The following is a 144,179-nucleotide window of genomic DNA, read 5'->3' on the forward strand; positions in this document are numbered from 1 at the left end:
TACCTCTAATATTTCCTACAAAAGCACTCCAGTTCCCATCTTTCTGCAACAAAGCAGTGTATCATATGCCCACCAGTCTGTTCACCTAAAATCTGTATCCTTATTACCTACTAAATCACTGGTTTGTTCTCAAGCTGTAAAATACAAAATTTGCTTAGTATGCCCAAGAATAATTTATAATAAAAATGTCTTAATAATTGCTCCTCTTAAACACTAATAAAGATATCCTTTCAATGTGAGAATCAATTACATGTCTCTGTATTCATATATCTGTGGGGCTTGCACTATTCTGTTAATTGCACAGCATTTGATTCTACTAACAAGTTTGCTGAGTGGTACAGCATCAATTGCCATCTGAAAATCCACACACGTAACATTAACTCCATCATCCTTATCAAATGTTTCCATTATTTCAAAGAACTCAAATAAGTGAAACACACTCAGTGACCACGTTATTAAGTACACCTACGCACTTGCTTGTTTATGCAAATATCTAATTAGGCAATCATGTTGCAGCAATTTAATGCATAAAAAAGCAAGCAGACATGGTCAGTGTGGTGAACTAGATATACCTGTCTGACTGCTCCTGTGGCTCCTCCCACAGACCCCTGTATAAAGGCGACTGTGGTCTGCTGCTCTCCCTCATTTTCCCAGGATGTAGTGTTGTTTGTTCTTCCAGTCAATAAAAGCCGATATCTCACTTCCTAAGTCTCAGCGTGAGTTATTGATGGTGCATCAGTCAGGGTGTTCAGTTGTTCAAACCAAAGATGAGAATGGGGCGGAGATGTGATCTAAACATCTGACAGTGGAATGACTGTTGGTGTCAGGCGTTGTGATTTGAGTATCTTTGAAACTGCTGATGTGGGGTTTTCATGCACAAAAGTCTCAGAGTTTACAGAAAATGGTGTGAAAAACAACAAGCAGTAGTTAAGTGGGCAAAAACACTTCCTTAATGAGAGGTCAGAAACAATGGCCATACTGGTTCAGCTGATAAAAACTCAGATAACTGTGGTGTGCAGAGGAGCATCTCTGAAAGCACAATATGAAGTAGATGGGCTACGGTATTAGAAGACCACAAACCCACTCTGTCCACTTTATTAGGTGCAGGAGGTAACACTTGTTTGGCCAGCCCATGGCATTCATATGCCCAACAACTGGCTCCCAAACTGTACTTTATTCTGAGCTCTCACAAAATGACAGAGGAAAAATCTTCAAAGCCTTCCTAAGAAAATGCAGCTCTCCATTCACTCCTGGGAATTCCTAAGTCCTTGAATGCGCAAAATATTGAAAGCATTCAGAATGGTTTTGACAACCTCAAGCTTGTGCATCAAAAACACAAAGGCCCAGCATTAACATCAGGTTTGCATAAAAAAAACTAACATTAACTGTTTTGTTTATAAATATATGAGATTATCTGTAATTATTTATTTTACAATTGTACATTATTAACATATGTGCAGAAAAAATGTTTTGTACAATAATGCCCAAAGTTTATTTTCCCTCCTCAATACTTGTTCTACTTCGTGTGCAGAAGGTAGTTGGGTAAAATGACTTGTTAGAACTCTGCTGGATCATTGTGGACAATCATGGCTCCACGCTTTAGGAATGATGTAAAAGATGCAGTGGAAACAAAGCAGGTTTACCAAGATGTTACTTAATACTGAGGACAGGGAGCATCATTTCGAATTGGTTGGAAAGGTGTTAACTATCCTTGGAACAGAGATAGCCAAACTTACAAAATGTTTCAAAATGATTGCTAGTGTTGAAGGGAAATTTTATTGGTAGGCCAAGTTTTAAAATCACTGGGAAAGGATTTAGAAAGTGAGAGAACATTTTCTTTTAACAACACACACAAAATGCTGGTGGAACACAGCAGGCCAGGCAGCATCTATAGGGAGAAGCGCCGTCAACGTTTCGGGCCGAGACCCTTCGTCAGGATCATTTTCTTCTCATAGATTTGGATTAAACACTCCCTGAAGGAACTTGACAAACTGATTAAATAAAAATGAGTTGGACAGATATTTAAGGAGTTGGTACTGGCAGGGTTGTGGAGAAAACGCCAGTTTAGTAAGGGAATGTAAGCATCACCACAGTTAAAGGCCAACTCAAGGGCAGGGCTCTCTGCGGCGCAGCTTTTCTCATATGATGAGTAAGATTTTTTTATATTGTTAGAACGCGAAACTTGCGCACTTACTTTCTTTTCATTGTACTGGTCGCGCCATACTCTGGATGACTAATGAACAGATCCTATTTCAACTATAATCTCAGTTTCGTCCCTCTTCCTGAAGCGTATGGGGTGTGGAGGCGGGGAAGGGGGTGGTTCAGAGGATGGGAATACAAACGAGATGAATTCGAAACTCCTGCCTACAGTAACAGCGGTAGTACGCTGTAATTCTACGCACATGTGTAACCGGATGGAATGAGAAGCTGCCTTCTCATTGAATATTTCCCCACTATTAGAAATCATTCTGAAGGCCACGTGGTGGCATGATCTTCCTGTTACTAACAATCCTAGGCGCTGCCATGTCTTTTCCATCAGGATCATGTGATAATCCGGAGCTCTCCACTCCACCTGCCTGCACCCTGATCGCAGCTTGTTCGCCACCACCGCTTGTGCTGGAGGACTGCCAGCCCGTATCTCAGTAATTCCCAGTCAGGTTGGTCTCATTTTGTCTTCTTACCCCAGTCTAGCCTCGGTCATTTGTTCCACGGTCAGGTCAGCTTTATATTGTTGTGATTTTAGGTTTAATGTGTCCAATCTTGTTTCGAGGGCATCAAAGCAAGTGAAAGGAGTGGGTTGGAATTAACTTGGAGACTGAACGGACTGTGTTCGCTGGGTAGCAAAGGCTACCTTGCTTCTGGTTGGGTTGGTAGAGGCGGATTGGAAGTGCTGGCATATCATGACTGTGATTCTGCGAACACTTGGAGGTTAGAATTTGCAGATTCCGGTTTCTCTGGGTGGAGTCTTCCCCCGTAATCCTTGACCGAGGGGACTGAAATTTGCTCAGAATTAATTTATTGCAACCTCGTTTGTGTTGCATTGATCTGAGGGGATCGCTTAGAAACGAGAGAGGGTTGTGTGAGGTTTAAAATAACGTGGGTCTGACCTCCTAATGAACCATAAGTCTGATTCAACCGGCAGACACCTCACCACCATCAGCACAGCGATCTATGGCAGAGATTTGTGATATACATCGCGGGCCGAGCATAGTTGTGATCTCGGGTCAGACTCGCTCAAAGGCTGTGTAAGGCGAAGTGCAGAAATGATGATTGATACTTAAAGAGAATAGCCGGAAGTGAAAACAGAGTAGCTCGCCCTCCTGTTCCCTAACCTGTTGGATACGTTGAAGCGTTACATCATGGATATCGTAGGTAATAATGCTAAAAATAAAATGCCGTAGAAATTGGTTATGAAAAACTGCAACGTAATATCCGGTATGGGATCGCGGGAGCATTTTCTGTGTATCTGTGTGTGTGATGGTTTAAAGGGCGGACACATCTTTCTGCCTTTTTAGCGAGGACCTGTGTACCCGACTATTTCACGGCAAATTGAACAGCCTTGCACTGCCAAATAAAAGTGTTTCCACCTTTTCTAATCTTTTGTTTAATAGTGTCCTAAGCCTATTTACCCTTTTGAAACAACGCAGAAGCTTTGGGGGAAATCCTGCAAAAAAAAACTTTTCTTTGATCCTTCACAATCTGCAGCGCACTTTGTATATTAAAATCAGTATTTAAATTTGTATTACATAGAGAGATTCGCGATCTGTGCCCAATACTTATATAGTGGATTTCATTGAGTATAGATTAAATGAGTCACCAAACACAGGGTGTTTTGGCTCAATTTGTCCATGCCATCCAGTGTCTACAAGCAATCTCATTTCCTTGTGTAGTCTATGACCCTCTAACCCACGGATTCGCAACCTCTGGTCCATGGACTCTTTGCTAATGGTATTGGTCCATGGCATAAAAAAAAGGTTGGGAACACCTGATCTAAACTTTTCCTCTCCCTGTACCTGTCAAAATTTAAGCATTGTCCCATCACCTCCTCTGACACATCATTCCATTCCGTGTACCTGCCACCCTCTGTGATGAAATCTTGATTGGAAATGCTACCACTAATCAGTTACTGGAAAGGTTTAGCTTTTGTGATCCAAGGTGAGGTAGCCGATTTTCAAAATTGGCTTGGTGATTGGCAGTGAATCATGGTAGTGGGAGGTTGTTTCTCAGATTGGAGATGTGTGCCAAGGGGGTTGGTTCTGGTTCCCTTGTTGTCTGTGTAGAGATAGCTATAGATATACAGATGGGGAGAGAGAGGGGGAGATGTTTATGGTGTAGTGAACAGTGATGAAGATTGCCTTGGGTTATAATGGAATCCTGTTCCACTGAGAAACTGGGCAAAGGAATGCAGATGGAATTGGACTAGTTGCAAAGATGCCTTTTGAAGAGGTAAACCGGAGCACGGTGTACTGAGTGAATGGCAAGGCTCTGGGGAGTGTTGCTGACATCAGGCCCAGATACATAGTTCCCTGAAAGTGGCAATACAAGTAACAACTGGGTTGTGAAAAGGACAGAAAGCATGCTTCAATTTCGTTGGGGATGACGTGTTACAGCTGTACAAAATATTAGTGAGGCTGCACTAGTGGAATTGTGCACTGTTCTGGATGACTCGCTTTAGAAAAGATGCGATTAAGCCAAAGAGGATGCAGAAAACAATTCATAAGGATTGATGCTGGAGGACCTGTCAAAATCAGAATTCTGGGGAGATGGAATAAACTGGGTCTGTTTGTCTTGGAGCCAAGGAGATTGAGGTTGGCTTTAGAACAGGATGTTTCTGACTTGTGGTCCACAGACCCCTTGCTTAATGGTATTGTTCCACGGCATAATAAAGATTGGGAACCCCTTCCTGGGAGGTTCATATAGGGGCTTAGAGAAGATAGAACAGTACAGGCCTTCATGCCCACACTGTTGCACTGACATTTTAAGCTACTCCAAGATCAATCTAGCCCTCCCCTCACACATAGCCCTCCATTTTTCTTTTGTCCCTGTGCTTATCTAAGAGGTTCTTAAATGCCCCTAATATATCTGCCTCTGCACCACCCCTGAGAGTCGCAGTAATTTTCCCATGGTGGGGCATATGATGAAGAAGAGAGTGGAAAGGTTTAAAGGGAATTGTGTTTATTCACACAGAGGATGGTGGCACGTGAGGAAGTAGTAGAGATGGGTATGTTTTCAATGCTTATGATATATTTGCACAGGTAGCAGGATAGGAAATCTTTTGAGAGATATGGGCCAAACACAGCACCAGCTTGGGTGTGCACCTTGTTCAACAAAGAGTGCCCTTGGGCTCCTGTACCTCATTGCTGATGTCAGCTTCTTGAGGCACCGTCTTTTGAAGATGTCTTCTGGCGGGGGAGGCTGGTGCCCTGAAGGAGTTGACTGCGTTTACAACTTTCTGCAGCCTTTTTTTTTGATCCTGTGTTTTGGAGCCTCGATGCCAGACGGTGATGCTCTCCATGGTATACCTGTAAAGATTTTCTAGAGTCTTTGGTAGTATCTCAAGTCTCAATCATGGCTGATCCTTTTTCTCCCCTCCTCATCCCCAATTCTAGGCTTTTCCCCCGTAACATTTGATGCCATGTCCAATCCATATCCATCTAATGATGACTAAGCCGTTGAAAGCAGACAACAGGGATGATTTTATGTTTCACTCTACATACATCACAAGGATTATTTGCTCTTGTTACTTGCCTCCTGCCCATTACACCTCTGCCATGTGGGGCAGCAGTGAAGGTTCTCTATCTCTGGGGGTGTTCACGGCTTCCTTCATCATGTCAGTAGCTTCTGCTCAGTTTTCACTACTGTCAGGAATAGTGTCACCCTTAGATGTAGAAAGATACTTCTTTGCTGTTTCCATAACAATTTTGTTTTACCAGTCAGGGTTGTTAGCCCTGAGCTGAACCCCTGAACCTGGGGGAACATCTGCTCTTATTAAGAACTTAGATAATTCAGAAGAATCTTAACTTCAAATCAGGAGTTTCAGAGGGATTTCATGAAACCAATGGCACCCCTTTAGCTAAGCTTCCAATCGTGGCAAACTTCTGCCGATTATAAACTCTCCTCCTCTGGCCTCTCTTATATGCCAGTCAGTTATGGACAAGGCAGGTCTTGGAATGTTGTAGCGCATTTCCAAAAATGTAATGTAGTTACTGTATGCATGATTATTTTCACATAGTCATCCTACTGGATAGGAGAGAGAGGTGTGCTTGCTTTATTAATTTGGTAACAATAGCTAAAGGGTGGCACAGTGTACAGTTAGAGAAGCCGCTGTCCCGCAGTGCCAAGGACCTGGGTTGACTTCATGAGGTTGCACTTCCTCCCTGTGACCACCTGGCTTTCTTCCAGACGCTTTGTTTTCCCAAAGATGTGCGGGTTGTGAAGGAAAGATTATCAACTCGGGTACTCACTTCCAAGGACTGTGCTCTGTATATGGGCTTGGACTGTAGAATTTTCTCCAGTCTTGTAGTTTTTTCATATAGTGTTTTTCTTGTTTTTTTTTGGTGTGGGGAAGGGGGATTTCAGGGTTGACATGCTTCTTTCATTTTTGTTCTTTTTTCGTGCAGAGAGGGGAATTTGGGGGTTATTGTGCCTGGTCCGCTTCTGGGTTTTTTTGGGTGAAGGGAGGGGGGTTTGGAACTTGATGTGCCTGCTCCATTTTTGTTCATTTGTTTTGTGCGGGGAGGGGGGGTTTGGTGGTTGATGATCGGGCTTTCTCTCTTTTCTTTCCTGTGTTCATGGCTATCCAGAGAAGGAAGAATTTCAGAGTTGTGTACTTCGTTAATGAAACTTTCTGCTCATGTTCTCTATATTTATTGCTTGTCTATTATTATTTCTTTTTGAATTTGCACAGTTTGTTGTCTTTTGCACACCCATTGAGTATGTTATGGTGATTATTCCATTCTGGATTTATTGATTATCCCTCAAAGAAGATGAATCTCAGCATTGTATATGGGGGCATGTGCGTACTTGATGATAAATTTGCTCTGAACTTTGGTCCATGTGGCTGCAGGAAGGACGTGACAACTCCATGCAGACAATACGAGCTCAAGGTTGATGCTGGACCACCAGCTTGATGCACTAGAGTTGTCAGTAGTTAGTGAGGCAGTAGCATGAATGACTGACCTCATCGCCCTCAATGCAGTGACTCCATGCAGAGGCCCAGCTAAAGTACCCTGGGCATGTGGGAGTGTGGTAGAACGGGGGGAAGGTTGAGAAGAAAGTGGATAAAATAAAAATGGATATGATTAAAGTTCAAATTTCAAAGTAAATTTACTGTCAAAGCACATGTATGTCACCATATACAACCCGGAGATCTATTTTCTTGTGTGCATATAGAATAATATGCATAACGGAATCAATGGAAGTCTGTACCAACTTCGGCACACTGCCAATGTGAAAGAAGACAACAAACTGTGCAAATACAAAAAGAAAGGAGAAATAATAAATATAAATAAGCAATAAATATCATGAATATGAGATGAAGAGTCCTTGAAAGTGAGTCCATGGGTTGTGGGAACATCTCAGTGATGGGGTGGCTGAACTGTTTAGTTCAGGAGCCCGATGGTTGAAGAGTAATAACTGTTCCTGAACCTGGTGGTGTGGGACTTGAGGCTCCTGTACCTCCTTCCTGACGACAGCAGTGAGAAGAGAGCATGTCCTGGTTGGTGGGTGTCCCTATTGATGAGTGCTGCTTTCCTGCAATGGATGTGCCCAGTTGTGGGGATGGCTTCAGCTGTGAACTAGGCTGTATCCACTGCTTTTTATAGAGTTTTCCATTCAAGGGCGTTAGTGTTTCAATACCAGGCTGTGATACATTACACCTCTATAGAAGTTCTTCAAAATTTTAGATGTTATGCCACGATCTTCTAAGGAAGTAGAGGTGCTACTTCATAATTCATAATTTCTTCATAATTGCCCTTAAGTGCTGGACCCAGGACAAGGCCTCAAATAATGACACCACGGAATTTCAAGTTGTTGACACTCTGTACCTCTGATCCTCCTATGAGGACTGGCTCATGGACTTCTGGTTTCCTTCTGAAGTCAATAATCAGTTCCTTGGACTCGCAGACATTGAGTAAGAGGTGGTTGTTGTGACACTACTCAGTCAGATTTTCAGCCTTCCTCCTTCCTATGTGCTGATTCATCACCACCTGTGATTCGGTCTACAGCAGTGGTGTTGTCAGCATATTTGAAAATGGCATTGGAGCTGTGCTTAGCCACACAGCCATAAGTGCAAAGCAAGTTGAACAGCGGTTGAACACACAGCCTTGTGGTGCACCCGTGTGTTGATGGAGTTGTGGAGGAAATGGGTTTGCCAATCTGAACTGAGTGGGATCTGAAAGTGAGAAAATAGAGGATCTAGTTGCACAAGGAGGTATTGAGGCCAAGGTAGTGGAGCTTATTGAATAGTTTTAAGGGGGTGATGGTATTGAATGCTGAGTGGGATTAGTGCAAGCTGGTGGTTGGTGATTGTCATTGACGCTTGACTGTCCCTCTCTCTGACTCAAAATGTAAACATTTCATTTGTGCTACCTTGTATATAAGCTGCTGCCTCTGAATATGTGCATTATACCTTGGTGCATCCTGAAGAAATTACGGATTGGCAATGGTAATTTCTTTTCCCAAATTGTTGAAGAACATAGATTCTCGATTGGTGTTTTTGGTGAGTTTGTAGCACCACAGTTGATATCTCACCTTACATTAAATCATATGAAATCTCTTTAAGTCCTTCTGATGTTTGCCATAAACCCACTGACTCCTATATCTACCTACACTTCACTTCACACTCTGTCTGTCATAAGAATACCAGTCCTTCCTCCCAGTTTCTGCATCTTCACATCTTCTCTCAAAATGAAGTATTTAATTCCAGGACATCTGAAATATCTTTGGGATACGTGGCTTTCCGTCCACTGTGGCTGATAAAGCCCCCACTTGCATTTTCTCCATTTCCCATCCCCCTCCAAACAGAACGGAGCTGGAGTTCTCCTGGTCCACATCTTTCATTCTCCTGACCTCTGCATCATCCTTTCTCATTTCCATTAGCTGTTCTGACACTTCTCCTCTTGTCATACCTTGTACTTTCCCGTTCTGCTTTCTGCAGATACCACGTCCTGGTCTGGCCTGCACACCCCTTGCTGACCTTTGGCACTTCCCCCCACAACCACAGGAGGTTCCTTACACCTCCTCCCTTCTCATCCTTCCAGGCAAGGTCTCGAAACACTTGATCCTCCTCCAATGTTCTCAACTGTACTTGGTGCTCCTGATGTGACCTCCTCTGTATCAGCAAGACCCACCGCAGATCTGGTACCTCCATCTGGTCTGCAGTGGCTTTCCTGAGCTCCATTTCAATTCCCCTTACCGTTCCCGCACAGACCTGTCTGTCCCTGGCCTTCTCTACTGCCAGGGTGACACCCAATGCAAACTAGACAAGCAGCACCTCGTATTCTCCCAGTGTGGCCGACAGAGCAGTGGGAAGAGGATATCAATTTTACAAACCCTTATCGATGTTTCAGTTTCTCCCTCTCCCAGTTGCCACCGCCTTTGTTCTCCCCTCTTCCCCTGCCTACCTCTGTCTCCATAGTCCCCCACTTCCCTCTTCCCTATCAGATGCCATCTGCCTTGTGCACCACTCCCTCTTGCCTTTTTATCCCTCTCTCTCCACCCCGATTGCATGGTTTTGGACCAAGGTATCGCTATTTTCTCTGCATCCCCACCCCCACCCCGAAAGCTGCTGTTGTACCCACTGAGTTCCTCCAGTAGATCATAAACCTGAGATTCTGCGGATGCTGGAAATCCAGAGCAACACACGCAAAATGTTGGATGAACGGCTGGTCAGGCAGTATTTTGGAGAGGAATAAACTCAGCGTTTCAGGCAGAGAGCCTTCATTAGTACTGGAAAGCCTCACACCACCTTATTCTGGCTGTGTCCCTTTTAGTCCTGATGAAGGATCTTGGCCTGAAACATAGACTGTTTATCCCTCTCCCTAGATGCTGCCTGTCCTGCTGAGTTCCTTCAGCATATGGCGTGTGATTCTTTGCTGCTGTACCCTAAGCTTTTCCACCAGTTACATGAGAAACACGATGGATTGTTTTATGTTTGCCTGGATGAACGCATTGCCAGCGTCAGAGACAATTGCAGCTCTATAAAACTCTAGTTAGGCCACACTTGGAGTACTGTGTCCAGTTCTGGTCGCCTCACTATAGGAAGGATGTGGAAGCATTGGAAAGGGTACAGAGGAGATTTACCAGGATGCTGCCTGGTTTAGAGAGTATGGATTATGATCAGAGATTAAGGGAGCTAGGGCTTTACTCTTTGGAGAGAAGGAGGATGAGAGGAGACATGATAGAGGTGTACAAGATATTAAGAGGAATAGATAGAGTGGACAGCCAGCACCTCTTCCCCAGGGCACCACTGCTCAATACAAGAGGACATGGCTTTAAGGTAAGGGGAGGGAAGTTCAAGGGGGATATTAGAGGAAGATTTTTCACTCAGGGAGTGGTTGGTGCGTGGAATGCACTGCCTGAGTCAGTGGTGGAGTCAGAATCACTAGTGAAATTTAAGAGACTACTAGACAGGTATATGGAGGAATTTAAGGTGGGGGGGGTTATATGGGAGGCAGGGTTTAAGGGTCGGCACAACATTGTGGGCCGAAGGGCCCGTACTGTGCTGTATTGTTCTATGTTCTAAAGCAGCGGCCTCCTTTGCTTATCATCCTGTTGACAATCTTAACCATGTACTTTCTCAGTAAGGGTGACTGCAGTATCAACAAGCACATTGTGGCAACTTGCCAGGACTTAAAAGGACCTCAGAAACCTGTGACCTTGACAGTCTTATAATAGAAGGACAACAAATGATGTTGAAAATGAGAATATTTCAGTGGGGGGGGGGGTAATCAGGAAGGTGAAAGGAAGCTTTCTGAAAAAGTAGCTCAAGTGAGCCTGATTCTGTTTAAAGTGCATTCTTTAACAGGGCATGATGGCTTGTTGTTTGGAGGGTGTTAAAAATTTAAGACGAAGCATATGAAGACCCAGTAGGAATGGCAGATTTCCACCCCTGAAGAAAGTCATCATCAATTGGTCTTTTACAGCATTTTTGCAGCAAATATTGGAAGACCTCGGCAGGTCAGACATCTGTGAGAGGAAATGACCAGTCCGTGTTTCAGATGGAGATGTTTCAAGGAGATAGCTAGTACAGGTTTCCCCCCGCTATCTGAAGGTAGAGCGTTCCTGTGAAACCGCTCGTAAGCCGAAATGTCGTAAAGTGAAGAAGCAATCAGCATTAATTTATATGGGAAAGATTTTTCAGTGTTCTCAGACCCAAAAAAATAACCTACCAAATCATACCAAATAACACGAACATATAGTAAAAGCAGGAATGATATGATAAAGACACAGCTATATAAAGTAGAAATATTGTATGTACGGTGTAGTTTCACTTATCAAAATCAGGAATACAGCGAGCCAAAATCGATTTGGAGGAAAAATAATCGGCATATACTCACCGACGCACGCACACGCATGGCCACACAAGGCTTCATGGTCATGGTAGTCTTTCTTGGGGTAAACACACGTATAAAGTGGGCGTCTTTTTTTCGTAAAAGCGAAAATCCTCTTTGGTTAGCGAAAACGGGTACTAATGTAGGTCTTTTGTAACAGTGAGCTGTCGTAAAGCGAACATTCGAAAAACGGGGGGGGGGGGGGGCACCTGTATTTAAGAAAAATGTGATGGAGCAAGTGTTTTTGTGACAGGATTTTGGGGCCTATTCTTGAAAGGAAAAAGCAATGCCCCACACATTCTGGAAAACTAGAATCTATGCAATGTTCAGAACTATTCAGCATGTCGAGCAGTGACTGTGGAGATAGATACAGTTGTAGTGTTTCAGGTCAAGAACCCTTCATCAGAGATGGGAAACGTGTTTAGAATTACAGAGAGGCAGAGGATTGGGGCAAACAAAGGGAGTTTCTGTGATGGCAGTGGTGTGAAAGCTGTCCAGTTTGGTAATGTGTGGTTAATAGATGACAGTAGTTAAGGAGAAAATAGAAAACAGCAGTGTGTTGGAAACATGAAATACAGAGCAAAGCTATTGCTGGAAATCTAAAACAACAAGATACTCAGCAGGCAGCAAATGTTGAGCGAGAACTGGCCAGTTCTGGCACAACAGGAAAACCAAATTATCTAAAATTATTACACTTTGAAACAGTTCTAAAAACCTTATTAAATTTGGCCTACTTTTATATAGGATTACCCTGACGGGGGACAATGAGCTTGTCCAAATCTAGACTTTTCTATCTGTACACAAAAGGAATTTTGTCTCTACAACTTTTACTAAAGAATTAATGACCAGTTTTCAAAAACCTGGCAGAAAAAACTTAATGAAAGCCTGTCAAAGGAAGTTGCTTGTTGATGTTGATTACACTTGTATACTTTGGCACATTTGATTACATTTTATTCTACATAAATGTTTGTCTGTTTAAAAAATTTTGACTTGTATTTTATGACTATATTGATTTATCTTTACAATCTCAGTAAAGCACTTTGAGCCTGTATCTTAATATATCAAAAGTGGTATATAAATAGTTATTATTAATTCAGTATTTGAGGGCAAGAAGGAAGATTAATTTTCTATCCCACTCTAGGCAGTCAGACTAGAAGTAGGATAGAAAATTAAAGTGACATGTGACTCAGGTCATTCTTGCTAACAAAGAAGAGAAAACTTACAATGCAGAGACAACTACATTGTTAAAATAGTCTCCAGTCTGATGACAAGAACATTGTCTTTTAATTTCCAATAATTTCAGCCCCATCCTTTTTCCATTCCCCATTCTGGTTACTGTCTCACTCGTTTTCCTCATTTGTCTATCACCTCTCTAGTTTCCCTTCTTCTTCCCTGTCTTCCATGGTCCACTGTGCTCTCCTGTCAGATTCCTGCTGCAGCCCTTTGCCTCTTCCACCTGTCATCTCCCAGCTTCTTACTTCATGCCCTCTCTGACAGCAACCCACCTCCCACTCTTCTGTCCTTGCGTATCTATCACCTGCCAGCTTCGATTCCTTCCCTCCCCACCACCTTATTCTGCCTTCTTCCCCCTTCCTTTCCCACTCCTCTTGGCCCAAGGCATTGACTGTTAGTTCCTCTCTATAGATGCTACCTGACCTGCCGTGTTCCTGCAGCATTTTGTGTGTGTTTATAACACAGAATTCAGTGAACTGATTGGAAGGGGGATTATTGAGGTCACTGGAGGGTGGGTATTGCATGAGAAGCTGGTGTGAACAGCAAAATGGGGCAGGGAAATGGAAGAGCAGACCAAGCCTGGTTAATATTCAGCTGACTGTAAGCAGAAAGAACTCTCAGTACATAGCCCAGACAGCAGAGATCAAAAGGGAAAAGAGTTAGCACCTTGGGTAAAGCCACTGCTATTTCAAGAAGGGATCTGGCAGAACTTAGAACAGTCTATCGTCTGAGTCACTTTGATAGACTCTTTTTACCCTGTCATGGGGTGCCACTGTCATGTAGTGGTTAGCACAAGAGTACAGCGCCATTCCCAGATCTGTAAGGAGCTTGTCCGTTCTCCCCATCACTGCATGGGTTTCCTCCCACACCCCAAAGGTTTACAGGGTAGCGTCTTCCTCACTGCCTAACGTAGGCCGGATTTCATGGGGCACATGCTATCCCTGACGTGTGATGTAGGTTGCATGTAAGGGGTGATTGGGATTCCTGACACGGGATGTAGGACAGGGTTCGAGGTGGCAGATACAGAGCAGGTGATAAAAGCGGGCACTGTTTGTTGAGCCATGCACAGCTCATATCCAGATGGGGCAGGGCTCTTTTTCAGAAGTGTAGGCCTGGTAAGTTGGGGCCGGAAGCACAGTAACACTTGTGGTTACCCTCAACACAGCCTCACAGTGTGTTGGTTATTGCTTCAAAACAACACGTTTCACTGTATGTTTCAGTGTACATGTGACAAATAAAGCTAATCTTTGATGTGGGCACACTTAAAAATACTGCTTCAGCCATGTCTGTATTGTGAGGGAAACTAGAATTCGCTAAGCATCGACATGAAAAGAAATGGATGATGTTTGTTTTGATAATTTTAAAAGACTGTCCATACCATGGTTGGAGAAAAAAAGAATTTTGGTCTACTAACTTGTGTATTTTTTCTAAATATTCACTGTCCAAACAGTGCAGGTTGGCTTTTTGGTAACTGAGATTGAAAGGTCACGTTTAACCACTAAGCTTGAGCAGCTACTAGAGTTGCATAATTTAGATCAATATTTGGGGATCGAATTGCACAGCCAATGGTCCAACTTTAAGACAGTAAGACATAGGAGCAGAGTTAGGCCATTCGACCCATTGAGTCTGTTCTGTCTTTCCATCGTGGCTGATTTGTTTTCCTTCTTGACCCTATTATCCTGCCTTCTCCCCATAACCTTTGAAACACTTACTAAATACTAACCCATCAGCCTCCACTTTACATATAAGATATAGGAGCAGAACTAGGCCATCAGGTCTGCTCTGCTATTCCATCGTGGCTAGTTTATTTTCCCTCTCGACCCCATTCTCCTGCCTTCTCCCTGTAACAAGTATAGTTCTCTCAAGGTTGCATGCAATGTCAAATATACCAAATCTGCTCTTGTAATAGATTCCCTCCATACTGCTTGTGGGTTTGCTTTGCTCACTTGTTTAAATATTGCTTGGTGTTTTAAAGATAATAAGATCCTGTTCATTTTAAGGCAGCAAAAAAAAAAACCAGATAGTTTAATACTTATTTATCATATTGCTAAGAAATGCCATTATGAATATCTTTAGCCAGAGGTTTGGTGAATCTGTGGAATGCATTGCCACAGATGATTGTGCAGGCCAAGTCATCGGGAATGTTTAAAGCGGGGATTGATAGGTTCTTGATTAATAAGGGTGTCATAGGTTACAGGGAAGACAGGCAGGAGAATGTGATTGAGAGGGAAAATGCAAAAGCTATTATCAAATAGCAGAGCAGACCTGATGGGCTGAATGGCCTAATTCTGCTCCTATGACTTATAGTCTTATGACTTAAGAGCCTGGGTCTAACTTCAGTATGTGTTATACTTGTTTCCTGACAATGTGTTCTGTTATACTTTAGACTGACCACTGCCGATTTTGAAATGGAGGTGGACCTCAGTGGTATTTCTAGGACAGTCTTGCCTGTCCTTCCTGCTCCTGCCGTTGAAGTGAGCTCTCCGGGCAAGACAGAGCCAGAGAAACCCCGTAGCTCCAGCACGCCATGCTCGCCAGTCAAGCGGACTGCGTCAAGCTACCAAATTCTTCACATGGACACCAACTACTTGGTTGGCTTTGCCACCGGCGGTGAACTTTTAAAATTGGCCCAGAGGTGGTCGAGTAGTGACGGGGGTGCCGCAGACGTTGTGCCCAAGCAGCAGGAAGTAGGGCTGACTAGAAACTCGCGTGTCTGTCGAACCAAGAACCGGTATTATCAGCCGTACGAGATCCCAGCTGCAAATGGACGAAGGCGGCGGCGAATGCCGAGCTCGGGGGAACGTACCATCAAGTCATTGTCCTTTGAACCTAGCAGATGTCTACGTGGCCCTTTGCCAGTTTGCCTCATTAAAGGGAAAAGAGCCCAGTCAAAATCCTTAGATTACCTAAACCTTGATAAAATGAATATTAAGGAGCCTGCAGACACGGAAGTGCTGCAGTACCAGCTACAGCATCTCACGCTTAGAGGAGAGCGTGTATTCAGCAGAAATAAAACTTGAAAAGAAAAGTATTGCTTTATTCAGTCTGCACAAGAAATAATACTGGGCTTGCAGAAGTCCCGTGATGTATTTGCCTGAAATTCATCGTGACTGATGGGAGTAGTCGAACTGAAAAAAATTGACAGTAGATATTTAAGTTTTCTTGAAGGAACATTGATTCTATTCAAACTATGCACTGGGCTGCAAAATCAGTGCTCTCTGGTAGAATGAATGTGGGTTAGATAGTGTAGGTGGCCAATGTTATGTTGCAGAAAGATTAGAAGCAGTGTACTCCATTGTTACTGGTAAATGGTTAAAATGGTCTTCTGTTGTTGTTCTGGCAGTAATATGAATGGCTGAGGTACTGCTGCACTGTTATTCTGTAGCAATAATAACCAATTGTCAGCATTGTCTTCTGTTAACATTTCTGCCTTTTCATTATTTAGTTAGTTTATGAGCTGATACACTTCTATTGGAAGGCAAAGAAATATTATCTAATTAAGTAAATGTAGCTGTTTCAGTCCAATCCAGTGGGAAGCAAATCTATTTTAAATTTACTATATTTTGCATTTATATAAAGGTTCAACTTGTTCTTGTCCACCATTTTAAGCCAGTAAATCTTTGGTCTATTTTAGAAGATGATGAATTGCTGAGTCTTAAGTTCTTAACTGCCCATTTATGTTGCAGTGTGCTTTCGAACTAAGGTGAGATTTTTGACTACAATCATCTTTACTTGACCTACATATATTAACCCAGATGCTTCATGAACTAGCTTTTTCAAATTCAAAAAAAGACAAATATACAAATTATTTCTTTGGTTGGCAGGCCGGCTTTAACTTTGTATTTCCACAACTGAATCAGTGAACAAGGGAAATGTTTTAGCAGAATGTTTTGTCTTTCTAATTTAATATTTAATGTAATGATTATAGATATATTAATATGTTAAAAATATAAATGTTTTTTCAATGTTTGTTGGTTTTGTAGTAGGTCTGCATTGTCCAACTGACCTTGAGAACACTGCGAGGCTTCCTATGATATTTATTGGCATTAATCTTCAATGTTGCATCAAGTTTCCAAGTGCTGAAGGATTCCACAAAAGTAACTAACTTAATTCTTTCTCAGTTGGCTACTTCGTTTTGATTTTGTTATTTCACATGACTGGTGTAATTAATTTGACAGAAGTTTTTTAAAATGATGAACTGCAGCTGGTCGGTCTTTCCCATCCCTCTTGCAACGATACCTTACGTTAAAAATCTTTTACTTGAATCCTGTGTAATTAACTCCAATTTGTTCCTTCTTCCCTCTACACCACAGAAAATTCATAAACTGGAATGGATGAGGTGGTGGTCTATGATTGGCTGGAAACTCTTTGCGAAGCTATTGATGCAGTTTTAGTAGTTTGAATATTCATATTAAACCTTTAGAACAATTAAATCACTAAAATTAATGTTCTTTTCAATTGTTCCAAACACGATTTGAAATTTTGGAATAAATCTCTGTACCGAAACTGCATTTAGTCAGCTGCTTGAAATTTGCATATTATTTTAACTTTTAATACGGTTAGCTAAGCTTTTCTCCTTTAGCTGACATGTTTAAACTTATAATGTCAGTGATTGGTTTCACATCTTCCATTTCACATGGCCTGCTGTATTCTGCCAAAGTCCACCTCTCTGTGTTTCTTTTTGAATAGATTTTGACGATTTTGTTAACTTTTCTTCAGAGCTACCTAGAGCAACTAGGCTAAGCTGTGATGACTTAGCAATAAAATATGATACCTATTACTGGGAACTGATCTAAATGATAACTGAAACTATTCTAGTTCCCTGTAATGGCTCTTAATGCTTCATCCCAAATTCTAGGATGGTGCGATTTTATTTTTTTGAAATACAGAGCAGTAACTATGGAAACAAGTAATGAACTCCTTACATACATTTTGTCCTCTGGTTTTTGGGATAAAGTTGCTTAGACATAGGATCTTGTGGCAAATACCGCAGCTGAAAAGAAATAATGATTTCTAAAATGTATATTTGTATTGACAGCCTGTTGGAACTCAGAATAAAATTCCAATAATTGAGTGTTTGAAACAACTGTAAGTAATTACAACAATAATGTCAGTATAAATTCAAATTTCCCAGTTTGAACTGCTAACAAGCTCCTCGCAAAGCCTCAATGGATAATCTGTGCAAATAAATCACTATTTGTGATTTTAAAGAAGGAATTCCTTTGACTCTAAAAAGATTATCACATTCCTTTTGTATTGCTTTCTTTAAATTAAGTAAAGAGATTTTCTTTCATTTACTGGTCTAGGCTTTACGGCAGTACGTGAAAGATAATTACTTATTGCCAATAAAAAAAACTTATCTAAATTATTCTGGTTGATTGCAGAATTAATTTTATTGATCTCATATTACCAATTGCACTGTAAGTTGTGCAATCAATGGCGATATTTTCCTTCTTTCAAATAGTACAGACAATGAGGGAAAATGGCAAACAACCACTCTGTTATAGATTGTGAGTTGCCCTTGAACACATGACCTTGCTGTGGCATGTCAGAATGCACTTGAGAGTTGCTATGAGCGACACAGAGGCCGGACTTGGCAGGGACAGTAGATTATCTCCTTCCCTCAGGGGCTTCACTAAACTGGTTACAGTTTCAAGGCAGTGATGTAGTTCCACAGTCTCTATTTTGGTACAAGTTTCCTTTTCGTTTGGACATTTTAATTAGCTGCATTTGTGATCTCTCAGTAATCAGAATCAGGTTTAGTATCACCTGCATACGTCGTGAAATTTGTTGTGATGCGTGGTTGCAATAGAAGTTGAGTGCATCTCTTGATTGTGGCACCGTAGTGCAGCGGTTAGCATCACACTTTACATCGCCAGTGATCTGGGTTCAATTCCTGCCACTGTTTGTAAGGATGTATGTTCTTACTGTGACTACCTGGGTTTTCTCCAGGCGCCCTGCTTTCCTCCTATATTCCAAAGATGTACAGGTTAATAGCTTGTTGGGCCAAAAGGGCCTGTCACCATACTTAATCTTTAAATTAAAAAAAAAACTCAATTACTTACACAGTAACATTATACCAGCTTTTGAAGTGAGATAGAACTATACAATCTGTCATTATGAGACTGCCTTCTAAGGTTAAATTATCTGCATAAAAGTAATATTCATGCAACAAAATTGAATCCTTAAAATCATATTTAAATTTTTTAAAATTTCCATACTATCTTCTGGAGAACATAGCATTTAAAAATCTTTTACAACTTTTCCTTTTTAATCTGAACTGTCATGGGCCTTGATAATAGGGTATTGAAACTTTGTTTTAAATGAGTGTATTAGTGCAGACACTTTCAAAACTTTATTCTGACATTTCAGTCATTGAATTGAACAATAAATTTGGATATAATGTGACTTGGTTATTAATGCTTGTCCCCATACTATCCCTTATTCTTTTAAAGTGAACAAACAGGTATTAAATAAGCTCTATTTGTCACAACCTGCAGTAAATATCCTAAAAAATGACTCGCAATGCTTATATTTTAGTTCCTTATTGAAGGCTTTTCTGTGCAGTTTAACAAATTTTGAAAGTAATGCTAAAGAAAGTTTGTGGCCCTAGTATTACCAGAGTTTCCAACAGCTCTTGAAATTTTTATTTTGCAGTGCACAGATGCCTGATCATGTTACTTCTCCCTCAGCAGCGGCTCAGGGAAATTCCAGTTCATGATAGCCTTCAGAAGGGAATTTGAATCATTTGTCTAGTTCTCCAATGCAATTGCGAGAAGACTAGTCTAGGCTTTAGGAGGCTGTTTTAATGCCTATCAGAAAAGCAACTCCCAAGTTTTGAGTGACATCAAGATGTTTAGAGCTGGATAACTAGCTTAGTGTGAGGAGTTTTGAAAACAACAACATGCTTGAATGGTCCAACAGCCTGAAGCAGTTACTGGTGTTGCATTCATAAACACAAGAGATCCTGCAGATGCTGGAAATCCAGAGCACCACACACACAAAATACGGGAGGAACTCATCGGGTCAGGCAACTTCTATGGAAATGAATAAACAGTCGACGTTTCAGGACCTGATGAAGGGTATCGGCTGGAGACGCTGGCCGTCTAGTCATTTCCGTAGATGCTGCCTGGCCCGCTGAGTTCCTCCGGCATTTTTGCATGTGTGGTGCTCTGATGTGGCGTCAGCTGGACGACCTCCACCTTCAGGAAGAGTTTGCCTGCAAAGTGGTGAGGATATTATTGAATATTCTCGTCGTAAAGTATTTTTTGCGGGGGGGGGGGGATTGGAAATATGGTTTGAAGTTGATGGAAAATGAAAATGATCATTCATGTCATCAGGACACGTATCCACAGCAACGTCAGGTCATGTAGAGGTCCACTGTATCCACAGCAACATCAGGACACATGTTGGACAATTTGCTGAATGTATTTTGAGAAATGAAGAGCAGATTCTGTAACTAGCCATTATATATTAACTAAAATTATCATTGTGGGTGTGACTTTCTTTGCTTGCTTTTGACTGCATCATTACAAAGCTATTAACAAAAAAGTGCTAGATCAGTCGCATGTATCTCAAAGTAAATTAAATGATTAATCTTTGATCTAAGAATGTTCTTGACAATTACTATTGTGGTCGATGCATTATCCTGAAATTGCCCTTGACAAAGATAAAGCTGGGAATTGTTAAATGTGGTTGAGCTGAAGAGTTTGTATTTATGTGAGAAGCTAGTATTTTATAAAGTAAGCTGATTTCATGACCTGCTTTTAAATGTTCATGGTCCAGTGAACCTAGTTTATTGTACCGTACAGTAGAGCTTTAATCTCAAATAGATGATTTTACAATGTTTGAGGCTACATATCTTGCTGCTGTCTAAGCTTAGAATGTACAATAGATCTATGATGATGAATACGCACATAATCTACCAGTAATTAGGAATGAAATGTGCCTTCTGGATACAGGGTGCACTTACTGCAAACGTAATCTTTACGTGCTTTCTCCCGCCCCGCAGACTGGAGCTGCTGCTCATCACAACTCCATTTAAAAGTCTTAATTATTCTCACAAACAGGGTTAGTTAATAAAACAGTACGTCCCAAGTATATTAAAATGCAATGGAATTTCAATTTTCACCATCCCACCATAAAACATAGGAACTAATTAGCCTATTCAGCCAATATAGTTTGCTCCACCGTTCCGTCATGGCTGATTTATTGTCCTTCTCAACACCATTGTCTTGCCTCCCCACCCCGGAACCATTGACACTCTTAATAATCCTATCAGCTTCTGCTTTAAATATACCCAATGATTTGTCCTCCACATCCATCTGTAGCAATGAATTCCACAAATTCACCACCTTCTGGCTAAAGAAATTCCTCTTCAACCCTATTCTAAAGGGACATCTATCTATTCGAAGGCAGTGCCATCTGGTCGGAAACTCCCACACTATAGAGAACATCCACTCTTATCTCGTCCTCTCAATATTGTATAGGTTTCAGTGATACTCCCCCCTCCCCAGCCCTCAAACTCCAGGCCCAGAGCCATCAAATGCTTCTCAGATATTAACCCTTTCATTCTTGTGCGCCTCCTCTAAATCTCTCTGATGCCAGCTCATCTTAGATAAGGGCCAAAAGTTTGTAATCTGTTTGTGGAATCCCCTTTCCGTTAATGCAAGAAACTGATGTACAGACGCAAGGAAATTAAAAATATTAGAGCGGAAGTCGGGATGCTGTGGCGCAGAGACGGACCCTGTGTTTCTGTGCTAGTCTGATCCACCTGCACCCAAACTATGGCCCTCCATACCCCTCTCAAACAGGTACCTATCTGAACTTAAACATTACAATTGGACCTGTACCTCCTGCTTCCAGTGGCAGCTTGTTCCATACCTCCATCTCCCTCTGAGTGAAGAAGTTCCCCTTGTATATTCTGTGGTTCAATTTATTTTCTTCTGCGGCCTTTTTTTTTAGGCGTATCGGAGTTAGATTCCTACATCTTAAGATAGTAACATCTACACTACAACCTGCCTTGTAACTCCTCTACTAGGTTACAGCAAGGTAGTTGGATTTGGAACTGTCATCTACACTTGCGGGGCTATTAATTACAAAAGAGCAGGCCTAGATCACTCAGCCCTTTCAACCCCGTCCTGTCATTAAATATGAATGTGGTTGATCCTCTATCTCAGTGAGTTTGTCATAATCTCCCATAAGTGGGAGTTTCTGTACATAGAGCATAGAACAGAACAGGCCTTTGGCCCACGATGCTGTGCTGATCTTTTATCCAACTCGAAGATGAATCTATCTCTTCTCTCTCAGATAACCCTCCATTTTTCTATCATCCGTGTGCCTATCTAAGCAATTCTTGAATACCCCTAATGTTTCTGACTCTACCATGACTTTCGGCAGTGTGTTCCATTCACCCACCATTCCCTGTCTGACAAATGTGCCTCTGCTGTCACCCCCCTATAATTTCCTCCAGTATCCTTACAATTAGGCTCCCCTGTATAGGCCATTTCCACCCTGGCTGTCCACTCAATCTACACCCTAATTATCTTGTACACCTCTTTCAAATCATTCTCATCCTCCTTTGCTCCAAAGAGAAAAGCCCTAACTCGCTCTGCCTACCTTCATATGACACACTCTCTAGTCCAGGCAGCACCCTGGTAAATCTCCTCTGCACCCTCTCTAAAGCTTCCACATCCCTCCTATAATGAGGCATCCAGAAAGGAGCATGATATTCTAAATGTCTCTGGGATGTCTTTGTCGACCAGAAACCTTGCAAGAGGTTCTATCTAATCTGACCTGTGGTTGTATGGTTGTGCAATTGAGTCATTTTAAAATTTATTAATGGGATAGAAGTACTATGCTTGATTATACATTCATGTAACCAGGGATGATCCTTTTTTTAGTGCAATTCAACCTGTGAAATAATAAGTGCACGTTAAGCCAGGAAGTATTTGGATATTTATTTATTTTTTACATTTTTTTATTGAGTTTAATATATTGTCTTCAGCAAATTATGAATGAAATGCATAAAATGATACTGCTTATAATCAATAAAAGGATTTCCAAGGAAATAAGTTTGTTTTGTGTGTCTTTAATTCAATGTCTCTCAGATTTGACATGTCTGGAGTGTTAAGGGAACCCTGAATCGAGCTAGGTATTGCCTCGGTGGTTTCAGTCAGCGGACACCTTGTAAGTACAGATATCTAATCAGCCAATCACTTGGCAGCAACTCCATACATAAAAGCATGCTGAGATGGCCAAGAGGTTCAGTTGTTCAGACCAAACATCAGAATGGTGAAGAAATGTGATCGGAGTGGCTTTGCAAGGCTTTAGTACATATATGTCAAACTCAAGGCCCGCGGGCCAATTCCGGCCCACGGTGGAATTATCTTTGGCCCGCGAGATAATATCTAATTACTATTAAAGCTGGCCCCAGTAATCGAAGCGCCTATGGCGTATGATATGGCTAATGCTGAGTTTATTCAGGTACCAGGTTTTCAGGGTTTTTAGTGTTTATTCGGCAGTCTTGCTCGGCAGTCTTCTTCATAAGAAACGGAATTTGTAAAGTGAAACACTTTGTAGTTATAGCAGAGACTGAGACACATGAGAGCAGGCTGAAAAAACGGAGGCAACGAAAGCTGCGTTCGCACGCGTCCGACTGATCCGGCCCGCATGAAGCTGCATCTTGCTCAATCCGGCCCGTGACCTAAAATGAGTTTGACGCCCCTGCTTTAGTACCTGGCGGGGTGGTTTGTGTATCTAGGAAGCTCTTGAATTCCTGGGATGATCGTGCAGAACAGTCTCTAGTGTTTACAGAGAATGGTGCAAAAAAAACAAAAACAAAAAATAAGCATCCAGTGAGCGGCAGTTCTGTTGACAAAAACGCCTTGTTAATGAGAGAAGTCAGAGGGGAATGGCCTTGACTGGTTCAAGCTGACGGGAAGGCGACAGGAACTCAAATGCCCCCATGCTACAACAGTGACGTGCAGAGGAGCATTTCTGAACACACAAGTCGAATCGGGAAGTGAATAAGCTGTGGCAGAAGACCCCTCGTTGGCCATTGAGTGTATATCAAATGGTTTGCAAGTAAATGGGGCAACTTTACGTTCTTAAACAATTTTTTAAAAAATTTAAGCAAAAGTCAATTGGCACATGGATTTGTGATCTGTGCATTGAAGTTTTACACTGAATAAAATCGGTGCAGGTTATGTACTAGTAGAAGTGTGATCAGTCAACTTGAGTAAGATGTTCACAGCTGCCGCTCATTCTCCGCAGCACAGTGGTGACTGTTCTCGAAGTACAGTTTCCTCTTGAATAGATTTCCTCCATTAAGTACAATGTCTTTCCTGTTTTTAGATGTAATATTGAATTTGTACAGATTATCTATTACAGCAGGTACTCATGAAGCACCATGCCACAATCTGGTTTTTGGTGATGGGAAATCTAACTATATATAAAACACTTTATAGCTAGCCATTAAGCAACAAAATCAAGTGACAGGTCAGCTTAGCTGCTAACGAGATGATCTTCAGATGCTGGAAATCCAAGCAACACATACAAAATGCTGGAGGATCTCAGCAGGCCAGGCAGCATCTATGGAGGAGTAAAGTACAGTGGATGTTTCAGGCTGAAACCCTTGGGTCTTGGCCCGAAACGTCAACTGTACTCTTTTTTTTCCCACCAGCAATGTGTTGGTCGGTTTAGCTTTTGGGACATCCTATTTATTAGTGTGAAATATTTCAGAAATGTTCAATATTGATGTTAACCATAAGTTAACAATCTACAGGTCAGTACTTTAAAAGGCATATATTTAGGGTGAGAAGGGGTAATTTCAGAAGGGACGTGAGGGGTAATTTTTTGTACAGTGTGGTGGGTGCCTGGGGAGGTGCCTGATACATCTAAACTTCCTTTAAAAGTCCCTAATAAGTAACTGAATGTGAGGAAAATGGAAGAATATGGACAGTATATAGGCATTTCAGTTCACTTGGTCATTTGATTACTAATTTAATTGGTTCAGTGCAGTTTTGAGGGCCGGGGGGCCTGTTCCTGTGCTGTACTTGTATATGTTCTTTGTATCCAACACAGATTATTCTGGTAATGTACTGGGAATGAACTATCCTTTTAAATGTCACATGATATACACTCAAATCTGTGACACATTTCAAGACAGCTTGTTGAACGTGCATGTCACGAGCAGTTTCCAGAAGAAAACAAATTTGGCGAATGAAAAGCGTATGCATAAGCAGCAAAACAGCGGGCCTGTTATGAATAACTTCCTAAAAAGGAAGACACTGCATTAAACAGAAGACACTAACCCTCTGTCCTTTTGCCTGTTAACGGACTCATTGGCTGAGAACAAACTTGAATTCAAGTCACCGAGAGTGCTTGACAATTTTTTTGCTATGCTGCAAACTTAATTGCATTAAGCTTTGGAATATTACCAATATTTTACAATACACACCATTCAGGTTTGATTAATCTTCTCCGGACAATTTTCTCAAAAGACTGGTTATTACATCTTCCATCATAAGTGGCTAATGTTCTTGCCAATTTTAAATCATTGTCAGAATGGCTGGAAGATATTTGTATAGCACCTTTAAATTAATAAGTTAGCAGTAACAATAATGTCATTAATTTGATATTAACATTCATAATATTGCCATTAGTCAAATTAATATTAATACTAATACTATGCTAATGCTAATTAGCATTAGTATTGTCTGTACTCTACTACTGAGTATAGTAGGTAATACTTTATTGATCCCAAAGGAAATTACGTTGTCAGAATAGTGTTCCAAGTGCGCATATAGAGAGCCTAATGGCCAAGGGTTAGAATGACTTCATATAAAGCTCTTTGGAGCAGCACAGTTGTCTTAATCTATTACTAAAAGTGCTCCTCTGTTCAGCCGATGTGGCATGTGGCGGGTGAAGAACATTGTCCAGAAACGCCAGGATTTTCAGTAGGGTCGTACGCAGTATGTCTTGTCTGTACTCCACTATTGAGTATATAAAAGTGAGGTACGCAATAGCTGACCAAAAGTTTAATCAGAGTTTTTAAAGACTGCTTCAAAGGAAGAAAGATGAGTGAGGAGATCCAGGAAAGGAATTCAAGGACTGGGATGAAGTCATAGTTGTCAATAGGGAGCAGATTAAATTTGAAGGCCAACAAGAGACTTGAAGACGTTGACTGTTTATTCCCCTCCATAGATGCTGCCTGACTTGCTGAGTTCCTCCAACACTTTGTGTGTGTTGCTGAAGATTTCCAGCATTTGCAGAAGCCCTTGTGTTTGTTTTCTGGTTGCAAATGTTTTGGTGGGCATAACAGATTGTTATTTTTATTGTTGTATCCATCCCATCCATAATGTACTGGTTAGGCACAGGAGTACATTCAGCCAGAGACTCATTCCACCGAGATGCAACACTGAGCGTCATAGGAAGTCATTTCTGCCTGTGGCCATCAAACTTTACAACTCCTCCCTCGGAGTGTCAGACACCCTGAGCCAATAGGCTGGTCCTGGACTTATTTCCACTTGGCATAATTAACTTATCATTATTTAATTATTTATGGTTTTATATTGCTATATTTCTACACTATTCTTGGTTGGTGCGACTGTAATGAAACCCAGTTTCCCTGGGGATCAATAAAGTATGTCTGTCTGTCTGATGTAAAAAAAACTGCTTTGATTTAAAAATCTAGAGCATACACTTCACCTGCATGCTAACTTTGTCTTTATTAAATTTGTATTTAGATTTAGATTCGTCTTTGGACTAAACTGAGCTTTTGATCTCACTTACCCTCTCTCATATCTGTCACCTCCTTCCATCGATATATCCCTGCCTACTAACAGTCCTACCCGAACCAGCTTGGCTCTCTGACCCTCAGTCAGGTTCCAAATCCAGGGTGAGGTAGTGAAGGCATGGCGTGAAACGCAGCAACCCTGAGGTCAGTCAGAACCAAGCAGACACTTCCATTATCTAGCTTCATTGCTTCATTAAGTTGTTATAGCCGTACCCACAATTATCAGAGACAGTTTGATTACATGTTGTGAATATTACTCGAAACAACTCTAACGACAAACATAAAAATAATTCCAGTATATGACGCCTCAAGCTGAAACATTAATTTATTTTTCTCTTTCTCACCTTCACACAAAACTGGTATTTTCTCTTTACAGTATTGATAAAGTATTTTTTTTGAAAATAATCTGTTTAAACCTGAGCCCCATTAAGATATTCTTCACAGTATTTGAAAAAAGTGACTTCCAAGCATTTTACAATGATGGATTGCACAGTCAGCCACAGAATGAAAAAGGGTTTTTAGCTACAGGAGAAAAAAGGTTTTCTTCCTTGAGTGTAGTAATACTCAATAATAGTCTGTAATCCACTGTTGAGTATATTAATACTTAGTTATAGTATTGTCTGTATCCCTTATTACAGTAATACTCAGTATTAGTATTGTCTGTACCCCTTATTGAGTACAGTAATACTTAGTAATAGTATTCCCTGTACTCCACTATTGAGTATAGTATTACTTAGTAATAGTACTGTTCATACTCTACTATTGAGTACAGTAATACTCAGTAATAGTATCGTCTGTGCTCCATTCTGAGCACATTTATTTTTCCTACATTTACACACTTAGTCCAGCGGTCGTGGAGCATATGGATCCTTCTTTGTAGAAGTCGGCGTCTTGGACCTCCAGAAGTGGTCCACAGCAGGGGTGATTGATAAGTTTGTGGCCTAAGGTAGAAGGAGATGAGTTATTAACTTCAAACTTCCTGCATTTTCACTCAAAGAGTTGAACTGCACATGCGTGTAACAAGAGCTGTATAACTCATCTCCTTCTACCTTAGACCAGGAACTTAACAATCACCCCTGCTGTGGTCCAGCTGGAGGTCTAAGATGCTCTCGTTACGTGCACGTGCAGTTCAACTCTTTGAGTGATTATGCAGAAAATTTGAAGTTAATAACTCATCTCCTAACTTAGGCCACAAACTTATCAATCACCCATCCATGGACACTTTCCGGAGGGTCAAGATCCGTATGCTCCACGACTGCTGGACTGAGGCTATGTCCACACTAGACCGGATAATTTTGAAAACGCCGGTTTTGCGTAAAAACAATAGGCGTCCACACTGTGTTTTTAAAAATATCTCTATCCACATTGAAATGGAGATTTTGGCGAATCTCCTCCTCCTGCACATGTGCAGGACACATCTACCGAAAACAAGCGACATGTTTGGTGTCGAATCTCACCGTAAAAGTGCGCGTTTGTGTAGTTACAGACTAGAAAAACTTAAAATGACGGACAGCTGTTGGCTTTCGCGCAGGAGAACTTAAAAGTTAAAAAAAAACAAATACTGGAGCGTAAGGAGGCAACCGACAGGGAGTTCACAGACAGATTGACCCGGCTGACGACCAGCATTGAAAAACTAAGTAACTCTGTTGCATTAGTAAAGCACCTTGTTAAATGTATAAAATATCTCTGCATCAGTGTTATCTTGTACAATGTTACATTAGGCTGTTACACATCTATTGTCAGAGAAGTACTTGCATAAATAGGTAAACCACCTTCATACGAGCAAGGACAGAAAACACGGCAAAGTGAGTATACTTATTTATTCAGTAAGTTATGGGTCAAAGTATTTGGTGAGTACATTTCTAACTCTTCTGGCTTCAGTCTTGTTGCCATCTGTTCTGAAATTGTTAGGTTGCGTTCAAGAAAACAATGAAATAGTGCGCTGCCGCCTGACAGCGTTTTCAGATTTCTCCGGTTACCCCGACCACACTGATCCAGCCAATCCAGCGTTTTCAAAAATACCCACTTTGAAGAGCGTTTCTGAAAAGCTCCGGTTTCGGGGGGGGGGGGGCGACGAAAAGGCCATTTTAGTGTGGACGAAGGGTAAAAACGAAGAGACAATGCTTCGGTTACGGATTTATTCGATGTAGTGTGGACGTAGCCCAAGTGTGTACATGTAGGAGGGGACTATGTAGGAAAAATAAATGTGCTAAGTTTTTGAAAATTGACTCCTTCTATCTTAGGTCACCCCTCGTATGCCTACAGGGAGCAATAATATGGCAATTTGGTAAAACTAGTGGTGCACACATTTTTAAAGTTAATTCTGGCCAGTGCATCTAATTTTGGCTATTTCTTTAAATGAATAGACATAGAATAGTACAATACAGGCCCTTTGGTCCACAACATTGTGCTGACTTTTAACCTACTCCAAAAGATTTTCCGAGGATCATCACCTTATCATGGTGGAAAGGCTTGTGTGTTTCTGTGATTCTGGGAGAGATCCCATTTGGGATTTAGCCATCTGGCACTCAGCTCCTGCTAGGGTTGCCTACGGCGAGGCCAAGGGGAAGGTTCCAGACAAAGAACAATCCAACCAAGACTTCAGAGGCGGAGCTGACAGAGATGACGACATTGCACAACGGCACTGAACGCAGAGGGAGCCTGCAGCACTGACAGGTCCCCCGTTGTCTTGCATTCCATGCCACTGGACCCTGACCTTGATCTGTCAAAGACCGTGGGGAGGCTGCCTGTGCATCAGCCTCCCCACGTTAAACAAAATCACCCACCAGCGTTCTCCATTAATGGAATCCCCTAACATTAATGTGTCGATCCCGGATTGGACTCGACAGCCTCCTGAGAGCCCAACAATAGTCAACCTTTTAGGAAGTGGCACAGTACTGTAGTGGCTAGCACTCTTTATGGTACCAGCAACCTGGGTTCAATTCCTGCTGCTGCCTGTAAGGACTCTGTTCGTTCTCCCCGTGACTGCGTGGATTTCTTCTGGGTGTTCCAGTTTCCTCCCACAGTCCAAAGATGTATGGGTTGGTAGGTGAATTGGTCATTGTAAATTGTCCCGTGATTAGGCTAGCAATAAATTATGGGGATTGCTGGGTGGTGTGCCTCAAAGGCCTATCCATGCTGTACCTCAATAAATAAACATCACGGAGTCCTGACAAAGGGTCTCGGCCCAAAACATTGACAGTGCTTCTCCCTATAAATGCTGCCTGGCCTGCTGTGTTCCACCAGCATTTTGTGTGTGTTGCTTGAATTTCCAGCATCTGCAGATTTCCTCGTGTTTGCTTTTCAAACATACATCATACTCGACTCGACTGATCGCAATACTACTACTCCTTCAAGGTCAATCTAACTCTTCCCTACCACATAGCCCTCCATTTTCCTTTCATTCATGTGCCTCACAAGTTTTTCCTCTCAGTTTATGACTAAAATCTCTGGTACTCCATGCATTCCCAGATATATACTGGCAAAACTAAACACTTCTGCATTCATAAACTTGAGAGTGAGTTTTAGAAAGCAGGTCAGAGAGGCCTTATTGATGGCTCTACCATCTTCTGGATGCTGTTGCTGGGCTGTCTGAGAAGGCATTTGAAAAAGCTTTCAGCCAGATATATGGTATATTCTCTCTGAAGCTTAATGTTCCCTGTAACAGAACCATAATCACTCCGTAATTTCCCTCAGGTAACACAGATTATTGGTTCAGAAAATGAGACCTCACAGTCCTTCTGGATGGTAAACAACAGCTGAGGCCACAGAGACTGCTGTGACATGAAGACAGGTCCCTCTGCAACAAGGAATTTATGAATTAGTCTGAATGAATTCTATTTGCTATGAAATATGGGAGTTGAATATTAAGGTGGCTCGCAGCGCCACAGACTATTGCTGTGATCTCACCATCTGGGTTCAGATTTCCAATAACTGTGCAGAGAGATTGATTAATCTGTTGTTTTATGTCTTCAGAGTACAGGTAATGCATTCATAAAATAATGCTGAAGAATCAAATCTTTCGGTTGTTATGATATTCACAACACTCTGTATAAGTGGCAGACATCAACGTCTTGTTCAATTGGATTAGATTCCCCAAATTTGATTGAGCAGATCAGAAAAGAGTGAACACAAAATATAAATTAAAAAGAGCAATCTGTTTATGAAGGAGCAGTGCCAAAATAAGATAGCATCATTATTATCTTGCTGCCCAACCTTCACGAGGAAGTCTTCCATTATCATGCACTTTGGAATCTGATAGTTTTATCAGTTTTGTGATCTCACTTCCCACATTAACAGTGACACCACTCTGAATAATCTTCTACACCAGGGGTTTACAAACTTTTTTTATACCATCGACCAATGCAATTAAGCAAGGAATCTGTTTAGGAACCTCAGTTCTACATTATCAACCATGGACTAGCTTGTAGGTAGACTTTGGCCTCCTTTCAAGAACATCACTAGAGTCTAGGAGCCCCCAGGTTCTCATTTGCTTTTTGTTTAAAGTTTTGGCACCATTGGCATTCTACCTTAATGCACCATGTCATGACCTATGCATTAGCCTGGAGGATGTGGAATCAATATGGGTAGAGCTGCATAACACTAAGGGGCAGAAAACGCTGGTGGGAGTTGTGTACAGGCCACCTAACAGTAGTAGTGAGGTTGGGGATGGCATTAAACAGGAAATTAGAAATGCATGCAATAAAGGAACAGTAGTTATAATGGGTGACTTCAATCTACATATAGATTGGGTGAACCAAATTTGTAAGGGTGCTGAGGAAGAGGATTTCTTGGAATGTATGCGGGATGGTTTTCTGAACCAACATGCCGAGGAACCAACTGGAGAGCAGGCCATTCTAGATTGGGTATTGAGCAATGAGGAAGGGTTAGTTAGCAATCTTGTCGTGCGAGGCCCCTTGGGTAAGAGTGACCATAATATGGTGGAATTCTTCATTAAGATGGAGAGTGACATAGTTAATTCAGAAACAAAGGTTCTGCACTTAAAGAAGGGTAACTTTGAAGGTATGAGACGTGAATTAGCTAAGATAGACTGGCAAATGATACTTAAAGGGTTGACGGTGGATATGCAATGGCAAGCATTTAAAGTTTGCATGGATGAACTAGAACAATTGTTCATCCCAGTTTGGCAAAAGAATAAACCAGGGAAGGTAGTGCGCCCGTGGCTGACAAGGGAAATTAGGGATAGTATCAAGTCCAAAGAAGAAACATATAAATTAGCAAAAAAAAAAGCGGCACCCCTGAGGAATGGGAGAAATTCAGAGTCCAGCAGAGGAGGGCAAAGGGCTTAATTAGGAAAGGGAAAAAAGATTATGAGAGAAAGCTGGCAGGGAACATAAAAACTGACTGTAAAAGCTTTTATAGATATGTGAAAAGAAAAAGATTGGTCAAGACAAATGTAGGTCCCTTACAGTCAGAAACAGGTGAATTGATCATAGGGAACAAGGACATGGCAGACCAATTGAATAACTACTTTGGTTCTGTCTTCACTAAGGAGGACATAAATAATCTTCCGGAAATAGTAGGGGACTGAGGGTCTAGTGAGATGGAGGAACTGAGGGAAATACATGTTAGTAGGGAAGTGGTGTTAGGTAAATTGAAGGGATTAAAGGCAGATAAATCCCCAGGGCCAGATGGTCTGCATCCCAGAGTGCTTAAGGAAGTAGCCCAAGAAATAGTGGATGCATTAGTGATAATTTTTCAAAACTCCTTAGATTCTGGATTAGTTCCTGAGGATTGGAGGGTGGCTAATGTAACCCCACTTTTTAAAAAAGGAGGGAGAGAAAAACCGGGGAATTATAGACCGGTTAGTCTGACATCGGTGGTGGGGAAAGTGCTAGAGTTGGTTATCAAAGATGTGATAACAGCACATTTGGAAAGAGGTGAAATCATCAGACAAAGTCAGCATGGATTTGTGAAAGGAAAATCATGTCTGACGAATCTTATAGAATTTTTTGAAGATGTAACTAGTAGAGTAGATAGTGGAGAGCCAGTGGATGTGGTATATTTAGATTTTCAAAAGGCTTTTGACAAGGTCCCACACAGGAGATTAGTGTGCAAACTTAAAGCACACGGTACTGGGGGTATGGTATTGATGTGGATAGAGAATTGGTTGGCAGACAGGAAACAAAGAGTGGGAGTAAACGGGACCTTTTCAGAATGGCAGGCAGTGACTAGTGGGGTACCGCAAGGCTCAGTGCTGGGACCCCAATTGTTTACAATATATATTAATGATTTAGACAAGGGAATTAAATGCAGCATCTCCAAGTTTGCGGATGACACGAAGCTGGGTGGCAGTGTTAGCTGTGAGGAGGATGCTAAGAGGATGCAGGGTGACTTGGATAGGTTAGGTAAGTGGGCAAATTCATGGCAGATGCAATTTAATGTGGATAAATGTGAGGTTATCCACTTTGGTTGCAAGAACAGGAAAACAGATTATTATCTGAACGGTGGCCGATTAGGAAAAGGGGAGGTGCAACGAGGCCTGGGTGTCATTGTACACCAGTCATTGAAGGTGGGCATGCAGGTACAGCAGGTGGTGAAAAAGGCAAATGGTATGTTGGCATTCATAGTAAAAGGATTTGAGTACAGGAGCAGGGAGGTTCTACTGCAGTTGTACGAGGACTTGGTGAGACTGCACCTAGAGTATTGTGTGCAGTTTTGGTCCCCTAATCTGAGGAAAGACATTCTTGCCATAGAGGGAGTACAAAGAAGGTTCAGCAGATTGATTCCTGGGATGGCAGGACTTTCATATGAAGAAAGATTGGATTGATTAGGCTTATACTCACTGGAATTTAGAAGACTGAGGGGGGATCTTATTGAAACGTATAAAATTCTAAAGGGATTGGACAGGCTAGATGCAGGAAGATTGTTTCCGATGTTGGGGAAGTCCAGAACAAGGGGTCACAGTTTAAGGATAAAGGGGAAGCCTTTTAGGACCGAGATGAGGAAAAACTTCTTCACACAGAGAGTGGTGAATCTGTGGAATTCTCTGCCACAGGAAACAGTTGAGGCCGGTTCATTGGCTATATTTAAGAGGAAGTTAGATATGGCCCTTGTGGCTAAAGGGATCAGGGGGTATGGAGAGAAAGCAGGTACAGGGTTCTGAGTTGGATGATCAGCCATGATCATACTGAATGGTGGTGCAGGCTTGAAGGGCCGAATGGCCTACTCCTGCACTTATTTTCTATGTTTCTATGAATAGTCCATTCCTATGGTCTACTTTCCTCTTCTATCAAACTCTTTCTTCTCCAGCCCTTTACATTTGCCATCTTTTCTACCTTCCAGCTTCTCACTTCATACCCCCTCCTCCACCCACCTGCCTTCACCTATCACCACCTTGCTTGTCTTCCTTCCCCTCCCCCCACCTCCTTATTCTGGCATCATCCCCCTTCGTTTCCAGTGCCAATGAAAGGTCCTGGTCCGAAATATCGACTGTTTATTCATTTCTTTAGATGCTGCCTGACCTGCTGAGTTCCTCCAGCATGCTGTGTGTATTGTTCTGGATTTCCAGCATCTGCAGTGCCTTTTGTGTTTCTGTTTGCAAGACAAGTTTTTCTCTATATCTCAGAACATGTGACATAACAAACCAATTCCAGTTCCATTTCTGGGCCTCGCTCTTCACCGCCTGCCACAGACCTCTCCACTGCAGCTGGGCAGTTGTTCTCTAGAGTGCCACTGGCTGGCAAGAAATTTGAACTGGACCGATTTTGAATGAATGGATTCCTTGCTCTTGGTTACAGTTATAAAAGCTGGTCCTGACCTTGTCTCGCTACAGCGACCACATACTCCTTAATGACTGTTCCAGCTGCTGATGGATTTGTCAGGAGTTGCAGTGGATTTGTAACTAGGAGTAACACACACAAAATACTCAGCATTTTGCGCCCGTCTGCAGAATTTCTTCAAACTAGGAGTGCCAGGCACTGGGCAGCATCCTGAGCTCCAGTCCCACAACTTTGTCAGACTTCTATAGATGCACAGTAGCGAGCACCCTGACGATCGAGCATACCATGAACTGATATGGAAACAACAATGCCCAAGAATAGAAAAGACTACAAAAAAGTAGTGGACACAGCCCAGTCCATCACAGTAAAAGCCCTCCCCACCATTGAGCACATCTACAAAGACCGCTGCCACAGGAAAGCAGCATCTATCATCCAGGACTCAAATCATTGAAGCCATGCTTTTTCTCGGTTCGTCCACAGGGAAGGAGGTACAGGAGCTTTCGGTCCCACTCCAACAGCTTCAGGAACTGTTATCACCCCACTGTTGGGCTCCTGAACCAGCAAAGATGACTTGCCTTGACACTGAACTGATTCCATAGTTATGGAAAACCAGAAAATCTCCATTTGCAGTCCATAGCTTTTAAGGACCCTGCAACTCATATTTTTTTTTGTATTTTTGACAGTTTGTCTTCTTTTGCACATAGGTTATTACTCCCTCTTTGAGTGTAGTTTTTCATTGTTCCATTGTATTTTTGTACCTACTGTGAATGCCCACAAGAAAATGAATCTCAGGGTACTTTGGGAATTAATTTACTTTGAACACTTCAGCAGAACTCTTGGGTTGTCAGGGATTCGAGAAATTGAAGCTACTTAGAAAGGAGTCCTTTCCTTTAAGCAAATGCTAACATGCCCTATGATCTTGGTCACCTCTATCATATGACATGGCACATAATGATGAAGAAGATGCCCTATGCATCTGAAGTAGACACTAATTTAAGAGAAATGAAACTACTAGCAAAAGCATTTGGACCAGTGCCATTTGCAGGATATTCCATCCCGGAACAGTCTGTGTAATATAATGTAGCTTTTAATGTAAACTAATATGTTGAAGTCTTAGCAGATTCCCTTATGATCTGCCAAAAGTTCATTCTCTTGAAGTATTCTTTGACACCTACTTCCTTCCATCATGGAGAGAATCTAGAGCAATATTCTGCTAAACGGGAACAGTCACGATGTTGTAACTATTTTTTTTACATTTTATGGTTTGCATCTAGGTTCCAACACTGTAGTGGTTAACGTGCACAATTACAGCTCAGGACATCAGAGTTCAATTCCATCGCTGTCTATCAGGAGTTTGTGTGTTTTTCCTGTGACTGTGTGGGTTTCCTCTGGGTGCATCGTCCAATGACGTACCGGTTGGTTGGTTAACTGGCCATTGAAATGTTTCCTGTGATTAGGCTAGGGTTAGATATGTGGGTTGCTGGACATTGTGGCTCATTGGGTCAAAAAGACCCGTTCTGCACTGTATCTCTAAACTCAGTACTGTGCAAAAGTCTTAGAGAGAGGGAGAGAGTGGGGTGGGGGGAAGAGAGAGAGAGAGAATGAACAAACACTAGGGTGCCTAAGACTCTTTCATAGTACTGTGTTTGTCAATGCGGAGCGGAGATTGAGTTCGGAAATCTGATGGGAGCAAAGGATTTTGGGAATGGCACGAATGGAGAACTGCAGGAGAGGTGTGAGGCAGGTGGCAGAGAAGGAGACCTGGGGCAGTGGGGTGGTGCAGATACGGATACACCCAGCCCTAAGATACCAGGCAACGTCTTTTGATTCCAAACAACTGGTTTATTGATCATTACAGAATGTCTCTCTGGTGCTTCCCATTCCCTCCCTCCTCCCTTCTCCTTTTCTCAACCATGATTCCCATCTCCCTGTTCCCTTCCCACTCTCAGACCCATATCAGAATCAGCTTTATCATCACTCACATATGTCATGAAATTTGTGGGTTTTTTTGCTGCAGCAGTACAGTGTGATACATAAAATTACTGCAGTACTGTGTAATAGTCTTAGGCAGCCTAGCTATATATATGTGCCCAAGACTTTTGCACAGTACTGTAAACAAATAAATCACCTGTGAATGAAGAAATGGTCATAGTATGGCAGTATGATTAATTATTTAATCTTTTGTCTCCTGTTTGCTCCACACCACAGATACAAAAGAGGAATTACAATTGTTTTAACACAGATCGACTGTAGTCCTCAATGGGTGAGATTTGTCTAGTCTACATTGCTAGTTTTGTGTATTCACTTAACATTGATGCAAATTCACAAGCACGATTATCAGTGTAATCAGTTCTATCTTGGTCATTCAACTGATTGAACCTGTCTTACCGTTCCATTAGATCATGTTTAATCTACTTAATTCTTTCTATCAGCCTTAGGCCCATTATCCTTAACACCCTGTTTGACAAATGTTGATCTTGATTTTGAAGTTTTCTGTTGACCGAGTCTCTGGCGACTTCATTCATCTTCATTGGGGAAAGATTAGGATTCCTCTTCACATCCGTGTCTCCTCTGGAGGATTGCTCATAAAGTCATGGATGGCCTGGTGCAAGGGCAGCCACTTGCTGATAGATGCTCTTAATGCCATGATCCAGCTAGAGAGAAAAAGGCAAATAATAATTTTCTTTCTCTTTATTTCTGCAGTAACCTCTCTGTAGCAGGTTTTCAAATGTTATTGTGGTAAACTATGTATACCTGTCTGGACATGCCCCCCTGCTGACTGCTCCTGTGGCTCCTCCCACAGACCCCTGTATAAAGGCGATTGGAGGCACTGCTGCTCCCTCAGTCTCCGAGATGTCGTGGTCCCTTTTGCTGCTAATAAAAGCCTATCGTTCACCTCCCGTCTCCGAGAGTTACTGATGGTGCATCAATTATGTCAAAGAGTCATACACTCATAGAACACTGCAGCACAGAAACAGGCCCTTTGGCCCATCTAATCCATGCTGATTTATTAGCCTGCCTAGTTCCATCAACCTGCACCTGGACCATAGCCCTCCATTCACCTCCCATCCACATACCTATACAAATTTCTCTTAAATGTTGAAATCCAACCCCCATCCTTCTGGCAGCTTGCTCCACACTCTCTTCACCCTCTGAGTGGAATAGTTTCCCCTCATGTTCTCCTTAAATATTTCTCCTTTCACCCTTAACTCATGACCTCTAGTTCTAGTCTCACCCAACCTCAATGCAAAAGCCTGCTTGTATTTACCCTATCTATACCCCTCTTACTTTTGTATACCTCTATCAAATCTCCCCTCATTCTTCTACACCATGGGGAATAAAATCCTAACCCTATTCAGACTTTCCCTATAACTCAGGTCCTCAAGTCCTGGCAACATCCCCGTCAATTTTCTCTGCACTCCTTCAATCTTATTGATATCTTTCCTGTAGGTAAGAGACCGGAATGGTACCCAATACTCCAAATTAGGTCTCATGAATGTCTTATAAAAACTTCAATATAACAACCCGACTCCTGTACTCACTACGTTGATTTTTGAAGGCCAAAATGCCAAAAGCTTTCTTTACAATCCTCCCGCTCACCATGAAGGACCTACCCCGGCTGGTCCTCCCAGAGTGCAACACCTCACACTTGTCTGTATAAAATACCATCTGCCATTTTTCAGCACGTTGTTTTCCAACTAGTCCAGATCCCAAGGCAAGCTCTGATAATCTTTCTCAATGTTTTCTTCAGGAAGATGCCTTACTCTACAGATCCCACACATACAGTGCTATTGGAATTATCTGAATTCAATTCTGTATTAACTTTCAAACCACTTATAACCATATAACCATGTAACAATTATAGCATGGAAACAAACCATCTTGGCCCTTCTGGTCTGTGCCGAATGCTTACTCTCACCTAGTCCCACCGACCTGCACTCAGCCCATAACCCTCCATTCCTTTCCTGTCCATATACCTATCCAATTTTACTCTAAATGACAAAATTGAACCTGCCTCTACCACTTCTACTGGAAGCTCGTTCCACACAGCTACCACTCTCTGAGTAAAGAAATTCCCCCTCGTGTTACCCCTAAACTTTTGCCCCCTAACTCTCAATTCATGTCCTCTTGTTTGAATCTCCCTTACTCTCAATGGAAAAAGCCTATCCACGTCAACTCTATCTATCCCCCTCATAATTTTAAATACCTCTATCAAGTCCCCCCTCAACCTTCTACGCTCCAAAGAATAAAGACCTAACTTGTTCAACCTTTCTCTGTAACTTAGGTGCGGAAACCCAGGTAACATTCTAGTAAATCTCCTCTGTACTCTCCCTATTTTGTTGACATCTTTCCTATAATTCGGTGATCAAAACTGTACACAATACTCCAAATTTGGCCTCACCAGTGCCTTGTACAATTTTAACATTACATCCCAACTCCTATACTCAATGCTCTGATTTATAAAGGCCAGCATACCAAAAACTTTCTTCACCACCCTATCCACATGAGATTCCACCTTCAGGGAACTATGCACTATTATTCCTAGATCACTTTATTCTACTGCATTCTTCAATGCCCTACTTTATCAGGTCTATTAGAGAATTATAATCAAGTGATCTCATAAAGGATTGTAAAGTAGTGATGGTTTTCAGTAAGCTTTTAGTGGTCTCATAAACACTTAACACAGGTAAAACATTAATGTTAAAACTTGTGGTGTAGCAGGATTGCTGATGGAGTATACTCCACCTACCGCTGGTTGTCAGCTGAGTTATCTGCACACAGATAGAAAGTTTTAAACTCTTCAGAAGGTGGCTTGGCTTCGATTATGGTGCGTTTGGACCCAAGGCCCTGCTCACTCACCACGTAACCCTGCAAGTAAATCCCACCTGTTGGTAAAAAAATAAATTTACTACAATTGTAATGGTGTTAACCAAAACATGATAAACTATTACATAATGGTCTTTAGAATCATTGTTATGTCCCAACAGGATCATCCCTGGCTAAATTAGTCTTGCACTTACACCTGAGTCAGAACATTGTGATAATCTGCCCCTTTAAGCACAATAATCTAACATAACATTCAGGCGTAGGTATGTGGGAATAGTTCACAGATGGAGGTGATGTCTTTTTGTGTGAGATCTTACAATGAGGGCCTGTCAGTTTTCCCAGAGTGGTGCCATTTCCTCTTTGATCTTCCTGTTTGTTCCCTCATACTATTAAAAGAAACAGTGGGAGTAGACTTTCCTTGTAGGCATGGAGCCTTAGGTCCCACACCATCAGCTTCAGGAACAGTTACTGTCCCTCAGCCTTAGGCTCTTGAATCAGAGTGGATAAATTCACTCACCCCAACAATGAACTGATCCCACAACTATGAGTGACACACACAAAATGCTGGAGGAACTCAGCAGGTCAGGCAGCATCTATGGAAAAAAGTACAGTCAATGTTCTGGGCTGAAACCCTTTGGCAGGACTGGAGAAAAAAAAGCTGAGGAGTAAATTTGAAAGGTGGGGGGAAGGGAGAGAGAAATGCCAGGTGACTGTACATTTTTCCTGCCTGCCCTGCTGAGTTCCTCCAGCATTTTGTGTGCGTTGCTCGGATTTCCAGCATCTGCAGACTTTCTCTTGCCCCATGATCTTCGGACAACTATAGACTCACTTCCAAGGACTCTGCAACTCATGTTTGTTTCTTCTTCCACTTTTTCCTCTCTATCTATCTATGTACAGTGCCTATAGAAAGTATTCACTCACCTTAGAAGATTTCATGTTTTATTGTTTTACGACATTGAAGCACAGTGGATTTAATTTGGCTTTTTTGATGCTGATCAACAGAAAAAGACTCTTTCGTGTCAAAGTGAAAACAGATCTCTACAAAATGATCTAAATTAATTACAAATATAAAACATAAAATAATTGATTGCATAAGTATTTACCCTTTCAAGTCAATACTTAGTAGACAGTTACTACTTTTGCAGCAATTACAGCCTTGAGTCTGTGTGGATAGGTCTCTATCAACTTTGCACATCCGGACACTGCAATTTTTCCCTATTCTACTTTACAAAATTACTCAGTCTCTGTCAGATTGCATGAGGAATGTGAGTGAACAGTGCTTTTCAAGTCCAGCTACAAATTCTCAATTGTCCTGGACTCCAACTTGGCCACTCCAGGACATTAACTTTGTTGCTGTTAAGCCATTCCTGTCTATCTTTGGCTTTATGCTTGGCATCATTGTCTTGCTGGAAAACAAACCTTCTCCCAAGTTGCAATTCCCTTGCAGACTGCAAAAGGTCTTCCTCCAGGGTTTCCCTGTATTTTGCTGCATTCATTTTACCCTCTACCTTCACAAGCCTTCCGGGGCCTGCTGCAGTGAAGCATCCCCCCAGCATGATGCAGCCACCATCGTCCTTCATGGTAGGGATGGGGTATTTTTGATAAGGCTTATTCCAAACATAGCATTTAGTCTGATGGCCAAAATGTTCAATTTTGATTTCATCAGCCTGTAGAACCTTCTTCCAGCTGATATCACAGTCTCCCACGTGCCTTTTGGCAAACTCTAGCTGAGATTTCATGTGAGTTTTTTTCAATAGTGGCTACCCTTTTGCCACTCTTCCATAAAGCTGCACCCGGGCAACAGTTGTTGTATGCGCAGTGTCTCCCATCTCGGCCACTGAAGCTTATCTCCTCCAGAGCTGTCATAGGTCTCCTGGTGGCCTCTCTCACTAGCCCCCTTCTTGCACAGTCACTCAATGTCTGAGACGGCCTGCTCTAGGCAGATTTACAGCTGTAATATATTCTTTCCATTTCTTGATGATTTATTTAATTCAGTGACTTGGAAATTCCCTTGTATCCATCTCCTGACTTGCACTTTTCAATAACCTTCTTATGGAGTTGCCTGGAGTGTTCTTTTTGTCTTCATGGCGTAGCTTTTGCCAGGATACTGCCTCACCTGCTGTTGGACCTTCCAGATACAGGTGTATTTTTACTACAATCAATTAAATCACCTTGACAGCATACAAGTCTCCAAAATCAGATCTCCATTTAACTAATTATATGTATAAGATGACGAGAGGCATTGGTCGTGTGGATAGTCAGGGTCTTTTTCCCCAGGGCTGAAATGGCTTCCACAAGAGGACACAGGTTTAAGGTGCTGGGGAGCAGGGACAGAGGAGATGTCAGGGGTGAGTTTTTTACTCAGAGAGTGGTGAGTGCGTGGAATGGGCTGCCGGCAATGGTGGTGGAGGTGGATACGATAGGGACTTTTAGATAGGTACATAGAGCTTAGAAAAATAGAGGGCTATGGGGGAGCCTAGTAATTTCTAAGGTGGGGATATGTTCAGCACAACTTTGTGGGCCGAAGGGCCTGTATTGTGCTATAGGTTTTCTATGTTTCTAATTATGTGACTTCTAAGACCAATTGGCTGTACCAGTGAAGATTTGGTGTGTCGTTGACATACTAAAGGGGGGGAGGGGGTGAATACTTATGCAATTAATTTAGATCACTTTGTAGAGATCTGTTGATCAGTATCGAAAAACCCAAATTAAATCCACTGTGATTCAATGTTGTAAAACAATAAAAAAATGAAAACTTCTGAGGTGGGTGAATACTTTTTGCAAGCACTGTATATATTCAGTATGTATAGTTTTTGCACATTGGTGGTTCGTTCATTTTTGTTGGGTGCAGTTTTGCATTAACTCCATTGTATCTGTTCATATTTAATTTGAGTGCCCACAAGTAAATGAACCTCACGGTTGTGTATGGTGAATTATGTGCACTTTGTTAATAAATTTACTTCATGGTTTGAAGTATCAATGTGTTCATTTTTCTCACCATGACATTCCAAGATGGGAAACCATAGCCAGAAGGGATTTTGGTGGGATTGTGCTGATCCTTCCCGGAATCAAAAGCTCATGCAACATCTATGGTTTACTGCTGAGCTATAGGAGCCACTGACTAAGTTACAGTTTCTACAAAATTTTTTTATTAGATCAGTTGTAAAATTCCTGGCCCGTGGATCTGAAGGTCTTTTATCTTTCCAAAAACAAAGCTCAACAGATTAGTCATACAAAGGTCCCTGCAGTGAGTTACTGCGTGGATCATATCATCCAGTGATGTGCATGGTTTGCAGGATTGCACCTCAGTAAAAACCATTGAGACAGTTTTATTCATGGCCCAGGTCTCCGTGGATAGGATATGGTATAAACAAATCAGCCAAAGTATGTCAGTGTATTTTGATGAATTGTAAGAAGGGAAAACATTAACACTGTTCCAATTCTGTGCTCTCACCATATTTTACTTCTGATCAGTTCTCTTGATAAGACTTAAAGGCAGCCAGCTTCGGGACTAACGATCTGCTTTTCTACTGTCGGATTATGTTGGATTCTGACTGTTAACTCCCAATGAGGTCAGGGATCACAATGCATTGACATTCCATACAGCCCGTAGTAAACTCATAAATTGATGCCACAATCCCTTAAGCAACAGCTTCACCCTTCTAACCATTACAGTGGATCAGGGCCACAACTTGCACTTTGCAACATGCCTTAAATGAAGAAACCACCACAAAACACTGTCACAAAAAAATTCATGACATACGTGAGTGATGATAAACCTGATTCTGATACGGGTCTCTGTTGTAGACTGGGAGTGGGAAGGGGGACAGGGAGAAGGGAATCATGGTTGGGAAAAGGGGGAGGGAGAGGTAAGACATTGTATAAAGGTCAATAAACCAATTCTTTGGAATCAGATGATCTTGTCTTAGGTCTGGGTGTGTCTACGCCCACGCCACCTCCCGGCCCCTGACACTCCTTCCCTGCGACCTGTCCCACACCGCTCCTCTGGTGCTCCACCCTCATCGTTCCCAACATCCTTTGCTCCTGCCAGATTTACAAACTCACTCTCCACTCCATATTGACAAATACAGTACTGTGTAAAAATCTTAGGCACCGTTTGCCTCCAACTTCCACCCTGCTCTGAAATTTACTTGATCCATTTCTGACACCTCTTTCCCCTTGCTCATTCTCTGTGTCCATCACTGGAACCAAGTGATCTACTGACATCTTTGATAAACCTACCGATTCCCATGGCTATCTTGACTATACCTCTTCCCACCCTGTCTCCTGTAAAAATGCTATTTCCTTTTCTGAGTTCCTTCATCTCTGCTGATTCTGTTCCTAGGAGATGTCCTCCTTCTTCAAAGAATGGGGTTTCCCTTCATCCATTATTGATGCTACCCCCTCCAATAACTCCTCCATTTACTGGACATCCACGCTCACCCCTTCTTCCTGCTGCCTTAACAGGAATAGCATTCCACTTGTCCTTGCCTACCACCTCATGAGCCTCCATATCCAACACGTCATTCTCTGCACCTTCTGCTATCTTCAACATATCCTATCATCAAACAAATCTTTACCATCCCCCTCCCCTCCCATTTTCCGCAGGGATTGCTCCCTCTGTGATTTACTTGCCCATTTGTTGCTCCCCACTAATCCCCCTCCTGAAACATATCCCTGAATGCAGGAGAAATGCTACACCTGCCCATTCATTCCCCCCCCCCCCCCCACCTTCCAGGTGAGGCAAATCTTCACCTGCAAATCTGTTGGGATTGTCTATTGCGTCCAGTGCTCCCAATGTCTTTTACATTAATGAGACCCAACATAAAATGGGGGACCGCTTTGTCGAGCATCTCCGCTCCAGTGCCAGAAGCAGAATCTTCCTGTGTCAACCATTTTAATTCTTAACCCCATTCCTGTTCCAACGTGTCAGTCCATGGCTTCCTCTCCTGCCACGATGAAGCCTCTCTCAGATTGGAGGAGTAACGCATCATATTCCGTCTAAATAGCCTCCAACCTGATGACATGAATATCAATTTCTCCTGGGTGGGAAAGGTAAAGGGCAGGAGAAGAAGGAATCTGATAGGAGAGGAGAGTGGACCATAGGAGAAAGGGAAGAAGGGATAGGGGGTGAGGTGAGAAGAGGAAAGGGGCCAGAATGAGGAATAGAAGAAGAGAGGGGGGGGGAATTTTTTTTTACCGGAAGGAGAAATCGATATTAACGCCATCAGGTTGGAGATTACCCAGATGGAATATAAACTGTTGCCCCTCCCCCCTGAGGGTGGCCACACTGTGGCACAAGAAAAGGCCGTGGATCCACATGTGAGAACAGGAATCAGAATTAAAATGTCGGGCCACTGGGAAGTTCTACTTTTTAACGTAACCCAATTTACGACATGTCTCACGAGTACAGAGGAGGCCGCATTGGAATCACCGGACACAGTAGGCAACGCCAGCAGACTCGCAGGTAAAGTGTGCAGTTCAATTAATTGCACTTGAGAATTAGCAATTTTGTTTCAGTTACAATCTTGCTTAATATGTGTGTTGTAATGTGAGTATTATTAAAAGTAAGTTAATACTAATCGGGAAGCTGTTGGTAGCAAGAGGCGGGATCCAGGGTTGGCGGGGTTTTTACTTCCGCTCTTTTTACTCCCAGTATGCTTTGTATGTAGTTCCTCCACCCATGCCGCACGAGGTACCGGGAAGCCTCTGTATTGTAAATATCATTTGCCGTCCCAGATAAAGATGCTCTTTTGGCCATCAAGTTGTCGAGTGGTCTTTTTGTAAAGTAGAAGTTACCACAATGTGTAAAGTGACAGTTTTTAGGATGGAAGCCTCGTGAATTTGGTTCCTTCGTGAAATTAAAATTAAATATGAAAATTGCATCTTCCATAGCATGCACGATTATTCTGGTTTACATGGAGGAGTTTTAAATTGGTGGGTAAATTGCTGATTATTTTTAGTCTTCTTGTGTTCTAATTCTTTTCTGTGACCAATATATGCCAGATCACTGATTTTTTTCTTTCGGTTTATCCCTGCAGTCAGCTCCCTACTTCTTACTAATGATGCATATTAATCCTGCCGTACCTCTTATGGGTCTCTCTAATTTATTGCAAAATGGCAGGAGCTCTTGCCCCATTTGCCTTCTATGATGCCTATTTATTCTATTTCATATTGTCACCTTTTGTTTCCCTAAATGTTAACTTGCAGACTGAGTCGGTGGTGATGAAGGCAAATGCAATGTTAGCATTTATTTCAGGAGGACTAGAATATAAAAACATGGGTATAACATTACGGCTTTGGAAGGCACTAGTGAGGCCTCACGTGGAGTATTGTGAGCAGTTTTGGGCTACTTATCGAAGAAAAGGTGTGCTGGCATTGGAGAGCATCCAGAGGAGGTTCAGGAGAATGATCCCAGGAATGAAAGGGTTAACGTGAAGAGCGTTTGATGACTCTGGGCCTGTACTCACTGGAGTTTCAAGAATGAGTGTGGATCATATTGAAACCTACAGAATATTGAACTGAGTGGATGAGGAGAGGATGTTTTCTATAATGGGGGAGTCTAGGACCAGAGCATACAGACTCAGAATAGAAGGGCATCCCTTTAGAACAGAGATGAGGGGAAATTTCTTTAGCCAGAGGATGGTGAATCTGTGGAATTCATTGCCACACATCACTGGGTCTATTTAAGGTGCAGGTTTATAGGTTCCTGATTAGTCAGGTTACAGGAAGAAGGCAGAAGAATGGAGTTGAAGCGGATAATGATGGAAGAGTGGAACAGACTCAATGGGCTGAATGGCCTAATTCTGTTTGTACGTATTCTGGTCTAAGTCTTGGATTGAATGACATCTTGCATTTTGGCCAGGACTTCAGGCCTGACAATGACTATTCTGTTTTCCATGTTTTTACAGGATTCCACCATACAATAGAGGATCCATTTGCTGAAGAGTGCTGTGAGTCCAAGGTCATATGGATTTTAAGCCAAATGAATATATTTTCATTGCTGACAAGTATTTGAATTCCCTGTTATTGCAAGTTCGAAGACCAAACAATGTCGAGAGACAAAAGCAGCTGCTGATGCTTTGGGTCTCAGACCTCTGTGTTTGAGACGTTAATTAGCGGTTGTTTGATAGCACCCAGCTGAGTACATAGCTCGGCTGAATACATAGATACTGAAAATGCTAAAATGTGGATTTGGGAACCATCCACAACTGCAAAAAAAAACATCCGTGGAATGGATCAAGTGAGGTCAAAACACATTTTGGGGCACCACAGTAGCACAGCGTCATTACAGCTCAGGGCGTTGGAATTCAAAGTTCAATTCCAGTACCCTCTGTAAGGAGTCTCTGCATGTCCTCTCCATGGGGCTTCTCTGGGTCCTCAGGTTTCCTCCAAAGATGTACCAGGTTGGTCATTGTAAATTGTCCCATGGTTAGGTTAAGGTTAAATCGGGGCTGCCAGGTTCGAAGGGCCAGAAGGGCATACTCTGCTCTGTATCTCTCAATAAATAAAATAGTAACATTTCCTCAGTAACAGATTAACATTCAGTTTCTGTGAACTGATGAAAGAATATTTTATCTCTTCAAGTTCAAGCTTATTGCCACCTGACTGTACCCAGATGCACCCAAACAAAACAACGTTGCTCCAGACCGTGCTGCGTCCACAATACATATATCACCCACAGAACGTAATAAAATATATTACCACCAGTGAGTTAATAAAATGCAATTCAAACTGCATCTCAACTGCGCAGCACAGGTAAACAGCACAGTAAACAGTAAACAACTCACTGTTCTCGTGATGACACCTCAAAGGTGGCAGGGGATTCATTAGTCTCACAGCCTGAGGGAAGAAACTGTCACCCAGTCTGGCAGTCCTCGTCCTGATGCTCCTGTACCTCCTTCCTGACGGTAGTTGGGCAGAAACTGCGGGATGGGTGGTAGGGATCCTCAACAGTGCATTGGGCCCTTCATATAGAACTCTCCTGGTAAATGTCAGAAATAGGGGTGCAGGGGAGGGTGACCACAGTGATCCCCTCAGGAGATTTTACTGTCCTCTGTAGGGTATTGTGGTTCGATGCCTTGCAGCATCCAGACAGGCTGAAGTCGATGAACAGGATCCTTGTGTGTGAGCCATTGATTTCTTGGTGGGACAGGAATGGAGGGCCAAGGCGATGGCATCATTATTGGACCAGTTTGAGGGGCAGGCAAATTGGAAAGGGTCCAGCATAGCTGGATATACAATGTATGATCCATTATCAGCCGCTCAAAGCACTTCATGATTGTTGAGATCAGTGTATCTGGGCAGTAATCATTTAGACCATAAGACATTGGAGCAGAATTAGTCCATTTGACCCATCAAGTCTATTCCACTGTTTCATCGTGGCTGATCCAATTTTCCTCTCAGCCCCAATCTCCTGCCTTCTCTCCGTATCCTTTCTTACCCTGACCAATCAAGAATCTATCAACCTCTGCGTTAAGTACTGTATACAAAAAGTCTTGGCCTCCACAGTTGCCTGTGGCAAAGCCTTCCACAGATTCACCACTCTCTGGCCAAAGAAATTCCAAAGGATGCCCCTCTATTCTGAAGCTGTGTCCTCTGTTCTTAGACTCTCCCACCATAGGAAGTATCCTCTCCATATCCACTCTATCAAGGCCTTTCACCATTCAATAGGTTTCAATGAGGTCACCACTCATTCTTATGAATTCTAGTGAATACTGGCCCATAGCCATCAAATGCTCTTCATATGACAAACCATTCAATCCTGGAATCATTTTCATGAACCTCCTTTGTACCCTCTCCAGTTTCAACACATCCTTTCTAAGATAAGGGGCTCAAACCTGCTCACAATACTCCAAGTGAGGCCTCACAAGTACTTTATAAAGTACTCCAGTATCCTTGCTTTTATATTCTAGTTCTCCTGAAATGAATGCTAACATTGCATTTGCCTTCCCCACCACAGACTCAACCTCCAAATTAACCTTCAGGAAATCCTGCACAAGAACTCCCAAGCCCCTTTGCACCCCAATTCTTTGTATTTTCTCTTCATTTAAAAAATAGTCAACCCTTTCACTTCTTCTACCAAAGTGCATGACCATACACTTCCTGACACTATATTCCATCTCCCATTTCTTTGCCCATTCTCCTAATTTAAATCCTTCTGTGGCCTCTTTACTTCCTCAAAATTCCTGCCCCTCCACCTATCTCCATATCGTCTGCAAATTTTGCAACAAAACCATCAATTCCATCATCCAAATCATTGACATGTAATGTAAAAAGAATCGGTCCCAACATAGGCCCCTGTGGAACACCACTAGTCACCAGCAGCCAGACAGAAAAAGCTCTCTTTATTTCCACTCTCTGCCAATCAGCCTCTGCGTTATCCATGCTAGAACCTTTCCTGTGATACCATGGGCTTGTAGGTTGCTAAGCAGCCTCATGTGCGGCACCTTGTCAAAGGCCCCCTGAAAAACCAAGTACATGACATCACTCCTTTGTCTAGTCTGTTTGTTATTTCTTCAAAGAGTTCCAGCAGATTTCTCAGGCAAGATTTTCCCTTGAGAAAACCATGCTGGCGAAGGCCTATTTTATCAAGTGCCTCCAAGTACCCTGAGACCTCATCCTTAATAATCGACTCCAACATCTTTCCAACCACTGAGGTCAGACTAACTGGCCTATAGTTTCTTTTCTTCTGTGTGTCTCCATTCTTGAAGAGTGGAGTAACATTTGCAATTTACTGTCTTCTGGAACCATTCCAGAAATGAATGATTCTTAAAAGATCATTATTAATGCCCCACAATCTCTTCAGCTACCTCTTTCAGAACTCTGGGGTGTACACCATCTGGTCCAGGTGATTTATCTTCCTTTAGACCTTTCAGTTTCCCAAGAACCTTCTCTAGTAATGGTAGCTTCACTCACTTCATGACTCCTGACACCTGGGACTTCCACCATACTTCTAGTGTCTTCCACAGTAAAGTCATGCAAAATACTTATTCAGTTCATCTGTAATTTCATTGTCCCCCATTACGACCTCTCCATCATTGTTTTCCAGTGGTCCGATATCCATTCTCGCCTCCCTTTTTTGCTTTATTTAGGTCAGTTACTGTCACTCTGTTGGGCATCAGAATAATAGTGGCTGCCTTAGAGCCTACAGGGACGGTAGATTGTTGCAAAGAGATGTTAAAAATGTCCATCAAAACCTCTGTCTGCTGGGCTGCACAATCCCTCAGTACCTGACCAAGTATGTTGTCCAACCCGGCAGCTTTGTGTGGATTTACTGAAACTATGATCCTCCTCACCTTGGCTGGCCAGGCAGTGTGCTTGTTCTTCATTGCAAGAGGGGGCTTTCCTTGATATCACGTCATTCATTACATCATATCCTGTACACTCAGTGGCCTCTCTATTAGTTACCTCCTGTACCTAATGTAGTAGTCACTGAGTGTAGGTTAGTGGTCTTCTTTTGCTGTAAACCATCTACTTTAGGGTTTGACATTTTGTGCATTCAGAGATGCTTTTCTGCACACCACTGCTGTAACTCTTTGTTATTTCAGTTCCTGTCAGCTTGAACCTGTCTGGCTATTCTTCTCTGACTTCTCTCATTAACAAGGCCTTCTCGTCGACAGGATTGCCACTCACTGGATTTTTTTCTTGTTTTTTTTTGCCTCATTCTCTGTATAAAAATCTCAGGAGATCAGCAGTTTCAGAGGAACTCAAACCACCTCATCTGGCACCAATGGTCAAAGTCACTGAAATCACATTTCTTCCCAATTCTGATGTTTGCTCTGAACAAAAACAGAACCTCTTGACCATGTCTGCATGCTTTCATACTTTGAGTTGCTGCCACATGATTGGCTGATTAGATATTTGCATTAATTAGCTGGGATACAGGTGTAACTAATAAAGTGCCTCTGAATGTATGTAACCCGGCGAATATATTATCTCAGCCTTTTTAACACTTGGGCATCAGTGGGTATATACAGAACATAAATAGCACAGCATAGTACAGGCTTTTGGCCCATTATGTGTGCTGACCCTTTATCTACTTCAAGATCAATCTAACCTTCCATCCCACATAGCTCTCTATTTTTCTTTAATCCATGTGCCTATCTAAGAGTTTTTTCAAAAGTCCCAAATGTGTCTGCTTCTACTGTCACCCCTGGCCATGCGAAACCTTCACATCATACTCCTAGAGTGAAGAATCAGACTAGATTGGAAGATGAATCGAGAAGATTGTCCTCATTTTCTTTTTGCAGGAAAAGGCGCTAAAGGTACAGCTATAAAACTGTGAAATATAAGATGTTTTAATTAGTCTCAGTGATGGGATGATTCTATCTTCCTCATTATAACAAACAACATCTTAAATGTTTTCCTGTAATGTCCGCATCCCAAATATTGCTCACCAAGTGCGTGTGTAGAGCGAATACCCGCATAGAAATAGAGGCAGGCATCCTTCAGCACGCAGTAATGCTGAGCCCACACGTTCTTGTTTCTGTCCACCTGATGAAGGAGGCCAAGGCATTCTGGGCTCTTAATGGCCAATGGCGGAAGGTTGGCGTTGTGGTGGATCACATCCACCCAGACATGACTCTGAAAAGAAAGGAGTTCCTTGTTAATACATTGACCCTTATCCATGTGATTCGGTGTATGTGGTGGTCCAGGAATAGAACCTCTAGTGAAATGGCTTGTCATGTCCATTCTGGGGCAGCTCACTCAACTTTGCCCCCCCCCCCCAGCCCCCCACAGGACACTCAGTTCTCCACTGTGGCTCCAAATAGCTGCTTGCATGAAACAGTAGCTGTACCCCAGTACACTGCTTTGACGGGTGGGCTACACCTGGTGAGGGTAGCAGACAGGCCTCGTACCTGGTGAGACAGGATCATGCCTGTCCTAGCATGCAGAGTCAGATTGGGGGGAGGTGAGGTCAACAGCCAGGACGGCGATTTTGCACCCTTTGTGGAGAGCAAAGGGCACGACAAGGCACAGAAGAATTCATGGTCATCCACTGCGACCAAGGAAGATCCCAGTTGCGATGAGTACTCATGTCACTGGACATAGATGTCCGATGTCGAGAGAGTGGAACTGTCCCAGTGCAATGGCTTTTCCATTTTAAAAACTCTCCAGCACAGGTTTGCTGTCACCATCAGATCTGACAAACAACCAGCCATTTATGTTACAATCGCCAGCACTTCTGCTAATGATACTGGAATTGTTAACAGACAATAGGTGCAGGAGTAGGCCATTCGGCCCTTAGAGCCAGCACCGCCATTCAATGTGATCATGGCTGATCATCCACAATCAGTACCCCGTTCCTGCCTTCTCCCCATATCCCTTGACTCCGCTATCTTTAAGAGCGCTATCTAACTCTTTCTTGAAAGCATCCAGAGAACTGGCCTCCACTGCCTTCTGAGGCAGAGCATTCCATAGATCCACAACTCTCTGGGTGAAAAAGTTTTTCCTGAACTTCGTTCTAAATGGCTTACCCCTTATTCTTAAACTGTGGCTTCTGGTTCTGGACTCCCCCAACATTGGGAACATGTTTCCTGCCTCTAGCGTGTCCAATCCCTTAATAATCTTATATATTTCAATCAGATCCCCTCTCATCCTTCTAAATTCTAGTGTATACAAGCCCAGTCGCTCCAATCTTTCAACAAGTGACAGTCCCGCCATCCCGGGAATCAACCTCGTGAACCTACGCTGCACTCCCTCAGTAGCAAGAATGTCCTTCCTCAAATTTGGAGACCAAAACTGAACACAATATTCCAGGTGTGGTCTCACACCTTTAACCCTTCAGTGTGACTCCAGGTTCAAAAAGGGATCTCCAGGATAACACTGGGAGCACCTGGCACACAGGAAACCAAAAGAAATTGTCAAGTTTTTCCTCTTTCTTTGCATGTGTTGTGGGGAGCTGAAAATGGAAAGAAAAGGCTGTTTGATTAATCTGATCACATGACAGATTTGTGCTTTGGGATAGAAGAGCAGGTGTGTGGAGGTTGAAGTGTAATAGCTGAACAAGTTAAAACAAGGAGGTTTCCAGGAATGTAAACCTAATCTATAATTATCCTGGACATCTGCCAATATGGCACAGATGACTCTAGTTGGTAATGCCATATTAAGCACACTGGTACTTTGTAAGCAACACACACAATATGCTGAAGGATCTCAGCAGGCCAGGCAGCACTTATGGAAAAGAGTACAGTTGGTGTTTCGGGACGAGACCCATCAGGTCTGGAGAAAAAAAGCTGAGGAGTAGATTTAAAAGGTGGGGGATGGAGGAAGAAATGCAAGGTGATAGGAGAAACCTGAAGGGAGAGAGAATGAAGTAAAGAGCTGGGAAGGAAATTCATAAAAGAGACAGAAGACCATGGAAGAAAGAAAAGGGGGGAGGAGCACAAGAGGGAGGCAATGGGCGGGCAAGGAGATAAGGTGAGAGAGGGAAAAGGGGATAGGAAGTCCATCCCCTTTTGTGAAGTCCAGTGCTGATTGAATCTGCCCTCATATGAACCTACACTCAGTCTCCACTTTATTAGGTCCACCTGTACACCTGCTCGTTAATACAAATATCTGATCAGCCATCATGTGGCATCAGCTTAATGCATAAAAGCATGCAGACATGGTCAAGAGGTTCGGTTGTTCAGCCAGATGAACTCAATAAGTACTTTGCTTCAGTCTTTACTGTGGAAGACACTAGCTGTATGTGAGTGTCAGGGAACAGGGTGAGTGCATTGCTACTACAAATGAAAAAGTGCAAGGCAAATTCAAAAGTCTTAAGATGGATAAATCACCTGGACCAGATGGACTACATCCCAGAGTCCTGAGAGGGGTTGCTGAAGAGATAATGGATGCATTGATCATGATCTTTTAAGTATCACTTGATTTTGGCATGGTCCCAGTGGACTGGAAAATTTCAAATGTCATTTCACTCTTTAAGAAGGAAGGAGGACAAAAGAAAGCAAATTATAGGCTAGTTAGTTTAACCTTGGTGATTGGGAAAGTGTTTATTAAGGATGAGGTTTTGAGGTACTTGGAGACTAATGATAAACTAAGTCAAAGTTTGCATGGTGTCTGTAAAGGGAAATCTTGCCTGAAAAATCTGTTAGAATTCTTCGAAGAAGCAACAAGTAGGGTGGACAAAGGAGAGGCAGTGGATGTCATTTACTTGGATTTTCAGAAGGCATTTGATAAGGTGCCTCACATAAGGCTGCTTAACAAGATAAAGTCCCATGGTGTCACAGGAAAGATACTGGCATGGATAGAGGAATTGCTGACAGGCAGGAGGCAGTGAGTGGGAATAATAGAGGCCTTTTCTGGTTGGCTACCGATGACTAGTGGTGTTCCTCAGGGGTCAGTATTGAGACCACTACTTTTCACATTCTTTGTCAATTATTTAGATAGTGGAATTAATAGCTTTGTGGCAAAGTTTGTGGATGATACAAAGGTAGGTGGAGAGGTAGGTAGTGCTGAGGAAGCAATGCGATTGCAGTAGGACTTTTGACAAATTGTAAGAATGGGCAAAAAAGTGGGAGATGGAATACACTGTTGGGAAATGCATGATCATGCATTTTGGTAAAAGGAACAATGGTGCGGACTGTTATCTAAATGGGGAGAAAATTCAAACATCAGAGGTGCAGAGTGACTTAGGAGTCCTTGTGCAAAACTCCCAGAAGGTTAATTCACAGGTTGAGTCTGTAGTAAAGAAGACAAGTGCAATGTTGGCATTTATTTTGAGGGGAATAGAATACAAAAACAAGGAGATAATGCTGAAGCTTTATAAGACACTGATCAGGCCACACTTGGAGTATTATCAACAGTTCAGGGCCCCTTACCTCAGAAAGGATGTATTTTTGTTGGACGGAGCCCAAAAAAGGTTCATGAGGATGATTCCGGGAATGGAAGGGTTAACATGTGTAGAGCGTTTGGCAACTTTGGGCCTGTACTCACTGGAATTTAGAAGAATGTGTAGAGATCTCATTGAAACCTACTGAACGTTGAAAGAACTAGATAAGATGGATGGGGAGAGGATGTTTCCTCTGGTGGGGGTATCAAGAAGTAAAGGGCACAGCCTCAAAACTGAGGGGCAACTTTTTAGAACAGAAGTAAAGAGGAATTCTTTTAGCCAAAGAGTGGGGATTCTGTGGAATGCTTTGGCACAGACTGCGGTTGAGGCCATGTCTCTCAGTATATTTAGAGCAGAAGTTGCTAGCTTCTTGATTGGTCAGGCCATCAAGGGATATGGTAAGAGGACATGTGTATGGGGTTGAATGGGATCCAGGATCAGCCATGATGAAATGGAACGGACTTGTTGGGCTGAATGGCCTAATTCTGCTCCTATGTCTTATGGACTTGTTGTTCAGATCAAATGTTAGAACAGGGAAGAAATATGATCAAAGTGACCAACTGTGGATTGAGTGTTGGTGCCATATGGAGTGGTTTGAATATCTCCGAAACCGCTGATCTGCTTGGATTTTCAGGCACAACAGTCACTAGAGTGTAGAGACTAGTGTGATAAACAAAAAAAATGGCAATTCTCTGGGCATAAACAAGAGGTCAGAGCAGAATGGCCAAACTGGTTCAAGTTGACAAGAAGGTAACAGAAACTCAAATAATAACAACTTTCAACAGTAGCGTGCAGAAGATAATCTCTTAATGCACAACACGTAGTACCTTGAAGGGGGGGAGCTTAGGAGGACGATGGTGCCTACGGCAACTCCTTTGTTTGCATCTTCGGAAACAGCTCTATTTCTGTCTTTAATATCTCTAATTTTTCCTTTCAGTATTCTTTTGAAGACCCTGACCTGGAGCTATACGCTGTCTTCAGTCCTTTGTGGGAATGGGACTCGATCTCGGGGTCTCACGACTGGCCGCTATTCGATATACCAAGGATGCGGCCTAGAAGACTAGCACACCTTCAAGGTTCCAGGATTTCGTGGCTCTGGAGGCCGGCGGACTTGAGGTCAGTGCTTCCGCAGGAACTTGGTGTGTCGTGGGAGACGGAAGATCGAAACCAGCAAGCCGGCTGCTGGCTGTGTGCCCAGAAACCCGAGTTCTTTGGACACAGAGCTTGGGGAAAGTGATTCAACAGACTTTTGACATGGTAAATCAGTGAGTTGTTCGTGATGTCTCCCATCTTGCTGTGTAAACAGAAACAGCTCTTTCTCCCTTATTAGAGAGAAAGAGAGCCTGTGGTATGTCAAATACCGGGTGAACGAGTAGTCTTTGGGGTACTGCAAGTCTGTGTCTTTATCGGTGCTTTGCTGCACGCTTGAGTGCTCGGTGGGGGGGGGGGGGTGCCGATGTTTTTTTGCTGGTGGGGGAGGGGTGATCATCACTTTGCTGTTGCTTATGTGTTGGGGGGGATTTGGGGTTCTCACATTTAACTGTCGTTCATTCTTTGGGGCACTCCTCTGCGAAGAAAAAGAATTTCACGATGTATATTGTATACATTTCCCTGACATTAAATGTACCTTTGAAACCTTGAATTGGATGGGCTGCAGTTGCAGAAGACCATGAGCATACACTCTGTGGCCACTTTATTAGGTACAGCCAGTACTTGGTAAAGTGGCCACTGAGTGTAGTTCCACATTGAATTTCACAGCTGTGCTCTTGGTTTTGTTGCTGATGGACAGCCTGGAGTGGAAGATCAGTACTAGGGATGGCTCTGAATACACGTGGTATCGGCAGCTTTAATTATTCATTAATTACTGTCTCTCATATAGACAGTAGGTGCAGGAGAAGGCCATTCGGCCCTTCTAGCCAGCACCACCATTCATGGCTGATCATACACAATCAGTACCCCGTTCCTGCCCTCTCCCCATATCCCTTGACCCCGCTATCTATAAGAGCTCTATCTAACTCTCTCTTGAATGCATCCAGAGACTTGGCCTCCACTGCCTTCTGGGGCAGAGCATTCCACATATCCACCACTCTCTGGGTGAAAAAGTTTTTCTGCATCTCTGTTCTAAATGGCCTACCCTTTATTCTTAAACTGTGGCCTCTAGTTCTGGACTCACCCATCAGCGGGAACATGCTTCCTGCCTCCAGCGTGTCCAAACCCTTAATAATCTTATATGTTTCAATCAGATCCCCTCTCATCCTTCTAAATTCCAGTGCATACAAGCCCAGTCGCTCCAATCTTTCAACATATGACAGTACTGCCATTCCGGGAATTAACCTTGTGAACCTACGCTGCACTCCCTCAGTAGCAAGAATGTCCTTCCTCAAATTTGGAGACCAAAACTGCACACAATACTCCAGGTGTGGTCTCACCAGGGCCCTGTACAGCTGCAGAAGGACCTCTTTACTCCTATACTCAATTCCTCTTGTTATAAAAGCCAGCATGCCATTAGCTTTCTTCACTGCCTGCTGTACCTGCATGCTTGCTTTCATTGACTGATGTACAAGAACACCTAGATCTCATTGTACTTCCCCTTTTCCTAACTTGACTCCATTTAGATAGTAATCTGCCTTCCTGTTCTTGCCACCAAAGTGAATAACCTCACATTTATCCACATTAAACTGCATCTGCCATACATTTGCCCACTCACCCAACCTGTCCAAGTCACCCTGCATTCTCATAACATCCTCCTGACATTTCACACTGCCACCCAGCTTTGTGTCATCAGCAAATTTGCTAATGTTACTTTTAATCCCTTCATCTAAATCACTAATGTATATTGTAAACAGCTGCGGTCCCTGCACTGAACCTTGCGGTACCCCACTGGTCACAGCCTGCCATTCCGAAAGGACCCGTTAATCACTACTCTTTGTTTCCTGTCAGCCAGCTAATTTTTAATCCGTGTCAGTACTCTGCCCCCAATACCATGTGCCCTAATTTTGCCCACTAATCTCCTATGTGGGACTTTATCAAAAGCTTTCTGGAAGTCCAGGTACACTACATCCACTGGCTCTCCCTTGTCCATTTTCATAGTTACATCCTCAAAAAACTCCAGAAGATTAGTCAAGCATGATTTTCCCTTCATAAATCCATGCTGACTCGGACTGATCCTTCTACTGCTATCCAAATGTGTTGTAATTTCCTCTTTTATAATTGACTCCAGCATCTTTCCCACCACTGACGTCAGGCTAACCGGTCTATAATTCCCTGTTTTCTCTCTCCCTCCTTTCTTGAAAATTGTTAATGAGAGACAGTAAGCAATTGCAGTCTTTCAGAACACTACAATAGCTGGCAAGTTACAACAGCACAATCCCACTTCCTGCAGGATATGAGGATTATAATATGAGATTACGAAACTTCAGGAACATTAGAAAATACGTGTCAAAACACTCCCAAGAAGCACAGTGAGGTACCGGTACAATGAAAAGGTTTCTGAGTCTGGGTGTAACCCACTACTATTTATAATATATTTTTGGCCATCTGCATGCTTTTTATTGTGAAGGATTTTATTGTGTACTGGGTGTACACTAAATGTACGGTTGTACAGTGGTGAACATTCTGACTGTTCACCGGCTCCATCATTAGTACTAGCCTCCCCACCATCAAGGATACTTCAAAAAATGATGCCTCAAGAAGGTGTCATCCATCATTAAGTACGCTCACCACCCAGGACATGCCCTCTTTTCATTACTCCCATTAATGAATGAAGTGATGAAGTGTTTTGAGAGGCTGGTGATGAGACATATGAAGTCCTGCTTGAGAAGTAACTTAGATCTGCTCTAATTTGCTGAGAAGAGCAACAGATCCGCAGCAGATGCCATTTCATTGGCTCTTCATTCAACCCTAGAACATCTGGACAGCAAAGATGCATGTATCGGGATGCTCTTCATCAACCATAGCTCAGCACTCAACACTTCAAGCTGATCAATAAACTCCAAGGTCTTGGCTTCAATACTTCTTTCTGCAATTGGACCCTGGATTTCCTCACTTGCAGACCCCAGTCAGTTCGGATTGGCAACAACATCTCCACCATAATCTCCATCAGCACAGATGCACCACAAGGCTGTGTAGAAACATAGAAATCCTACAGCACAATAAAGGCTCTTCAGCCCACAAAGTTGTGCTGAACCTGTCCCTACCTTAGAAATTACTACGGTTACCCATAGCCCTCTATTTTTCTAAGCCCCATGTACCTATCCAAAGGTCTCTTAAAAGACCCTATCGTATCCGCCTCCATTTACTGAGTATGCCCACATGAAAACACAGCGGCATGCCTTTTGGAATTCAGGTCATCGTTTACTCACTTAGCTAATCACAGTAACAGAAATTTGACAAGGGGTGCCCAAATTTTTGCATGCCGCTGTAAATCTCAGGGTTGTTTGTGGTGGCATATATGCACTCTGATAATAAATTTACTTTGAACTTTGAAAAAAAAAGGAGCCACAGAGCCTGAAGACACACACTCAGTGTTTTAGGAACAGCTTCTTCCCCTCCTTCATCAAATTGATGAACACTACTTCATATTAGTCTCTCTTTGCACTTTTTTAATATTTTCTCTTTGTAATTTACTTCAATATTAATGTATTTCACTGTACCGCTGCTGCAAAACAGCAAATTTCATGACATAAAATCCAATCCCAGCTTTCTAATGATCTTCTCTTTAGCCTGGATCTGACCCCAGCAGAGTAGTTGCTGATTCATCCTGTCACTGCAAGAGTTTAATGAGATTCCAGAGTCCCAACTACCAGTGGAGGCAACTGGGACCTGCCACTGGTAATCACAGAAAAATATTTACCTGCTCTTCTGAATTCATGCATGAGGTCATAGTGGGAGTAAACTAGAAAAACGGCAGATTTTAAGGAGCCATTGAGTTTGCTTTCAATTTGAAAGGAAAGGGAGGCTCAATATATTGAAATATTGACATAATCAAGATGCAGTAAGACATTTTAAAAGAAACAAACAGAATAAATTGCAATTAAAAAGGGTTTGCTCAGATGATTCTGTCAAAGGATGAAAGAGAAAATGATGTATAATTGTCATACCTGATGAACAGGATGTATTGCACGCTCCATAGCTTCCAGCCACCTGCAGGTGTAGGAAATAAATTAAAATGCTTTCACTTAATGAGTAGGAAAGAGGTGAATCAAAGTCTAGGAACTTGAGCAGGTAGTGTATGCATCAATACCGCATTGTACCATAAATTACGTTACTCATACATGTTTCCTCCCTTGTATGTACCCCCGGGGCGGTACGGTAGTGTAGCAATTTATACATCGCTCTACAGTGCCAGCCAGCGATCAATGATCGGGTTTCAATTCCTGCTGTTTGCTCATTCTCCCGATGACTGTGTGGGTTTCCTCCTGCTGCGCTGGTTTTCTCCCACATTCCAAAGACGATAAAGACGATACATTCTTAATGTTCGTGAGTTGTGGCCCTGCTATGAACCTGGTAATGGTTGTGAGCTGCCCAGCTCAATCCTCACAGATTTGATTAGACGCAAATGATGCATCTCACGTTATATTTCAATGTATGTGTGATCAATCAAGCTAATGTCTCTACCTGTTTCTGCCATAGAAGCAACTTTGAAAGGGAGATCCCAAACCAGCAGAGTGACACCATTTCAACATTTGATGAAACGATGGTGGTAGAATAACATCACATTTGACCTCTATCTAGTGAGGGATATACATTACTTATATTGGAAGCAGTTTCGAAGGGAATCACGAACTTGGTTCCAGGGATGAGGAACAATTAAGCAGGTTTCGGTTGATAACCCCTTCATTCATCAGAGATTAGAAAAATGTGAGGTGATCTCATTGAAGCATATCGGATTCCAAGGGAGTCTGACTGAGAGCATGTTTCTGCTCATGAGATTGAATGTCCCACTCTCATCAGGGAGGAGGCTCTGTAGCATCCACACCAGGACCAGCAGACACAAAAACAGTCACAAAGCTGATCAACACTTCCACCCCCTAACCCATCCCCCTCCACCACACCCCAACCCCACTACTTTATAATATTCTGTCAGCCACCATTTATACAGACACTCCTGTGTAGCATCACTTTATGTACATACAGGCAATCTATGTATATAAGAAATTTTGTGTATTTATTGTGTTCTATTATTATCTTGTTCTTTATTTATTGTGTTTTTTTGTTCTGCATCAGATCTGGAGAACCAATACAAGGGGTGATTGATAAGTTTGTGGCCTAAGGTAGAAGGAGTCAATTTTAGAAAAACTAGCACATTTATTTTTCAACATAATCCCCTCCTACATTTACACACTTAGTCCAGCGGTCGTGAAGCATACGGATCTTGGACCTCCAGAAAGTGTCCATGGATGGGTGATTGATAAGCTTGTGGCCCAAGGTAGAAGGAGATGAGTTATACAGCTCTTGTTTCATGCACATGCAGGTCAACTCTTTGAGTGATTATGCAGAAAGTTTGAAGTTAATAACATCTCCTTCTATTTTAGGCCATGAACTTATCAATCACCCCTGATGTTATTAACTTCAAATTTTCTGCATAATCGCTCAAAGAGTTGACCTGCATGTGCATGTAAGGAGAGCTGTATAACTCATCTCCTTCTACCTTAGGCCACAAACTTATCAATCACCCCTCGTGTATTGCTCCTCTTTAAACTCGTGTATTGGAAATGACATTAAACCATCTTGACCTTGACCATGGTTCAATTCCCACCACTGTCTCTAAAGAGTTTGTATCTTCTCCCCGTGACTGTGTGGCTTTCCTCCCAGTGTTCTGGTTTTCTCCCACACATCAAAGATGTTCATGTTGGTCTTTAATAAGTTTTGGGCATGGTATGTTGGCACTGGAAGCATAGCAACACTTGAGGGCTGCCCCCAATGCGTCGTTGGACTGTGTTGGTCAACGCAAAGTTACGCATTTCACTCGATGTTTCGATGTACGTGTGACAAATAAAACTAATCTTTAAATATAATATTTGGCCCTTTATATATTGCAACAGAGATACTGCAGTCCTTTACCTTTTCATTTCCTGATTTGAAGTTGAACAGAAGTAAAACATCTTGCTTTTTGACTGTAAAAAACATTTAAAGACAAATGGTTTCCCAAGGCTGGTGTCAACTGAAATTTCAGCCCCTTCTAGCTTCATCACATCCAGTGGACGGCACCTTCCTTCATCCTAGTGCAAAAACATTGTTGATGTAAGATTAAATCCCAATCAAGAATCTCAGCGTTGAAATTTCATCTATTTGCCCACATTATCTTCATTAATGTTTTCCTCAAATGGACAGAGTTCCTGAGTGGGAATGATTTCAGGTTTAATGAGTTGTGAGTTAACAGACAGAATACATTGCGACTGAATATAGAAGGACCTATTCCCTCAGAGATGATGTGTGACCCTGGCACCTCTGAGGCTTTTGATGTGGTTGATTTGCAAAGCACCTCTGCTGCATTCGCCTGCTGTTCATGACTACTGCTTTGTATTAAGCATAATTAATATGCATCAATTTTAATAAATGTAACTGCTCTCCCACAGTTAAGGCTTTTCTTTTGTCTGTGAGCTATTACACTGGTGTCATAAATTTTCAGAATTGTCCTCTTTTAAAGTTCACTTATAGCTACCCTTCAGGAACAGAAAATGTAAGAGCAGGGGTATCTGAAGTGATTGAGGCAGGTACATTATCAAAATTTAACAGTCTTGGGCAGGTACATGGATAGGAAAAGTTTAGAATGATATGGCCCAATGGGACTAGCTCAGATGGAGACCCTGATGAAAGGTCTCGGCCCAAAACGTTGACTGTTTCCCTCCGTAGATGCTCCCTGAATAGCTTCCTCCTACATTTTATGTGTGTAACTTAGGTGGATATCTTGATCAGAATGGATCAATTCTCTATGACACTATGACTCTTCGGTTTTTTTACTTTCAATAATGTTTGGAAGAATTCTCTGGGTTTACAACTCTGGCGTTATATCTGCCTTCAAAGTACAATTTAAATTTGTAATCACGCTATTCCATCCTTTGTAGCTTTGTCTCAAAGTTCAGCCCCTTCCTGCCTACAAGACATCACGTCAATGCCTGAACTCCTATAATCTCCATAATGAAGGCTGACTTGTGACCACCATTGGTTAACCAGACTGAATTCATGTGTCATCTCCACTATTGCATCAAGCCTGGACCTTCCAGTAATTTCTGTGTTCATTCTACTCTGGTTTAAACTTATCTGGAACTCGCTTTAAGATAAATCCCTCAGAACCTCGCTCTTTTCTTCAGTACTTCCTCCCACCCATTATTTCTACTCTCTGTTATTCCACCCTATTATCACTGAGATCTTGGTCCTAACTCTCAATCTCTTTATCTTTAGACCAGGAGTTCCCAACCTGTTTTTATGGGATGGCCCAATTCCATTAAACAAGAGGTCCATAGATCCTTGATTTAGACTCAGAGCCATACAATACACTATGTCTACTCTGATGACCAAGTACCTATCTATACTGATCCTATTTGCCAGAATTTGGTCCATCACCTGTAATGTCTTAACAAAAACAGAAATTCAAGTACTCATCCAGATGCTTCTAGAATTGGAACATTGAAAATTACAGCACAGTACAGGCCCATTGGCTCATGATGCTATGCCAAACTTTTTACCTACTCTAAACTCAATCTAACCCTTCCCTCCCACATAGCCCTCCATTTTTCTATCATCCATTTCCCTATTAAGAGTCTCTTAAATGTATCTTTCTGTTTATCCCTCCCTCCCCCCCAAGCCCTTTGAGCTGTGTCTCCCAGCAACCCCCTATCTAACCCTAGCCTAATCATGGGACAATTACAATGACCAATTAACCTCTGCCACCACCACAGCCATCTGCTCCATGCACACATCGCTCTCTGTGTAAAAATAACTTGTTGAGTAAAATTGGTGAGAATAATTTGAACCACCTTTTTAGGCAATGCATTCCAGTTTGCTATCATATTCTGAATAACAAGAATTATTTGTTTGAAGTTCCTTGAAAAAATTGTTTGGTGTTCAATCCATTCAAGTATGATGGTGTTGCACTTCGGGAGATCAAATGTAAAGGGAACTTATTCAGTTAATGGCAGGACCCTTAACAGCATTGATGTACAGAGGGATCTTGGGGACCAAATCCAAATCTCCCTGAAGGAGGTTGCACAAGTTGCTAGACTGGTAAAGAAAGTATGTGCCATGCTTACCTCTATTAGTCAAAGAATTAAATTCAAGTCAGGAAATTATGTTTTAAAATTCGTATTAGGCCACATCTGATGTATGACATTCAATTCTGTTCTCCCAGTGTAGGAAGGATCTAGAGCCTTTGGAGAGGGTGCAGAAGAGATTTACCAGGACGCTACCTCGATTAGCGAGCACGTGCTACAAGGAGAGGTTAGATGAACTAGGGTTATTTTCTTTGGAGAGGTGGGTGCTGGGGGAGGGGAGGGGGAGACATGACAGAAATCTATAAAACTATGAGATACATAGATTGAGTAGATAGCCAAAATCCCTCACCCTAACCCTAACCCAGGATCAAAACGTCCGGAAAACATGGGTTTAAGGTGAAAGGGGAAAAGTTCAAAGGGGCAGTTTTTTTTACACAGATTGTTGGGTGTCTGGAATATGCTGCCAGAAGTGGTGGTGGAGGCAGAAACGGCAGAGGTATTCAAGAAGATCTTAATAAGCATATGAAAATGCAGAGAATGGAAGGATATGGAACACACGTGCATAGAAAGGACTAGATGGCATTATCTTACTTAGTTTGGCACAACATTATGGGCAAAGGGCCTGTACTGTTCTATTTTCTATAACATAGACCTCTTCAGCCTCTGCTTTAAGTTCCCCTTCACTAGTGTTTGTGTTGGATTCTCGAACAGTCTATAGTTTGGGGTAATTTGCTTTATTAGGGTTATAACTTTTTCACTCACTTCCATTTTAAAGATGCTGGTTAATAATTTGTATAAACATTTGAAAGCTATAAAAAAATTTTCTCACCATTTTGTTCTTGTAGTAGTAGAATAATCCGTTGTGTTTTAAGACAAACCACCTCTTTCTCCAACCCTTCAGGAGCCCAGAGTGGGTTCGTTTATGCAAATATCCACGGCATGCTGGCCGGGGGGTGTTTGGGCATCGACCGATATCTGATCCAACCACCAGGGTCAGAGTGTCTGGGCCTGGAAATTAGAATATAAAAAAGGTAATTTATTGTTGAATAATACTATATTTTTCAACTGTTTTGAATGAGTGTGGTATACTGTAGGCCTGGAGGAGAGGTTTAATATTGTAAAGATAATTTTGGATTTTCCCAAGATTGTGTTTTGGAGAACATGTTTTGGTCTAGTCAGATGTGCTCCGTTATATTTATGACTGTCCTAATAGTGCAGCTTGCAGTAACATCTGACTCAAAGTCCAACGCAATGTTCTTGTCATAAGAGGTAGAAATGGGTTGGGACAGCCAACAGGGCCCTGGTGAAGCTGTGCAGGCCCAACCCCTGCAGAGTGGATGCAATGGATTGCAGAAGTGTTGATGAACTCCAACCATGCCATCGACTTCAGAGGACCATGCAGACGGGAGGTCATTAGGACCCAAGTAAATAGGTAAGAATAACATCTAGAAAGTTCAGCAACATTTCATGCTGGTCTAAAGTCCCTGAGAGGAACATAATGTTTGTAGCAGGTGCTGAAAGCTACTTGGAACCTAATCTGATATGGGAAACATTGAGGATCTGATGATATAATTAACCCTTTCTTCTTTGTCACTGGGTCTAAATCCTAGAACCCAATGCTCATTGCAAAGAATTGTGGGAATACTGTCAGCAGAAGACCATAAAATATAGGAGCAGAATTAGCCATTCAGTTTAAAAAGCAGATGACCAAGGACATACAGAGAAAAATAATATGTACTGGGCAGCAATGCTTCCATTTTAATAATATAATTTATTAATATATAATTTGTAACAGAGTTAATATATAATATACATGTTAATACATAATTATACAGTAATTTATTGTGTATAACTTGTTTTTAATCTATGTCTTGTGAATGCTGCTTATATGATGTGATGTTGCTGCAAACAAGTTTTTCAATCATCATGTACTTGTGCACATGACAACAACCTTTATTTTGACTGTACCTTGACGGGCCAGGGTGGCTGCCTCAGAGTGAGGGATGCTGGTCACATCAGTGCCATTAACAGCCAGCACGATATCACCAATCTGAAGTCCTGCTTCTTCAGCTGCACCATCTGGAATCAAGTCCAAACGTCACAGCAAGTTATTTTACAATCTTTTTTTAATGCAGATAATGTGCATTATTCCTTTGTTTTTACGTTTTTTTCATTATTTCTATTTTGGCGCTAACACTCACTGAGCGTATTTTGTAATTTATAAGAATTTTATGTCTGCACGGTGCTGTTGCTACAAAACAATGGATTTCATGTCATATAAGACAGTGAGAATAAACACAAGAGATTCTTCAGATGCTGGAAATCCAGAGGAACACAAACAAAATGCTGGAGGAACTCAGTAGGGTAGGCAGCAACTGTAGAAATCAATAAACCGTTGACAAACTGTTCCATTTGTGGTGAACTACATATACCTGTCTGGACTGCTCCTGTGGCTCCTCCCACAGACCCCTGCTGACTGCCCCTGTGGCCCCTCCCACAGACCCCTGCTGACTGCTCCTGTGGCTCCTCCCACAGACCCCTGTATAAAGGCGACTGAGGCCTGTTGCCCAGCCTCATTCCCCAGGATGTAGTGTTGTTCATTCTTCCAGTCAATAAAAGCCGATACCTCGCTTCTTACGTCTCAGAGTGAGTTATTGATGGTGCATCACCATTGCAGAAAGTATCAGTGAATGATTTGACCCAAGGATATGCATCATGCAAGGTTGGTCTAAATTGCTCCTTCCTCTCATTTCCTGCTAGCCTGCAGCCCAGGCACCATACTTCACATTCTGCGATGACTCCCCCGTGATTAGGTTTGAATTTTGATGCCCAGTCTCGCATCTGCAACTGGACCCAGGTATCTAGTTCTATCATGAATAAGAAAGACTGGTTATTGCTATTACAGTGGGACAGGAGAGATTAAACAATAACCTTTGACATAGATGTAAAATAAAAGTATAAAACTGAACAACTGCTTTACTCGCTTCACAATTTTCTCTTCCTTTGAAGTCCAATGAATATGAAACTATAAAATAGTACCAGTCCACCACAGGAAAAATCCCTGCCCACCATTGAACCCCCTCCTTTACTTTCTCTATACCCATGACTGTGTCGCCACCCATAGTTCCAACCTGCTAATTAAATTTGCTGACGATACCACATTGATTGGCCTTATCTCAAATAATAATGAGGCATTCTACAGAGAAGAAGTCATCACCCTGACACAGCGGTGTCAAGGAAACAACCTCTCCCACATTGTCGTAAAAACAAAGGAGCTGTTGTGTTCTACAGGAGGAATGGGGACCGACTAGCCCCTACTGAAATCAATGGCTCTGGGGTTGAGAGGGTGAACAGCTTTAAGTTCCTCAGCATACACATCACCGAGATCTCACATGGCCTGTACATACCAGCTGTGTGGTGAAAACAGCGCCTCTTTCACTTCAGACGGTTGAAGGAGTTTGGTATCGGCCCCCAAATTCTAAGGACCTTCTAGAGGGGCACAATTGAGAGCATCCTGACTGGCTGTATCACTGCCTGGTACGGGAACTGTACTTCCCTCAATTGCAAGACTCTGCAGAGAGTGGTGCGGACAGCCCAGTGCATCTGTAGATGGGAACTTCCCACTATTCAGGATACTTACAGAGACAGGTGCATAAAAAGGGCCTTTAGGATCATTGGGGACCTGAGTCATCCCAACCACAAACTGTTCCAGCTGCTACCATCCAGGAAACGGTACCGCAGCATAAAAGCCAGGACCAACAGGCTCTGGGACAGCTTCTGCCACCCGGCCATCAGACTGATTAGTTCACGCTGATACAATTGTATTTCTATGCTATATTGACTGTCCTGTTACACATACTATTTATTACAAATTACTATAAATTGCACATTGCACATTTAGATGGAGGTGTAATGTAAAGATTTTACTCATATATGTGAAGGATGTAAATAACAAATTCAATTCAATTCAATCTGCAGGAGCTGCCATAAGAAGCCGGGAGGTAATAGGTGGAGAAGTCAAAGGGCTGTAGAAGAAGGAATCTGATTGGATCTGTTGAAAGCTTCTTCGTTCACCACCCCTCCCAGCTATCAGGCTTCACTGATCACCTTCTAACTCGTCCTCCTTCCCTCCTCGTCCTTCTTACTTTGGCATCTGACCCCCTGCCTTTCCAGTCCTGAAGAAGGGTTTCAGCGCGAATCGTCGACTCTTTATTCATTTCTACAGATGCTGCCTGACTGGCTGACTTCCTCCAGCATTGTGTATGTATTACAGTGATAGTAAACCCAACTCTGATTCTCATCACTTTTCTACAAATAGAACATCCGATTTTACCCGAGTGCTCCTTACATGAAATAACTGAAGTAAATATCCAGTTTTTCTATTTTAATTCTTTTGCGGTGTCAAGAATAATAACAGGTTATCAGCATTCACCAATGTAATGTCAGAATACTAGCTGCAACTTTTAAAAGATGTATAATTAAAAATAGAAATACAGAAGACACTGTCTCTCCAGGAATGGCTATTGCAATGATCTCTGGGCTAATCAGTAGATTCTGTAAAGTAGCGCTGTGGTGTAGCTGTTAAGGTAATGCTCGTTTCACAGTGCCGACTGTAAGATTGGGGTACAGTTCCCACTACTGTTTGTAAGGAGTTTGTAAGTGCTCCCTGTGACCTCGTAGGCTTCCTCCGGGTGCTCTAGTTTCTTCCCACATTCCAAAGACATACAGATTAGGGTACTAGGGTTAGTAAGTCATGGGTAAGCTATGTAGGCACTGCAAACATGGCGATCCTTGCAGTCTGACCCCAGCACATCGTTAGTCAGTTTTGGTCGTTGATGCAAATGATGAATTTCTCTGTATGTTTTAATGTACATGTGACAATTAACATTAATCTTTAGCAACCATATACAGTCTGAGAAATGGAGGCCGCTCGAAATCTCTGTGATCTGTGTCCTACCTCACATCAAGACATGTTCGTCCAGCACACGAGGGTTTGGTAACTTACGTTAGCTTCTAGTTAAGCAGAGGCTTGATTTTATAATCCTCAGCCCTGTGTTTAAGTCCCCCCATAGCCTCACTCAGTCTATCCATATAATCCTTCTAAATCTCCAGCCATCCGAGATTTCCGGGCTCTTCCTATTTTAGTTTCTTGATCGTATCTGAATTTAATCTCTTTACCAGTGGCAGGTGTGCCTTCTGCTGTAATGGTCATAAGGTCAGGAATTCCCTTGCTCAACTTTGATGGTTCTCTGTCATTTCTTAATTAAGATGTTTTTAAGACACCTCTGATGGTGATTTTGTCATCTGTCCAAATATTTCTTTGTATGGCTTGGTATAAAATTTTATTTGATTAAAGTTCTGTAAAGGGAGATAACAGTGGTTGGTAATTTGATGGAGAAGATCCTGAGAGGCAGGATTTATGAACATTTGGAGAGGTATAATATGATTAGGAGTAGTCAGTATGGCATTGTAAAGGGCAGGTCGTGCCTTACGAGCCTGATAGAATTTTTTGAGGTTGTGACTAAACACATTGATGAAGGAAGAGCAGTAGATGTAGTGTATATGGATTTCAGCAAGGCATTTTATAAAATACCCCATGCAAGGCTTATTGAGAAAGTAAGGAGGCATGGGATCCAAGGGGACATTGCTTTGTGTATTCAGAACAGGCTTGCCTACAGAAGGCAAAGAGTGGTTGTAGACGGGTCATATTCTGTATGGAGGCCGGTGACCAGTGGTGTGCCTCAGGGATCTGTTCTGGGACCCCTACTCTTTGTGATTTTTATAATTGACCTGGATGGGGAAATGGAGGGATGGGTTAGTAAATTGGCTGATGACACAAAGGTTGGGGGTGTTGTGGATAGTGTGGAGGGCTGTCAGAGGTTACAATGGGACATGGATAGGATGTAAAACTGGGCTGAGGAGTGGCAGATGGAGTCCAACCCAGATAAGTGTGAGGTGGTTCATTTTGGTAGGTTAAATATGATGACAGAATATAGTATTAATGGTAAGACTCTTGGCAAGTGTGGAGGGTCAGAGGGATCTTGGGGTCCAAGTCCATAGGACACTCAAAGCTGCTACGCAGGTTGACTCTGTGTTTAAGAAGACATATGGTACATTGGCCTTCATCAATCTTGGTATTGAGTTTAAGAGCCGAGAGGTAATGTTGCAGCTATATAGGACCTGGTCAGACCCCACTAGGAGTACTGTGCTCAGTTCTGGTCGCCTCACTACAGGAAGGACATGGAAACCATAGAAAGGGTGCAGAGGAGATTTACAAGGATGTTGCCTGGATTGGGGAGCATTCCTTATGAGAATAGGTTGAGTGAACTTGGCCTTTTCTCCTTGGAGCGATGGAGGATGAGAGGTGACCTGATAGAGGTGTATAAGATAATGAGAGGCATTGATCATGTGGATAGTCAGAGGCTTTTCCACAGAGCTGAAATGGCTAGCACGAGAGGGCATAATTTTAAGGTGCTTGGAAGTAGGTACAGAGATGTCAGGGGTAAGTTTTTTACTCAGAGGGTGGCGAGTGCATAGAATAGGCTGCCAGCAACGGTGGTGGAGGCAGAAACGATAGGGTCTTTTAAGAGACTCCTGGATGCTTAGAAAAATAGAGGGCTATGGGTAAAGTCTAGATAGTTCTAAGGTAGGGACACGTTTGGCATAGCTTTGTGGGCCGAAGGGCCTGTATTGTGCAGTAGGTTTTCTATGTTTCTACGACTACAGCTGTGAAGATCCCTGCTGCACCTGATGACCCTGTGATCTCTGTCTCAGAGGCCGATATTAGACCGTCTTTAAGGAGAGTTAACCCTCGCAAGGTGGAAGGTCCCGATGGAGTACCTGGTAAGGCTCTGAAAACCTGTGCCAACTAACTAGCGGGAGTATTCATGGACATTTTCAATCTGTCACTGCTACGGGCGGAAATTGCCACTTGCTTCAGAAAGGGAACAATTAGACCAGTGCCTAGGAAGAATAATGTGAGCTGCCTTAATGACTAATGCCTGGTAGCACTCACATCGACAGTGATGAAATGCTTTGAGACATTGGTCATAACTAGATTGAACTCCTGCCTCAGCAAGGACCTGGACCCATTGCAATTTGCCTATTGCCACAATAGGTCAATGGCAAACATAATCTCAGTGACTCTCCACGTGGCTTTAGACCACCTGGGCAACACAAACACCTATGTCAGGATGCTGTTCATCAACTATAGCTCAGCATTTAATACTATCATTCCCACAATCCTGATCGAGAAGTTGCAAAACCTGGGCCTCTGTACCTCCCTCTGCAATTGGATCCTCGACTTCCTAACTGGAAGACCACAATCTGTGTGGATTGGTGATAATATATCTTTCTCGCTGACGATCAACACTGGGGCACATCAGGGGTGTGTGCTTAGCCCACTGCTCTGCTCTCTATATACATATGATTGTGTGGCTAGGCATAGCTCAAATATCATTTATAAATTTGCTGACAATACAACCATTGTTGGTAGAATCTCAGATAGAGATGAGAGGGCATACAGGGGTGAGATATGCCAACTAGTGGAATGGTGCCGCAGCAAAAACCTGGCACTCAACGTCAGTAAGACGAAAGAGCTGATTGTGGACTTCAGGAAAGAGCAAGACGAAGGAACACATACCAATCCTCAAAGAGGGATCAGAAGTGGAGAGAGTGAGCAGTTTCAAGTTCATGGGTGTCAAGATCTCTTAGGATCTAACCTGGTCCCAACATATTGATGTAGTTATAAATAAGGCAAGACAGCGACTACATTTCATCAAGAGTTTGAAGAGATTTGGCATGTCAACAAATACACTCAAAAACATCTATAGATGTACCGTGGAGAGCATTCTGACAGGCTGACTTACCAGTGATAATAAGCCTGATTCTGAAGCACCTTGGGACACTGGAGAACATAGAAAAGTACAGTACTGTACAGGCTATTCAGCCCACTATGTTGCACTGATCTTGTTGCCAATTTATACTATACACCCTTCCTTTGTCTGGCATCCATATCCCTCCATTCCTTTCATGTACTTAAAACTATCTAAGAGCCTCTTAAACTCCACCAAACTGTCTGCTTCCACTACTACCCATGGTAGCTCATTCCAGTCACCTATGAAGGTGATATATTAATACAAGCTGAGAACCAATGTAAATTCCACTGTCAATATTCTATTCCAGCTGTAAAACATTCTTCAAATATTTCTACTTATTTTGAGGTGAAATTGAGATTTTAACAGCTTGCAAGGCTGCAGTTACTGTTTAAAAAGCATTTTGGCCCTAAAATTCACATTCTGTGTGAGAGAAATCCAATTCCCCTCAATAATGATATCAAAATTCAGACTAATAATAATTTTCACTTTAAAAATTTAAACTTCTACCAGAATCTCTGGCACTTACCTTAGTTTTTATTTTGGAAGTGTTTGGAAAAATTAGGAGAAATGTTTAGAGTTTATATGGCATAACTTCCTGGACTGGTTTGCAGGAATCCTTCCTAACACCTCAGTCTGCTTGAAAACACATCTGATGGTGAATGCCTGAGATCTCGGAAAGGTGACGTTTGACAAAGAAAGGCACAGTCTGTACCGTGAAGACATTATATTTTCATGGACTGCTTTCTTTGAGCCCTGTTATTATTGATACTAGCCACAAACTTTGGATTGTGTTCCATTTCTCCTTTACTGATTTCATAGTTCTGGTGCAGTGGATGATTATGTCAGATAATTTTTATGGTGTAAAAATAATGTGTTACAATTCTAAAAGTAGCCCATGCTGTTTAACCCATATCACGCCCCGAATAGTTCCTCCCCCCATTTATTTCTCCTTCCCTTTCTTGCCGCAAACTGTTCCATTACGGAGAATATCAGTGATTGATTTGTCCCAAGGACATGCGTCATGCCAGGTTGGTCCAAATTGCTTCTTCCTCTCATTTCCTGCTAGCTTGCAGCCCAAGCATTATACTTCACATTCTGCAATACCTCCCCTGTGATTAGGAGTGAATTTTGAAGCCCAGTCTCACATCTGCAACTGGACACAGGTATCTAGTTGTATTGTGAATGAGAAAGAGTGGAAGTAAGGGAGATAGGGGAGGTTAAACACTCATCTTCGGCATGGATGAAATTGAACAACTGCTTTAATCCCTTCACAATTTTTTCTTCCTTTGAAGTGCAATGAAGGGAAATCATACAACAGCTCACTCATCCACTGTTACAATTTTCCAATTTCATACTGTTTACATCTACTCCCTGAACTGAAAATCATAGTCAGCAATGATCTGGTCAATAACATGCAGTGATCAAAGTTTGTGAAACTTACTGGTATCAACTTCTGTGACGAGAATGGGTTTTGAAAACTGAATCCTGAATCCCCAGGGATAGTCACCAGTTCCTTTGGCAATCTTCACCGTCCGTTCCCGAACTGCAGAACATGAAACAGAAAGTTATGTCACACATGGGACAGAACTGATGTAATGCACAAAATTCTTAAGTTGCCTTCAAGATGTCATAGAAGGCCAAGATAGGGAGGAGGGTGTGGGATCAGGAGAAGGGGGTTTGAGGTGGCGGGAAGGGTGGTGATACAGGATGAGTGGTAGTTAAGGACTCTGAAAATAGGGGAACCTGAAAGTTTAGCAGTGAAAGAGCATTTTTGATCATAATTCAATTTGAATTACACTGTTATTTCATAAATAATTAAACAATTATTTTTACTTTGCCCATGGTCTGTTTTTTTTTTATCAATTATGCTATTGTTTGCACTGTTGTAACTATGTGGTATTGTGCAGGTCTTGTAGCTTTAGTTTTTGGTCCTGTTTTTGTCTGGTGGATTTGGAGCTCCTTTCCGGGGAACGCGCTAGACGGTAGTGCGATATTAATATGCAGCAGCCTCTCTGGACTCTGGACTGGGGATTGCCAAACGTTAAGTGGATTTTCTGGTGTAGTCTGTTTTGTCATATGCTTTTGTGATATCATTCTGGGGGAACGTTGTCTCATTTTTTAACTGCATTGCATTTGTGGTTTCTAAATGACAATAAACTGAATCTAAATCTGAATCTGAATTATTTTCACAGTTCGAGAAGCAAAGTGCCAAACAAGGTCCTGACTGAATAACTCCCACAACTTCAAATGGGTGTCGTCTTGATTTCTTGGAGGAGCAATACACATGCAAAGCTACTTCAGGCAAATGTTAAGTGGAATTAAATCTGGGCTAATGCATTTCTGGAAATCAAACAAAGCAATGCTGAGTATGGAAGTTGAAAACCAAAAAAAAAGGTGAATATTAAATCTGAAGTTATGGCAAAAATGCAAACATCTGAATGAGAACATTTAATTCAGGACCAGAGAATGGTTAAGAATGAAATCAAGAGGGCTACAAGAAGACATGAGGTTGCTCTAGCAGACAAAGTGAAGGAGAATCCTGAGAGCCCCCACAGATATATTCAGAGCAAATGGATAGCAAGGGACAAAATTAGTCCTCAGGTAAATCAAAGTGGTCACCTCTGCATAGTCGAAAGAGATGATGGCGATCTTAAATGGATTCTTTTGCATCTGTACCTACTTGGGAGACTGACACGGACTATAGAAGTGAGGCAAAGTAGCAGTGAGGTCATGGACCATATACAGAATGCCTGACAGAGTGCTCTCTCGGGCCCTGGGGGAGGCTAGTGCAGAAAATGCAGGCCATAACTGAGATATTTAAAGCATCCTTAGCCATGACTGAGGTGCTGGAGGATTGGAGGATAAGTAATATTGTTCCGTTGCTTAAGAAAGGCTCTAAGAATAAGCTTGGAAATTATAGACGAGGGAAAATTTGCAGATGCTGGAAATCCAAGCAACACATACAAAATGCTGCAGGAACTCTGCAGGCCAGGCAGCATCTGTGGAAGAAGTGTACAGTCAATGTTTCAGGCCGAAACCAGGATTGGAGGGAAAAAAAGATGAGGAGTCAGAGCAAGAAGGTGAGGAGCGGGGAGCAAGAAACACAAGGTGATAGGTGAAACCAGGATGGGTGGGGGGGGTGGGGGGGAAGGACGGATGAAGTAAAGAGCTTGGCTGGTGAAGCTGGACCAGTGAAAGAAATACAGGGCTGGAGAAAGAAATTATAGGCTAGTTTCTTGACATCAGTAGTGGGAAAGTTATTGGAAGGTATTTCAATATTTGGATGGACAGGGACTGATTAGGGATAGGCAATATGGCATTGTGCATTTTAAGTTGTGTCTAACCAATCTTATAGAGGTTTTTGAGTAAGTTACCAGGAATGGTGATAAAGGCAAGGCTATGGATATCTACATGGACTTCAGCAAGGTCTTTGACAAGGTCCAGCAAGGGAGGTTGGTCAAGAAGGTTCAGTTCCTCGCTCAGGCATTTAAGATGAAGTAGTAAATTGGAATAGATCTTAGCTTTGTGAGAGGAGCCAAAGAGTGGTAGTAGATGGTTGCTCCTCTGACTGGAGGCCTGTGACAAGTGGTGTGCCACAGGGATTGGTGTGGGTAGGGGTTCATTGCTGTTTGTCATCTATATCAAAGTTCTGGATGATGATGTGGTTAATTGGATCAGCAAATTTGTGGATGACACCAAGTTTAGGGGTGCAGTGGACAGTGAGGAAAACTATCAAAATTTGCAGTGAGATCTGGACCAGCTGGAAAAATTGGCTGAAAAATGGCAGATGGAATTTAAGGCAGACAGGTGTGAGGTGTTGCACTTTGGGAGGACAAACCAGGGTAGGACTTACACAGTGAATTCTAGGGTACCGATGAGAGTGGTAGAACAAAGGGATCTGGGAATACAGATCCATAACTCTTTGAAATTGGTGTCACAGGTAGGTAGAGTCATTAAGAAAGCTTTTGGACATTGGGCTTCATCTATCAAAGTGTTGAGTACAGGAGTTAGGTTGTTATGCTGATGTTGTATAAGATGTTGGTGAAGCCTTATTTGGAGTGTTATGTTTAATTTTGGTCACCTACCTACAGGAAAGGTATCAATAAGATTGAAGGAGTGCAGAGAAAATTTATTAGGATGTTGTCAGGTCTTGAGGACCTGAATCAAAAGGAACAGTTGAATTCGTTAGGACTTTATTCCCTAAAGCATAGAAGAATGAGGAGATCTGATAGAGGTATACAAAATTATGAGGAGTATAGATATGGTAAATATAAGCAAGCTTTTTCCACTGAGACTGGTTGAGACTAGAACTAATGTGTCAAGGGTGAAAGGTGAAATGTTTAAGGGGAACATGAGGAGGAACCTCTTCACTCAGAGGCTGGTGATAATGTGGAACGAGCTGCCAGTGGAAGTTGAGGATGTGGGTTCAATTTCAACATTTGAGGGAAACTGAAGATAGGAGAGGTAGGAGGGCTATGGTCTGGATGCAGGTCAATTGGACTAGGTCGATTAATAGTTTAGCATGGATTAGATGGGCAAAAGGGCCTGTTTCTGTGTAGTGCTTTATGACCCTATCTGTGGAAGGAGAAAAGGGGTTAATGTTTAGGTCAAACTCCTGGTCTTGAAGAAGAGAACATGTTGCAAAATGTGTTAGGGATGGATAGGATAAAGGGAATATTGCTGGTACGTTGCAGGAGTCATCAGGGCGCTGTTAGAAACAAAGTCAAAAAGAGCTGTCAAATGAGAGTGCTTCAGGAGTGAAAATGGAAGTAAAATACTGCTGAACACAGCAGTGCAGGACATACCCAACAAGTAACTGCAGTGCATTTTGTAGATGATTCACACCCCACAATCACTGTGCACCAGTGGTGGAAGAGGACACACCAATGGCTATATTTCATTAGGAGTCTGAGGACATTCAGTATGTGACCAAAAGCTCTTGCAGATTTCTACAGATGTAATGTGGAGAGCAGTCTAACTGGTTGCAGCATAATCTGGTACGGAGGAGCCACTTCGCAGGATTAGAGAAAGGCTGCAGAAGGTTGTAAGCTCAGCCAGCCCCGTCATGGGCATTATCCTCCCATTAGCAAAGAGTTTTTCAAAATGTGATGACTAAAAATGGTGGATTCCATCATTAACGGCCCCCTCTTCCTTAGCTTTACCCATGTCTATGGTTGTATGATGATTAAACTTGAACTGCTGGAGGAACTCAGCAAATCGGGCAGCATCTATACAGGGCAATAAGCAGTTGGCTTTTTGGGTTAAAAGTTCTTAATAGGACTCTTCATTCTAACAACCACAATGGCTCTACTGTATGATGCTATGACCACTATCACTCCATTACTCTGCAATCTGCTCTATTGAAAAGACAGAAATATAGCCTGTTCACTTTTCTTGATATGTTATAGATCATAGTTCTGGTATCTTTCTTGTAAACTCCTTTTTTCTGCTTCACAGCGCCTTTATAAAATGTTATTACAATATCATACCAAACACCAGACACAATGCTCATGGTGTTGTAAAGTCCAGGCCTGACACATTACTTAGCAAAACATTACCATACCCTCTATAATTAAAACTATTGCTTGCTCTTGGATATCTTACGCCATTTTTTTTTACTTGCTTCCAACTTTTAAATGATTTTACCTTTAAACACCCACATTTCTTTCTTCTACCCATCTTATGTCCTATTCGGGGTGGCGTGGTTGCGTAGCCCTTAGTACAACGTTATACAGCGTACCAGCTGTAAGATCCTACATTCTCCGTGTGACCATGTGGTTTTCCTCCAGGTGCCACAGTTTCCTCCCACATTCCAATGAGGTCTGAGTTAGGGATAGTAAGTTGTGGCCATATTCTTTAGGTTCTGGTGTGTGGCAACACTTGCAGGCTGCCCCCGCACCCCCCCAGCACAAGCAAGCCATTTGACTGTATGCTCCAATTGTACATGTGACAAATAAAACTAATCTTACCTCTATTTTTTCCTACCAAAATCTCTGCTTGAAGTTTGCTGTGGCCCTGCATTGATCACCATCCCCTCCAACTTGCTGCCATTTGCAAATTTTGAAAACTTGTATGTAACTACAAACACGAAGTCATTAGTAAGATTTACAACAAGAGTTGCAGCAAATCGCAGACAGGAGGTTCTGCAGATGCTGGAAATCCAGAGCAACAGACAGAACACGCTGGAGGAATTCAGCAGGTCAGGCAGCATGGAAATGAATAAAGAGTGATCCCTCATCTTCCTATCTGGACAAAAAAAAAGAGTTAAAAAGACCATTTTCTGACTTATCAGAGAGATCTAGGAATCAGAAAATTGTGGAGATGAAGAATCATGGGACGATGATTGAGATTCTGAATAAATGGCTATTGCATTGACTGTAGAATAAGTGTGACATTGCCACAGTTATTTGTGTGTACGGCACCTGGGGACCAAATCTAAAATCACTGATTACAAAGATAAAGGGCCTGATGTCTGTTTCATACTTTTAACATTGATGCCTGCAGAACTGTTTTCTCCAGCATTTATATGTGGAATGTTTCATCCCAGAGTTTTTGTTTAATTTGTTTTTTTAAAATGTAATAAGAAGTGTTAAGCAATTAGCTGTTCAGAGGCAAAGGAGTTGTGCAAATATATTACTTGCTGCAGGATGAACTCTCTTGCCAAGACAACGGGAATTGTTTCCAGGGTTTCCTTCATCTCCTCTGAAGATCCAGGAGATAGAATTATACGTCTCGGAGTAAAAGCCCCTTTGCTCATTGTCACCACGCATTTGAGCCAGGTCCATGGAGCGTGTTTCCTCTGAGTTCACTGCACACATCAGAAAGAAAGCAAAAACAGGGTTACGGATAATCAAAATTGCAGGTAAATCACTTTCTTGGCACTGTTTTAGCAATTACAATCAATATCTCACCTCCAAAATGTGAAACCGTAATTTATTTTAAGGCACAAGTAATTTAATGATCCGTAGCAACCCTATAAATTTTGTCTCTCCCTCTTTCTCCCTCTCTTTCCCCCTCTCCCCTTACCCTCTCACCTCCTGTCTCTCCCCCTCTGTTATCTCTCCCCTCTCCCTCCCCCTCACTCTCCCCTTCCTCTCCCTCTCTACCTCTTCTTTATCTCCTCTTCTCCCTGCATCTCCCTATACCCTCCTTTCTCTACTCCCCTCTCTCACCCCTCCTTCTCTCTCTGCCCCTCTCTCTCTCCTCCCTCCTCTGACCCCTCTCTTCCCTACCTCCTTCTGCCCCCTCTTTTCCCTTCCCTCTCCCCCTCCCAGTACCACCACTCTCTCTCCCCTCTCCCCCTCTCCCTGCCCCTCTCTTCCCTTGTCTCACCCCTTCTCTCTCCCCTCTCTCACTACTATCTGTCTCCCACTGCTCTCTCTCCCCTCTCTCTCTACCTTTCTCTCCCCACCTCTCCCTCTCTCCCGCTCTCTCCCTCCCACCATTACTTATTTCAACCGGATTGCTTCAGCAACCACTCCCCACCACAGTAAACCTTGACTGCATCCTATCAGGCCGTTTCCCTTCTTTTGTCCTGTCCATTCCTCCCCACTTCCCCTGTAATTTAAAATCACCTTATTTTATCATTTTTCCAGTTCTGATGAAAGGCCTTTGAGCAGAATCATGAACTTTCACTTTCCATAGAATTTCTAAGACATTAATATCTATCCTCCTGTACATAGATGCCTCATTTATTCTGTTCAATGTCCATAGAAACATAGAAAATAGGTGCAGGAGTAGGCCATTCGGCCCTTCGAGCCTGCACCGCCATTCAGTATGATCATGGCTGATCATCCAACTCAGAACCCTGTACCTGCTTTCTCTCCATACCCCCTGATCCCTTTAGCCACAAGGGCCATATCTAACTTCCTCTTAAATATAGCCAATGAACCGGCCTCAACTGTTTCCTGTGGCAGAGAATTCCACAGATTCACCACTCTCTGTGTGAAGAAGTTTTTTCTCATCTCGGTCCTAAAAGGCTTCCCCTTTATCCTTAAACTGTGACCCCTTGTTCTGGACTTCCCCAACATTGGAAACAATCTTCCTGCATCTAGCCTATCCAATCCCTTTAGAATTTTATATGTTTCAATAAGATCCCCCCTCAATCTTCTAAATTCCAGTGAGTATAAGCCTAGTCGATCCAGTCTTTCTTCATATGAAAGTCCTGCCATCCCAGGAATCAATCTGGTGAACCTTCTCTGTACTCCCTCTATGGCAAGAATGTCTTTCCTCAGATTAGGGGACCAAAACTGCTCACAATATTCTAGGTGCGGTCTCACCAAGGCCTTGTACAACTGCAGTAGAACCTCCCTGCTCCTGTACTCAAATCCTTTTATTATGAATGCCAATTTTGCTATATTAATGTAACAATCAAGTGGAGATGGTTAGGTCATCACAAATCCTATAGATTTCCTTATATTTACAGACTGGCCACCTGTAACTTTGTGGGAAGTTCTGCAGAAATCCTGCTTATGTGCATAAATGCGCTGTTTATTGTTTCAAAATTACTGAATATTATCAGGTAAATCTGAAGAAATTCCTTCATAGACTGTTTTACATCTTTCAATGAAGGTGTTAGAAACATAGAAAACCTACAGCACAATACAGGCCCTTTGGCCCACAAGGCTGTGCCGAACATGTCCCTACCTTAGAACTACCTACCTAGGCTTACCCATGGCCCTCTATTTTTCTAAGCTCCATGTAGCCATCCAGGAGTCTCTTCGAAGACCCTATCGTATCCGTCTCCACCACCACCGCCGGCAGCCCATTCCACGCACTCACCACTCTGCGTAAAAAAACTTAACCCTGACATCTCCTCTGTGCCTACTTCCAAGCACCTTAAAACTATGTCCTCTCATGCTAGCCATTTCAGCCCTGGGAAAAAGCCTCTGGCTATCCACACGATCAATGCCCCTCATTATCTTGAACACTTCTATCAGGTCACCTCTCATCCTCTGTTGCTCCAAGGAGAAAAGGCTGAGTTCACTCAATCTATTCTGATAAGGCATGCTCCCCAACCCAGGCAACATCCTTGTAAATCTCTTTTGCACCCTTTCTTTGGTTTCCATTTTCTTCCTGTAGTGAGGCGACCAGAATTGAGCACAGTGCTCCAAGTGGGGTCTGACCAGGGTCCTATATAGTTGCAACATTACCTCTTGGCTCTTAAACTCAATCACATGACTGATGAAACTCAATGCACCATATGCCTTCTTAACCACAGAGTCGACCTGTGTAGCAGCTTTGAGTGTCCTATAGACTTGGACCCCAAGATCCCTCTGATCCTCTACACTGCCAAAAGTCTTACCATTAATACTATATTCTGTCATCATATTTAACCTACCAAAATGAACCACCTCACACTTATCTGGGTCAAACTCCATCTGCCACTTCTCAGTCCAATTTTGCATCCTATGTTCTGGAGCTATGTCTCACAAAATTTTTGTCAAAAGTTTAGAAAATTTTAGCTATTTCATAACATAAAGGTTACAGCTCAGAAAGAGGCCTCCAGCTGACCACGTTTATTCTATGATTATGTAGAAGCAATCCAGTGAATCCCACACCTCTACTATCTCCACACAGTCCTGCAATTCGTTCCCTTTCACATTATGTTTCACTTCAACTTTGGTTTCCTCAGTTGAATCTATCTTCACTGAGGTAATTGGCTGTGATTTCTAGCTGCTAACCATTTGCTCTGCAATAAAAAAATCAATACGTCCACAAGCATTGATTGTTCTTTTAGCCAGTCATCGTCTTTATAAGTCCTTGAATTCTTTAACCTTCTGCCACTCAGTACAGCCTCTCTACCAGACATCTTCATGACTTTGTACATACTTCTATAAGATCTTGAAATTTTCTTTGCTTCAAAGAGAACATCCCTAGCTCCTCCAGACAGTTCATATCTCCAAAAGTCTCACTTTGGTGTTTCTCTTCTGCACCCTCTCCAAAGCCTTTACAACCTTCCTGAAATATAATGACCAGAACATATCCCTGTTATAGTTACACTATTATTTTAGAAACATTCATCATAATGTCCTTGGTTTTGTGCCCTGTGTCCCTGTTATTTACACTGGTATGCTTTAAGTCTACTTTTTCAGCTTGCCCTCCCATGTTCAAGAAAGTGTACACATTTACTCCAACATCTCTGTTCTTGTACCTCTTGCTGGCCACAGCAAGTCAGAGTTGGTAAGCACACCTCCACCACCCTCATCTTAAAAACAGGCTCCCCGCAGGGCTGTGTGCTGAGCCCTATGCTATACACACTCTTCACACATGACTGCACCCCCATCTACATCTCCAACTCCATAATTAAATTTGCGGACGATACCATAGTGGTTGGCCTGATCTCGGACAAGGATGAAACAGCCTACAGGCTCGAGGTGGATCATCTGATGGAGTGGTGTAAGGACAACGACCTGGTCCTTAACACTTCTAAAACAAAAGAGATGATCATTGACTTCAGGAGATCAAAGGACTGAGTACACACACCCCTCTATATACATGGAGAGGTAGTGGAAAGTGTGGAAAACCTAAAGTTCCTTGGAGTTATGTTGTCAAAACAGCTGACATGGGCCACCAACACCTCGCTGCTTGTAAAGAAGGCACAACAAAGACTCTTCTTCCTCAGAAAGCTGAAACAGGCCAAACTCCCACAAAAGCTGTAGCTTAACTTCTATAGAAGCACAACTGAAACCATCCTGACCAACAGCACCACAGCGTGGTGTGCCAGCTGCACAGCCGCTGAGCGACAAGACCTGCATCGCGTGGTGAAGGCGGCCCAGCGAATTGTCAGGATGGAGCCCCCAGGACTGGACACCATCTATTCCAGCAGACTCAGGAGGAAAGCAATCAGCATAACCAGGGACACCACGCACCCCGACCACTCCCTGTTTGACCAGCTGCCGTCCAGCAAAAGGTTCAGGACACTAAAAGCCAGAACAAATAGATTGAGGAACAGCTTCTACCCCAGAGCTGTGGCCTCCATCACACCACTCCCACAGAACAATGACTGAAACTGTGAGCACACACATGCACACACAAGGACTCAAATACTTGCACTAACGGCACTCTGCACATTACTGTGATATTCTGGTGCTGCTGCAACTTATTTTCTGCTACTTATCTATTTAATACTGTTTTTCTATTACTGTCTTGTTTTTATCTACCGCTTTGTTTAATTTCCTGAGAGGAAGCCAAACAGAGTTTCATTGTATCTATGTATAACGACAATAAAGATCATTCATTCATTAGAATTGTGGACCCTGACTGGTCGCATCAAGGCCTGGTATGGAAACACCGATGTTTGGAATGGAAAAGTCTACGAAAGAGTAGTGAATGCAGCCCAGTCCATCACAGGAAGAGCCCTCCCCGCCATTGAGCAGATCTACAAGGAGCACTGGCACAAGCAGGCAGCGCCCATCGTCAAGGATGCCCACCGTTCAGGCCATGTCTTCTTTGCACTGCTGTCATTGGGAAGGAGGCACAGGGACCTTAGGTCCCACGCCATCAGTTTCAGGAAGAGTTATTACCCTTCAACCCTCCTGCACGAATGTGGATAACTTCACTCACCTCAACACTGAACTGATTACACACCCTGTGGACTTACCTTCAAGCATCGTACAACTCCTATTCTCTGCATTATTTACTTATTTATTATTGTTATTATTATTTGCTTTTTTCGTATTTACACAGTTTGCCTTCTTTTGCACCTCAGTGGCTTATCAATCTGTGAGTGTAGTTTTTACTGATTTTATCATATTTCTTTGTTCTCCTGTGAATTCCTGCAAGAAAGTGAATCTCAGAGTAGTGTATGGTGATATGTAGGTACTTGGATCATAAAATTACTTTGAACTTTTCATTACCAAATTCTAACACTTTGCAGCAGACCTGCCCTTTCCACTAGCAGAACATCCCTCCTCATTTCTGACCACACTTCCAAGGGATGTGTTGTTAGCATATCTAGCAAATGTGCCCTGTTCACACGAGACCAAGTCATCAACATTAAGAACAGTGTTGCTGCTCTTTGCTTCCTTTAACTTTCACACAGCTGCTGCTCTTTTATATCGGCATATGGGCTGCAGATTGAAAATCTGGCCGAGTGCTCCCATATCAACAGATTGTTGACTTCAGGAAGAGGAAACCAGAGGTCCAGGAGCCAGTCCTCATCAAAGGATCAGAGGTGGAGAGGGTCAGCAACTTGAAATTCCAGGGCTTTATCATTTTGGAGGACCTGTCCTGGGCCCAGCACATCAGTGCCATTAGGAAGAAAACATGGTGGCACCTCTACTTCAGGAGTTTGTGAAGATTCAGCATGACATCTAAAACTCTCACAGACTTCTATTGATGTGTTGTGGAGAGTATATTGACTGGTCGCATCACGGCCTGATACGGAAACAAAGAATAGAAAATCCTACCAAAAGTAGTGATGGCCCAGTCCATCACGTGTAAAGCCTTCCTCACCACTGAGCATGTGTACACGAAGCATTGTTACGGGGTTAACACAAAGTACACTGCAGATGCTGGGGTCAAAGCAACGCGTACAACAAGCTGGAGGAACTCAGCAGGTCGGGCAGCATCCATGGGAACAAGCAGTCAACGTTTCGGGCCGAGACCCTTCGTCAGGACTGAAGAGGGAGGGGGCAGCGGCCCTATGAAAAAGGTGGGGGGAGGGTGGGAAGGAGAAGGCTGGTAGGTGCCAGGTGAAATACCAATCAGAGGAAAGATCAAGGGGTTGGGGAGGGGAAGCAGGGAGGGGATAGGCAGGAAAGGTGAAGAAGGAACATAAGGAATGTCGAACACCTCCGCTCCGTCCGCCACAACGGACAGGATCTCCTGGTTGCCAGCCACTTCAACTCTGCTTCACATTCCCATTCGGATATGTCCATACATGGCCTCCTCTACTGCCATGTTGAGGCCAAACTCAGGTTGGAGGAGCAACACCTCATATACCATCTGTGTAGTCTCCAGCCCCTTAATATGAACATCGAATTCTCCAACTTCTGGTAATTCCCTCCCTCTTCCTTTCCCCATCCCACCTTCACTCTGTCTCCTCTTCTAGCTGCCTATCACCTCTCTCATGATTCTGCCTTCTTCTACTACCCATAGTGCTTTCCCCTTACATTCCTTCTTCACCTCTCCGGCCTATCCCCTCCCTGCTTCCCCTCCCCCAACCCTTGATCTTTCCTCTGATTGGTTTTTCACCTGGCACCTTCCACCCTCTCCTCACCTTCTTTATAGGGCCCGTGCCCCCTCCATCTTCAGTCCTGACGAAGTGTTTCGGCCCGAAACGTTGACTGCTTGTTTCCACAGATGCTGCCCAACCTGCTGAGTTCCTCCAGCTTGTTGTACGTGTTGCTTGTTACATGGTTGCTTTGTTATCCCTCTGAACCCCATACTTCTGCCTTCTTCCTGTAACCTTTGATGCCCTGACTAATCAAGAGTCTATCAAACTCCGCTTTAAATATACTCAATAACTTGGCCTCCACAGCCAGCTGCAACGACAAATTCCATAGCTTCACCATCCTCTGGCTAAAAAAATTGCTGCTCATCTCTGTTCTAAACAGACGTCCTTCTATTCTGAGGCTGTGCCCTCTGGTTCTAGACTCCCCCACTGTAGCAAACACCCTCTCCACGTATGCTCTATCTAGGCCTTTCAGTATTCAATAGGAGCGTGGTAGAACTGGGAGACATTATGAAGAACTTGAAGAAAATAAAAAAAAGGGGATTAAAGTTCATAGTAAATTTATTAACAAAGTACATACATGTCACCATTTACAACTGTGAGATCTATTTTCTTGCAGGCATACTCAGTAAATCCAGAATAGAATAATAACCATAATAGAATCAACGAAAGACCATGCCAGCTTGGGTGTTCAACCAATGCAAAAGACAACAAACTGTGCAAATACAAAAAGAAAGAAATAGTAATAATAAATAAATAAACAGTAAATATCAAGGACATGAGAAGATGAGTCTTTGAAAGTGAGTTCATAGGATATGGGACCATCTTCAGAACCCTGGGGTGTATTCCATCTGGTTCAGGTGACTTATTTACCTTCAGACCTTTCAGCTTCCTAAGCACCTTCCCCTTAGTTATAGCAACAACACTCAATTCTGCCCCCTCCCGACATCCTCAAATTTCTGACATACTACTAGTGTCCTCCACAGTGAAGACTGACCCAAGATACTTTTTAAGTTTGCCCGCCATTTCCTTGTTCCCTATTTCTACCTCTCCAGCACCTTTTTCTAGCAGCTCGATATGCATTCTTACCTCACTTTTACTCTTTATATATCTGAAAAAACTTTTGATATCCTCTTTATTATTGGCTAGCTTACCTTCTTATTCATTTTTTCTTTCCCTATGGTTTTTTTTAGTTGCCTTCTGTTGGTTTTTGAAAGCTTCCCAATCCGCTGACATTCACTAATTTTTGTTATGTTATGTACCCTCTCATTTCCTTTTATGTTGACTTTGACTTACCTCATCAATCACGGTTGCCTTTTGAATAGATTTTCATTTTTGGGATGTATTTATCCTGCACCTTCCAAATTGCCCCCCCCCCCGAAAACTCCAGTCATTGTTGTTAAACCATCATCTCTACTAATGCCCCCTTCTAATTAACTTTAGCCAACTCCTTTCTCATGCCTGTGTAATTCCCTTTACTCCACTGTCATACTGATACATCCGACTTTATCTTTGCTTTCTCAAACTGTAGGGTGAATTCTATCATATTATGATCACTGCTTCATAAGGGTTCCCTTACCTTAAGCTCCCTAATCAAATTGGGTTCATTAGACAACACCCAGTCCAGAATTGCCTTTCTTCTAGTGGACTCAAACACAAGCTACTCCAAAAGGCATTCTACAAATACACTCTCTTTGGATCTAGCTCGAATCTAATTTTCCTAGTCAACCTGCGTATTGAAAATCCCCATGATAATTGTAACATTGCCCTTTTAACATGCGCACATCCTGGCTGTCATTAAAATATTGTTAAAAGATTTTTGTCGTAGTGTTTTAATCACTAAGTCGGTTTATAAAAATTCTGTGATGTTTCTGAAAATCAGGAGCATTCAGAAGCAACCATCATACGAGACAGCTTCAGCAGTTGAAATAACTAAGGCCTGAAATGTGAGCCATTTACTATACTCTGTGGATGCTGCCTGACCTGCTGAGTTCCTCCAGCGTTTTGTGTGGGTGTTGCTCATGATTTCCAACGCAGCAGAATCTCTTGTCCGTGTCTTAGCTCGGTGAGAAAGCTTTTCCAGCTACTTTGTATGCAGGACCTGATGGTATCGTGTCATACTGGCGCTGAACAGGTCTTGCCATTTTACTGGTCACACAATACCGTCATTAAATCAGTAAAAGGTAAGGCAACATTTATCCGTTAACGATAAAAGAATGTGGCTTGTTGCAGGAGCGTAGCCTGGCCCAGTGCATGCTATGGGTGAACTTTAAGGACATCTTTAATCTGCCATTCTCGTTCTCACCTGAGCCCTGATTGCTGGTGCCGGAGCTTCCTCCAGTTGAACTGTACTGTTTGCTTTCCTTAAACTGCTTGCGCCTCTTTGCCCAGTGTTCAGATGCCTCTCTTGTTGGTGGGAGCACTGGGCAACTCTCGCTGGCTTTCCCATCTCTTTGCACTGTGTCGCTGGGCAGCTGCAGGAGGCAACTTGGTTCAGCCTTCAGATCTGGTCAAGAGAAACCATATTAGTGATGCTACCAGGCTGGCAGGAGCTATATTTTATTCCTGCTACTGAGAATACAAGCATTTTCTCTCGGACCTCAAGAACTTTACCTTTGGCAAAACCGCGTATTGTCACGCTCAAAGCCTCAATGATAATATCGTTTTCTTGTTGTCATACTGTGCAATGTTTCCCGATTTCTGTGAGAAACTATTTGTCACATTGGGCAGCACGACAGCATAGCAGTTAGTGTGACACTATTACAATGCTCGCGACCTGGGATCAATTCCTGCTCGTCTGTAAGGAGACTGTACATTTTCCCCATGACCATGTGGGTTTCCTCTAGAGCTTGCTGCAGGCTCATTGGCCGGAAGGACCTGTTACCATTGTGTATCCCTAAATAGATAACAGTGGAGTGACGCAGTAATACGGCAGGCATTGGTCACCTCCAGCGACCTGGGTTTGAGCCATTCTCAAGGGCTGACTGTGGAGTTTATGTGACGGTGATGAGTTTTCCCAGGGTTCTTCAGATTCCTTCAACATCCCAGAGCTATAAGTTTTATTTTATAAAGTAGGTGGGCAGCAGGAAAATTAGAGGGAGTTGTTGATCATCTAAGAGAGAAAAGTTACAGGGAATTGGAATTGGTGCTGGCTTATTATTGTACAATAAAAAACTTGTCTTGCATTCCTATGCAATCAGATTTCTGATTGGTCCATGAACCCATGAAAAGTACCTCACTACTTTACTCTCTTTTGATCAAAGCTCAAAGTTGAAAGCAAATTCATTATCAAAGTACCTACATATATATATATACAACTCTGAGATTAATTTTCTTGTGGACATACTCAATAAATGCATAATAGAATAATAATCATTATAGAATCAATGAAAGACTGCACCAGCTTGGGTGTTCAACTTTTGCACTGTTGTTCATTTTTGATATACTCTTATTGTAATTTATAGCAATTTTATGTATTGCATTGTACTCCTGTTGCAAATCAACAAATTTCCTAACATAGGTTAGTGATAATAAACCTGATTCTGATTCTATTCATACCTATTAAATCATTACACAATGCTTTGAGGCAGAGCAAGGTAAAAGGTAATCTCAAGGTAGTATATAGCAGGAGTCCTCAACCTTTCTTAAGCCATGGACAAGATATTAAGCAAGAAGTTCATGGACCCCAAGTTGGGCACCCATGGTATATAGTGACTTTGATAATAAATTTTTAAAAAACAGTAGACTGCAGAATAAAGTGTAACAGTGACAAAAAAAAGTGCAGTGCAGGTGAACAATAAGATGTGAGTCTTTAACAAGGTAGATTATGAAGTCAAAAGTCCATTTTATTATACTAGTCTTATAACAGCAGGGTGGGATCTGTCCTTGAGCTTGGTGGTGGTATGGCTTCTCTATCTATTAAATGGGAAAATTGGACTGAAGGGAACACTCTGAGAACTGGAATTAAACATGCTGAGCCGAACTTCCTCCTACGTTATAGAGAAATGAGAGAATGTGGAATAAGCTTCTCTTGAAAACCTATAGCACTTGCTAAATATTAGTGAACATTGGTGCCAGATTGAGCCTGACAGATCTTCTTGTGGAGGGTCCAGGTTTTCTGTGCTGTCCTGTGAGGCAATATATGGGCATCACGGTAGGGTAGTGGCTAGCGTGACATCTTTACAGCTTGGGGTGCTGGAGTTCAGAATTCAATTCCAGCGTCCTCTGTGAGGAAGATGTGTGTTTTCTCCGGATACTTTGGTCTCTTCCCAAAGTCCGAAGACATAATGGTTAGTAGATAAATTGGTCTTTGTAAATTGTCCCGTGATTAGGCTAGGATGGAACTGGGGGTGGGGCGGGGGGGGGGGATTGTTGCTGGGCAATGAGGCTGGAAGGGCTAGAATGGCCCTCTGTATCTCAATAAATAAATTATTCAAAGTAATGAGTTCAAGAGTCATGAAGTTATGTTTAAAAATTCTGACTATTCCACGTTGTATCTCTAACTAAAAAGAAAATAAATATTTTGTGCAATTGTAATATTAGGTGTTTTCACACTCAGCAGGTTTAAAATACACATCTTCAGCCGCTTCTATTTGGAGGGTGAATCACTCTCACCTGCTCTAGGGCACCCTCTTGTGGTTAGGTACATGATGACATCAAAAAGATCTGGGAACAAGGCACATCTGAGAGAGGTTAATCTCAATTGGGGAACAGACCAGAGGAAAGAAAGGCCAAATATCAACATGACTGCAAGAGCCTTGCATGGGACTCTAAAATTCACACAAAGGGGAAGTGTAGGCTACTTGACCCCTCTAGTCTGCCCCTTCATTCATGATCACTGCTGATCTGCCCCAGACCTTAACTCACCTTCTCTGTCAGATAGATAGATAGATACTTTATTCATCCCCATGGGGAAATTCAACCTTTTTTTTCCAATGTCCCATACACTTGTTGTAGCAAAAACTAATTACATACAATACTTAACTCAGTAAAAATATGATATGCATCTAAATCACTAACTCAAAAAGCATTAATAATAGCTTTAAAAAAAAAAGTTCTTAAGTCCTGGCGGTTGAATTGTAAAGCCTAATGGCATTGGGGAGTATTGACCTCTTCATCCTGTCTGAGGCATTCAAAAATGTGTCTACTTCTCAGTTAAGTATTTTGTGATCCTGTGCTTCCATAAGCCCCTGGGGCAGAGAATTCTAATTACTGCCACCCTCTGTGAGAAGAAATTCCTTAGTGTAAATACAAGTGGGTTTCAGGACATTGGACAGTGCATACATTTGGCGACTGTACTCTATTGCTGGAATCCACATGGGAGACCAGGACCTTACTCTGATTCCTTAGCACTTTACACAGGGGAATTTGATTTTAGATGCTGTGCAAGATAAACAGAATGCAGAGTGCATGAGCATGTTAATTAACCTCCATCTTGTAGCACTATACTGTCCCATGAAGAACGGGCTAATGGTCAAAAGCCTATTCCGCCTAGCTCCATCGACCTGCACCTCCATATCCTTCCCATCCATCTACTTATCTAACACTCCACTAAATCTGTTGTAGCTATTGCCAGCTCTGACAGATGGAAGTACTGAAGGCAGGGCCACAGGCATTTAGAGGGATTCTGGGGGTGAGGTTTGTTCTGTTTTACCATTTGAGGCCCCACCTTCATTCATGGGGTTGTCTCCAATCAGGACTGCATGGAGAAGTAGGATTGGATTTCTGAATCCTGTGAGGTTAGTTTTGGGGGAATGAAGAAGATGGAATACAGCCAAAGCCCTCTCTTACGAAAATTTGAGGCTATATTGCAGAAGAATTTTACTGGTATAAACTTAGGAGGAATGGGTTACAGAGATGCTGCAATAGATTTAGGATTTCTTTTATTTGTCACATGCTCTTGAACAGAAAAGCCTACAAAAAGTAGTGGATATGGCCCAGTCCATCACAGGTAATGCCCTCTTCATCATAGAGCACATCTATATGGAGCACTATCAGAGGAAAGCAGCGTCCGTCATCAAGGACCCCCACCACCCAGGCCATGCTCTCTTCTCAATGCTGCCACCCAGAAGGTGGTACAGGAGCCTCAGGACTCATCCCACCAGGTTTAGGAACAGTTATTACAACTCAGCAATCAAAGGGGATAACTTCACTCAACTTCACTCACCCAGTCATCAAACTGTTCCTACAAACTACAGACTCATATTCAAGGACTTTTCATCACATGTACTCAGAGTTATTTCTTACTTATTTACTTTCTTATTTTCCCTTTCTCTTTGATCAGTTTGTTGTTTTTTTTGCGCATTGGTTGGTGTCCATCCTGACGGTACAGTTTTTCATCGATCCTGTTGTTTGTCTTGAATTTAGTGTGATTGCCTGCAAGGTAATGAATCTCAGGGTTGTGTGCGGTGACAGATACTTCGATAATAAATTGACTTTGAACTTCGGACATCAAAACACAGAGTAAAATGGATTGTTTGCATCAATGGACAACACCGTCTGAGGATGTGCTGGGGGCAGACTGCAAGTGTCGCCACGCTCGTGGTGCCAACATTAGCATGCCCGCCCGCAACTTACTAACCCTAACCTGCGCATTTTTGGAATATGTGAGGAAACCCACGCAGTCATGGGGAGAACATAAAAACTCGTTATTGACAGCAGTGGGAATTGAACCCTGATCTCCCGATTGCTGGTGCTGTAAAGCATTACATTACCGCTATGCTAATGCGCATCCAGAGCTGGTATCTTATTAAAGAGTTTGAGTGTGCAAACCAGTTCTGCTCTGGGGTGTGGAATTAAATTTTATTTTAATTTTTAATCAATTTTTTAAAAATTCAAATTATTTTGAAGACCAGACACTTCTTTCATTTTATATAGTAAGTTTATTACTATCATTTATCTTATCTTCTGCCATACCTTGATCCCATTTTTCTTTGTGTAATGATTTCTGACAAATTATTTCCATTTTCTGTTTTTCACTTGGTGCTGTATAGTTTAGTGGCTGTGTATCCTCAAAGGGACAATTAGCTTTTGTGGATGTCAGCAGTAAAGACTTGTTGGCTTCATTCATGTTCTTTTTTAATGTTTCATATCCTTCAGTAAGCTTCTGTGTATTCTCACTTTGCTGAGTTGAATATTCTGCATTACTGTGTTGCTTGTTATTTTGTTGAATTGCAAAAGTTATTGTTTTGCAGTGAAGCTTGTCGTCATCTTCGTCAGAAGCTGAAGAATTTGGCTTTTTGTGGTTTTGCTCACAATCATCTCTGAGTGTAATAAGAGAAACCTGGGACGAGCATTCCGTTGCAAGCAAAGCATGAGTGTCCCCCGCAGTGTCTGAGGAAGCACTTTCATGTCCAACATCAAACCTTCCTGCTCCATTAGATTCATATAAATCCACGTCGTCTTCCTCATCACATTCTCCAAATGTAGAGGAATGTCGTGAGGCGTCAACATTCTCAATCTTACGGTGGTTATTTTGAATAATTAATCTTTGATCCAATGCTCCTGTTTGTAATATCGTCACAGAATGTCTTCTCTTTTTGAATTCAGTGTTTTTATCTCCGTTCTTTGTTCTGTTACCACTATCTAGATTAGAAATGGTGTCAAAGACATCTGCAGTTGTATGGCCATTGTTAGCCACATGGTCACTTGGTGAAGGGGGTGTGATTTGAATCTGAAATTGTTCACTTATTGGTGTCATGTCCTCAACAATCTCACTGGGATAGTCACTATCTAAAGTCTCAAAGCCACTCTCTGTGAAATCTCCTTGCTCCTGAGGCTCCGCAGTTTGCCATGAATTCATGTCCCTCTTGGAGATATCTTTCATCCCCTCCTCAGGGAGTGTGTTCTGATGTTGGCACAAATCTGTCCTAAAAATCTCATTCCTGTCTTCGGATTCTGATCTTGTGCTTGGATTTGGATGGAACACATCATTGGCACTCTCTTCCGAATGAAAGCTAAGTGGGCTTTGACTATCTCTTCCTTGTACTTCAGAATATATTTCTGGGGACTTCAGGGGACTCAAAGTGCCTGATGAAGACCAGCAGCTCAGTCGACTCCCATCACAGGAGTCCTTGCAGATGCTTTTCCCAGAGGTAGTGTATCCTTGAAAACATAAGAAGCCCCTGATATCTTCACCAGAAACTCTCTCAGGTTTACCTTGTTTCCTGGGAAGTGTCTGTGTATAGAAAGGGGGAAGAGTATGTGATGAATGCAGCTGGTTTTGGTGAAGAAGATTTATGTCACCCTTCCATTCCACCTGAAGATTCACATCAATGCCATCACTGTACGGGTATGTTTTCCTCCTCGTTGCTGGCTGCACCTGGCAATAGTTTTGTGCCATTATCCTGTCTATGTTATTAATGCTACTGTTTCTGAAACTATTTTTATCTTTGCCCAAATCATTCCTTGTGGAAATTTTCCCTAATGACTCTGAGGCTTGAACTCTGTAACTGCATTTAGGTAATCTTCCCCATTTATCCATCATTGTGTACGCTTGGTTAACATCTTCAGAGGAGCACTGGTACCCTGGACTACCCACCATTTTATTCCTGTCTCTCTGATATCTCTCAGCTGAGACATCCGACTCACCGTCACATTTCTCTTGAATTAAATGGACGGTTTCTTGAGTCTTAGAGAGTGGTTTCACCTCTTGACAGCCATCTGCAAACTCGTCAGGAGGTGGGATGTTCAAAGCACAGTCTATAAGTAGGCAGTCTCCTGTTTGTGAATGTATGTGTGGGCTGTAGTGTCCTTTTGAAGATGTCTGATCTTTGGGATACAGGAGTTCCTCATTGTTGTGCTTCCCTTCATAGCTGAACTTCTCGTAACTTTTTGCTTCAGGTATTGGAATATTATTCCCGCAGCTGACATCATTTTCCCCAGGTACTTTCAAACTGTTGTCATTCATTGTCATCCTCAGTTTGAGCCACGAACTTTGATCACTTTGCTGGTCAAGTTTCCAGTTGTTTAGAGCCGCAGGGTACGACGATGGTACATCATATTGCTGACACTGTGAACATTCCTTTTCTTTGTTTCCTGGCATGAACATACTTCCATCGCCAGCAAATGAAACAGTTTTGAATTCCACTTTGACGCAGGATGACTTGTCAGTAGCCTCCCATTTTGAATCACCGGCTTCTGTTTTACACCAAGGCAGCTGCAGCTGCAAAGTGATCCTGGTCGACTCTATAAGTTCTGGACTCAGCTCGATTGTGACCGACACTTTTTCTGCCAAAGCTTGCTTAATCAATGCCTGGAAGGTGATTTTGTCCTCTGTTTTGTCTACCTTGTAGTCCAATGCATCAGGCTCCATTTTTGATCTGGATGGTCCTCGACAATGTTTCCTCCTGTCGTTGTCGCTGCTTTCCTCAAACGACAGTGCCGCTCCATTTTCCAGTGGAGGAATTGTATTCTTTCTGGCAGGGATCATTGAATTTTCATCTTCAACCCTTTTGCTGGTGGTGTTCTGGCAATCAGAATGTAATGACAAGTTGCTGCCTTCAAAGAAAAATCATATTTTGTTAACTCGGAGGCCATAACTGTGCTAGAATCACAATTAGAATCAGGTTTAATATCTGACATACTGTATGTCATCAAATGTGTTGTTTCGTGGCAGCAGAACAGGGCTAAGCACCCCCAACTTATAGGAAACACCCTCTCCACATCCACTCTATCAGTATTCTATAGGTTTCGATGAGAATCCCCCTCATTCTTCTAAACTCCCAGAGACATCAAATGTTCCTTCAAATGTTAACTCTTTCATTCCTGAGATCATTCTTGTGAATCTCCTCTGGACCCTTTCCATTGCCAGCACAACCTTTCATAGCTAAGGGGCGCAAAAACTGCTCACAATGCCCCAAGTGCAGTCTAACCAACACCTTATAAAGCTTCAGAATACGTCCTTGCTCTTATATTCTAATCCTCTCAAGATGGAACTGACTCAACCTGCAAGTTAACCTTTACGAAATCCTACATGAGGACTCCCAAGTCACTTTGCACCTCTGATTTCTGAATTTTCTCCCTGTTTAGAAAATAATCTATACCTTTATTCTTTCCTCCAAAGTGCATGACCATAGACTTCCCTATACAGTATTCAATCTACTACTTGTTTTCCCATTCTCCTAATCTGTCCAAGTCCTTCTGCAGACTCTCTGCTTCTTCCACACTTGCTGTCCTTCCACCTATCATTGTATCAGCTATAAACCAGGCCACAAAGCCATCAATTCCGTCATCCAAATCATTGACATATAATGTGAAAAGAAACCATTCCAATACAGACCCTTGTGGTCACTGACAACCAACCAAACCCCCTTATTCCCACTCTTTGCCTCCTGCCACACAGCCAATCTTCTATCCATGTTGGAATCTTTTCTGTAATACTGTGGGATCTTGTCCCGTTTAGCACCCTTGTGTGTGGTGCGAACACTAGGTATAGTTTTGGTCTCTACAGGGAATGGCCATTCAGGAATGGAAGAATGAATGATTCTTCATTCTGAGGAATGTGAATTTTTGCTTTCTTCCTTTGCAGAAACTTCAGTCTCCACCCCCTACCCCTTCCAACCCCTAGATCGACCCACAAAATGTATTCTAGATGGAGAACACCGTGGGGGTTATGGAAATTGTGCAGGGAAGTGGAGGAAGAGATTGGCCATGATCTCAGTAATGCCAGCACAGGCTGTAAGATCTATACAAAAAGTGGTGGAACACGCAACAGGTCGGGCAACGCCTATGCAGGGAAATGCATACTGTAGGTGTCTTGGGTCGAGCCACTGTAAAAACTGTACACTCACTGCTGCTCCCTCTTCCTACATTCTTAATCAACTCTGCTGGTCCCTACGAGTAAAAGAAAAACTTGTTCTATTGGCAAGGTCAAGTGTCTTTAACTTTGTTTGACTTTCCTTTCATCATTAGCATTTGAGAAAGCATAGTGATAAACCACACGGCTTCTCTAACCACGGCCGAGTCTTCTGTTCCAGTTATGACTTGGGTCTCCATTTCCCCTGTACCTTTATAGGCTATGATGTTTCCTTGGCAACCATAACCGTGTCCACTTCAGAATCAATAGGATGCACATTTAGCCCAGGTTCCCATATGCTAAGCTTCAGGTTTTTAGATGGAAAGCAGATGGCACTAACAAAATGACAGAATTAGAAAATGCTAGCAGCAGAGGTCGAGAGATATTGAATTAAAACGTAAACAAGTCCTCCAGGAGAGAGGAAAAAATGAGTATAAACATTTGGTGAGCAGGAGGTACCACAGTTACCAGCAGAGAAACAGATTTTTTTTGTATATAAAATTATAATTCACAAGTTCTGTTAGCATTCAAAGGTATCACACTCAAACACACCAAATTAGAATCCACTATGTCTCCAGATAATTATAATTTAATTTAAATATTTTTTATTCAGCATTTCATATTTAATTTTCTTTTGTCATTGGAATATTTAAAGATTGCTGAACATCTGATTATTTCACTTACTCTCTTTAGAATTGGAACACTTTCTTTTTCTGTTGCTACTCCGTCTTCTCCGAGTCATTTTCAAGCAAGTTGGATATTTCCAAATATGAAAATCTCTTTAAGCTGAGAAATCGTACATGGGTATAAATGAAATTAACTTTGAAATATTCAACAGCTAAAACATTGCTTCTTCAAATGTTATTCAGAAATTAGATTTAATGTCATTACATAGTTGTGCATCGGTGGTAACCGATTCAAATACACTCAGGTACACTTATTAGCTACACACGTGGCACCTGCACATTAATGCAAATATCTAATCAGCCAATCATGAGATAGCAACTGAATGCACAGAAGCATACAGACATTGTCAAGAGGTTCATATGTTGTTCAGACTAAACATCAGAATTGTGAGGAAATGTGATCCAAGTGACTTTGATTGTTGGTGCCAGATGGGGTGGTTTGAGTATCTCAGAAACTGCTGATCTCCTGGGATTTTCATGCTCAGCAGTCTCTAGAGTTTACAGAGAATGGAGTGAAAAAGAAAAAAAGAAACGTATTGAGGGCAGCAGTTCTCACGGGCAAAAATGCCTTGTAAATGGAGAGAGATCAGAGGAGAATGTCCAGACTGGTTCAAGCTGACAGGAAGGTCACAGTAACTCAACAAACCATGAGTTACAATAATGGTGTGCAGAAGAGTGTGTCTGATAGTGCAACATGTCGGACCTCATAGAGGATAGCCTGCGACTGTAGAGGACCACAAAGTACACTCAGCGGACTCTTTATTTGGGAAAGGAGTGACCACTGAGTGTATATTCTTTGAATGTTATCAAGGTATGAGATTTAATGGCATTAAATAATTGTGAGTCAATGGTTAACTTTCACATATTGCACAAGTGCGAGTCATTAACTTTATTGATATACCAGCCCAATTAATATTTAATTTTACTTAACGAGTCTGAATGTGCTTCATCACTAAGAGAAGAAGGGTGTAGTGCTGTCCATTTATGCTGTAAGATGACGGTGAAGAAGAAATTCTAAGCTTGCAGCTCTTTTAAAGTTACATTTAAATTAGTTTTTAATTAATTTTTCTATGTGAATGTCCCTTACTAAACAAGTAAAACCCTTGTCAGGCAAACAGCTGAATTATTATCCTCACGTTGTCAATGCTTTGAGAATACGCACAATCATATGGACGTGAGTTACTGATATAGTAAGTGTCCCACCATATGCCAGCATTCTTTGTTAGACCAGTTCTGGATCTACATGTTCTCCTTAGATTATTTAAAGGCCATAAGATATAGGAGCAGAATTAGGCCATTTGGCCCATCAAGTCTGCTCCACCATTTCATCATGGCTGATCCAATTTTCCTCTCAGTCCCAGCCTTCTGCCTTCTCCCCGTATCCCTTCATGCCCTGACTGATCAAGAATCTATCAACCTCTGCCTTGAATATACCTAAAGAGTTGGTCTCCACAGCCGCCTAGGGCAAAGAATTCCACAGATTCACCACTCTCTGGCTAGAGAAATTCCTCCTCATCTCCATCTAAAAGGATGTCCCTTTATTCTGAGGCTGTGTCCTCTGTCATACTTTACATTATACATCTCTCATTGAGGAAGAAAAAATCTTCGATATAAAAAAAGAAGCCAGCAGGTTTTCCTTTACATATTGTCTGCACCACTGGCAGTTAGCAACTCTAACACTGGAAAAAGCTGTTACTCAGGAAGGAGTCCAGATAAAAATTGACACTGTGCCAGAGATGGAAATATGATGGTGAGACCTGATGCCTTGTTCTCTATCAACCATGACCATGTATTTGTCTCTTCTGAGTCAGAAAGTGGAATCAAGCCCCTCTTCGGAGACCAAGGCTGAGCCTCCACCTAGAAAGAATATGGTATCAACAGAAAGGCCTCCATGAGTCTGTTTGCTTTTTCAAATGGATATAAAGTACTAAGGTATGTTCCTTAGGGCTCCCATACCTCCTTTCCGATGGCAATATCGAGAAGAGGACACAGTCTGGATGGTGGGCATCCTTGATGGTGGATGATGGGAGACCTTCTGTTCACAAACTGTGGTGAACTACATATACCTGTCTGGACACGCCCCCCCGCTGACTGCTCCTGTGGCTCCTCCCACAGACCCCGGTATAAAGGCGATTGGGGCCTGAGCCCTGCCCTCAGTCTCCAGGATGTAGTATGGTGGTCAATTGCTGCTTGTTCTTTCTTCCAGTCAATAAAATTGATGCACCATCAATAACTCTCTGAGACGTGAGGCGAGATATTGGGCATGGCAGGTACTGGCGCAGCTTGTCACTCATAAAGGAGGACCCTCTATCACTGTGGATATAGCAGGGATATCCGAACAGAGTGAAGAGCTGGTGCAGGGCTTTTATGACGGACGTGGCAGTGGTGTCGGGGCAGGGGATTCGTGTCAAGCTGCGTGAACCTATTGATGGGTCTGGCTATAGTCCACTACCATCCTATTTTTCTGCCCGGTCCGAAAGTATTCTCCCTTATCAGGGACCTACCGACCTACTAAGGGGCACTGGACGCCCTTAAAAGACAGTACCTGTGGCCGGTGAACACCGTCTACGCAAGACATCGCTTAGCGACGTGGCGACAGCGGGCCGATGAGTCGAGTGCCGTGTTTCTCTGAGCCCTACAGACACTCGTGTGAACTTGCGACTGCAAAGCTCTGACGGCGGAACAACATTCGGAGCTGCTAGTACGAGACGCCTTCATTACGGGGATCAGGTCAGTGTGCGTGCGCCAGCGGCTGCTGGAAAATGCCGATCTTACCTTACGCTCAGCGATCGAGACGGCCGACACGCTGGAGGCTGCTCTGCACAATGCTGACGCTGTCCAGCCGCGCGATCCCCCGCCGGTTCTGTGGACACCTCAGACCCCGCCGCCGCCAGTTCCCGTGAGCGAGTTCACCAATGCCGCTGCCAGTCGTGAGTCCATGAACTCCCCGAACCCGACCACAGCTGCTGCCAGTCGCAAGCCCGCGCAGTGTTACTTCTGTGGACTCGAAAAGCACCCCTGAAAACGCTGCCCAGCCCGAGAAGCGACCTGCTCCAGCTGCGGGAAGAAGGGCCATTTCGCCAAGGTCTGTAAGTCTAAACCACGAGTGGGGTCGGGCAGCGCTGCGTGTGAAGCATGGGGGCCGCCATCTTGGTCGCCGCCATCTTGCCTGCCCGCCTCGTGCGAGGCATGGGGGCCGCCATCTTTGTCGGCGCCACATCGCCCCGCCCCCGACCCACTGGTGCTTACCGGGCACCAAGACGGCATTTCAACTCTGGCCTCCGTAACCCAAAGCGCCCCACACCAGCTTGCAAGGTCAATGATGGACATCCTGGTGGAGGGGCACAGGACCAGCTGCCTGTTTGACATGGGCAGCACTGAGAATTTTATTGACTGGGAGTGTAAAACATGGACAGCATTTTACATCCAGAAAAATTAGACCTTGATCCGCAAGACTCCGAAGCAGCTCTTGCCTTTGAACTCTGGCTTGCATGCTTCCACTCATACTTGGAACAGATTCCAGTGACCGAGCCAATATCTCGCCTCACGTCTCGGAGAGTTATTGATGGTGCATCACAAACTAATACCTTCCTGGGTTTCCCTAATGCGTGGCACCTGGAAATAGGCACGATATTCCACTGGTAGTCAAACCATTGTTTTGTAAAGGCTCCTGAAAACTTCCATGCATTTGCACTACTTATTTCTGTATATGATCTGTGTATGTTTCTGTATGTGAGGAAGGAGCCTGCGTGTGACTGGTCTCTCTCTGCTCCCAGAGGAAGGTGCTGGAGTCTCAGGTCTTGGGCAAGGTTTACTCAATGCAGTCCGTGCATCAGACTCTGTCGTTCATGTTATATGTGTTTCTGGTAACTCCTTTTTTTATTGCTATTTTGTGTGATTTTGATCGGAGCGGACTGTCTCTGTGGCCTGCCATCAAGGAACAACACAGCGCTCAGTTAAAAGGAACTGAACTGAACTGTACATTCCGAGACTGTTTCAATGACTCTGTGGTTTGATGTTCTGTATTTTAAATTTTTCACTCAGTTTCTTTTTGCTCTCACGACCAGACTATGTAACAGTTTCTTCTTCCAAGCCATCAGACTCCTCAATACCCAGAGTCTGGACTGACACCAACTTACTGCCCTCTACTGTGCCTATTGTCCTGTTTATTACTTATTGTTTATTAAGTGCACTGTTTTGTGCAGTTTATGCAGTCCTGGGTAGATCTGTAGTCTAGTGTAGTTTTTTTTTCTGTGTTGTTTTTATGTAGTTCAGTCTAGTTTTTGTACTGTTTCATGTAGCACCATGGTCCTGAAAAACGTTGTCTCATTTTTACTGTGTACTGTACCAGCAGTTATGATCGAAATGACAATAAAAAGTGACTTGACTTGACTTGACTTTGCATGATCTGTCCTGTTTTTTTTTTGCATGTTGGATGTTCAATGTTTTTTTTGAATGGGTTTCATGGCATTTCTTTGTTTTGTAACTGTCAGTGGGAAGACAAATCTCAGAGTTGTATACTGCATTCATACTTTGATAATAAATGCACTTTGAATCTTTGATCCCATATACCTTTGTAACCGACTTTTTAAAGCACATGTTGCTGGGTAAATGAGGAGGCCCCCCACTGAAATGTCTGTCCACACAGTCTCCTCACTATCAAGCTGAGGCTAAGGAGCATAGGTTCTGCTTTGCAATGTTTAAGAATGAGCGGAAAACAGGATGCAGGCCACAGGGAGGATTTTGGAAAAGTTGAGTCTGGAAATAACACAAATAGAAGTTTCAGCAGTGGTAAGCCTGAGGCACGACGTGGAAACAATATTATAAAGGTGGAGGATATCTGCATGTATCTGCTCTACACGTGACCACAAGGAACGGCAAAGAGTCATGGACACAACTCAGCACATTGCAGAAACCAGCCTCCCCTCCATGGACTCTGTCTGTGCTTCAAGTTCAAGTTCAATTTAAGCATAAATGTCATTCACCCATACACATGAATACAGCCAAACAGCAGAGTTCCTCTAGGGCCAAGATATAAAACACAGTACCAATAGTCACACGCACAGCACACAGCATACCCAGGACGTATAATTAGCAGCCAGCATAATCAAAGACCCCACCCACCATGCGCATTCTCTCTTCTCCCCTGTCCCATCAAGCATGTGGAACAAAACTCAGAAAGCATGTACCGCCAGGTTCAAGGACAGCTTCTGTCAGAATCCTTGTACAATGAGATGGATTCTTGACCTCACAATTTACTCTATCTCCTTATGATCTTACAATTCATTGTTCACCTGCACTGCCCTTTCTCTAGCTGTTGTACTGTTATACCCCTCCCACTGGACTCATATGCCAACTTGGCTCATCAGCGGGCCCCGCTAGTAGCCACGTATCTCAGTGGTGAGGAAACCTCCTTTCACAAACAATATACGTCTAGGGTCGTGTGGTGAACTACATATACCTGTCTGGACATGCCCCCCCGCTGACTGCTCCTGTGGCTCCTCCCACACACCCCTGTATAAAGGCGATTGGAGGCACTGCTCCTCCCTCAGTCTCCAGGATGTTGTATGATGGTCTCTTGCTGCTGACAGTGCTTTCTTCCAGCTAATAAAAGCCTATCTTTCGCTTCACGTCTCCAAGAGTTATTGATGGTGCATCAGGTCGGTATGATTTGGGGTTCAACCAAACAGGAATGCTGTGATGTTCCAATTAAAGAAACCTTAATTTGAGTGAATGCTGGGTAAATATTCCCTATACACAATTGTCGGCCGGCAAGAAATAACAGATTGTACACTGTGTTAAATCATAAAGAAAGTGTATTTACAAATTTCAGCTTTATTGAACAGTTAGAAAGAGAAAAGAGAACAAAAATAAAAGGACCCACTACTGTTAAACGAGTCCAATGTGCACATGAAGTTGGAGCTTGTCCTGGAGTTGTTTTCACTCAAACACTGGGCCCACGGTCTACGTGAAAGCACACACCACATTCCAAACTTCTCTCGAAATCCATCTCGAACAAACGGGCTCTCTCTCGGAAGTATTGACCCTTCCTTCTTGGAGCCATTCATCTGCAGAAAGCACTTTGTGCAAGGGAGACTTGCCTTCCAACGGCATTCTGTGGCATCTTCCCTTTCCCGCAGCTCCTGCCGAAAGCCCCCAAACCTGACTATCGTCCTTCAGAAAATCCTCCCCCACAGCTTTCCAGAACCTTCTCTCACATCCCGCTGTCCTGACTGGCTGACTCGCTTTCCTAAGTTGGACAACATGTATCCTTATCTTTAGCCAAAGCCAAAACGTACTTTCCAGCATGGCACGTTGCTTTTACAGCTACTATAAAGCTGCTGATGTAAACTAATCCACGGCGTAGCAGTAGAAATCTTAACCAGGGAATTACATTTTACTCTGCATTGTTATTGTTGTACCTAGTTCTACTTATCAATGCACTGTGTGAAGGTTAGACCTGTGTGAACAGTGTAGAAAAGAAGCTTTTGGCTGTATCTCAGTAGATCTGACAATAATGGTAAACCAAAACCAAAATCAGTGTTGTGTCAGAAGCTCAGAGAGATACACAGCACAAAGCAGCCCTTCGGCCCAATTGATCCACGCTGATCCAGATGCCCTACCCAACCTAGTCCCATATGCCAGCATTGGCCCATAACCTTCAAAACCCTTCTTATCCATGGACCTGTCCAAAATGTCAAAGTTTGAGTTCAGAGTACTGTACATTTAATATTAAAGTATGTGTGCAACTCTGAGATTTGTCTTCTCACAGACAACCATGAAACAGAAAGCCCTGGAACCCATTCATAGCACCCCACCCCCAACACGCAAAAAAATCAAAAATTGCACAAACAGCAAAAAAAACCCAAAAAGAAACAAGTGAAAAATATGGAATATAAAATACAAAATTGAAAGAGTCCAGGCATATTCAGTTCAGTTCAATCTAATGCTGTGTCGCTTGTTATCTGCAAGACGCCCTTTTAAAAATTGTTTTTGTACCTGTCTCAACAACATGCTTTGAGTAAAAAGCTGCCCCTCAAGTTCCTATTAAATCTTCCCTCTCTCACCTTAAACCTATACCCTCTAATTCTAGCTTCCCCAACCCTTGGGAAAAGACTGAGTGCATTTATGATTTCTATGTTGCTCATGATTGGATAGACATGCACAGGAGGGTGAAACAGGGAACTGAAGCTGCAAAAAACATACCTAGAAGGTACCCAGAGAGGAGAAAGGAAATAGTAGAGCAGGAACTATATTTATTGCTAGACTAAAGTTAAATAACATAAGAAATTGGAGCAGGAGTAGGCCATCTGGCCCATCGAACCTGCTCCGCCATTTAACGAGATCATGGCTGATTTGACCATGGACTCATCTCCACCTATTTGCCTTTTCCTCATAACTCTTAATTCCCCTACTATGCAAAAATCTATCCAACCTTGTCTTAAATATATTTTCTGAGGTAGCCTCCACTGCTTCATTGGGCAGAGAACTCCAGAGATTCATCACTCTCTGGGAAAAAGCAGTTCCTCCTCATCTCCATCCTAAATTTTCCCCCCTGAATCTTGAGGCTACGTACCCTAGTTCTAGTCACACCTAACAGTGGAAACAACTTTCCTGCCTCTATCTTTTCTATCCCTTTCATAATTTTATATGTTTCTATAAGATCTCCTCTCATTCTTCTGAATTCCAGTGAGTACAGTCCCAGGCGACTCAGTCTCTCCTCATAGTCTAACTCCCTCATCTCTGGAATCAACCTGGTGAACCTCCTCTGCACCATCTCAAAAGCCAGTATATTCTTCCTCAAGTAAGACCAGAACTGCACTCAGTACTCCAGGTGCAGCCTCACCAGTACCCTGTATAGTTACAGCATAACCTTCCTGCCCTTAAGTTCATTCCCTCTAGCAATGAAGGCCAACATTCTATTTGCCTTCTTGATAGCCTGCTGCACCTGCAAACCAACCTTTTGTGATTTATGCACAAGTACTCCCAAGTCCCCTTGCACAACACAGCATACTGCATTTTTTTACCATTTAAATAATAATCTGCTCTTTCATTTTTTCACCGTACCTCTGGTATCTAGTTAAACCAGGGATTCCTAATCTTTTTTATGCCATAGACCAATAGCATTAAGTAAGTTGGAAACCCCTGAGAACCGCTTTTGATCAATTTTTGGGTCAATCAGGATAGGAGGTAGCATAAGCGATCTAGAAGGAGAAAGCCATGGTGTCTAGTCTCCGGCATGGTGTCTGACTCTGGGGTTCAGAGAGAAGTGGGGAGAAGAGATAAGCTGCAGTTATAGGGGATTTTTTGGTATGGGTAACAGAAAGGAGGTTCTGTAGATTCCCAGATGGTTTGTTGTCTCCTGGGTGCCAGGGTCATCTTGGATCAAGTCCCCACCATAAGTGGGAGGGTAAGCAGGCAGAGGTCGTAGTCCACATTGGTGCCAATAACATAGGTAGGAAGGGTGATGAGGTCCCACAAACTGAGTTCGGGGAGTTAGGTGCTTTGTTAAAGGTCAGAACCTCCACCGTTGTTATCTCAGGATTGCCACTGCTTCATGTGCTAGTGAGGCCAGAAGTCGGAAGATTACACAGTTTAACATGTGGCTAAGGAGTTAGTGCTGGAAAGAGAGCTTCAGATTTTGGATCATTCGTCTCTCTTCCAGGGAAGGTGGGACCTGTACAGAACGAATGGCTTGCACCTGAACTGGAGGGGGACTAATATCCTAGCGGGAAGGTTTGCTAGTACTGCATGTGGGGTGGGGGTGAGTGGGAGTTTAAACTACAGTTGCAGAGGGATGGGCTAGAGCACCAGAACAGATAGTGGAGTAGTTGTGGAGAAAGATGTCATTAAACATACAGTACATAAAAGTTGGGAATCAAAAGGTTAAGCATGGTGGGACTGACATTCAAAGCTGCGTATATTTCAATGCAATGAGTATTGTAGGAAAGATGGATGACTTGGGGTATGGGTCAGCACATGGAATTATGACATTGTATCCATTAGTGTGACTTGAGTGCAGAAGCTTCAAGATTGGCAGCTCAATGTTCCTGGATTGCATTGTTTTAGATGTGATAGTGCAGGAGAGATTAAAAGAGGAAGGGTGGCATTACTAGTCAGGGAACATGTCATGGCATTGCTCAGTCAGGACAGACTAGAGAGCTCGTCTAGTGGGGTTTATAGGTAGAAATGAGGAATTGGAAAGTTATGACCACATTAATGTGATCATATTATAGACCATCCTACAGTGCATGGGATTTAGAAGAGGAATTTTTGTAGAGATTGCAGACTGTTCTAAAAAACATAAGGTTGTGTTAGTAGATGATTTTAATTTTCCACTTGTTGACTGGGACTCCCATTCTGTAAAACTTGTGAGAGTGTGGTTCTAGATCAATTAGGGAATGAGACAGGACAAGTGACAGAACTTTGTGTAGAGGAACACTTTACATGGGGTGAGTATAATGCCATTAGTTTCAAGGGAATTATGGAAAAGAATAGGTCTATTCCTCAGGTTGAGATTCTAAATTGGAGAAAGGCCAATTTTGATGGATCTGGCAAGTGTGGATAGGGACAGGTTTTCTGGCAAAGGTGTATTTGGTAAAGGGGAGGCCTTCAAAAGTGAAATTTTGAGAGTACAGAGTTTGTATGTTCCTGTCTGAATAAAAGGCAAAGATAACAAGTTTAGGAAACCTTGGTTTTCAAGAGATATTGAGGCCCTAGTTAAGGAAAAAGAGGTGTATTCAGGGTGGTATTCTAAGCTTGGAATCCAAAGAGAAATGGGAGATCTTACATGAATTTCTTTGTATCTGTTTTTATTCGGACACAGAGTCTATAGAAGTGAGGCAAAGCAGCTGTGAGATCATGGACCCTATACAGATTACAAAGGAGGAGGTGTTTGCTGCCTTGAGTCAAATCAGGGTGGATAAGTTCCCTTGGACTCTGTGGGAGGCAAGTGCAGACATTGCAGGGGCCCTAGAAGAGAGATTTAAAACATCCTTAGCTATGAGTGAAGAGCCAGAGGATTGGAGGATAGTTAATGTTTTTATCTTTTATTTAAGAAAGGCTCTAAGAATTAGTCAGGAAATTATAGACCAGGGAGCCTGACATCAGCAGTGGGAAAGTTATTGGAAGTTACTTGCACAGACAGGGACTGATTAGAGATAGTCAACATGGCTTTGTGCATGGTAATTAGTGTCCAACCAATCTAATCAGTTTTTTGAGTATTACCAGGAAAGTTGATAAAGGGAAGGTAGTGGATGGTGTCTAGATGGTCCTTGGCAAGGCCTTTGACAAGGTCCCGAATGGTAGTTGGTGAAAAAGGCTGAGTTGCTTGGCATTTAAGATGAAGTAGTAAATTGGATTAAAACATTGGCTTAGCCAGAGAGTGGTAGTACATGGTTGCTCTCTGACTGGAGACTTGTGATTAGTGGTGTACCACAGAGATTCGTGCTGGGCCCATTGTTGCTTGTCATCTATATTAATGATCTGGATGATCATGTGGTTAACTGGGTCAGCAAACTTGTGGATGACAGCAAGATTGGGGGTGCAGTGGACAGTGAGGAAGACTATCAAAGCTTCCAGTGGGATCTGGACCAGCCGGTGAAGTGGATTGAAATATTGCTCACGGAATTGAATGCATTCAAGTGTGAGGTGTTGCAACCTCACCAGCGTAGGAGGACCAACCAGCGTAGGTCTTACATGGTGAGTGGTAGGGCAGCGAGGAGTGAGGAAGAACAAAGGGATCTCGGAATACAGGTCCATAATTCCTTGAATGTGACATCACTGGTAGATAGGGTTGTAAAGAAAGCTTTTGGCACATTGGCCTTCATAAATCAATGTACTGAGTACAGGAGTTAGGATGCTATGTTGAAATTGTACAAGACATTGGTGAAGCCTTATTTGGAGTATTGTTTCCAGTTTTGGTAAACTACCTACAGGAAAAATGTAAATGAGATTGAAAGAATGCAGAGAAAATTTACAGGGATGCTGCTGGGACTTGCGGGCTTGGGTTATAGAGGAAGAATGAACAGGTTAGAAGTTTATTCCTTGGAATGTAGAAGATTGAAGTGAGATTTGATTGAGGTATACAAAAATTATGGTGGGTATTGCTGGGTAAATATAAGCAGGCCTTTTCCATTGAGGTTGGGTGAGAGTAGAGCCAACGGTTATGGGTTAAGAGGAAAAGGTGAAGAGTTTAAGGGAAACATGAGGGGAAACTCGTCACTCAGAGGGTGGTGGGAGTGTGGAACTAGCTGCCAGTGGAAGCGGTGAATGTGGGTTTGCTGTCAACACTTAAGAGACATTTGAATAGGTACATAGATAGAAAGGATATAGAGGATCATGGTCCGCGTCTAGATTGATGGGACTAAACAGTTTAGTGCTTTGGCACAGACTAGAGGGCCAAAGGACCTGTTTGCTTGCTGTAGTGTTCTAGGACTCTATTACTCTAAATGTATTGTCTTTTTCTGAGGGTTGGGGAATCTAGAACTAGAGCCTATATGTTTAAGTTGAATGAGGAAAGATTTAATAGAAGCTTGAGAGACCCAAAAACTCCTACAACTCTCCTCAACCATCGCTTAAATAACCTCCATTATTGGTATTGGTCACACTGTACTTGCAGTATTTTGCGTGTTTTTGGGTCTCTTACCCAAGAAAGGGTGTGCTGGTATTGGACAGAGTCCAGAGGAGGTATATGAGAATGATCCTGGGAATGAAAGCATTAATGTAGGAGAAATGTTTGATGGCTCTGTGTCTGTACTCACTGCAGTTTAAAAGAATGAGTGGAGATCCCATTGAAACCTATTAAAGGCCTAGGTAGAGTGGATGTGGAAAGGACATTTCCTTTTGTTGGGGAGTCTAGGACCAAAGAGCAAGTTTCAGAATACAAGTACGTCCCTTTAGAACAGAAATGAGGAGGAGTTTCTTTAGCCAAAGGATGGTGAATCTGTGGAATTCACTGCCACAAACTTCTGTGGAAGTCAAGTCTTTGGGTATATTTAAGCTAGAGGTTGATAAGTTCCTGAATCGTCAGGATACTAAAGGTTAAGGGGAGAAGGCAATGGAATGGGGTTGAAAGGAATAATAAATTAGGTATGATGGAATGGAAGAGTAGACTCAATGGGCTGAATGGCCTAATTCTACTCCTATGACATTATTACCAGGAAATAATGGAAGTCATTTTCATCAGTATGTTTCTCCATCTTATCAGGCATAATCATTTTCACTACTAAAAGGCATAGGTTTAAGTTGAGCGGTGACAGATTTAAATGTGGCCTGCGGGACCAGTTCTTTATGCAGAGGGCGGTGCGTATATGGAACAAGCTGCTACAGAAAGTAGTTGAGGCAGGTACGATTGTGACTCTCAAAATACATTTGCGCAAGTCCATGGCTGGGAAGGGAGGGCTTGGAGGGCTATCAGCCAGCTGCAGGCAAGTAGAACTGGCTTAGAGGGCACCATGATGGGCTGAGCAGCCTCTTTACATGCCGTGTCATTCTACAACTTACTGTCTCTGCCACATAAAGACCGACACCATCAATGCCCGTGGGACAATTTGTTTTTTCTGCCGTGCAAGGATAACAAATGCCTGAGAGTGGATGAACGAGTAGAGTGAAGGTTATGCTGCTATAAATTTGACATAGTCTCTGTTTGTGACAGACCCTAGACTCTAATACCAGGGTGCACATCTCTTAAGACCATTTGCTGGTCAAAGAGGTGACAAAGTCCCAGGGCATATCACTCAAAGCAACTTAGCTGAAGTTGTTCTGCGGCCAGGTGGTACTAATAAAAAAAAGGAAGAAAGAAATGGAAATCAAACGGATTGATCACTCCAATTAAATACAACATTATTTCAAAGCGTTAAATTTTGGAATGTAACAGAGTTGAATTTCTCTCTGTGGTAAAATTGTTATGCCTACTCAATCCTGATTATGTTTCTTACCTGGTTTCAGGCAGCGGTTCCTAAATACTGTTAGATTTATCTCTGTGGTAATCCATGCCTAACAGTCAACACCAATTCTTTGAAACTGGGAGTTCAGACGATTCCCTTTTCAGTGTAAAAGGCTCCAGCCATGCGAAAAGAGGCGCCACAGGGAAGGGTGCTGAGGCTCCTTGGAGACATGTTACGGTGTCGGCAATCACTAACAGAATCTTTTGTTTTACTTGTCTCTCTGCTTGCTCTACTTACTGTTTCTATTTTTACTTTTAAGCCCTGAAGCTGATTATTCTGCTTAATCCATCAGACCATTAGAAATCCTCTACCTGTGTCTTTCCTCAGGATTTTGTGCGCTTTTAAGCAATAACTTCTTCCTGAATGGAAGAGCGGAGACTATTAAGGAAGCTAATAAGGACATGATTTTTATTTTGCATCTTCTTATTCCGCTGCCTTTATGTTTCTGTAGCCTGTAAATGAGATCTGGCTGATCGAAGGAGGATTTTGTGATTCGGAAGATGTGCTGCAATACAGATTAAAGGCTAGAAAATGGCAGTTTCAAAGAGCATTATATTCTGACATCCCCGATGTAGAGCTGTTTTCCAGGAAGCTTTCTCAGCCTAACCAAAACAAATGCAATAGAACTCGCTCAGTGTGGTTTATTCCTTCTATCCTTAAGAATGATATAATTTTAAAGTTTTTTCCCAAAAATATCATACCTGATAATGAATACTGAGCTGAACTGAATAAGGACTCTTTCAATTTTGTGTTTTATATTCTTTGTTTTCGTTCATTCTTTCTTGTTGCCATTTGCGTGATTTGTTATTTTGCGTTGGGGGTGGGGGCCGTTTTCATGATTTTTTTTTAGCTTGGGGGTGGGTTGATACTTTTCTCCGAACGGGTTCCATGGTTTTCTTTGTTTTGTGGCTGTCTGTGGGGAAGACGAATCTCAGAGCTGTATACTGCATACATACTTTTGATAATAAATGTACTTTGAATCCATTGCTGCTGCCAACGTTTAGATTACAGCTTTAACTTACTTCCTTGAATTTTAATTTTCCAGTTGTCATGGGGGATTTGAATGTGTGTCTGCTGATGAATTGTAATCCAAGCCACGAGAAACTAGACAAGGAAATCACCCACTGATCGACTGTGGTGCACTTCATATGTAGGGCTTTGTGTAAACAGTAAGGAGCTAGAAACAATTTAGTGTGAAGACCTAAAGAGGATGTGCTACTAATTTAGTTATTTGTTTATTTTGAGATACAGCGCAGAACAGTCCCTTCTGGCCTAATGAGCCAAACTGCCCAGCAACCCTCCCTAGCCTGATCACAGGACAATTTACAATGACCAACTAACCAACTGATTGTAAGCCTCTGGACTGTGGGAGGAAACCAGAGCACCTGGAGCAACTCAGGTAGGCACAGGGGCACCATACAATCTCCTCACAGAGGGCAACAGGGATTCTCTCACTCTGATAACCGTTCAACGAGATGGAGGGGTCTGGTCAGGAAGGGTCATGTCGCAGTGGTGAGCTTAAGGAGGTACAGTGGAAATGACAGAAAAGCAATGGTTTTATCTATTCAGATAACGTGTGGAACAGGCTATTTGAACCGCGCTAGCCAGCAACTCTCAGTTTAACCCTGGCCTAATCACAGGACAATTTTGCAATGCCAAGCAGTACATCTTTGGATTGTGCAGAGAAACCAGAGCACCCAGGAGAAAATCCACACAGTCACGGGAAGAACATACAAACTCCTTACAGACAGTGGTGGGTCTGACACCTGGAAGTCTCTGACTGGAGAGTTACTACTGAACCGGGTCAGCTAGACTTTCGGGATGCAGCCATATAATGAAAAGTGTCGCCAGCACATCTAGAAGTACTTCCAGGGGCGGCACAGTAGCATAGTGGCGAGTGTGACTCTTTACAGCTTCAGTGATCACGGTTCAATTCCCGTTGCTGTCTGTGAAGAGTTTTTATGTTCTCTCCGTGACTATGTGGGTTTCCTCTGGGTGAGTCACTTTCCACCCACATCTGAAAGACATGTAAGTTGTCGGTAAGCTATGTTGGAACTGGAAAAATGGCGACAGTTGCGGACTGCTCCCAACAAATCCTTGGACTGTGTTTGTCGTTGATGCAAATGATGCATTTCAATGTATGTTTAGATGCTTCAATGTATATATAATAAATTAAGATAATCTAAAGATAATGTTGGACAGCCTAGGAGTTGTCATGTCACATCACATCAGAAACTGCTCCAATCTGTTTATAGTTTCAGTGCGTAACATCAAAACCTGCAATCATATTTGGAGCTTTTGTTATTCATTTTTTAGGATCTGAGTATCACTGAGAAGGCCAGTATCCATGGCCTGTCACTAACTGGCCTAGGAAAGATGGTGGTGAAATGCTACAGTCCTTCTGATCAAGGCAAGGATGGGCTGGAGATGAATGATTCTACCATGCTTGCTGCCTGAGGCATCTCAGTTTGCCTCACCCTTGAAGCCATCTTTCCAGACCTCATGACCTGGGCTACATCTTCTGCTTCCTCTTCTTTTCCTCCACATATCCTCAAAATTTTGGAAGCACCCTGTCCTTATCTGTTGATCCATCATCACTTCTGCATGGTGGCTGGAGAGTGGTCCATTATGTAAGAACATAGTACATTAAACATTATAGCACAGTACAGACCCTTCAGCCCATTATGCTTGCCAACCTTTTAACCTGCTCTCTAAGGTCAAACTATAACCTTTCCCTCCTATACAGTATAAACCTTCGTTTTTCTATCATCCACATGCCTGTCCAAGAGTTCAATGTATCTGCTTGTATCACCATCCCTGGCAGGGTGTTCCACAGACCCACTACTCTCTGTGTAAAGAACTTATCTCCGGTATTCACCCCTATACCGGATCAATGGAAAATTGCAAGTGTTACTCCGCTATTTAAGAAGGGTGGGAGGCAGCAGAAAGGAAACTATAGACCTGTTGGCCTGACATCAGTGGTTGGGAAGTTGTTGGAATCGATTGTTAGGAATGAGATTACGGGATACCTGGAGGCACATGTCAAGATAGGCCAAAGCTAGCATGGTTTCCTGAATGGAAAATCCTGCCTGACTAACCTACTGCAATTATTTGAGGAAATTACAAGCAGGGTAGACAAAGGAGATGCAGTAGATGTGGTGTACTTGGATTTTCAGAAGGCCTTTGACAAGGTGCTGCACATGACACTGGAAAAAAAGCCTAAAGCCCATGGAATTAGGGAAGTTACTGGCATGGGTGTTGCATTGGCTGATCAGCAGAAAACAGAGAGTGGGAATAAAGGGATCCTATTCTGGCTGGCTGCCAGTTACCAGTGGAGTTCCACAGGGGGCGGTGTTGGGAACGCTGCTTTTTACGATGTATATCAATGATTTGGACTATGGGATTAATGGATTTGTGGCTAAGTTTGCTGATGATATAAAGACAGGTGGAGGAGAGGGTAGTGTTGAGGAAACAGACAGCCTGCAGAGACATTAGCTATTTTAGGGGATGGGCAAAGAAGTGGCAAATGAAATACAACGTTGAAAAGTGTATGGTCATGCACTTTGGTGGAAGAAATAAATGAGTAGACTATTATTTAAATAGGGAGAGAATTCAAAATGCAGAGATGCAAAGGGACTTGGGAGTCCTTGGGCAGGATACCCTAAAGGTTAACCTCTAGGTTTAGTCAGTGGTGAAGAAGACGAATGCAATGTTGGCATTCATTTCTAGAATTATAAAATATAAGAGCAGGGATGTGATGTTGGGGCCGTGTAAGGCACTTGTGAGAACACACTTGGAGTATTGTGTGCAATTTTGGGCTCCTTATTTTGGAAAGGATATACTGACTTTGGAGAGGATTCAGAGAAGATTCATGAGATTGATTCCAGGAATGAAAGGGTTACCATATGAGGAACATCTGGCAGCTCTTGGGCTGTATTCCCTGGAGTTCAGGAGAATGAGACGGGATCTCATAGAAACATTCCAAATGTTAAAAGGCCTGAACAGATTAGATATGGCAAAGTTATTTCCCATGGTAGGGAAGTCTAGGACAAGAGGGTACGACTCCAGGATGAAGGATGCCCATTTAGAACTGAGATGTGGAGAAATTACTTTAGTCAGAGGGTGGCAAATCTGTGGAATTTGTTGCCACAAGTGGCTATGGAAGCCAAGTCATTGGGTGCATTTACAGCAGAGATAGATAGGTTCTTGATTAGCCAGGGCATCAAAAGGTATGGGGAGAAGTTAGGTGGAGTAGACTCAATGGGCCGAATGGCCTACTTCTGCTCCTATATCTTATGGTCTTATGATTTATACTTTCCTCCAATCACCTTAAAATTATGCTCCCTTGTCAATGGGAGAGGGGAAGGTCCATGGGTTGATTATGTTGACTGCTTACTAAGGCAGTGAGGATTGAAGACAGAGTCCATGAGACCATAGGAAGTAGGAGCTTGATTGTTCATCAATTTTACCAATCCTTCCCTCTACTTCTGTTCCTCCAACAAACCATCATTGTTGTATGCACCACTTATAAGATGGCCCTGTGGCAATACCTCTTAGATGGCATCTCATCAACCCAGAACCTATTTTATCTAGCAGAGGAAGGAAAGGGGAATATGTCTGAGATAAGTTCTTTACACAGAGAGTGATGGTGCCAGAGGTAGTGGTGGAGGCAGATACATTGAGGATCTTTATGAAACTCTTAGATATCCACATGGATGATGGAAAAATGAAGGGTTATATAGGAGGAGAGGGTTGGAGTAGGTTAAAAGGTCAGAACAACATTGATGGGCCCAATAGCCTGTACTATGTTGTAATGTTCTATGTTATATGTTCTTAGACACGTGGGAGCCACCTCTGAAGTCATGCAACATACAAGCATATGTTATTCACATTTTCTTCATTACTTCCAAGGTTTATTCCTGAAAATCTCAGTCAGCCTGAACTGTGGGAGGATCTTCCCCACGCAGCCTGTGACACATCACACGGGTGAATCACCACTCTTAGCAGCGTAGTTGGGGGCAGCTAATAGATGTTGGTCATGTCAGCAACAGCCTCGTGTCACATTAGATAATATACATGAGAAAAGTACCTTGCAGAAACACCTTTATTTGAAGTATGTCTCATTGATTGTAAAACCTACCCTCCATCAATTACATAAACAGAAAGGTGCTGGAAAAAAGGCCAGTGATGTCAGAAAGGATCCCACCCACCCTGCTAATGGACAGCTTGGTCCACTCCAATCTACGCAGCGTTCACGTCCGGACCACCAAACTCAAGTAGAGTTACTTTCCCCAAGCAGTAAGGCTGATCAATACAAGCTTGTCACACCCTCCACCACCAATACTTTATACTGAAAATCCTGTCACCCTATGTAGACACTCCTGTACCTAGTGATACTTTATGTACATACAATCTACGTATGTAAGCTATCTTATATATTTTTTATTATTGTGTTCTTTATTTTGTTGTGTTTTTTTTGTGCTGCATTGGATCCAGAGTAACAATTATTTCATTCTCTTTTACACTTATGTACTGGAAATAAAATTGTATCTTAGAACTTGGTATGATGTGATGTAACTGCTTGAACAAGGATGCAATCTGCTGAGAGTTGTTATCAACTCAATGGATAAATAAATGGATATTTTATAATTAGGTATGCATTTATATATAAATAACTCATAGGATAAGTCACGTGATTTGTGTAATTGAAAAAATTGTTTCACCTAACTCATGACATCATAATCACCATCACAGCAGTTTCTCACTTAAAATACTGAATGCTGTGATCAACACGAATCAAAAGAATTTACTAAATACTGCTAGAAAGCTCAGTGGTTCTTTGTCCGGAGAGTCTTCGGAACTAAATAGCTGGAGAGTTTTGATTGAAAATGTCTGGGAGCAGCATCAAAGTTCTTATTTGTCTCGTGTGATCTGTGTAAAAGTGAATAAGGTTGAAGAAAATATTTGAAAAGGAAGAAGTGACATCACAATAGCTTGTAGCCTAGCAACAAAGAATTTATACAGAGTATGCAAATAGTTATGAATTTAAATTAAATTCTAGAATTGAATACTGGTTAAGTTTGATTAGATCCTGTAAATAGAGCCACTTGAGTCAATTGAAATTCACTATTTTCTGTTCTTGTGTGCTCTGTCACACCTTGGAACTGACAGTCTTCAGTTTCAGCAGACAACTAACTTATATCTGCAAGACTGATGCGATGGCAGAGGATGGTCTCAGATCAAGATTCTTCAAGATTCTTAAACCAAGCTCCTGGAATCTGCAACGTTTAACGGTTCCGTGGCGCATTTCAAGAGATAATTTGTCACAGCTGAAAGAGTATCAGGTAACCTGTTAACACAGTAGGGCCTTTTCATCAATCATAACCTCAGTAGTCTGCTCTGAATCCTCAAAAGTTGTGTGCATTGCCATAGATATCGTGGGTAGGATCTAGAAGAAGATATGACCATGGGGAATATTTCATCTTTTCGAAGGTTCTTCCAAAATATGTTTCGTTGGAAGTTTGGACAATAAAAAAGTAGAGGAAAAGGTTTGACAATGACTGGGAGGAAATTATTTGCAAACCTTATTGATCAAGATCAAAAATGACAAAATGATTAAGAAAATGTTTGTGACGGTGGGAATTCAATTAGTAGTAGAAACTTTAATATGAACGGAAGACTTCACACTCCCAGAGAAAGCAGAGCATCAAGCTCAAGGACGGTTTCTGTGCCATTGTCATCAGACCCTTGAATAGATGGACCTCTTGTATGATGCGACGGACTCGACCTCACAATCTACCACATTGTGATCTTCCACTTTATTGCTTACCTGCACTACCCTTTCTCTAAGCCTCTTACCCTTAATTCTGCATAGTTACTATTTTACCTTGTTCTAGCTCAATGCACTGTGTAACAATTTGATACCTTTTTTTCTAACTGTGTCAGGGTACTTAGTGTAGCTTAGATGGCTGTTGTGTGTTCTTCACGCTGGATGTTGGAGTCCTGCGAGATCCAGAGTCTCCCAGGGAACCACATCTGTGTGAAGTGCATCCAGCTGCAGTTCTTTGAAAACCATGTTAAGGATCTGGAGCAGCAGCTGGATGACCTTCGGCTTGTACGGGAGAGTGAGGAGATCATCGATTGGAGTTGCAGGGAAGTAGTCACCCCTAAGTTGCAGGAGGCAGGTAGCTGGGTGACTGTCAGGAGAAGGAGTGGGATGGGGAATAGGCAGTTAGCGCAGAGTGCCCCTGTGGCCATTCTGCTCAATAATGAGGATACTGTTGTGGGGTTTGACCTCCCAGGGGAATGCCATGGAGACAAGGTTACTGGCACTTAGCATTGGTCTGTGGTGCAGGAGAGAAAGAGGGAGAAGAGGGGAGCGGTAGTGATCGGGACTCAATAGTCAGAGGAACAGAGAGGAGATTCTGTGGATGTGAATGAGACACCTGGATGGTATGTTGCCTCCCAAGTGCAGGATCAAAGATGTCTCGGATGGTGTCTGGAGCATTTTGGAGGGGGAGGGGGAGCAGCCAGATGTCTTGGTACATATTGGTACCAATGACATAGGAAGGAAAAGCAAAGAAGTCATGAAGAGAGAACTTAGAGAGGAAGGCAGAAAGCTGAGAAGCAGGACTTCCAGGGTAGTAATTTCTGGGTTGCTACCTGTGCTGCACGCCAGTGAGGGTAGAAACAGGATGATCTGGCAGATAAATGCATGGCTGAGAACTGTCAGGAAGGGCAGGCAGACGATAGGACAAAATTGCAGCCAGCTGAGTGATATCAGTGCATTAGGGATGCAGAATCCAAAAGGGTTGCAAATACAGTACTCAAAGTGTTATATCTCAGTGCACGGAGTATAAGAAATAAGGTGGATGATCTTCTTACACTTTTACAGATCATTGGGTGTGATGTTGTGGCCATCACTGATTCATGGCTGAAGGATGGTTGTAGTTCAAGCTGAATGTCCAAAGTTCCACATTGTATCGGAGGGATAGGAAGGTAGGCAGAGGAGGTGGCCTGGCTGTGCTGGTAAAGAATGACATCAAATCAACAGAAAGGTGTGACAAAGGATTGGAAGATGTTGAATCCTTGTGGCTTGAGTTAAGAAACTGCATGGGTAAAAGGACCCTGTGACCTCCAAATAGTAGTTGGGATGTGGACTACAGATTACAAAGACAAACAGAAAAGGCATGTCAAAAGGGCAATGTTATGATAGTCATGGGAGATTTTAACATGCAGGTGGATTGGGAAAATCAGGATCTCAAGAGAGTGAATTTGTTAAATACCTACAAGATGGCTTTTGAGAGCAGCTTGTTTTTGAGCATACTAGGAGAACTCTGAACATCCTCTACATAGCACCATCCAGAGACAGAGAAGCAGTTTCAGCGACAGGTTACTATCGATGCAATGCTCCTCAGACAGGATGAAGAGGTCAATACTCCCCGATGCCATTAGGCTTTACAATTCAACCGCCAGGACTTAAGAACTTTTTAAAAGCTATTATTAATGCTTTTTGAGATAGTGATTTAGATGCATATCATATTTTTTACTGAGTTAAGTATTGTATGTAATTAGTTTTGCTACAACAAGTGTATGGGACATTGGAAAAAAGTTGAATTTCCCCATGGGGATGAATAAAGTATCTATCTATCTATCTATCTATCTATCTATCTAACAGCTATATTACATTTGGTGTTATGTAATGGGAGCTTAAGGTAAAGGAACCCTTAAGAGACAGTGATCACAACATGTTTGATTTCAACCTGAAATTTGATAAGGAGAAAGTAAAGTCTGAAAGTATCTCAGTGGAGTATAGTAATATGAGAGAGGAGTTGACCAAAGTAAATTGGAAGGAGATGCTGACAGGGAGAACAGCAGAGAAACAATGGCTTGACTTTCTGGGAAGAATGAGGAAGGTGCAGGATAGATGTATTTCAAAACCAAAGAAATACTCAAATGGCAAAATAGTACAACTGTGGCTGACAAGGGAAGTCAAAGCTAATGTAAAAACAAAGGAGAGGGCATACAAAAAAGCAAAAATTAGTGGGAAGTTAGAGGATTGGGAAGCTTTTAAAACCCCATAGAAAGCAACTAAAAGAATCATTAGGAGGGAAAAGATGAAATATGAAAGCAAACTAGCAAACTATATCACAGTGGATAGGAAAAGCCTTTTCAAGTATATAAAAAGATAAAAGAGAGATGAGAGGGGATATAGGACCACTTGAAAATGGGGCCAGAGAAAGAATAATGGGGTCAAGAAGATGGCAGATGAACTAAATGAGTAATTTGCAATTTGTATTAGTCTTCGCTGTGGAAGACACTAGCAGTGTGCCAAGTGTTTAGGGTGTGTGGGAAGAGAAGTGAGTGCAGTTACTCCTACAAGGGATAAGGCGCAAAAAAAGTTGAAAGACTGAAAAGTGCCTAAGTCACCTGGGCCAGATGAACTGCACACTAAAAGAGGTAAGGATAGAGATTGTGGAGTAGTGATCTTTCAAGAATCATTAGAGTCTGGCGTGGTTCTGGAGGACTGGAAAACTGCAAATGTCATTCCACTCTTTAAGAAAGGAGGGAGGCAGCAGAAAGAAAATGATAGACCAGTTATCCTGACCTCATTGGTTGGGAAGATGTTGGAGTCAATTATTAAGGATGAGGTTATGGAGTACTTGGTGACACAGGACAAGAGAGGACAAATTCAGCATGGTTTCCTTCAGGGAAAATATTGCCTGATGAACCTGTTGAAATTTGTTGAGGAGATTACAAGTAGGATAGATAAAGAGGATGTAGTGGATGTTGTATATTTGGACTTTCAGAAGGCCTTTGTCAAGGTGCTACTCATGAGCTGCTTACCAAGTTAAGAGCCTAACTTACCAAGGGAAGTTAGAGCATGGTTAGAGTATCGGCTGATTGGTAGGAGACAGCAAGTGGGATTAAAAGGATCCTTTTCTGGTTGGCTGCCAGTGACTAGTGGTGTTCCGCAGGTGTCAATGTTGGGACCGCTTCTTTTTATGCCTTATATCAATGATTTAGAATAGATGGCTTTGTTGCCAGATTTTCAGACAATATGAAGATTGGTGGAGGGGCAGGTAGTGTTGAGGAAACAGAAAGGCTGCAGAAGGACTTTTTCAACAGATTAGAAGAACGGACAAGAAAGTGGCAAATGAAACACGATGTTGGAAAATGCACAGTCATGCACTTTGGTAGAAGAAATAAATGTGCAGACTATTTTCCAAACTGGGAGAAAATCCAAAAATCTGAGATGCAAAGGGACTTGTGAGTCCTTGTGCAGAACACTCTAATGGCAAGCTTGCAGGTTGAGTCGGTGGTGAGGAAGACAAATGCAATGTTAGCATTCATTTCAAGCGGTCTAGAATATAAGAGCAGGAATGTGATGCTGAGGCTTTATAAGGCACTGGTGAGGCCTCACCTTGAGTATTGTGGACAGTTTTGGGCTCCTTATCTAAAAGATGTGCTGGCATTGGAGAGGGTTCAGAGGAGGTTCACAAGGATGATTCCAGGAATGAAAAGGTTATCATATGAGGAATGTTTGATGGCTCTGGAATTTAGATGGATGAAGGGGGCAGGAACCTTCACTGAAACCTTTCAAATGTTGAAAGGCCTAGACAGAATAGATGTGGAAAGGACATTTCCCATGGTGGGACAAGAGGGGACAGTGTCCATTTAAAACAGAGATGTGGAGAAATCTCTTTAGCCAAACTGTGGTGAATTTGTGGAATTTGTTACAACAGGCAGCTGTGGAGGCCAAGTCGCTGGGTGTACTTAAGGTGGAGTTTGATAGGTTCTTGATTGGCCATGGGCTCAATGGTTATGGGGAGAAGGCCGAGGAGTGAGGCTGAGAAGGGGGAGAAAAAGGATCAGTCATGCTTAAATGGCGGAGCAGATTCGATAGGCCAAATGGCCTAATTTTGCTCCTATGTCTTATGGTCTCATGGTCTTATAAACAGTATGCAAGACAAGCTTTTCACTGTATCTTGGTACATGTGACAATAATAAACCAATACTAATGTTTATTTGGTAATTTCAGAAGATTATTCTGCACTTACAGGTCCTTTAGTGTTTTGTCCTCTTTCACCAACTTCATTATTTTTATCATTTAAACGCCATCACAAACACTTTTTTGTTCTTTTCTCCTTTTCACTTCCTCTGCACACTATATCATACATTTATTATTGGAGTGTATATATGTCACCATATACTACCCTGAGATTCATTTTCCTGACCTGCCTGATCCACTGGGATTTTTCAATGCTTTCAGCTGCTGTCTAGATTTTTACCTTTGAAATGTTTAAGGAAAATCACATGGTACATTAAGACTGTGTTATTCTTTTGTTGTGTATTTCCTTTGTTCATGATACTCGCTGCTGTCGTTGTTTCTTTTTGCACACTAAGCAGCATATTTTGCTGCTTTTTTTTTTAAACTTGGCTTCGTTTTATGAGGCCGAGTTGCTAGCTCAGTGCTCAACCTAGTATGGATGGAAAGCGTGCAAGGAACTGGCTGGATTTGAACTTGGGACCATTCACTTCTATGTCCAGTGCTGATGCCACTACACCACCGGAATAGTACCAGTACCACGTAACCGTGTAATAATTACTGAAGATAGCAAAAGAATTCAGAGCTTTTGTTTTGGAGATATGAACAACTTCTCTTCTCTGCAGTATTCAGCCTGAAAGTGGCTAATGCGATTGCTATTACTATCATGTTGAAACCTGCTATTATTTATCATTCAGTCCAGACATGTCAAAGATAAAATGTAAAGCTTCAGAGTCAAAGAGAAAGATTGAACCATGAAAGTGTTCCCCTGAGTAACAAGGAGCTGAAAGGGACTGTGTGACAGATTGTTGATAAAGAGACTGTCACTGTCGAGAGGAGCAATGCAGTTTATCAAGATCAGGCCAGTTACTGCTGTCATTGTGCAGTGAGCTATTGGTGTTCGATTTTTCAGGATCTTGAGATCAGCTCAAGTGCATCGCCTTCATATTACTGTTCTCTGCATTGGCCTGGAGAGAAATAAAGCTAGCAATCGAAGAGTATGTGAGTACCAAGGGGGTTATGCTCTCTGCAGGGAAATCATAAGGCCGTAAGCTACAGTGGTTTGCAGAATACAAACTTTATGGGCTGGACCTTGTTGGCTACTGCTCAACTTCTGAAGTTCAGTAGTTTAATCTTAAGTAAGGTCCAGATTTCTGTACATGTGCTGTTAAACATGTATGCCGTGAGCTTATTGACAGATCAGTGAGACCAGATCTGTGGAGAGATCAACCTTCATACCCTGCAGAGTACAGGAGCAAGCAAACAAATTACAAACAGGGTGAGCAGTTTCAAGTTCCTGAGTGTCAACATCTTTGAAGATCCATTTATTGATACAATTACAAAGAAGGCATGACAGCGGCTTTATTTCATTAGGAATTTGAGGAGGTTTGGCATGTCACCAGAGACTCTAGTGGGTTTCTACAGATGCACCATGAAGAGTATACCAACTGGCCACATCACCATCAAGGACATATTCAAAGGTCAATGCCTCAAAAAGGTGGCATTCATCATTAAGGCCCCCCTCACCCAGAACATCCCCTCTTGTCATTACTGCCATGATGGAGAAGGTACAGGAGCCTGAAGATGCACACTCAAAATTTTTGTAACAGATTATTCCTCTCTGCCATCAGATTTCTGAGGAAGTGTCCATGAACCCATGAACATTACCTCACCATTGCACTCTCTCTCCGTACTAATTTATTTTTTTTGATATATTCTTATTGTAACATATAGTAATCTTATGTACTGAACTGTACTGCTGCTGCAAAACAAGGAATGTCATGACATATGTCAATGATAATAAACTGTTTCTACTTCTGAGTTCAAATGGGAAGGTGTCACTTCCTAAAGATTATTTTAAAAATCTTAAAGTTTTTATTTTTTATTTTTTTGTGTTTGTTATTTTTATCTGTGAGGTAATGTTACAGCTATATAAGACCTCAGTAGACCCCACTTGGAGTACTGTGCTCAGTTCTGGTCACCTCACTACAGGAAGAATGTGAATACTATAGAAAGGGTGCAGAGGAGACTTACCTGGATGTTGCCTGGATTGGGGAGCATGCCTTATGAGAATAGGTTGCGTGAACTTGGCCTTTTCTCCTTGGAATGATGGAGGATGAGAGGTGACCTGATAGAGGTGTATAAGGTGATCAGAGGCATTGATCATGTGAATAGTTAGAGGCTTTTTCCCAGGGCTGAAATGGCTAACACAAGAGGGCACAGTTTTAAGGTGTTTGGAAGTAGGTACAAGGGGGATGTCAGAGGTAAGATTTTCACACAGAGAGAGTGGTGGGTGTGTGGAATGCCCTGCCAGTGAAAGTGATAGAGGTGGATACAATAAGGACTTTTAAAAGACTCTTAGATAGGTACATTGTGCTTAGAGGGCTATGCAGTAGGGAAATCCTGGGCAATTTCTAGAATAGATTCAGCACATTGTCAGCATAACATAATGGGCAGATGGGCCTGTAATGTGCTTTAGATTTCTATGTTTCTATGTTAATAGTAAATGCTAATTTTTAATGTTTAAATATATCGACTTCAGTCAATTGTTTTTAAATGATTCTGACTGTTAGAAACATTAAAACCTATTAAAAACTAATCACTTTTTTTCAGCTCACTAAGCCCTGTTGCTAGGCTTGTTAATGGTCTAAAACTCCTAAGGTGGTCTGAAGGGGCCACGTCACACCATTGCTGATCAAGGTCCGGTTGCTACTGAGACCAGTCCATGGAATTCTGGGATATGGAGGACCATGGAGTTTGGGGCTCTGCAGCCAGACAATGGGAGTGTGGATGTGAGTGAACAGGGGGCAGTGTGATTCCAGGACAAGAAGATGATCTGGCTCCATGCATTGGAAGTACAAGATAGTCAAAAGTGGGATCAATGAAGTCTTAAAGATTTTAACCCTGTCTCCTGTCTGTAACGATGGTTTGACCTGGATCAAGATAACTAAACGAAAAGCTGATGGTGAATACAACAGGGACTCAAAATGGAGGAGACTGGCTAGGATCTAGCCATTAACTACTTCTGCTGATCTCTCTCCGGATACAGGAACGAATGCTTGATGAAAGTGGACTATAGTCTGACACACAATTCCCATGCATTTGGGTTTTGCAAAGGTTCCTGACATTAGGCATTTGATCACCAGTCTCTTAGATTTCAATGGGGATCTCAGGCTTCTAGAGAAGAAACTGAAAATGAGGAGAGTTCCATTTTAAAAATTATTTGTTGTTTGGTTTTCTCAAATATTAAATTTTTTAAAAAATTCATAGAATTTTATCTTCAATTTGCCGATTCCATAAAATCCTCAGTGAAAGCATTGTAATTCTTCTTAAATGTTTCTGAATGTCAGAGGTTGTAAGTGAAACTGGGATAAAGGGTTGGTTTTCTGGTTGTCAGAAGTTTTCAGAAGAATTCCGGGAGTAGGATTTGCTCGGTAATATTATTTTTATTTATTTTCTTATTATTTAGATTTTATTAACAGGCCCTTCTGGCCCAACGAGCCCATGCTCCCTAATCACACCCTTGTGATCAATTAACCTACTAGCCCATTCATTCTTCGAATATGGGAGGAAACCCAAGCAGTCATGAGCAGAGCATACAAACTCCTTACAGGCAGCAGTGGGAATTGAACCCAAGTCGCTGGTGCTGTAAAGCATTGTGCTAACTGTTATGCTACCGTGTTTTTCAGGCCTGTCGCTTAACCCTTGGAATGAAAGGAGGAGCACAACTGCTTCCCCATTTCAGATATAATTAGGTCAGGGTTGCGGACAGCAAGTACAGAGAGCCGGCCTGGGGCAGGACTACCAGGGCCAATGTTGAATATTAACACTTTATTTACTCTATTCTCATCAGGCATGAGGGTTAATATTGTGAAGAAATCCTAATTTTCATCCCAATAGAAATACATCGTTGTAACCTACAGTCCAAGTTGTCTTTGAGCTACTTACTGATTCATAGAAACATAGAAAATAGGTGCAGGAGTAGGCCATTCGGCCCTTCGAGCCTGCACCGCCATTCAGTGTGATCATGGCTGATCATCCAACTCAGAACCCTGTACCTGCTTTCTCTCCATACCCCCTGATCCCTTTAGCCACAAGGGCCATATCTAACTTCCTCTTAAGTATAGCCAATGAACCGGCCTCAACTGTTTCCTGTGGCAGAGAATTCCACAGATTCACCACTCTCTGTGTGAAGAAGTTTTTCCTCATCTCGGTCCTAAAAGGCTTCCCCTTTATCCTTAAGCTGTGACCCCCTCGTTCTGGACTTCCCCAACATCGGAAGCAATCTATCTGCATCTAGCCTGTCCAATCCCTTTAGAATTTTATACGTTTCAATAAGATCCCCCCTCAATCTTCTAAATTTCAGTGAGTATAAGCCTAGTCGATCCAGTCTTTCTTCATATGAAAGTCCTGCCATCCCAGGAATCAATCTGGTGAACCTTCTCTGTACTCCCTCTCTGGCAAGGATGTCTTTCCTCAGATTAGGGGACCAAAACTGCACACAATATTCTAGGTGCGGTCTCACCAAGGCCTTGTACAATTGCAGTAGAACCTCCCTGCTCCTGTACTCAAATCCTTTTGCTATGAATGCCAACATACCATTTGCCTTTTTCACCGCCTGCTGTACCTGCATGCCCACCTTCAATGACTGGTGTACAATGACACCCAGGCCTCATTGCACCTCCCCTTTTCCTAATCGGCCACCGTTCAGATAATAATCTGTTTTCCTGTTCTTGCAACCAAAGTGGATAACCTCACATTTATCCACATTAAATTGCATCTGCCATGAATTTGCCCACTCGCCTAACCTATCCAAGTCACCCTGCATCCTCTTAGCATCCTCCTCACAGCTAACACCGCCGTCCAGCTTCGTGTCATCCGCAAACTTGGAGATGCTGCATTTAATTCCCTCGTCTAAATCATTAATATATATTGTAAACAACTGGGGTCCCAGCACTGAGCCTTGCGGTACCCCACTAGTCACTGCCTGCCATTCTGAAAAGGTCCCGTTTACTCCCACTCTTTGCTTCCTGTCTGCCAACCAATTCTCTATCCACATCAATACCATACCCCCAATACCGTGCGCTTTAAGTTTGCACACTAATCTCCTGTGTGGGACCTTGTCAAAAGCCTTTTGAAAATCTAAATATACCACATCCACTGGCTCTCCCCTATCCACTCTACTAGTTACATCTTCAAAAAATTCTATAAGATTCGTCAGACATGATTTTCCTTTCACAAATCCATGCTGACTTTGTCCGACGATTTCACCTCTTTCCAAATGTGCTGTTATCACATCTTTGATAACCGACTCTAGCATTTTCCCCACCACCGATGTCAGACTCACCGGTCTATAATTCCCCAGTTTTTCTCTCCCTCCTTTTTTAAAAAGTGGGGTTACATTAGCCACCCTCCAATCCTCAGGAACTAATCCAGAATCTAAGGAGTTTTGAAAAATTATCACTAATGCATCCACTATTTCTTGGGCTACTTCCTTAAGCACTCTGGGATGCAGACCATCTGGACCTGGGGATTTATCTGCTTTTAATCCCTTCAATTTACCTAACACCACTTCCCTACTAACATATATTTCCCTCAGTTCCTCCATCTCACTAGACCCTCAGTCCCTTACTATTTCTGGAAGATTATTTATGTCCTCCTTAGTGAAGACAGAACCAAAGTAGTTATTCAATTGGTCTGCCATGTCTTTGTTCCCTATGATCAATTCACCTGTTTCTGACTGTAAAGGACCTACATTTGTCTTGACCAATCTTTTTCTTTTCACGTATCTATAAAAGTTTTTACAGTCAGTTTTTATATTCCCTGCTAGCTTTCTCTCAATCTTTTTTCCCTTTCCTAATTAAGCCCTTTGTCCTCCTCTGCTGGTCTCTGAATTTCTCCCAGTCCTCAGGTGTGCCGCTTTTTTTTGCTAATTTATATGTTTCTTCTTTGGACTTGATACTATCCCTAATTTCCCTTGTCAGCCACGGGCGCACTGCCTTCCCTGGTTTGTTCTTTTGCTAAACTGGGATGAACAATTGTTGTAGTTCATCCATGCGATCTTTAAATGCTTGCCATTGCATATCCACCGTCAACCCTTTAAGTATCATTTGCCAGTCTATCTTAGCTAATTCACGTCTCATACCTTCAAAGTTACCCTTCTTTAATTCAGAACCTTTGTTTCTGAATTAACTATGTCACTCTCCATCTTAATGGAGAATTCCACCATATTATGGTCACTCTTACCCAAGGGGCCTCGCACGACAAGATTGCTAACTAACCCTTCCTCATTGCTCAATACCCAATCTAGAATGGCCTGCTCTCTAGTTGGTTCCTCGACATGTTGGTTCAGATAACCATCCCGCATACATTCCAAGAAATCCTCTTCCTCAGCACCCTTACCAATTTGGTTCACCCAATCTATATGTAGATTGAAGTCACCCATTATAACTACTGTTCTTTTATTGCATGCATTTCTAATTTCCTGTTTAATGCCATCCCCAACCTCATTACTACTGTTAGGTGGCCTGTACACAACTCCCACCAGCGTTTTCTGCCCCTTAGTGTTATGCAGCTCTACCCATATCGATTCCACATCCTCCAGGCTAATATCCTTCCTTTCTATTGCATTAATCTCCTCTCTAACCTCCTTTTCTTTCCTATCTATCCCTCCTGAATATTGAATATCCCTGGATGTTGAGTTCCCATCCTTGGTCACCCTGGAGTCATGTCTCTGTGATCCCAACTATATCATATTCATTAATAACTATCTGCACATTCAATTCATCCACCTTGTTACGAATGCTCCTCGCATTGACACATAAAGCCTTCAGGTTTGTTTTTACAACACTCTTAGCCCTTATACAATTCTGTTGAAAAGTGGCTCTTTTTGCTTTTTGCCCTGGATTTGCCTGCCTACTTTTTGCTTTTACCCTCATTTTTCACCCCTCTGTCTCTCTGCACTTGTTCCCATCCCCCTGCCACATTAGTTTAAAGCCTCCTGAACAGCAGTAGCAAACGCTCCCCCTAGGACATTGGTTCCAGTCCAGCCCAGGTGCAGATCGTCCTGTTTATACCTGACTTATACCTGATTCCTGATTCATTTTATGATGCTTTATTTTACAGGAGCTCACGTTTCTTTCAAAGCATGAGACTATTCGGTAAGTTTCCTATATTTTGTCAATCCAGAAACAACACAGAAAGCTGCAGCCTTGCACTGGGAAATGGTGAGAAAGGCAAAAGGTATCAGCTTGTTGGAAGATTTTTTGAGAGAAATTTGGGTAGTTGGACAGGTTCATGGAGGGGTATAGAGGGCTATGGTCTGGGAGCAGTTCGATGGGATTAGGCAGAATAATGGTTAGTCACGGACTAGAAGGGCCCATTTCTGTGCGGTCATGCTCTATGACTCCTTTATGACTCTTACAACAATGATTTGATGCTTTAGTGCTGTCAGTATGCTATCATTGAACAGCAGGATACAGTTCTTTGTGCAGCTGGACTGGCCCAGAGGAGGGAAACCTATAGGATGTTATCCTGAGCAGCTTGCTGCTAAAGATAAAAGTGTTTTCTCTTTACCTGTTGTTTTGTATTTAAGAAAAATAAGATAGAACAAGAACAGAAAGTGCCTGAACAGCCATTGAAGGCTCTTCTACCAGTCCATAACGTCATGTGTTATTTCTGGTGCACAGAGATCGAAGGAAAGCAAGTCAGAAACATAATGTTGAAGAGGATAATACCTGATGTCAAATGGCAAGAAATGCAACTCTCGAGTAGCAATTGAATGTTGGTTCATTGCACCTGCCTTTGGAATTTCCGTGGAAACAATTTCAGGGGTCAACCACAATTACACATCCCATTTAGCACTAGGGACAATGCGGAAGCACACTTTGCTTAAGAAAACTGGTCAGAAAGTCTCATGATTCCGCCTCTGGATTCAGTCAGTAATAGAATATTTATCTTCTTCTAAGGACATAACAGCACCTGAACTACAGATTCGGTTACATCAGATATCGCATGAAGACTTGTTTGCTCTAATGCTCTCAACATTCACGATATGGTCAGATTCTTCAAAAGATTTGAGACAGCCACTTAAACCTTTTTTTTTGTATGTTTTTTGAATGTTTTTGTACATTCAAGGAAATCTTTAGATCTGATGGCTGAAAGATAGAGTGTAGCACAATCACATTTCCTAGATCCAAATGCCAAGAGATGTAGACAGGTTGAATACAAAAATCCTACATTACTTATTGGTAGGAAGAGTAGGAGAACCATTTCTAAACGGTGAGAATCTCATATTCAGCAAATGGAAAGATTTTGGTGTGTTAGCTCATGAAATGCAAGAGAGCTTTTTCCACTGAATTTGGATGGAACAACAACTAGAGGTGAAAAGTGGACCATAAAAGGAAACTTCTTCACTCTGAAGGGCGGGAGAGTGTAGAATGAGCTGCCAGCACAAGTAGTGTGTGCAAGTTTGTTTTCAGCATTTTAAGAGAAGTTTGGATAGGTACATGGGCAGTAGGTATATGGAGGGCAATGGTCCTGGTGCAGGTCAACGGGAGTAGGCAGTGTAAATGGTTGGCATGGACTAGATGGGCCTGTTTCTCTGCTCTACTTTTCTGTGACGCTATGGCTCTAATCCAGCAAAGATGCAGAAATCAATTAGGAAATTAACGACAAATTGCAACGAGATTGGAGGACAAGATATGGAAGTCTTGTGATTGATAACTGTCCTTTGAGCAGAGTCTGAGTAACAATGGCCTGTACTCACTAGAGTTTATAAGAATCCCATGAAGATCCAAGGGGATTGATGATGCAGATTCTGATATGCTGTTTCCTCATACCAGATAACCTAGAAATAGAGGGACAGTTTCAGGATATGGGGTCATTATCCGGGAAATGAAATGAGGATGTTTCTTCTCTCGAAGAATTGTTCATACTTGGAATGTTCTAGTCTGCTGTGCTGCAGATGATCGGTTACATCAGTTACTAAGTAATTTTAGGAGTATGATTAATAGATTTTGAATTCTGAGGAATCCAGGGATGTCTTAATGAATGATGAGGAAAGTGGAAATTATAAATTAAGTGACTGACAATATTATTTATAGCATTCCATAATTACTTGACATCTTTGTGAGTTTCTATTAATATTATCAGATTGAAGATCACCTTTATGTTTCTACCCCATTACGAAGAGTGGCATTTAAATGGGTTTTAGTGGTGCCAGTACAGAGAGATAATGATTCCTAACCACAAAAGATTCTGCAGGTGCTGGAAATTCTTCAGCGACACACTCAAAATGGTGGAGGAACTTCACAGGTCAGGCAGCATCTATGGAGGGGAATAAACAGGTGACATTTCAGGCTGAAAACCTTCATCAGGACTGGGAAGGAAGGGGGCAGAAGTCAGAATATGAAGTTGGGGGAAGGGGAAGGAATACAATCTGGCAGGGGATAGTTGGGACAAGGTGAGGGGAAGGTGGGTGGGTGAGGAAGGTGATAGATGGAAGAGGTAAAGGACTGAGGACGAAGAAATCTGCTAGAAGAGACAGTGGGCCTTCCAGTAAGGCAGGGTCCCAAGTCACAGTGGCTTCTACAGGGCCAATCAAAGGTGTTATTGCCAATTGTAAGACCCAGCTGAACATTAAGAATTTAAATTAGTGCAGGTCTACCCCATCAGTGAGTTGGTTGTTGGTGGAGAAACTGAAGGAGCTGGACTTGGTGGGGCTCGTGCTGCTGCCTGCAACAGAGCCACCAGTGGATTTGGCGCGCAGTCTCACAGCAAGTGATCATTTTAGTCACTTTTCTTGTGATCGCAGGACCCTGTTGGACATTGTTAACGTGGAATGCTGCAAGTCTGGTTCACTGATTTAATGGCGGATGGTGGGGGAGCTGAGTGACTGCAGTCGTAGTGAGGACAAGACCTCAAGCCATGTGTTAACCGCTTCCAGCCACCCAGGAGAGAGGTGTTGGAGTGCGTGCGCTCCTCCGGGGTGCTGGTGCAGTGTCCAAGTTGGAGTTAGTGCTGCCCCCCAGTGTTTGCTCGCAGAAGCCAACCCATTGTAGTCAACTACAGGCTCCTGCAGCATTCATGGACCCAGGGTCTTCGATTATAGTTTTCGTGCGACTGTATTTTACACATGCTTGCTGTTTTCTATGAGTTGCATGTGCCCTGTGCTGTGTACGATTGCTGGTACTGTGTTTTGCACCTTGTCCCTGCTTTTTTGTTGGGCTGTATTCATGTATGGTTGAATGACAATTAAACTTGAACTTGGAAGAAAGGGAAAGTGGGAGGGAGCATCAGAGGGAGGTGATGGGCAGGCGAGGAGAAGTGAAGGGATGAAAGGGGAAGCAGAATGGGGAATGGAGAAACAGAGGAGGGGGAGGGAAGAGAAATTACCAGAAGCTCGAGAAATTGATGTTCATCCTATCAGGTTATAAAATGTTACTCCTCAATGCCTGAATATAGCCTCATCACTTAAAATGTTTACTTGGTATTTATCACATTTTCTTTCTTTCCAGAGGAAATAAAAAAGTTTACAGGTAACTTCTAAGTTGATGGTTTAAACTATTAATTATCTCCCTGATGTTTTTAAAAATACTTTGTGCTTTTGCTGTTGCTGCAAACATGTAAATTTAATGGTTTTATTAAGCTGATGTCTATAGACATGATGGGGAATAGATCAAATGGCAATGGAAAGGGCTAAGGAGAAGAATGATCTTGATAGGTTCAGTGAATTGGACATGCAGAATAGGATTAATGCAATTATGCCTCTTTTCTTATCTTTCAAAGTTGTGTGTTTATCTTTTGATACTTTATTGATGCCAAAGGAAAGTACAGTGTCACAGTAGCATTACAAGTGCACAGATATACAAATATTAGAAAAGTAAGAAAGAATAAAACTGTCTTACAGGAGGGGGTCATCACTTCCCCAGCTGTAGGTTGACTCACTATAGAGCCCAATGGCAAGAATGACCTCATAGTGCTCTTTGGAGTAGCGCATTTGTCTTTGTTTATTTCTGAATGTGCTCCTCTGTTCAGCCAAGGTGGCATGCAGAGGGTGAGAAACATTGTCCAGAATTGCCAGGATTTTCCATAGGGCTCTTTGTTCTACCACAGCCTCCAGTGTGTCCAGTTTGACTGCTATAACACAGCCAGTCATTCTGATCAGTTTTTTGAGCCTGTTGGCATCACTCGTGTTGATGCCATTGTCCCAGCACACGACTGCATGGAAGATTGTACTGGCGACAACAGACTGGAACTAATTTTTAATTAATCCAAAATTTAAACCTGTTAACCACGCGAAGAACAATGTGCTACAATATGCATTCTGAAAGTCCCCACATTTACATTTATTGCCCAAAGAACAAGTTAGTCAAAGTGCTTAAAAAACACTTCAAAGAATAAATGATTAAATTACAAAGTGGCTTTCTTTCCAGGATTTTGACGAGGTCTTTTGTTTCCTTTGGTTTTCCTCATTGTTAAGACAATGCAAGTAAAAAAGAGTGGTACATTTTCAGGTGTGTCAAAGTTACACCCTCATTAACCCAGCAGATTAGCCAGTCATTGATAGATTCTCATCCCCATTGACGTGTTCCCATGTGTTGAGTCTTTCCAGCACTTCTGTTTGCATTTCATACGTGCAGTTTCTGCAACAGTTGGGCTCTTATCAAACTGTGGGATTTATTTGTCTTTAAAAAAGATTACGCCCTATGCTGGTCAGACAGAGCATTGTTGTCTGGGCATACTGACACGCCAGAGCAAATAGTTTACATTGTAAAATAAATATGTCCAACAAAACCCTAATGTACTAATGTTCAGCAAAGGGAAGTACATAAATGTACAATGTATTACCACCAAATAGTCAGATTTGGTCAGTGGAAACAGCCACAACCTATAGACTTACTTTCAAAGACATCACAAACCTGCCTGTCAGTCTGCCTATTTATTTACAAGTTTGTCTTCTTGTGCACATTGGCTGTTTGCCAGTCTCTGTGTGTACTTTTTCCACTGATTCCATTGCTTTTCTTTGTTGCCTTGTGAATGTCTGCAAGAAAATGAATTTCAATATAGTGACATATACGTACTTCGATAATAATTTACTTTGAACTTTGAGATTCAAAGTTCATCACATATAGTTTGGGTATAGTTCATCACATTTATTATTTGATCCGAACGTGCAGTCTCAGCTTCCCACTTAGATTTATTACACTGCAAAACATTCAGAAATTAATGTGGTCTAAATCCTGATCCTTTTAAATCAGACACGTGCCCAAACGTAATTAGAGTGAGCCATGGCAGGTGCATTCTAATCAGTTCTCAATGAACATAATTCAGTTCTCTGAGCACTGTGCACAATTCCATACCACGAAATTAAATTCCGCAGAGAGGCAGGAATAACAGAACTTCAGGCTTTTCGAGCACCAGATTCCTTCAGCATTTGAAGAATTGGTGGAAATTAATCCCCTCCTTTCTGGCAAACCTTCACTACTGAGCAGGTGAGAAGGGCTCTGGGGAAACTCAGACACGGCGAAGCATTGGGACCGGATGGTGTGAGTCCCAAGGTCCTGAGGGAGTGTGCCGAGCAGCCATGTGGAGTTCTCCAGCGCTTTTCCATTGAGGCTCAGCCTGGAAAGGGTCCTGACTGTGTGGAAAACATCATGTGTGGTTCCAGCACCCAGGAAGGGCCAACCGAAAGTCTTGAATGACTACCATCCAGTGGCTCTGACCTCACACATCATGAAGACCCTGGAGAGGCTGGTCCTGGCTCACGACTGACCCCTGGTCAGATCAGCCCTTGATCCCCTGCAGTCTGCCCACCAGGAGCACATTGGAGTTGATGATGCTGTCACCTACCTACTGACCAGAGCCCACTCCCATTTGGATAAGCGGGGCAGCACTGTGAGGATCATGTTTTTTGATTTCTCAAGCACCTTCCATACCAGATATCCCTCACTGCTGGAAGAAAAGCTCTGTTCAAGGCAGATTGGCACTTCCATTGTATCCTGGATAATGGACTACATGATTGGCAGACCACAGTTTGTGTGGCTTCACAGCCGTGTGTCAGACATCACTGGGGTCCCACAGGGGGCTGTATTGGCTCCCTTCCTGTTTACCCTGCATACCTCAGACTTTAGATACAACACTGAGTCATGCCACATCTGCAGAAATTCTCTGATGACTCAGCAGGTGTATAAAGAGAGGATGGGAGGATGAATACAGGGTCCAGATGGATGACTTTGTCAAATGGTGCAAGCTGAATCATCAGCAACTCAACATCAGTAAGACAAAGGGGATGGTGATGGACTTTAGGAAGACTAAGCCTGTACTGCTCCCCATTACTATTGATAGTGAGGATGTGGATGTGGTGAGGATCTACAAGTACCTGGGGATGCACCTGGATGACAGACTTGAGTGGAGCACCAACACAGAGGCTGTGTACAAGAAGGGCCAGAGTCGCCTCTACTTCCTGAGGAGACTGAGGGCCTTCGCAATATGCAGGCCTGTCCTTCACGTGTTCTACCAGTCTGTTGATGCCAGTACAATTTTCTATGCGGTGGTGTGCTGGGGCAATGGCATCATCATGGGTGATGCCAATAGGCTCAATAATCGAATTAGAAAGGCTGGCTCTGTTACAGGAGTCAAACTGGACACACTGGAGGCTGTGGTAGAATGAAGGACCCTATGGAAAATCCTGGCAATTCTGGACAATGTTTCTCACCCTCTGCATGCCACCTTGGCTGAACAGAGGAGCACTTTTAGTAATAGATTAAAAGCGCTGTATGATGTCATTCTTACCCTCAGCCATTAGGATCTATAATGAGTCAACCAACAACCAGGGAAGTGATGACCTCCTCCTGTTAGACTGTTTGTGGTAACTTATTTTTCATTCTTTCTATTTCTCTTCTAATATTTATATCTGTGCACTTGTAATGCTACTGTGACACTGTAATTTCCTTTGGGATCAATAAAGTATCTATCTAAACTGCTTACTGTGGATTTGTAAGATGTTTGTATTGGACAGCGATGAATTTAATTGGTTGATTAAAATATTGTCTGTGACTTATGATTAATATATGTGTGCCACTTCTGATTTGGAGTAGGCTCTGCCATCCTTTGGGGTCAGAGGCAAAGTGACTGAATTATTTATCTTAACTCTATTTTCTTATCTAATCTCCTTATCCCTTAAATTTCTACCCAGCTACCATATACTCACTTAATCTGATTTATAAAAAAGGGACAGACTAGGTGCCAAGTAATCTCGTTGTAGTACATTTTTCTCACACCTTTCTGTCCTGATTTGGTATATTTAATCAGAGCCTTATCCAACAGGACTCCTTTTACAGGCTTGAAAGACAGGGTTCATATTCTTTATGTGTCCAGCTTATGTTGGGTCTAATGTTAACACCAGCTTAGAGCTTCTAAAAGTCATGATGGTTAGGGCCCAAGGCTCCTGTATCTCCTTCCCAGCAATAGCAATGAGAAGAGAGCATGCACGAGGAAACCTGCAGATACTGGAAATTCAAACAACAACACACACAAAATGCTGGTGGAACACAGCAGGCCAGGCAGCATCTATAGGGAGAAGCACTGTTGACGTTTCGGGCCGAGACCCTTTGTCAGGACTAACTGAAAGGAAAGATAGTAAGAGATTTGAAAGTAGTGGGGGGAGGGGGAAATGCGAAATGATAGGAGAAGACCGGAGGGGTTTGGGATGAAGCTAAGAGCTGGGAAGGTGATTGGTGAAAGTGATACAGAGCTGGAGAGGGAAAGGATCATGGGACAGGAGGCCTCAGGAGAAAGAAAGGGGGGAGGAAACACCAGAGGGAGTTGGAGAACAGGCAAACAACTAAATATGTCAGGGATGGGGTAAGAAGGGGAGGAGGGGCATTAACGGAAGTTAGAGAAGTCAATGTTCATGCCATCAGGTTGGAGGCTACCCAGCCGGTATATAAGGTGTTGTTCCTCTAACCTGAGTTTGGATTCATTTTGACAATAGAGGAAGCCATGGATAGACATATCAGAATGGGAATGGGACGTGGAATTGAAATGTGTGGCCACTGGGAGATCCTGCTTTCTCTGGTGGACCAAGCGTAGGTGTTCAGCGAAACGGTCTCCCAGTCTGCGTCGGGTCTCACCAATATATAAAAGGCCACACCGGGAGCACCAGACGCAGTATACCACACCAGCCGACTCACAGGTGAAGTGTCGCCTCACCTGGAAGGACTGTCTGGGGCCCTGAATGGTGGTGAGGGAGGAAGTGTAAGGGCAGGTGTAGCACTTGTTCCGTTTACAAGGATAAGTGCCAGGAGGGAGATCGGTGGGAAGGGATGGGGGGGGGGGACGAGTGGACAAGGGAGTCACGTAGGAAGCGATCCCTGCGAAAAGCAGAAAGGGGGGGGGGAAAGAGGGAAAAATGTGCTTGGTTAATCCCCTCCTTTCTGGCAAACCTTCAATACTGAGCAGGTGAGAAGGGCTCTGGGGAAACTCAGACACGGGAAAGCATTAATTTTCGCAGGGATCGCTCCCTGTGTGACTCCCTTGTCCACTCGTTCCCCCCCCCCCCCCCCCATCCCTTCCCACCGATCTCCCTCCTGGCACTTATCCTTGTAAACGGAACAAGTGCTACACCTGCCCTTACACTTCCTCCCTCACTACCATTCAGGGCCCCAGACAGTCCTTCCAGGTGAGGCGACACTTCACCTGTGAGTCGGCTGGTGTGGTATACTGCGTCCGGTGCTCCCGGTGTGGCCTTTTATATATTGGTGAGACCCGACGCAGACTGGGAGATCGTTTCGCTGAACACCTACGCTTGGTCTGCCAGAAAAAGCAGGATCTCCCAGTGGCCACACATTTTAATTCCACGACCCATTCCCATTCTGATATGTCTATCCATGGCCTCCTCTATTGTCAAAATGAATCCAAACTCAGGCTGGAGGAACAACACCTTATATACCGGCTGGGTAGCCTCCAACCTGATGGCATGAACATTGACTTCTCTAACTTCCGTTAATGCCCCTCCTCCCCTTCTTACCCCATCCCTGACATATTTAGTTATTTGTCTGCTCTCCATCTCTCTCTGGTGTTCCCCCCCTCCTTTCTTTCTCCCGAGGCTTCCCATCCCATGATCCTTTCCCTTCTCCAGCTTTGTATCACTTTCACCAATCACCTTTCCAGCTCTTAGCTTCATCCCACCCCCTCCGGTCTTCTCCTATCATTTCACATTTCCCCCTCCCCCCACTACTTTCAAATCCCTTACTATCTTTCCTTTCAGTTATTCCTGACGAAGGGTCTTGGCCCGAAACGTCGACAGCGCTTCTCCCTATAGATGCTGCCTGGCCTGCTGTGTTCCACCAGCATTTTGTGTGTGTTGTTGAGAAGAGAGCATGGCCTGGGTGGTGGGGGTCCTTGATGATGGATGCTGCTTTCTTGCGGCAGCACTGTTTGTAGAAGTGCTCAGAGGTGGGGAGGGCTTTTCCCATGACGGACTGGGCATTGGTGCTTCCGTCCCAGATGGTGATGCGGGGAGAGGGGGAGAGGGGGAGAGGGGGAAAAGATTGAGCTGTCAGTCAGCTGCAGGCACTTTGTGGAAGAATATCTCTGTACCTGGGCCTAAATGATGGTGGTAGATTTCTCAAACTTAACTTATTGTTCATTACTAGTTAGGAAATAGAAAACTAGATTTAGAAAAAAAAAACGCGCATCTTCCAAAGTTTGGGGGCAGATGTAATGCTCCGAATTTGGAACATTTTGTAGCTTTTTTCTGCTCAGAAACTGAGCTTAATGTGGACAAGCAGCTTCTAGATTGGGAAATATTGAAACGAGAATGTGTTTAGTCATGGAATTAACTATTTCTTGATAAATATTGACATTGATAATGACGGACAGGCATTCTGGAGAACGGAACAAGCACATAGCTAAAAAACGGCACGCTAGAAGTTCTCCAACAGCGGGAGATAAGATGGAAGCTAAGAGACGCCAAGCTAACACTTCAATAGCAGGCTGCAATTCCACTGTGCAACAGGACAGGATACAACAGAAGATAGAGGAAGAAATGAATAAAGAAATCCAGGTAATATACCAGTTATAACAAAAGATGGGCAAAATGCATGTTTCTGGTAAAACCAAAAAGTAATTCAGAGTGTTGGCTTTGGCCTTCTCATTTGTTTATAATTATTTTCAGACATTGGCTTCGCAGCTCAACCGTTCAAAACTGGAAGCCATTTTCGTGCAGTTGGCGAAGAAAAATCCAGGGCTGATCATAGATCTGCTGCAGGACGCCCCACCAAACTTCACTTACGGGCTTCACAGGGACGCTCCCGACTGGTGTGTTTGTGGGTTTTGTCAGGAGATGCCGACTGACGTGCAGAAGGTGTGCTGTGGGAAAGCCCAGCAGCACTGCATCAGCAAAAGCTGTGCCATGGCAAACCTGTGTCTGAACGAAGCAGTGTTGCATCTCATGCTGATTTATCGCAACGAGCTCTTCGGCCTGCACTCTCTGCCGCCTCAAAACTACAACCGTGAACTGAGGCATGCGGCATACCGGCAGTACATTTTGTGGCAGCACGGTTGCCTGGGAAACAACGGCAAACGCATCCCCAGTTGCTGTGTCTGGGCAATCAGAATTACCTTTCCTGATCCTAATGGTGAATATTCTGACTTTCAACAATCCACACTCTCCTGAATTTCCTTTGCCTTTGTTTAAAAGAAAAATACTGTGATACAACAGTTCATTTTCGTTTTTGTAATATAATCCTGCAAATTTTGCAGCATTATGAAAACTAGGGGTAATAACAGTCATACTCAGCTTTCTGTGTATTAATCACATTTGTGGTATGTGCAATTATCTGAATAAAAGAAAAATCTGCTAATTGAAATTGGTTTTGAAATGCCAACTAGTTAAATATATTAAATGTGGAAACAGATCAACTTGTAGTTCTAAAGAGGAATTTGAATGACTTTTAACATGCGTCGCTGTCTGATTGTTCTAATTTTGCTACTTATTTAGTATACAGTACAGTAGGCAAACAGCACCCCCTGGTGGTATGTGTGACTTCATCAAGCCGAGGTTGAGGGAATTCATGAAGATCGCTTTTATATCAGGAATAGTGACATATTATTCTGTGGATGTAGAACGACACATTGGTTGACCAGTGAAACACAACTGACTGTAGTGAAGTAGTGGTTCACAGTGATATCAAAGCATCCAGCACATAATTCTGCTTACTACTGTCACCAAGGGAGATAAATTCTTGGTAAAAAAATGATTGCAGGAGAACTTTATTTTCTTTTATGGTGATATACAGTACAAGCTCCCATGACTGAGTAACAAGAGTTACTATATCAACTTGACATGTTTCAATGCTTAATTTGAAATATATTGGTGTTGCATATCACTACAATCGTCCAGTGAAAGTTATGCCTCACAGCAATGGAACAAACTGAACATATTATACAGAAAATGAAATAACACACGATTAACTTAACTGAGAGCATCACATTGTAAATATTGTTCCTTAATAAATGTTCCATTTTGGATTACTCATTTTGTAGTCATTTTCGCCAGTTAGTTTTATGACATGCATCCTTTGTATTTTTAATATAAAGCCGAGGCTTTATAAGGTGTTAGTCAGGTCACATTTAGAGTATCGTGAGCCGCTTTTGGCCCCTCATCTAAGGAAGGATGTGCTGGCGTTCACGAGAATGAACCCGGGAATGAATCAGAATCAGGATTAAAATCTCCGGCATTTGTTGTGAAATTTGTTGATTTTTTGTGGCAGCAGTACAACATAGGGCATAATAATAGAGAAAAATGAATTACAGTCTGTATATGTAGTTATGCAAAAATAGAAGTAAAAAAAATAGTGAGGTAGTGTTCATGGGTTCAATGTCCATTCGGAAATAGAATGCAGAGGGGAAGAAGCTGTTCCTGAATCATTGAGTGTGTGTCTTCACTTTTCTGTACCTCCTTCCTGATGGTAGGAATGAGAACAAGGTATGACCTGGGTGATGAGGGTCCTCAATGATGGATGTCACCTTTTTGGGCCATCACTCCTTGAAGATGTCCTGGAGACTACAGATGCTAGAGCTCATGATGGAGCTGACTAAATTTACAACTCTCTGAAGCTTGCTTCTTCCCTCCCCTCCCCCCCCCCCCACCGTAGCAGACGGTGATGCAGCTAGTTAGAATGCTTTCGACAGTCCATCTGTAGAAATTTGAGTGTTTTTGGTGACATACCGAATCTTCTCAAACTCCTAATGAAATATAGCCGCTGCCATGCCTTCTTTGTAGCTACATCGGCTTATTGGGTCCAGGTTAGATCCTCAGTGATATTGACACCCAGGAATCTGAAATTGCTTACACTTTCCACTTCCGACCCCTTTTTGAGGACCACGATCCCTCTATGAAGCTCACAGTCAGTTCTTTGGTCTTACCGATGTTGAGTGCAAAGTTGTTGCTATGAAAGTGTTGATATATGAGGAGTGTTTGATGAATCTGGAACTGTACTTGCTGGAGTTTAGAAGAATTGGGGGGGGGGGGGGGGTGCATCTCATTGAAACCTACCAAATATTGGAAGTCTGAGCCAGAGTGGCCACAGAGAGGATGTTTTCAATAGTGGATGAATCTAGGACCAGAGCCAGAAGGCACAGCCTCAGAATAGAAGGATGTCCTTTTGGAGAAGGAGGTATTTTGTTAAGTTGTATACATGTGCATGGTTGAATGACAAATTTGAACCTGAGCCAGAGGGTGGTGAATCTAACTCAGTTCCATGGAAAGCTGTGGAGGCCAAGTCACTGGATATACCTAAAGTGTGGGTTGATAGGTCCTTGATTAGTCAGGACGTCAAAGGTTATTGGGACAAGGCAGGAGAATGGGGTTGAGAGGGAAAATATGTAAATCAGCCATAATCACATGGTGGAGAGACTCGATGGGCTGAATGGTCTAATACTGCTCCTATATCATTACTATTTACAATTAACAATTAATAGAGCTGTATATTAAAAAAAAAACATCCTGAGATTCAAGACTCGGGATCTCATAAAATTCGTGGACTTTCTGAAACATGCCAGCTTCTCATTATATGCAACTGGCTGTTAAAGATCGGAATCTAGTTACTTACAGAGTATTATCGTAATTACACCTCAAGGTAGGAAAGGGAGAGAGTTGTTTACCTCATGCATCACTTTAGCAGCTGAAATACACATCTCAGAGATATAAATTCACCACTGCTTTCCACTTACACACCTGATCTTCCTTAATCATTGATTTTAATGGGGAAAGAATCGGCTGAGTGTAAAACATGGCGACTTGATGGGCATTATTGTCCCAGACAAATTTATACTCAAAGGCATTTATCATCCCTGGAAAATTCACTACTGAACAGAGTAAACACATTGTGAAGTGAAAGGCAAGGTTCGTCTACAGGATGAAGGCAAATCAGCTTCTTCACTTTGCAAAGTATTCTGCCGATGGTCAAAATCCAGAGCAATAAAATGCTAGAGGAACTGAGCAGGTCAGGGGGTCCTGGATGGAGGGTCTCGGGCCAAACTATCAACTGTTTATTCCTCTCCACAGATGACGCCTGACCCAAGTTCCGCCAGCGCTTTGTGTGTGTCATTTTGTGAAGTGTTTATATTGTTCATCAGTGTATTTTCCAAAGAGAAATGTCTTTTGGACCATACATTTGTCCTGGACTAATAAAGGTGAAGGAACTGAAGTTAAAAGGGTGCAACACAGTACGGAAGTGAGCAACAATATGAAGGCTATTTTGCCTGGACGATACACACAATTTTACACTCCATTTTGTTGCTGCAGATGGTTACATTTTGCACTGTGACTTCGGCATAAGTGGTTTAGCTTGTTGGACTAAGATTTTAACTAACTGGGCGTGGGATGAAGGGGCTACAATGGTATGGTAAGTATTACGGCCCGATGGACAGAATGAAGATTGGTCAGCTCCAGAGGTAACTCCTCATTTCAACGCTGTTAATGGACTATACAGTCACAAGAAGTGAAGGGTTTAAAAGCCACCCATTGACGCAGGTAGGTGAAGGACTCTGGAAGAGTATAGAAGGGCAACTACTAAAAATAACAGGAAATTTTGAAGCACATTAACCCTGGGCAGCATCTGTTAAGCCTTGAAAGGCAGCTCTTTAAAAAATACAACCAGTTCATCATTGCATCCAACCTATTTGCCATCCTTATGGTTTCTCCCCTTCCTCTCATTGGCCAAGACCTGCCTCAGAGCATCCCAATCGTGTAAAGAATGGACAGCAGTCCTTTCAACCTCAACCGGTTCAAGGCCAAGAACAAGGTCAGCACCACCACCATCTTGGAGCTTCAGAATGTGGATGACAACACCATTACAGTACACTCTGAAGATCTCCAGTGTATTTTGAATGTATATGCCAAGGTATATAGAGCCCTTCATCTTGTTTAGAATACAAAAATGGCACATGTCCTTAATCGAGTACTGGTTCAGACTATCCAGCAAATTAAACTAGACATCCCGAAAGCATTTTGGATCGTAAGTTCAATTCTGGATGCCTCATTATAGGAAAGATGTGAAAGCTTTAGAGAGGGTGCAAAGCAGATTTACCAGGATGCTGCCTGGATTAGAGAGCTTGTCTATGGGAATAGGCTGAGTGAGCTGGGGCAAAGGATGTCAGAGGTGACTTGATAGAGGTATATAAAGTAATACGATGCATTGATAGAGTGGACATCCAGAGACTTTTTCCCAGGGCAGAATTGGGGAGGGTTTAAACTAATTTGGTAGGGGATGGGAATTGCAGTGATTGGGCTGTCGGTTTACAAGCGGAGGTAGTGTGTAATGAGATGATCAGGAAGGACAGGCAGATGACAGGATAAAATTGTAGCCTGTGGGAAGAGTTGCAGTGTAAAAGGGAGACAAAATTGAAAATGGTGATGAATACAGGACTGAAAGTGTTATATTTGATTGCATACAGTGCATGGAATAAGGTAGATGATCTTGTAGCACTGTTAGAGATTGGCAGGTATGACATTGTGGACATCACTGAGTCACGGCTGAAAGATCAAAGTTGGGAGCTTAACATTTTGATACTCATTGTATCCAAAGGAAAGGCAGGTAGGCGGAGGAGGTGGCATGGCTCTGCTGATAAAAAAATTGAATTAAATTCTTAGAAAGAGGTGACATGGTTTCAGATGATCTAGAATCTTTGGAGTAGAGTTAAACTGCAAGGGTAAAAAGACCCTGATGAGAGTTATATACAGGCCTTCGACCTGTAGCCAGGATGTGGGCTACAAATTATAATGGGAGATAGAAAAGGCTTGTCAAAAGGGCAATGCTACAATTGTCATGGGGGAATTGCAATACGAACTGGATTTGTTTAGGGAGCTCAAGGTAAAGAAACCCTTAGGAGGCAGTGATCATAATATGATAGAATTCGCCCTGCAAGTCAGCAGTATCAGTATTAAAGTGGAGAAAAGGGAATTACAGAGGCTTGAGAGAGGAGTTGGCCAAAGATGATGGATGGGTACACTAGCAGGGATGATGGCAGAGCAGCAATGGCTGGAATTCCTGGGAGCAATTTGAAATTACAGATATATCCCAAACAAGAAAAAGTATTCTAAAGGCAGGATGGTGCAATCATGGCAGACAAAGCCAACATAAAAGCAAAAAGAAGGGCATTTAATAGAGCAAAAAATAATGGGAAGTTAGAAGATTGGGAAACTTTTGCAACCAATACAAGACAACTAAAAAAGCCAAAAGGGGGAATAGATGAAATATGATGCAAGAGAACAAATAGCAAGGAATCAGGAAAGCTAAAAGAAGGCATGAAGTTGCTCTAGCAGACATGGTAAAGGAGAATCCTAAGGGATTCTACAGGTATGTTAAGAGCAAAAGGAGTGGAGGGACACAATTAGTCCTCTCAAAGACAAAATTGGTAATCCATGTGTGGAGCCAAGACAGATGGGAGAGATCCTAAATGCATCCTTTACATCTGTATTTACTCAAAAGATGAATACAGAGTTTATAGAAGTGAGGCAAAGCAGCATCAACTTCATGGACCCTGTACAGATTACAGAGGAGGAGGTGTTTTCTACTCCGAGAAAAATCCTCATGGCTTGACAAGGTGTTCCCATGGACCCTACAAGAGGCAAGTGCAAAATTTTCTGGGGCTTTAGCACGGATATTTAAACATCTTTAGGAGAGGTATCAGAGGATTGGAGGATAGCCAATGTTGTTCCGCTGTTTAAAAAAGGCTCTAAACATGTCAGGAAATCATAGATCGGTGAGTCCGACATCAGTTGTGGGGAAGTTATTAGGACATATTCTAAGGAATTGGATACATAACTATTTGGTTAAACATGGACAGTTAGCACGGCTTCATGTATAGTAGGTCATGTCTAACTGATCTTATAGAGTTTGAGGAAGTTACCAGGAAAGTGGATGAAGGCAAGGCAGTGGATGTACATTTGACAAGGTCCCATGTGGGAGGCTAGCCAAGAAGGTTCAGTTGCTCGGCATTCAGGATGAGGTAGTAAACTGGATTTGACATATATATATAATGATCTGGATGATAATGTGGTTAACTGGATCAGCAAATTTGTTGATGACATCAAGATTTGTGGTCTGAGGAAAGCCATCATGGCTTGCAGAGGGATCTGCATCAGCTGGAAAAATGGGCTGAAAAATGGCAGATGGAATTTATTGCAGACAAGCATGAGGCTTTGCACTTCAGTAGGACCAGCCAGAGATGCTCTTACACAGTGAATGTAGGGCACTGAGGAGTGTGGTAGAACAAAGGGATATGGGACTACAAGTCCAGAATTCATTGAAAGCAATGTCACAGGTAGATAGCGTTGTAAAGAAAACTTGACACATTAGCTTTCATAAATCAATGTACAAAAGATGGGATGTTTTGTTGAAGTTGTATGAGATGTTGGTGAGGCCTAATTTGGAGTATTGTGTGCAATTTTGCTCACGGCCAACAGGAAAAACGTGAACAAGGTTAAAGGAGTGCAAAGAAAATTTATAAGGATGTTGCTGGGTCTGGAGGACCCGAGTTAATCAGGAAAGATTGAATAGGTTAGGACAGTACTCTTTAGAATGTAGAAGATTCAGAGGAGATTTGCTAGGGGTAGAAATTGGGTAAATGCAAGCAGGCTTTTCCCATTAAGATTAGGTGTCTATCTATCTCTCCCTTAAGTGCACCTAATGACTTGGCCTCCACAGCCACTCATGACAACAAATTCTACAGATTTACCACCCTCTGACTAAAGTAATTTCTCTACATCTCTGTTCTAAATGGACATCCCTCAATCTTGAAGTCATGCCCTCCCTACCATGTGAAGGTAGGACCGATTACAGATAAAAGTGGGAAGATGTACCTGGAGGCTGTGGAAGTGAGCGAGGTTCTCAATGAATACTTCTCTTTGGTATTCACCACTGAGAGGGAACTTGATGACGGTGA

General features: G+C 42.6%; 2 protein-coding genes across 5 annotated transcripts; one reads left to right on the top strand and one right to left on the bottom strand.

Moving 5' to 3' along the window:
* The first annotated feature begins 2,329 nt into the window (after nt 1-2,329).
* On the top strand, nt 2,330-55,213 carry macir (macrophage immunometabolism regulator). Of its 3 annotated transcripts, XR_012101705.1 has the most exons (3): nt 2,330-2,657; nt 46,064-46,116; nt 54,923-55,213. XR_012101705.1 is itself a non-coding variant. In XM_073068027.1 (2 exons), the coding sequence occupies exon 2, from the start codon at nt 15,194-15,196 to the stop codon at nt 15,803-15,805; it is 612 nt and encodes a 203-aa protein (XP_072924128.1). In that variant the 5' UTR covers nt 2,341-2,657; nt 15,172-15,193; the 3' UTR covers nt 15,806-17,637. The 3 variants fall into 3 exon arrangements, 2 of the variants coding, with proteins under 2 accessions (XP_072924128.1, XP_072924132.1); XM_073068027.1 differs by lacking the exons at nt 46,064-46,116; nt 54,923-55,213 and adding an exon at nt 15,172-17,637 and having other exon boundaries at nt 2,341-2,657; XM_073068031.1 differs by lacking the exons at nt 2,330-2,657; nt 46,064-46,116; nt 54,923-55,213 and adding exons at nt 3,297-3,372; nt 15,172-17,637.
* Nucleotides 36,230-108,861, bottom strand: pdzph1 (PDZ and pleckstrin homology domains 1). Of its 2 annotated transcripts, XM_073068023.1 has the most exons (13): nt 108,671-108,861; nt 95,731-95,832; nt 91,167-93,749; nt 86,557-86,757; nt 77,712-77,882; nt 72,516-72,617; nt 65,166-65,276; nt 64,027-64,205; nt 61,048-61,205; nt 59,085-59,127; nt 50,552-50,738; nt 39,076-39,211; nt 36,230-36,979 (listed from the first exon to the last, which is right to left on the bottom strand). In XM_073068023.1, exons 2-13 carry the CDS (start codon nt 95,786-95,788, stop codon nt 36,880-36,882), a joined length of 4,029 nt encoding a protein of 1,342 aa, XP_072924124.1. In that variant the 5' UTR covers nt 95,789-95,832; nt 108,671-108,861; the 3' UTR covers nt 36,230-36,879. The 2 variants fall into 2 exon arrangements, with proteins under 2 accessions (XP_072924124.1, XP_072924126.1); XM_073068025.1 differs by lacking the exon at nt 95,731-95,832.
* Between the last annotated feature and the right edge of the window lie 35,318 nt (nt 108,862-144,179).

The sequence above is a fragment of the Hemitrygon akajei genome, chromosome 2 (genome assembly GCF_048418815.1).
Source record: "Hemitrygon akajei chromosome 2, sHemAka1.3, whole genome shotgun sequence".
NCBI lineage: Eukaryota > Metazoa > Chordata > Chondrichthyes > Myliobatiformes > Dasyatidae > Hemitrygon > Hemitrygon akajei.

Coding starts and splice junctions, on each gene's coding strand:
- macir (XM_073068027.1), top strand. CDS start 15,194: ATGGAGGTGGACCTCAGTGGTATTTCTAGGACAGTCTTGCCTGTCCTT.
- pdzph1 (XM_073068023.1), bottom strand. CDS start 95,788: ATGACTCGGAGAAGACGGAGTAGCAACAGAAAAAGAAAGTGTTCCAAT. Junction 65,277..72,515: donor CGTCACAGAAGTTGATACCA/GTAAGTTTCACA, acceptor ACTTGATTCCAG/ATGGTGCAGCTGAAGAAGCA. Junction 61,206..64,026: donor ACTACTACAAGAACAAAATG/GTGAGAAAATTT, acceptor TTTTTGCACTAG/GATGAAGGAAGGTGCCGTCC.